This window comes from Seriola aureovittata, chromosome 7 (genome assembly GCF_021018895.1).
Source record: "Seriola aureovittata isolate HTS-2021-v1 ecotype China chromosome 7, ASM2101889v1, whole genome shotgun sequence".
Classification (NCBI taxonomy): domain Eukaryota; kingdom Metazoa; phylum Chordata; class Actinopteri; order Carangiformes; family Carangidae; genus Seriola; species Seriola aureovittata.
The window spans coordinates 2,573,217-2,695,112 of NC_079370.1; the positions used below are offsets into that span (position 1 = coordinate 2,573,217).

At 41.3% G+C, this 121,896-nt stretch overlaps 3 protein-coding genes and 1 long non-coding RNA gene across 5 annotated transcripts in view; 1 reads left to right on the forward strand and 3 right to left on the reverse strand.

Annotated features, from left to right (window-relative positions):
* Positions 1-45,698, reverse strand: part of dgkb (diacylglycerol kinase, beta) — a 75,138-nt gene extending 29,440 nt beyond the window's left edge. The window contains exons 1-20 of one of the 2 annotated variants that reach the window (XM_056381875.1): positions 45,626-45,698; positions 37,636-37,760; positions 35,330-35,468; positions 28,155-28,231; positions 27,263-27,283; positions 26,593-26,740; positions 22,212-22,349; positions 18,502-18,551; positions 16,999-17,073; positions 16,341-16,460; positions 14,699-14,816; positions 14,112-14,200; positions 13,638-13,754; positions 13,255-13,353; positions 12,585-12,686; positions 9,764-9,837; positions 9,040-9,114; positions 5,883-5,968; positions 5,154-5,243; positions 3,996-4,156 (exon numbers count right to left, since the gene is read on the reverse strand). In XM_056381875.1, coding sequence (XP_056237850.1) covers positions 3,996-4,156; positions 5,154-5,243; positions 5,883-5,968; positions 9,040-9,114; positions 9,764-9,837; positions 12,585-12,686; positions 13,255-13,353; positions 13,638-13,754; positions 14,112-14,200; positions 14,699-14,816; positions 16,341-16,460; positions 16,999-17,073; positions 18,502-18,551; positions 22,212-22,349; positions 26,593-26,740; positions 27,263-27,283; positions 28,155-28,231; positions 35,330-35,399 — 1,710 coding nt within the window. In that variant the 5' untranslated portion in view covers positions 35,400-35,468; positions 37,636-37,760; positions 45,626-45,698. Of the gene's footprint in view, positions 1-3,995; positions 4,157-5,153; positions 5,244-5,882; positions 5,969-9,039; positions 9,115-9,763; positions 9,838-12,584; positions 12,687-13,254; positions 13,354-13,637; positions 13,755-14,111; positions 14,201-14,698; positions 14,817-16,340; positions 16,461-16,998; positions 17,074-18,501; positions 18,552-22,211; positions 22,350-26,592; positions 26,741-27,262; positions 27,284-28,154; positions 28,232-35,329; positions 35,469-37,635; positions 38,068-45,625 lie in introns of those variants that run through there. The other variant, XM_056381874.1, reaches the window with a different exon arrangement.
* Positions 45,699-51,938: 6,240 nt separating this feature from the next.
* Positions 51,939-99,368, reverse strand: agmo (alkylglycerol monooxygenase). Its single transcript, XM_056380968.1, has 13 exons — positions 98,894-99,368; positions 93,609-93,739; positions 92,579-92,730; positions 80,567-80,670; positions 79,889-79,984; positions 77,539-77,605; positions 77,157-77,222; positions 75,239-75,318; positions 74,701-74,835; positions 72,926-73,042; positions 70,009-70,091; positions 68,261-68,366; positions 51,939-52,586 (listed from the first exon to the last, which is right to left on the reverse strand). The coding sequence occupies exons 1-13, from the start codon at positions 99,011-99,013 to the stop codon at positions 52,506-52,508; spliced, it is 1,338 nt and encodes a 445-aa protein (XP_056236943.1). The 5' UTR covers positions 99,014-99,368; the 3' UTR covers positions 51,939-52,505.
* LOC130172331 (uncharacterized) lies at positions 81,419-92,187 on the forward strand. The gene is made up of 3 exons (XR_008828256.1): positions 81,419-85,220; positions 88,537-88,824; positions 91,597-92,187. It is a non-coding gene; the product is annotated as an uncharacterized LOC130172331 (long non-coding RNA).
* Positions 99,369-102,042: 2,674 nt separating the features above from the next.
* meox2a (mesenchyme homeobox 2a) lies at positions 102,043-112,033 on the reverse strand. The gene is made up of 3 exons (XM_056381757.1): positions 110,930-112,033; positions 106,273-106,445; positions 102,043-103,032 (listed from the first exon to the last, which is right to left on the reverse strand). The coding sequence occupies exons 1-3, from the start codon at positions 111,480-111,482 to the stop codon at positions 102,814-102,816; spliced, it is 945 nt and encodes a 314-aa protein (XP_056237732.1). The 5' UTR covers positions 111,483-112,033; the 3' UTR covers positions 102,043-102,813.
* Between the last annotated feature and the right edge of the window lie 9,863 nt (positions 112,034-121,896).

The following is a 121,896-nucleotide window of genomic DNA, read 5'->3' on the forward strand; positions in this document are numbered from 1 at the left end:
ATTTTAAAACTTTATTTTCATCTGGAGCCTGATTTTTTATTTAGAAACAATACGATAAAACCTGAATAATACAGGACACGTCAGTGATGTCACCATCAACATGTCGGACAGATCCACATCTTCAAGCCCTGACCCCCTCGCGGCGTCTTCAGCTCACTCACTCTCTCTCTCCCCCTAGCTGCCCTCAAATAATTACCAATGTAAAAATCTGGCACCCAAATTAATACAGGACATGTGTAATGTCCTCTCATAGCTCAAAGTTTAGTCCAATTATGAGTGGGCCCCAGCGGTTTGATGTGCCTTTCACTACGGGGGAGAGTAATGGCTTTGACAGGAGCGCCAGGGTCATTAGGGCGACTGACTTGCATTATGGTAGTGGAGCGTGCTCAGTGATTAGTTCTGTCTCTCACCCCTGGCCCTGATTGAGATCATTACACTTCACGTCACTTCCACATCCTCCCAAAGGGATGGCGCCATTAATTCTCAGTCCAAATGGGCCGTGGCAGATGGTTAGGTTAGAAGAATTTACATTTTTTTGGAAGAATTACCTGGGCTGTGCGATTGAAATTACTTGGAAAATGAAGTTTTTGCGGTAAATGTTTCAGTGTGTCACTTACGGTCGGAGTCTGAGAGATAAATAGAAATTTGAAAAAGACTTGAACTTCTCTTTAAATGACTTCAGATTCAGGCATAATGTGTTGGAGGTGGCGCCCGCCCTCTGTGGCTGCTACTGCTGATCTTTTGATTTCAACAGTGTCATTACAGAAACAATCTACTCTCCATCTGCATAATCTCTGAGGTAATTATTAGCTTGACTTGTCGCATAATCTTTATTGTAATTCTTCTTCTTTTTTCTTTTTTTTAATTCAACGGAAAGCAAAAAAAAAAAATTTGATGCGAACAAAATATTATATCACACTCAAATCCATAGAGAGCTCAAAGTCGTCTTAATCCCCCCCCACAAACAACTTCATTTGTCATCATCACGCCTGCTGCGTACTAATCCCACTAACAGAGCACAAACAACAGGGCTTATAATGACTTTATTTTCTTTTAATGCTCTTATACAAGGTTCAGCATCCAGGAAACAACGCTCCCATTAAAGCACGAAACATCACTGTTACTGTTACTCCTGACTGAAAGCTACACCGAACAAAACTAGAAACGCAGCACTAACGATTTAAGACTTTTTCTAACCTCACAAAAAAATCTTCCTTCTCTTTAAATCTGTGTTAGTGGGCATCACTCCTCCTCCTATCCAAGATCATCCGTCCACCTGACACAGGTGTGGCATATCCAGATGCTGATTACGCAGCATGATTACTGCACAGGTGTGCCTGGGACTTGCCACAATAAAAGGACACGTGAAAAAGACACCTCAAACATGTTCAATGGGTGACACGGCGATGGCGGCAGTTGAACGTAAAGACAGAAGTGTTGCGTTCATATTTTTGTTCAGTATAGTTTTTTCCAAAATGGGCTTTTTTTTGCCCTTTTTCACTGCAACGTGAAAATCCTCCACATCTTCATACCTTCTTTAAGAAGCGTAAACTCTAATGTCAAGGCTTTAGCGTGGTCTGCAGGACGCCACAGGAACGAGCCTGATAACTCACTAACAAAGTCACTATCTCTGTCTGTTTTTAAAAAGAAGCCAAAGCAGCAGTTGTTACTAAAATATGATTAAACTTGTAAACCCTGACAGTCTGGAGTCAGACCTGGTTACTCTCCTGTGTTATTATTTTTATGTACCATTTATTAATGATTCTGTATTTTACCTACTGAATGAATGTCTGGACTGATGGGATCTATGTTTTTAATTATTCTTTTTAGGGTTTTAGGTTTTCATTACTATTATCACGGTTGTGAGCTTTTACTTGTATTTTACTCTGATTTGTGTGAAATGAATGAAATGAAATGTCTAGACTATTATAACTCACTCTGTTATTGCTCCGATCTATGACAACTTGTTGTCTGGTCATTTTTGAGGAGAGACACGTTTTGTTAACCACCTTCTTCACGATCCTCTTGTGTTTTTAAAATAAATAACCTCGACTGTGTCGTACTCTGACCGAAGCCCAGTCACAACAAATTTATTAAATCCACATTAAAATGTTGTTTGAATCAAAAGATGAAGTAACTTTGTGTTTCTTGACATTTCTACTGGGAGATTAAGGATCAATGTTGATAGATTTATTCCACGCTGTAACCACTTCCTCCCGTACACATCGCCATATGTTCAGCACTGCAGACAGATTACAACCATTGTTCTCCTCTATCACAATGTTAACAAGACCTGTCCTCTAATATCCTCTAACATCATCATTAGAGGCCCAGGCTGGAGGTGTTATTCAACTAACATTTGTAAGGCCATGCATCACTTACGTCGCTGCCACAGTCTAGTACGACTCTCACAACACAGAGTGGCTCCCTCCTCTGCCACCTGCAAATGTCAATTACCATATTTCCCCCTGACATTTATCAGTAATGGCTAACATGAGCTACGTAAAATCAGTGTCATTATGGTGGAGATGGACATGGGGGGGTGCTGATGGGTGCGTAACACCACGCAGATACATAACAAGGCTTGTTTATCGATCAGGCGGTCGAGGCTCGAGAGCGTCTACAGCAGCGGCTTCGGTCTTTGTTCTGTTTTAGTTTGTGTTTGTGTTCGGATGTTTACTGACAGCTTATATTCTGCCACTCCGAGGTTTGAAAAGGCGTCACCAGTAGCACACAAGGGTTGTAACCCTGCAGTCACCGTCAAGTATAGTTTTCATCGTGTTGTGTTCATGGTTCAGTGTGGTTACTATGGCACCATCTTTATGTGTCTGATACGAGCCTGTTTTTAAAAGATGTACGAGGTTTAAAAGTAAAAGATATGAGGAAGTGAAATCTGGAAAAACTGTAGCTCCAAATATCTATTAGTAAATTAGCTTCATTGTTTTTGTTCCATAATGGTACAATACAAAAATCATTAATGTTATAAGTAACCTAAAGTCAATAATAACAATCACCTTCTTTGTGCTGTTATGGTCCAATTTTTATTGGCATTTTGCAGGAAAAAGCAGGAAATACAAGTAAAAAAGACAATATAATGCTGTTTTAACAACAGTGTGTCTGGTGGACTGTGTGTTTTCAACACATCACCACAAATGATAAGAAAATGATGACTTTGCATATAGTCCTAACTGTTCTTGTTAATGTGGCTTTTAATTTGGGGAAATTCAACTTATATTATATATATTCAACTATATTTTTATCTTTGGTATTTATATAATTTATTCCTGCTGGTTTTGTTTTTACAGTCTTATCATATTGTGATCAAATGTTTTACCTCTGGTTTATATTTTTGTTTTTAATCTTGTTTAATGAGACACTTTGTGCTGCACAAATAAATGTATAATTTCAGCTGGAGTGGGTGGAGCTCACTGGTTTTTATTCTGAGTTTTTATTTAGTTTGTTTTGATCATAGAAAAAAATGTATAAAACAATGTGAGAAAATACTGTTTAGGTGCAGATACTAAACAATTGTTTTTTCACATTTGACACTTAAAAAGTGAGACTCGCCACAATCCAAATCGCACTGAGGTGTTTTTGTACCAAGAGGTGTTTTGGTTTTGTTAGGAAACATACAACTGGCTGTTAACTGCTGGTGTGGAGGCGCAGTTACACATGAAATCAACTACATCAGGCAACCAACGATTATTTTATTTAAAAAACATATTTACTGTAAAATGCAGTGACTGGTTTCGTCTTGCAGCTGCGCAGAAAACAGCTGCTGATGCTGCTGTTAATATTAAAAACTTTTTATGGTGCTTAGGACTCAGAGAGTTTTTTAAAATGACTTTTTACTTCTTGTCTAAAAAAGAAAGATGCATTTTAGTTTCCTGGGTTTTAAAAAGGTTTGACGTTTCTATTCTTAACCCAAAAACAAAGAACTTGAGACACCAAGAACAGATCTATCTCCCACGAACACTGACTGACGTGCGACTCACCACTCCGATGGAGAAGTAGTTGTTGATAATGCTGTAAGGCACCGGGTCGCCTCGCTCCTCCTTGTCTGTGGGCGTGACATCAATCTTCCAGCGATCCAGCCTCACCTCCGAACTGTTCTCGACGTCCCGCAGGATCTTCAGGAGGCTCTCGCCCTCGTAGCCTGAGGAGGAAGGAACACCGGACGCGTGAGAGGCGTTAAAACGGGTGGAGGACAGATTGTGCCACGCGGCCGATGCCTTTAAGTGACTTAGAATGTGAACGTGAACCACTGAGCTGGTGTATTGATTTATTGGGCCAATATTGGCTGTCAGTTAAATATAGGACACGGTCATGCTGTCTGGTGTGGATATAATGAAGAGAAACTTGTGCAGTCAGAAACATGTCTTTTATATATTGTTGTTTTCTTTTGATTTTATGTCAAATTAAATACGTCCTTATAAACTCTTTTTTTAAACTATTATAAGCTGAAGATTTAGATTTAGTTAGAAAACATGCTAAAAAGAGAGTTTTAGTGTCCAAGATGATCTAATTGCTCCTTTAGAGCCTTTTCTACCCGCATAAGAATAAAAGTTGTAATTTCTGGTGATATTTACAGGTACTGAACACAAATACACATAAATTCTCCTTAATGAACTATGCTGCAGATGTTTTGCAGTTTTGGATTCCCCAACACTAAAACCCCTGATGGTGTAATTTAGTGCAGATTAATCACTCAGTCCATTGGCAGAAAATTAATTAGCAACTATTCTCATAATGGGCAATTTTTTAAGAAAAAGCTTCAACCATTCTCTGGTTGCAGTCTCTCCAAAGTGAAGATTTGCTGCTTTTACATCATTGAAACCTGAGTATATTTGAGTTTTGCTCCTCGGACAAAACAAGGCGCCACCTTTCACTTCAAAACATGAATCAATAGATCTAGAGATCATATCACCAGCTTAAAAAATAACTGTTATTTGCAGCCTTATTTTAGTTACTTCCTGAGCTTTGTGTAAGTTCCTTAAAACAAATATTATCATAAAGGAATTAAAAGATTCCTTTAAGATAATATTATCACTAGTTTATAGTGTAGTATCTGTATATCTATATATAACTCTGAGTGTAATAAGGTAAATTGAGGCCATGTATTTCACTGTTACGGATCTATTTTCTGTCAGTACCTCCTCCCCATCGCAGACATCTTGCCAGATCGTTGCCCGTGCCAAGAGGAAGTATACACACGGGGGGGTTCCTGTCCAGGTTGGCCTTATCTGGAGCAGCGGGACAAATATCACAACACGATGTGAAACACGGCCAAAGCAAGGAAACAAACTCGCTGCAAAGACTTGCAAAGAAAGCATCAAATCCATTTTGCAGCCCCACTTGTAAAACTACAAGTCAATATGAGCGTCCAGTTGTACAGTCTATTTCAAGAGACACATTTTGCCTGACAGTTATTACCTCTCTTTGTTTTGATTGATAAAAAATTGAGGCAATTTTTGACAACCCGAAGAAGTAACACGTCCTCAAGACCAAATAGAGGAGGCCGGGTGATTTTTTTTTTTCCTCAAATGATGACTAATATGTTGTTTTCCAACACATGTAATCATCCCATTTTACCACCCCTGAATACGCAGGCTCGGACGTGATGAAAGTGTTTATACACAAACCATAAAGTACGCTTTACCATTTCAGACTGGACAATAGTGCAGCTGCCTTTGAAAACTAATAAAAACAAACGCAATTTTACCAAAAAAGGAAATGAAGTGTTTAAGTTGTACTGAAGACAGTATGAGTACATATACTGTAGCAGCCCTGGGAGGCTTGGGAGTTTGTAGTTCTTGAAAACAAGACTTGAAAACCGCTCGGAATAAGGCCAAATATCATGAAATGTACGATGTGTTCTGTACCTATGAAGTCCAGGATCCAGCCCACGGTGCCGTCACCGCCGCACGCCAACACTCTGAAGTCAGGGACGTCTCTGAAGAAGTTCAACCTGAAACAGACGCAGTCCTCTCTCTACGTTACTGCCACACAGAGTAAATGCATATCATCTACTTTATTATTTTTGCTCTGATGAACCTTGTCAGATTGTTCCCGCCCTTTACAGCAACAGCTTCGGTTCCTTTGGTAAAAGAGTAAAAAGTAGAAGTTGTTTTAATTTATTATCTACTGACACTGTTTCTGTGTTTATTCACTTATTTTTATCTTTTGGCCTTGGTGTTGTATGTATGTTCCCTGTGGGGACAAATAAAGTTACTGATTGATGGATTGATTGATTGATTGATTGACTGACTATAGCAATGTTAAAATTTATCCCACAGTGTACAGTTTTTTCTTTTTTCTGAGCTACAGTCGACCCTTTCGGTTCTGATTGAGACCCAGAAATGACCATAAAGCGTTTTTATGTCACCAAACAGGGAGATATTTCATATTTTATACGTTATATCAACACATGGTTGTTACTTTTGTTTGCAAGGAAATGGACATACAACCCACAACCCCCCCCCAAAAACCCACACAGAACATGAGAGTCATATCAGCACTAATTCTGTGAAGAAATATGAATTTGTTAATCTTTATTCAGTTAGGATTAGCTTGTAAATCCAGTTATTAAAAGTTGGAGTGTCACTTTATAGAGTAAAGTCACTGTGAAGCACTTCCACTGTTTTCATGCTTGTTTTTCTCTCTTTTTTCATTTGCTCAGGTGAATGATGATAAATTAAAACATCTCTGCTTTTTCTTGACAACAAGAGAAGTGGTGTGAAGTGTTCACAGGCCCAGATAAACAAGCGTATTTTTTGAGCCTGCTGAAACAACACGCTGCTTCACTGCGAACCCGCTCTAATCCCACAAAGTAACACATGTGGCATTGACAATTATTCATTCAGTGAGCTAGTCTGCCTGTTGGAGGGTTAATTGGATCATGACAGGCAATGTTCAGTCCAACTTCTTCCGTTCCTTCACAATAACAAAGCCCTAACTGAATGAGCCAGCCTCCGAGCCTCGTATGGCGGGTAAATGATTCGCTCAATTACTCTCCAACTGGGACCACAAACCATATTAGACGCAAAACAGACAGCCGCAAACATGAAAGGCAACTTTGGGGATATTTAAATACCAAGAAACAAACACTTAATTTGCCGTAATTGCATTAGCGGGGGGAGCTAATTGACAGCAGTGCGTGCGGCTGCCTCGGCCTGCAGTGTCCGACGGTGACCGTTCACCTCGCTAATGTGCGCTGCAGTGTGTACACTTGACAAAATATTAACAAGGTTACGGCGGGGCGAGGTCATCTGGAATGTTCTCAGCTCTGAGGAGAAGCTCTGGGTTCGGCTCCAGACAGGAGGGGGAGGCAGGTGATGCTGCAGGCCACGTGCACGGGGCGGTGGGGGGGGGGGCATCAACAGAGGGGAGGAACAAAACAGTGGACACAAGGTCAGCCTCCAAAAACTTGGAGCTGCGTTGGCACAATCTGTGACATGAAGGCTGCACCGGCTCCTCACGCAGACAGTCCAAACCTCGTGGAGGCTTTTGTGTATCCTGCGTGTGCCGCTGTGTATTTATTTTTTATAAAGGCACAAAGATTCTGTTTTCAGATCTAATCAGAGCCAAACAACGTGGCAGCACGGCGGCGAGGCATTCCTGTGTTTTTAAGCGCCGCTGGACGCAAACAGCAAAGTGAAGGAGCCTGATGCATGTAAATGATCCATTCATTTTCTTAATCACAGATGTGAACCATAGGAAACCCGGCGCTGCCCGCACCTACAGCCCGCGGTGAGCTGCTCGTCTGTATGCGCGATCACATGTGCCGTGGCGAAGAGTCTCACCCCTCTCTGTCCGTCACTCATCCGCGTCGCCGGCTCTCCGTTCACATACAGGCTTATGCATATGGAGCCGCTGTTCATCAGAGGCTACAGCATGAGACCGGCGTCTCCAGGATTCGTTATGTGTGAACTCACCTCATTTGTGCCTGTGCTGTGTGAGGGAACTGAGTGGAGGCTTTAATACCACAGGCCTCTCCTGCATGTGATGCTGGTTATTATATGTGAGCAACATCAGAAAACAGCAGCATGTTTGTAAACACAAGCCAATATGATTTCTTTTTTTTTAAAGAATGAGTTGGGACTTTGTCTTTCTTTGTCTTTCACTCTTTCTTGATGTTGACAACAATTAATCTCATTTAATTATTAAAATGACTAGAATGGATTTTAAATGCAAACAGGAACAAACTCTGCATCAAAATGTTCATCATTTTATGATTCATTTATATTTTTTTTCCCACAAGATTTCTCATCTTGACACCCAGGAAATGTTGAGACTGTAAAAATAAAGTTTTCGAGGTGAATTTCTTCACTGTCTTTGGTATTTTTTAAGTCATAGAAAATGAAATCAGATATATTTTTGCTATTGACATCTGAAGAGAGCTGTGCTGAGAAACCTCATCTATTTATTTCAGTTCTGCTCTCTCCATGTTATTTGTCATTAAGCAGCTTATAATTTGATATATCACATTTGTTATAGTATTTTAAAAAAAACAGAAAACGCACATCAGGACCCACATTTATCAAACTCATAAGAATTACACTTAAAAATGTTCTTAACAGTCACAAGAGACATTTATCAAATAACTCACTCCTACTTAAAGCATCACAGTGATCACATGATTAATCCCATTTATGCTTTGAGTAGTCAATCATACACAGTAATTTACCCTACATCTGCAATTTTGTTTATTCTTTGAAAATAATCCTTACTTTTTACTTTTATATGTTGTTCTGCAAACACATGCTACTCTGATTTTGAAATCCTCGATATCTCAAGCTGCAGTTGAAAAGAAAATTGTCTGAAATAGAAACTAAACTCTGCTGCTGGAAGAAAACTGTCAGATAAATGGAAAAGCGATTAAAACCTACTCTCAAATAACTGTCTCTTTTAAATTTAAGAACAAGTTTAAGTTGCAAGAACTTTGACAAACAGCTGTTAATCTGAGGTTTGGTAACTACGAGCCCAGGTGTGTGACGTTGAGACTGTGAGATACTGGTGTCAGAGAGGTGACGGACATACCCGGGCATGGGTCCATTTTTGGCCAGGTTGTACACTTGTCTCGGGTTCAGAAGATACTGGAACTTTCTGTAAATCCTTCAGGAGTGAAGAGCCAAAGAGATCACATCAGAAAACACAGAGATGACACACAAAAACTCACAATACAAACATATGACTCAGTTGTGACACATTAGGCTCCAGAACGAGGATTCACTGTCGCATTTTGCCCTAAACGCCGACAGGCGTCCAATCAGAGCGTGACAATGCAGTGGACTGGGCAGCGGGGTGGGACATACCCAAAGTCCCCTTGAGGAGAAACCATTAGAAAGACTAATTCATTTTAATTTCAATTTCATTATATCAACTGGCTGAAGTCATATTTTGATCTCATAATTTAAACAAATGAGGGCCGGCGTAATAAGGAGTGAATGAATATGTTTCAGTAATAACCCAATTAGCCCTGGGTTAAAGAAGGGGGACCAGCCAGGCACGTGACAGTGAGGGGGGTGTCTGAGGAGGGGGGGGGGGGGGGGGGGGGGGGGCAGTGGGGGGGGGGGGGTGTATGTGTGTATGAGCTGACGGCGGAGGCGGCCGGCGCGTTAGGTAAATGTTATTGTGTTTTTATTTGACTAAGTAAGCCTAAAGCACTTGGCAGCCAGAGGCCAAGCTGCTGCCTTCCCTCTGTGGCTGAGGAGCAGGGCTTCAGAGGCCTCTCGTAGCATGTTGAGACAGATTGTGTGCTTACCTCTCTCCCTGCTTCCCCCCGCTCTTCGGATTGACAAACACTAGCAGAGGATGAGTGCCCTCTATTGTTGTGATCTGAATGGGAAGATGTCAAAACAAACCGTCGGTGTTGGGAGACTGCAGGATGCTTCACAGGAATTCACTTTCAAGCCATATCCCTCAGACAGTATGTACAGCACCTGCAAGCAGTGCCAGTCATCTGGTGCACTTTACACTGTCGTTACCTGGCCATGCTGAGGTGTGGCTGCTCACTGCTCCTTTAGGTCCCAAATTTAATCTCGTGTTAAATCAAACCTGATTGTAAATGTATTTCTACGTCATCATGTTACTGATTTTTTTTTTTTACAAACTGATACAAAGATAAAGTTTTCATTGAGGTTGTCAACAAATATTCTAAATTCAATTACACAAGTGAATTGGAAAATAAACAAACATCCGATCGTGAAAAATGAATGCTGAATGCACCGCGTGACGGACAGGAGCCACACAACGTCACTTTCACCGACTGAAAATAAAATGTAGGTCCAGCTGACACGTGCAAATAATTCAACAACAAACCGTCATGAGAGGCAGAGAGTTCACAACCCAACTCAAACAGTTTGGAAACACTGGATTTTAGTCAGTAGACGGCAGAATTGTTGAACGTTGAGATATTACAGCCACAGTTTGCTTGGCAGCGCATTCCAGCACTATCTTTAACATACGTACCCAAATGAGCGTCTGTACAACTACGTATGTCTCTAACAGTATTGATTTACCTTATTATGGACACAACGCACAAAAATATATATTCGAATGGTTTGAACCCATGTGAAGGAATAATCAGACGTCACAGAGCTATTTTTCATTACTCAGACCAAAATCAACAATGTACTAATCTCTTGATCCTTTCTGACTTTCCTCTGTTCTCAACCTCAAATCCTATTGATTCCTACAAAAGACAAACCTTTAAAAACACGTAACAAATATATAGTTTCATTTTTTTTTTTTTTTAAAGCTAAGTAATATCTTTAAACAGCTGGGCACTGTAGTTTATAGTAAATGTTACTCAAATAGGAGTAAATAGTGCATTTGTTGGGGACTATTTTCATTTGCAGGTTGACACACAGATAATCCTGTTGTAGGATAAATTTTGTTGGTTAAATTAATTGTTGATTTTGTGGGTTTTGGTTTTATTGACAATAAGAAAGCTATAGGATATCACACTAACTAAATAATAATATCAGTCATTGCACTTTTGCTCCAGTTTTCATCCATAATTTAGTCCATATTAGGTTTTTGTGGAAGATGTGATGGCAAATGAAAGGACGGTATATGCAAACCGTTGGACAGCCATCGACATACAGTACAGTGAACCAACCGATCTATCTCTTAGCCAATCAATACTCTCAACCTGATAACTCATGATTCATAATTTAGCCCTGAACATTATTTGTCTCTTTCCTAATTGGCAGGGCAGTTTGTCTCGTGTGACGTGAGAAAGGATTTTGCAGTTTGTCTGAGCGGCAGTGAAACCGTGGACAGACCGAGTCTGCAGCGCCGGGGGCCGAACTCACAGAGCGCCACATAAACAAGCTCTGATCCAGCGGCCCCCTGTTTGAATTGCCCTTCCTGCAGTTAGTCTGCAACAACTCGCCCCGTGCTCTCCCTGACACAGATGAAGCGCTTAACTCCCCCTGTCTGCTATCCCAGCAGGCCGAGGGTGAATTAATGAGCTCCCTGTCCAGTCCAGAGTGATCCATTACTTCCTGTAATTATAAATAATAATCTTGATTATTACGCTGGTTAGCCAGCAAGAGGCATAGATGGATGTGCCTGGGATATGATTCATCACATTTCTCTCCCAGCCACGCGTAGACGAGCAGTCGCCACAGACGGCGGCAGGTTTCCATCGCCAGCATGCTGGCTGACAGATATTAGAGAGGATCAGGCCGGACTGGGCTCTGCTGTATGATACTGATTACCAGCAGGGCCTGCAGACTCCCATCATGCACCTCAACACCCACTGCAGAGGTTCATTTTCTAAACATGATATTCAGAGAAAAAGGTTTGATGCTTTGGATATTCTGTTCTGGCTGTTCATCTACAACTGGTGCAGACAAATACTAGATTTCACTTTTCCTGGCTGAATCCTACATTTAATCTTTATTCATTTTAGAATTTAATATAAAATTCTGGTTTATTACTTTTAAATCCCAACATGCTCAGACTCTGCCAAACACCCTTTGTCCCGCACCAACACCTCTCAGGTGTGAACTCCACAGTCCAGGTTTGTGATGAAGGGAGATCCTGCTTTTACTCTTCAGTGTCAGATCAGCTGAGTTTTGTTCTTTTTACATGTTGTTTTATTTCTCCATATTCGGACACGACTGTGTTTTGTGAACATCTATGAAGCAGCTTGTAACTGACTTTTGAAAGTTCCACTTTCTTACTTATTTGGCTTCACATTGAAGTTGTGACTCATTTTACAACCTGTGCTTACAAAGTAAATTAACATATTAAGAACAGAGAAGCTGTCTAATGAAAATCTGATGAAATATGTCTATGTTATATATTTATTTTGGAGAAACTACGTTATTATTTTACATCACAATAAGATTGTAATTAAAAAAACATTTTCTCAAATCCACAGTTTTGCTAATTCTGCCATTTTCTTTCTTCCTCATTGTCACTGAGATCATCACCGAGCACAAAAGATGTAGATAAAGTTCAGTTAGATGACACTGGAGCACTGCGGCACAGAAACACAGTTTCTACACTGTAAGAAATGAAGACAGTGATTCTACTTTTTTTTCCCCTGAAGTTGAAAAGACTGATTTTACCTGCAGTCCTTGGCCGTCCACTGTGACTGAGTTGGCTCTCTGCATCTTCCCTCGGCTCGACTGGCTGGACCGGGAGTCTTTCCTCAGTGTCGACTGCCTTTCCTGGGGTCAAAGGTCAAACAGTGATGTTGTTAGAAGATCCATAAATGAAGTTTCATTCCAAAAAGGTGATTTCCAATATTATCATAGCTGTGAGACACATTATGAAATCAAGTCACTGTACTTCTTTATTCTGATTATCATTGTTACTTAATTTACAATATGAATTACCAGTATATTTTTTGTTTTGTATTTATTGTTGTAACCATTCTACTGAATGAATTTAGTATCTCTCCAACAGAATTTTATTCCTGGCAGCATGAGGAAATCTTTGAACCAACACAGACATCATGCTGGAAAATACATTATTTTATGGGACTGTAGTTAATCAACAATTCATCAATCCAGAAAGTTACCTGTTTTAGATGGGATGGACATTTCTTTTGAAGAACTGATCAGTTTGTATAAAACAAATACAACTGCACCTCTATAGCCCAAAAAATAAAAGATAAAAATATTCTCCTTGGTGTCTCAGGGCGATGTTTGGACTTTGATTTATGACCTCAGTATTTCTAAAAATCCTTTTTGTCCATGTCAAACCAACTTTCACCACAGAAGTTTAAAAGATTACCAGAACAATGGGGCAGATTGAGTTGGGGGGCAGGATGTGATCCTTCAGGGGTCCGCAGTCACACTCGGGTTTCACATGGGAGGCACACTTGTTATGGAGCTGGAGGAGGTGGCAGCCGTTATCAACAGCCACAAACTTGCATCAATAACAGTACATGTTTCAGTGTACATTTTCAGGTATATGCTCAGGATTTATTTGCATTACATGTGCCACTGCCTTTGTTTTATTTTCTATTAACTTGCAACCACAAACAAGTGTTTCCTGGGTGTAAATTGGTGGGATGACTTGTGAGGTATCGAAGGTGCAAAAACGAAACCCTAAACAAGAAGAAGCAGTGGGAATATAATGAGGAGGTGGCTGCCTCTCCTCGGGTGGCGGCTTACCGTGATTTGACACCACACACAGTGGAGCCCAGTCAGGCCCTGGTAACACTTAATGGTTTTGTGGCACTTGTCACACTTGGTGGGGCAGTTGCCTTCTACCCAGAAATGATGCATTACCTGCAGAGAGAGGCAGAGACAGCATACGGGGGGGGGGGAGAGAAGTGAGAAAAGAAACACAGTGCAGAAAAACAAGATACATACAAAGGCACAAGTGACACAACAATTAAAGAAGAAAGCAAGAGGGAGAGGAAAAAAAACAAGAAAGAAACACAAAACGAAGAAAAGAAAGAGGCCAAACAAATGACGCTGCTGGTATCTGTGTCTTTAAACCAGGCTTATCCTGGTAATTAGCAATGCTTAGGAGCAGATTGAGTTGTTTTAATTCCATTAGAGGAAGAGAAGCCCTCATCCTAAGCTCCATGGAGCATCGCTGATCCAAGCGTGCCGACTGGTAAACACTTCAATTGGACGCACCTCTGTGTTTTTCTTGGACTTGACATAGGTTTTGATGCAAGACAGCGGAGCGCGAGCCACGCAGCGCTCGTGGACTGTGTACTTGCAGACTGGGAAAGGAAAGAGAGAAAGAGAGGAAAAAATTGCATTTTAAAAGGGAACATGGAGGAACAGTTAGAAGTGACAAACACAAGGGTTTGCGTAATGTGCTTGTGAAAGTTGTACTGAAGGCGTTTGTTGCCAATATTTTTGTGAAAAGCTGCTTGTGTGTGTAAGGTGTAGAGGTGCGTCCTCTATGGGATAAAAGGAAAGTGGTAATTGGGGCTGAAACAAGAGAAGTGTTTATACTTTCAGTATAAAAAAGCAAAACAAATGCTTTCATGCAGAGTCTATTGTGGAGCGGTGATTCCATTCACATCTGGCTAATTACACATTTATTGAGACTCTGCTGTTTTTATATGAATTTGATCACATAGTCACATCCGTCATATCTGCACTGCGACACATGAACAGACAACACTGCCCCAGTATGTCGTACTGTATTATTGTATCTGTCTGCACTAATCAATGTATCTGTCGAACCCTTGATACCGGAGTGAATTACTCACACGAGCAGCAGAGTCCCTGCTTCCCCAGTCCAATTAGCATGTTGAGACACAGGTTACAGTAGGCTGGCTTGTTGAAGTGTTTCAGCCTCCACACATGTTGCCCGTCGTCTTTTACATTCTGCAAAGAGAGAAACACATCAGGTGATTAACTGATTGAATCAATACTTATTAACTGATTGACTGATTACATCTTTTTATATTCTGGTGGGAGAATCATAAGCTAATCATCTGATTGATTTGTCATTTACCTTGTTGGTTGTCTCAAGATTAATTTTTCTTTTTTTAATAAACATTTTTTATTTTTCTTTATATTTTAATTCCAGCCTGTTGGTCCACATGCAGTAAAGACACCGGAGAGGCCTGTCCGTCTTCCCTTTGCAGTAATGTTCATTCATAAAAAATGACATGTGGTAGAGATTTCTGTTGAAGTTGGTCACATGCTTCCATCTAGTGGAAAAATAATGAACTGCAGGCAGAGCTGCAGGGATTCACATGTTCACAGGAGAACCACTGAGGAGTGTGTAAGATCTTGTGAGATCATTTATGAATTGTAAAAGTAATGATGATGTTTGTCAAATAGTGTACATCCACTGCCTGCAGTCTTTTCAAGGTTATCTAGTACAGTAGTGTGGCGTAGAAGGGAAAACAAAATGGCTCTTTTCAAATTTTCATAATTTATCTTATACAATACTTTAGAGTAATGTATGGATTAGGGAATAGAGTGATCAAGGTCATCATCTTGCAGGACGCCAGAGAATATCTACATTTCTTTGGCTGTTGGGACGAAAACCAGAGCAGAACCACTCGTCTAAAAATATCAGTTACAATATCATTTACAAGAAAAATCAAACATATCAGGTTGAGCGAGTGTCCTTGTCATCAACACCACACTGCAGTCTGACACATTCTTACTCGGAAGCTGTTGATTCAATTATGTAGCAGTATTTAGTGAGAATCCATGAAGATACTCGAGACTTTGAAGACTTTATTTTAGCCACGCTTGAAGCTCTAGACGTGACAATGTTGGTCTGTCCACACTGAAATATCTCACAATCTACTGACTGTCAGATACGCATGGTTCCCCTGAGCATCACTAGCATCACCAGGGGTGCACGACTATGTTTTTAAGGGTCTATTAACTGTTAGATTGGATTGCAATAAACTTTGACCCACACGTTCCCTTCAGGATGAACTGTAACGACTGAAATGATCATCTGACTTTTGAGCATCATCATCAGGTTTTTGGTTTATGACCAAATAGTGTTTATTATCAGCAAATGTTAGCATGATAACAAACCTAACTAAGATGGTGAACACGGTAAACATTATAGCTGCTAAACATTAGCATGCTAGCACTGTCACTGTTAGCCTGTTACCTGGCTAATGATAGCATTTTGCTCACATCACAACTAAGCCCCGAGTCCAGCTTCACAGAGCTGCTAGCATGGCTGTGGACTCTCATTCATGTAATGTTAAATGGTTATACTTGACACCTGATGACCATGTGAAGTTGATGTTAACACTAGCTGAGAGTGCACACTGATTTCCTGGTTGATTATATATGTGTTGTATTTATGCCTATGAGTGTTAGCAAGCGAGCAGCGTCTCCAGCAGACTGCCAGTGGTCTCTCTGTGGACTCACCGTCTCCAGGCCCAGCAGCACCAGCAGTGGGATGGTGGTCATGCCGCCCTGGATCCACTCCTCCAGTGACACGGTGCCATCGTGATCGTAGTCGATCTCCTGCATCATTTCCTGGAGGATCTACAAACAAAAACAATGGTCAGAGGAGTGAAGAAGAACAAGAGCAGGAGCAAAACTGTGAGCAATTTCAGCACAAGGCCCATTCAGTATCTGCTCTGGAGCTTTTGATCATATCACATGAGCTTCATCTGCAGATGGAGCAAGTGGAGATTTTCAAGGAATTGTAGATGCTCAAATTTACTTTAAGGAAATTCTGATTGTTTCATTAACTTGAGTGACCAAATATGGCAAAGTAATTAAATAAATGTATAAATAAATGATCAAAAATGAAAAATGAAAAATAGATACAGTTATAAAACAAAATAAAGATACTAATGGGCAATAAATAAATAAACAATATTATATTTCATCTGTATCAATGTGGTAAAAAAAACAAATAGGGAAATAAATGAATACATATGGTGACAAAATAAAGAAAACAAAGATAATTTTAAATTCAAATTAAAAATAAAAATCCTCATTTCATGTTAAAAATTAAGTGTCTGGTTCAGACTCATATTACTGATTTTTGTTAATTCATCAAAAGTCTGGTTCTCACTGGTTTCAGCTCAGTCACGTCCCACTCCAGGTACTCGGCTACATGCATCATCTGGGAGATAATGTGCTCCAGCTCCTGCGGTGAGACCACAGACAGTCATTACACAGGCACAAAAATACTGTGTTTACCTTTCTGTATATTGCAGCCTTACAAGTCGATGTCACTAACTGTCTTTGGCGTGAATAGACGGATTAACAGCGTGTAATAGCAGGTTGGGAAATGTCATTCTTCTGCACAGAAGAGTTGCACGGAGGAAAACAAAAGCAGCGTGGGAAGAGCTCCGAAGCTGATGGTTTAATTACAATGGTTGCTTTTGGGGGGGGGGGGGGGCAGAGAGGGGGGGGGGGGGTGACATTATTATCTAGTGGCAGACTGAATCACTATCATGCGCTTTGGGTTTTATGCTGAGTATCAGTAAGAGCGTATGAGTGTAGATCAAGAGTTCACACTTTGAGAAAATGACTAAATATCTTGTATTTACTCTAAAACCTGGAACAATTTGGGTCACACACATAATCTCTCTCTCTGCTGTTTTGTGAGCTCGCTGCCTCTCGCAGCCAATAGTGGCTGGAAGATGACAAACAATGGGATACATTACAAACCCCCCTCCTCCCACCCCACCCCCGTCCTCTGCCTCCTAACCCTTTCATTCCAACACCCAACTCCCTCCTACGCAATTTCTATACATACACACATAAACACTGGTGCTCTTTCATTCATAAATACACCCATCCCCACCTTCTTCCTCTTCCTGGTTTGCTAACTTTCTTTCTTTCTTTCTTTCTTTCTTTCACCCATTCATATACATGTACCATATGGATTGTATGTTTTGTATTACAGTACAGTGGGTGAGAGAAAGATAGAAAGCGACAGATGGCAAAAAGAGAAAGAGGTGGAGAGTCCTGCATTCAAAATATTCCTTAGTATTAGCAGCAAAATGGACTTAAAAGTATGAAGCTAATTACTGATTCACGTGTATGCAGCACTTTAAAGTTGTCATGGGAGAACCAATTGTATTCTTTTATGTGAATTTAGATTCTTTTTTAAAACATATTTGGGCAGTTTAATCTGTAAAAAAAATAGATTTTATGGATTAATTATGTTTTACCAGAAACTAATAACAATAGCTGTGAAATAAATGTAGTAAATAGTTAATATTTATCTCTGATCTGTGATAAAGTAATCAAACCAGTTTCATATCATCAACATCAAACAACTACAATGTGCTTAACACAAGTGCACAAACACCCAAAGCTGAAATGACTAGTTGATTAGTCAATTCATTGATTGATTCGTTTAATCGTTCTTTTAAACAAAAGCTTTAAAAAGTGCACAAGTAGGCTTCTCGTTGTCTTATAATAAACTTTGGGGGTGTTAGTTCGGCTTTTTGAAAATGTGACAGACATTTTTCTTGACATTTTTTATAATCCAAACAATTCACTGATCAACAGGAAGATGAACTGATAATGAAATAATTGTTAATTGTTGAGGAGAAATATTTACCGAGCTGTCCAAAGACCCGTTTCCATCTGTGTCATAGAGACGAAACATAACTGTGGAGACAAAAACACAGCGTCAGGCTACAACATGAACGCCCTGCACTCTCTCGCCTCGACCTCTGAGCATTTGGACATTTTTCTTTGTGTGTGTGTGTGTGTGTGTGTGTGTGTGTGTGTGTGTGTGTGTGTGTGTGTGTGTATGTCGCCATCTACTTCACTGCATGCAAACACAAAGCAAAACCTGTATCCCAGTAGTTGTGCTCATCTGAATGCTGCAACTTTAAGCGTACTCTAATTAGCACTCAAAAGTGTCACCATGGAAACAGGGAACAGCCAATGGCAGCCGTGTTGTGGGAGCTGTTCCAACGTCACAGCGATGCGTAAAACACCCTCCCCGAGTCTGAACGTAACAGAGTCGTGACAACAGCAGCAACATGACCTGGCTGCAGATCATTTCCATACTGATGGCTATACTTAGCAGTGCTCTAACCCACCAGCGCCCCACCCCCCACCCTCAACCTCCACCCCGGGCCTCCACGAGAGCGTGGTCGAGGTGCAGCCGAGGGTGGCTGCTGACATCATAAGGAGTTGACGTCAGATGGCGGTTCGTCAGGCCACTAACGAGGAGCTAATTGCCAGTTTCCTGAGAGACTGTGACCTTTTTGAGGCGAAGGGAGGGGGAAGGGAAGCTGGCGTCTGGCGTTGGATGGAGGTTGACGGTGTTACAAGAAGGTGATTGCGGTCACCCAAAACAGGCACCAAAGAGGCAATAAAGTGTAAAAGATGATGAGAGCTGTTGTTAACCTCTGTCTGCAGGACAAATGAGTGAACAGCAAAGTCTCTGTGAAACTCTAAAGCTCTTTAAATCTCTGCGTTTGGAACGTAGATACAAGACATACAACTGACCCTGAAGGGACAAATAAGATCAGATGTTTACTGATGAGTTTGTGTTAATCAATTTTAATTGTGGATTTTACTTACTGCAATGAAAGCTCAGAACAAACAGGGTTCACATTTTATTCAGTCAAATGCTCATACACATTATTATTAAGGGAGTGCAGTGTAAAGTATTTATAAAAAATAAATAATTCAATAAATGTATCAACATATTTTTTTACAAAAGTGTGAAGATTTCATCCAGAGATATTAATAGTCTGGTTTTAGACTTTTAGAGTTAAATAAACCTGTAAACAAGCAGCAAAGCAAGTAAAACTTATTGACTGGGTCTCACAATATATATTTGCTTATTCTGTTTTAGCTGTTACCAGCTGTCTTTGTAGATTTTCTTTATATTCTCATCAGTTTCTAAAACTTTTTTCCCCCCAATTTCTTTATACCTATAACTTAATTGCTGACTTTTTTAAGGACTCTGTCTTTTTTGTTCTACCTCAATCTCAAATCCTTTAATTTATAAAAGTATTTCACAAACGTTTGTAAGCCTTTTTCATTATAGTTACACGTATTTCTATAGCTGACAAGCCAGAGTTGCTGAAACATTAATGATGGCTGCTTAACACTGACATATTCCCCAAATGTGCTAAAGCTAATTTTTAATGAGGTTGCTTTTAGTGAAGATGTTATTGGGTTTTTATTGGGCTTGATGCTGCCTTATTGTGTTTTATGGTGTTTTAAGAATCTCGTTCCAAGAAAATACCTGAGTATTTCAGTGTTTCGCCCCATTGTCAGCTGATTTCTCTTTTTAAGATAAAGACCTGTTGTTGGATGAATCTGGAACTACATAACTTGTCGAGACGTGTTTTCTTTTCAGTGCATTCGGCTGTCAGAACTTGCTTGTTTCAAACTCTGACAAACAATTCAAGGAAGCTGCAGTGAAATCTTTTTCAGAACAAACCAGCAGATGGAGCCATCGACTACAGAAACAACATCAGTGTGGACCACAGAGGAGGAGAGAGACAGGGATGCAGGGAGAGAGTGTGTTCAGGAAGACACCATCTATAGTTAAATCCATGGTGTGTTCACACTCTCTCACACACACACACACACACCATCAGCTGAATTATTTAGTCAACTCTGCAGTTAATGAGTGCAACTCTACTCAATAATTCAGCAGCTGGATGAGAATTACATCAACACATAAAAAAAAAAAAAACTCTGATGACCAATTAAGCAGCGTAACCTTGTGAATAAATGATGTGATAAATGCAATTAAGAGATGTGGGAAGATGTGTCAGTAAACTGCAAACACGAGGCATCAAACATCCCATTGCAGAAAATGTATGATACTTGCAAAGATAATTTCCAAAGAAATAGGACGAGGAAGAAACAGAGTAAAAACAGTTAAATAAAGTGAATTTCATTTGTTAGTAAATTAAGAGTATCTGCTCCAGACAGAGAAACACATAAAGGATAATAACTCTGGTTGTAAAGGCTGAAAGAGCTTATTTTAATTATTATTTCCACCAGAGGGAAAGAGCAACACAACAAGAAAGACATTTTGACTGAAAGTGATGGTTAATCACCAAATGCACCAGAGAAAAAACCCCTGACTCACTCCAATAAAGAAAGAAAGAAAAGAGACAGAAAGATTCAGATACCAGGGAAATATTTGGATGGCAAATAAATGTTAACACGACCGTTTAAATCAACACAGAAGACTCCTATGTTCTATAACATCTGGTGCTTGACTTATAATAAACCAAATATGTGTCTGTGTTGGTTCTGTGCTCATTTAAGTTAATGTCATCATGTCATGTTAAGAGGATTTTGTTTCAATAAGCATTTATGAGAAAATGGACACAGAAACAATCTCCCTGGTTGAGTTAAATCTCATAAGCACACAATTCTTCTGAGTGCAATCTCAAATGGAGAACTAAGGTCAACAGAGACAATAAATTAATAAGATTAATTGACTTTTCATGCATTTCTGAGCTTTCATTTCTCTGGAGCCAATGTTGGGCTCCAAACTTTACTTCATGTGACAAAGAGGAAATTTTGACAGGAGCATTTTACAGTGTTGTGAGTCTCGGGGAGATGTAATTCACAGGCGCAGTTTTTTTGGACTCAGCACCTGGAAAAATACTTTGCGCTTTTTTTTCGCACAGGCTGTTTCATTCATTTGTATCCACGGCTAAAGATTCAAAGGCTTTAGCAACAAGTAGGGGAGCTATAAAATTGAATTAGAAGTGTAACATGAGGTGGTCTTAGTGAATATTCAGCAGTCCGATCATATAATGTTCTTTACCGCCACAACATGCATTCACAGCATTAGCAACATACAGTAAGTACCGTACAGTAGATAAAGCTACAACAGATGCTGCACGTTATGGCAGATGAAAATCCTTGTTTCTGATTTGCTATTAAAATTTAAAACAAGGCACAAGCAAAGTTATGATGCTGTTCTACAGTAAGTGATGGTTTCTATTCGCCTGTTTTATGTGCCTTTTTTAAATGTGCTACTTAGTGTGGCTTGATGTTGCATTTTCCCACAATGCAGCAGGGCAAGAAATCATGGTTTTAGCTTTGTCCTCTTCTACCCTTTGTCTTTTTCACTGGGCTTCACTTTGACCTGACCACTTCCACCCACTGAGGTTTGACTTAACCTGTGACATTACTTCAGCTCCTTGTAGCTCAGCAGCTCGTGTTTCTCTCCAGCCACAGAACTTCACTCACTGTCTGCACATTACTGCACCTCTGACGCTTGCTGCATAATATTACAAGAACCAAACAGTTATGTGACACAGGGATGACACTCACACTCGAGCTTGTCCTCAGGACGCCCGCCCTCCAGCAACGACAGGTAACACACGATGTCCTTAAGCTGCACCGAGTCCAGAGGCCTGGGCGGCGTGGGCGTCTTCAGAGGGGTCGAGCTGCCTTTGATCAGCTTCAACCCTGGACAGAGACGAAAGGTCAAAACATCCTCCACAATGCATCTGACGTTAGCCCAATAACCTGCCGGGATAGGATGCCTGACATTAGTCATGCAGTCGAACTGATCAATGCTGTTTGGTGACCAGTTCAACCGACAGATTGTCCAGTTTTAGCCCGATCAAAGGCTTTGCTTTGGCTTGGGGGGAAGGGCTGTACTCTTCAAGTGATGTTAAGTGGATTAAACATCAATACTAGAATGTTTCAACCTTATCTCAGGTTTAATAGTGAAGGGTAAAGAGCAATAGACGATTCATTAACAGTCTCTCTGGTTGGCTGATACAATCAGCCAATACACTGCACATGCCTGTTCATTAGTAGTCAAGTCAAATCAAGTCTATTGCCTACACATAAGCTTTTTCAATGGCAACTGCTGCTTGTAATATTGTGTTTTCAAATTTATAAGACATTTAATATGTTACTTCAGGCGTTAGTGACTAAATTTCAACAAGTTAGTAATTCAAACTCTGCGGTTTGCTGATTCTTCTTCTTCAGTCGCCTTCTTTACTAGCTTGAAAATACGTACTAACTTACTAACTCCCTCCCCTTCTGTTAGGTAGCCAAAGATGGCGACCGTTGAATGAGAGAAGTGTTCTTCGTTATACACTACATTTCTTTTAACCGTTTTAAATGCTCCATCCGGTTTCTTATAGAGCTACACCAACAGACAGAGTAGCTCTTAGTTGCTTAAACGTTAGCCTAGATTGGCGCGATAAAATATTAAATAAAATATACCTAGCAGCTAGCCGGGAAAGTTTATGCTGTTTTAATGTTAATTCATAAGTATCATAACTTCCTGTTTTTTTTCAGACTCGTAAATCACGCTCATGACAACACACGAGCTACTAGGAATCAGACATATCAGTCCTTAAATAAATCAAAAGAAATTCTACAAAAAGAAGAAAAATAATAATAACAAAAAAACAAATACATAAATACATAAATAAATAAAATAGAAAATCTTTGAAAGTTAACAAGCAAAACAACACACGATTAACATGAGGAGAAAAGTATTTTTACTTATTTTGAATGTCAGGATCACTATTTTGCAATATTTATTACCAGGGAAATTTCATACTGAGAAGGCGAAATTTCTTAAGTCAAGTCCCTCATTTAAGTTATTTTCTAATTGATCTTCAATGTTACTTTGATTCTCAAATTTGTAACAAACAGGAAGCGCATGTTATGCTTGTCTGAAAAAGTCTGTCACATAAATTTAACATTGCTTCTATAAAGTCAGGCAAAGATCAAGTTTACTGATGACACGGTGCAGTTATGTGCAGGACTGTCCTGGAGAGGATGGAGCTGAGACTGAAGCCACAACTCTCCATTTATGAGTCAGTCTAGTTTCTTTCACATATGGTCATGAGCTTTAGGTAATGACCAAATGAAATTACAGATACAGGCGGCCAAAATGAATTTCCCTCACAGGGTGGCTGAGACGACCCATGGCGATAGGTTTTAGAGAGTTCAGGCTTCCAGAAGGAGCTCGGAGAACCACTCCTTCGCTTTGATAGAAGCCAGTTGAAGTGGCTCAGGCGTCTGACTCGGATACCTCTTGAAAGTTTCCCTGTGGAGATATACCGAGCATATCCGAGTGGGAGGAGAACCTTGGCAGACCCAGAGCGCTGGAAGGATTATATATATACGCAACCTGGCCAAGACACACCTCGAGATCCCTTAAGAGCTGGAGGACATGGATAGGATGTAATTTAGAGTTGTATAAGCAGTGGAAAGTGCATGGATGGACGGATGGCTGATCTAGATTGGCCTAACATCTATGGTAATGATATGGATTAGAACTATTTCAGAAACAGAGTGGTTAGATTGCACAAGCCAGCACGCTTATGAAAACCCTGCCTTAGACCAGATACTGAAGGCACATTCATGAATCTGCTATTATTCGTCTTCAGTCCTCTCACCAAAGAGCTATTAATTCGTAAAGTCAGTGTATACATCCAGCTGCATGAGCCATAAACTCTACATCAAATAAGTAATTACGCCGTTTGCTTCAAAAAGTACTTGCATGGGAAAACTAACCCTTTAATAATATGAGAATACATGCTCCTGTTTGCAGACGGCAGCAGTTAATGGCGGACGGGACTCGTTAGCTCCCTTATCTGCACTTACATACACCATGAGTGTGGTGAGAGGGCTTATAGTCAACAGCGCTGGATCAATGAGGGCCAATCAACAAACTCACAGACTGTAGGCTGCACATGCTTTACCCTCTGAGGGAAACAAAAACTATGTGCATTAAATATTGAAAGAAGACAAGTGAAACTGCTACCAAAAAGAAAGATCAAGTAAGGTGATGTTTAGCCCGACATGAAATAGTTTAAACTTACACTGAATATACAGAATAACTGGGTCACTTACAGTGGTAGTTTGGGTTATTCGACCTGGGGTTGTGTGAGATACTTATCTATATTTAGATAGGGCTGTTTGACAGCAAGATGAAGCGGTGAAAATATTCAAAATAAAGCGTACACTGACACTGGTTTTAGCTTTTTTTTCTGTGGATATGTTTTTAAGTGGCTAAAAGATGTTTTTTTTTTTTGCTGTCCTCACCCACACTAGTACATCACTCAGCTTCTCTGCCAGTGCTCCCAGCTGCTTCTCTAAACTGGGAGCACTGTGATCTAAATCTACTGCAGGTGGGCTAATAGAACGGCTATGGATACGTACCTGACAACCCCGCCTCAAATAATACAAACTATTACTTTAATCTTCATAATAATATGCAAATTTCTTCCGTTAAACCGTTTTATCACCAAAACAAAATACAAAAAAAGAGAAGATAACAAGCAGGTTTAAGCGTTGAGACAGTCCAGATGTGGAGTTTGCAAAGTTCAGTGTCTTGCATTCTGTACATGCTATTAATGCTAATATTAAAATAATAATCAAACTATATTTAGGATATATTTTTTTTAAGTTTTTAAAGTTTTTATTCTAACAGTAAAATTGACTCAGAGCATGATTAATCAGTTGACTGACTGACTTTGTGATTATTTGTAATCCAGTGCTGCTTTAAGGAAGAGGTGAAGACAAAAGTTTTTCATCTGAAGTCTGAAGTCATGCCTGTGTAGCATTTCCCTGGTGAGTTTACAGACTTACAGTCACGTTCTACTGTAAATCTGCTTTCGTACAGCTCAATCACCAATAGGATTGTTTCCCCCATTTCCAGCCACTGAATGCCACCAACGACCGGGGAACAGTGTTTTATTTTATAATACACTCTTTTGATCCTGCTGTTCAATGACAGAACAACCTCTGCTGCAGTGATGCCGGGTAAACGCAGGCAAAACAAGAATTCAGAGGCTGTTTCATTATTTCAACCACTGCATCAACATCTATTCATAACTACAGCTTGTTTACAGTCGACAGTACATGTTCAGCTGCTGCTCATTAAGTCTGCAGCAGTTAAACTCACCTGGGCTCCTTAGATGATATTACATACAGTACACATGCGCCATTACAATATCTGAGTTGATATTTTCTGTATTTTAGTGTCTTTTTGAAGTTTTTTTCCCTGTAGCTATGGGATATGATAATGTTGTTTTCAGCCCTTGTTTGTGTCCTATTTTTGAAGTCATCAGCAATTCAGTTCAGGACACTTGTGATATGAAGACTGATTGTATGAATTTATATCAGAAACTGACATTGGATTAAAAACTTTAGACTAGAGGTGGGTTAACTATTTTGATTGAGGTGGAAAGAAGCTGAGTTTCAGTGCACGGGAATCCTGATTGAACCAACAATGTCCTGACGTGTTACTAGTGTCATTTCCATATCAGTTAGTCATTACAACATGATAATGAGATATTAGTATAAATCCTGTAAACAAACAAGACTATTGCCAAGACAGTTTGGCAGCTTCTACACTACAATTTACGTTGTGTTCCACTGGGCTGCACTTGGCAGGAAATCCATTAGATTTTTTTTGATGGCGCAAATCAGAGAGATGATGCTGTTTTTACACAGCGATAAAGTGGAGCTCTAAATGCTTCTAGAAACTGCAGATTAAAGTGGCTCATCGACAACAACGCGTCCGTGAAGAAATGCTCTGAGGGCAGAGAAAAAGCGGCAAAGTGGCTGCGCTCCATGGTTTCATACACATGTGCCAGTAAAAAAACAAAACACCAACACAATGCTGTGATTATAAGGTGAGGGTTTGTTGGGGGAAAGATTTCATTTCTACACTTACCAGAGACTTTGGGTTTGTCAGAGCATGAGGGACTGGGTTTGGGCCCCTTGTTGCTAAACGACATGAAGAGGTGTTGGCAGAACTCTTCGGGGAGTTCGCTCTCCAGGAACGTCTGCATGAAGACCGTAAAGCCCTCAAAGTCAATCTCCTAAAAAAATAAAATAAATAAATAAAGACAGCAACACAGGAATAGAAATATGTTGTTGGTCACGGTGAGCTGCAGCGATCGCCTGAAGGGCTTCAAGAAAATACAGATGATTCCAATATGGAGGAGCTTTTTGCGAAACGCAGAGGGCAGATTTCTGCACTCAAAGATTCCTAAACTGTTGTTTGGGCTGTGGGCGGTGAAGATCAATTCCAGAGCAGTTTCAGTGTTTCTGCAGCTCTTTTCTTTGCTATGTAATCTGGTCTTTATTACCATCCTTTTTTTTCCAAACATTCACGCTTAAAGCTTCATCCATCCTTTTGACTGTTTGGTTGAATTGAATAATATCATTACCAGTTCGAGTAAGACACTTCAGGTGAGTAATGTTTCGCTTCAGTTTTTTTTCTAACTAAAAATAAGATTTCATTGCATCCACTGCAGCCTGAGAGTTGAGTTTTTCTACATGAGCACTCAGCAAAACACACCAACAAAAATAAATGAGAGAGAGGAAGAGACAGCAGTTACCTGGGTGAGGATTTCCTGCTTCTATGAGCCGCAGCATTTTAGAGGGAAAGAAATCCAACATGGTCAAAGATGCATCATGCAGTTATTACACTGAAAAGGTGCTAAATGTCCAAAGAGTCACAATAACAGTCTCAGTCATGCAGCAATTACTAATGTGTAGTTACTGGATCAAAAATAGCTTCCTGGAATCTGTATTCACCGAGAGTTCTTGACAAAATCGACTTTTCCCCCCAAAAAAAACAACAAATCAGGAGCCCAGTTTTCAGTTTGTGTGTGTCCTTGAGTTACTGTAGTGAAGACTGTTGTATGTAGTGGAAAAAAGAAAATATTCTCCACACCTCATTAAATTTACCCAGCAACTGTCAGAGTTGAATACAAAATTTCAGCCTTGAAATACTTTTATTTCCGTGACATACCTGGATAAACTTTCCAGCTGCAGGGCTGTAGGTAATCCAATTATTTTTGATGATAAAATGGGAGCTCACAGTTCAGCTGTGTGCCAATATATATATATATATATGATATGATGTATGATATGATATATATATATATATTTTTTTTTTTTTTTTTTTTTTTTTCAAGAAAAAGTGTGAATGAAGCAGAGCGAAAAATCTGTTAAAGAATATGCAGAGGAACTGCTCTGCTAAATATTATTACCTCAAAATCATTTTATGTTTAATTAACTGCAAACTTATTAATGGCAGATTTCTTTTGTTTTGTTTTGTTTTTGCAGAGAAAAGCACAAAAGAAAAGCAAACTAACAAAGACAGCAACCATTCCTCAATTGTTCCATTTTTGTCTATATGCAGATAGGAGTTCAGCATGAGGACTATTAGCACAGCTGGATTCAGCAGACTATAAACTAACTGTTACAGTATAAACTGAAACATACCTCCTCTGGATTGTATTTGGCCAGCACACCATCTCCATGGAACTCCTGCAGCACATCCTTCAGCTTCTTGGTCGAGTCTGAGCAGAAACAGTGAGGACACGTTAGCTACTGTATGTGTGTGTTGTGTTCTACTGTTTACGTTTCAAAGCTTTGGCTTCCTCTTCCAGTGAATATTGATATTAAACAATTATTCACGGTACTATGTGTGGGGATAATGCAGTTTAAACAAAAAATGCATCATGTTACTACAAATGATTTTCTTGCACCACCCCCCATTCATAAGTCAGAGCTGTGAAATAGTTGACACTACCGACTGTCCTCATTAAGATCCACTAGACTGCACATAAACATAATAACTTTGAATGGTTTGAGTCAGCTGTTATTTGTGGCTTTGAAACTAAATTATCTTAGTTTATCTTCAGTAAATGCAGCTACAAACCACACCTGCAGAACAATTAAGCTAACAAGCTAAATTGTTGCAAACATGTGTATAATAAAATAAATTATACACAGATAGGATATATTATTATTTGGGGGAATTTCTTTCCAAGAGTGAGATGAGAAGATCAACATCAATGTCACACAAAATAGGAAACTGAAGCCAGGACGTTGTTTATGGACGTGAAACAGCTAGCCTGGCTCTGTTCAAAGTGGGGGGAAAACTCTAAAGCTCATTAATTAACACGGTGTATTTCACACTTTATTTAACCTGTAAACAAACAAATTACAAAGTACATGTTATGATTTCATGTTGAGATCCCTGCTGGATTGAACTGTGTTGGTGTGTAGGCCTTCATGCTTCCCAGAATCAGGTTTGTGATTATTGTGCCTCTATAGAAACCAAAACCACAGACTGTCTCTGGAAACCTGCACTAAAGCTTTTCACTAAAGAGTTTTATATTTTTTGTTAATGCACAGCTTAAATGAATGATATTTGTTTATATAGTGAGCTTCAGAGTTTGCTGGTCAGCATATTTCTGAACTTTGGACAGAGCGAAGCTGCTCACCCCCCGCTTCCTGTCTTCTTTCAACCTTCGCTGAGCCCTTCCTGATAATGCACAAATATAACTGTGATATCAATTTTCTCCCTCAGAAAAAAACAAAACAAAAGTAATTCTCAAAATGTTGGACTTTAAAAGACATAAAAAATACCAAGGTCATGAACACGGCATTGATGATTCTGGAAGGTCAACAGCTAGCTATGAAACTAGTCTCAGTTTTACCACAGAAAAACCACCTGCAAACACAACACTGATATATTATCACCTTTTTAGTTTATATAGTGAGCTTGTTAGCCAACAGCCTTACACATCCAGCACTAGCATTGGTTTGGAGGCCACCTGACTATATATAAGTCTGTTTTTGCTTTCCTCTTACTCCACATGAGTAGAGACACAATAAAGCTCCAAGCATCTGAGTCAAGTGTTAATCTGTGGGTTCATCACTGTGCGCGATAACTACCATATAAAAACGAATGTTATGGTGCTATAAAACACGTATACATGTGTTTCAAGAAATGATCTAATTAGCGGTATTTCTTTGAATAAGATAAAATAGCAAGACTGCTGTAAAACAAACGTAAACAACATATGAATTTGTGTTAATAACAGGCTGAAATAATGCGCCTGCACTGGTGGATTTTGTTTTTTTTTACTTGTTTCAAACGAAGGGAATGTTTTCGCTCTCAGTCACAGACAGAAATAACTTGAACAGAGTTGCTGTGATAATTACTGCATGCTGCAGAGCGTTTATGAGCCCTACTGCTAAATCAATTTGCTGCGCCACAGATACCAGGTTCTAATGTTACTGAAGTTAATTAGAAGCACCATTTTATCACTGGAGGGCCTGGTTCATCTCTAAGTATAAACCAATCCCTGCTCATCACAAATTACATTAAGATGCTTGTTTAGGTCAGTGCCTCATATTAGCTACCTTGTCTCCTATCTCTTCACGGGTTTAATCAGGCCCGAGAAAAAGAAAGATGGATCTTTCGATAAAATGACGTCAGCTTCTCGAGCAGTTCCGAGAAATGTTTTTGGAATAAAAACTCCCACCTGCCAGTATGGAGCAGCCAGAGACCCTGAGGGGAAGCTGTTGTCCATAAAAACCGCACAGCACGTCGCTGATTGATAATCAGCAGGTGTGTTGGGAGTTCAGCCTCGCAGGTAAGGACTGAAGGTGTTGCTTGATTTTCCCTGTCAAAAACTGTGAAACCTGGTAAAAGTGTATCAGAAATTCTACAGTATTTGCCATATAATCTTAAATGAATTCATTAGCTTTTGTTTTTCATCCGATGTCAAGCCAAATATCCCAAAACATGTCACCTTACACAGACCTACTGGCCTCTAGTCAGCTGCAACATCTACTCTGTGTTTCCATACTGTAGATGCTGCAGGAGAAATGTCACGGAAAATGTAAGTATAAGAAAAAACATTAATGGCTGATATTCTGCATCTATTTAGATGTGCATTTGAGCTCCTTTTAACAGCGCTGTGCTGGTTGTAACGTTTTGTCGCCTCCTGCACTAATGGCTTTGGATCTTTGATTTCGTCAGGATGCATTTGTCTAGAAATAAATGCCTCACACTGGACTGAGTGTGTGTCATCATTATTGACCGTCTTTATTAGCACGCCATCCACACAAAACACAGAGCACAGTGATTATGTATCCACTCATTGCCCGTCACATTCAGCACTGCACTGCTGAATTGCTATTTATTTTTTCAATCAGGCTAATGATTTCACCATTGTGTGGCACACAGCAATCAGAGGGCGAAGTCTCATTTCATGTTTTTAGACTCATAAACACATTGAAGATGTTTTTTACCTTGAAAGGTAAAAGTTCTCCTTCTCTGAGGCAGCTCTCTGCTACTCCTCGCACATCAGCAATTATATCACATAAAGAGAAACTCTAATTGTTGTGAGTCAGATCTTAGGTGCCCGACTTGGCGCACAGCTATTAAAATGTTATGAAAGTGTGTGCAGCTCACTTTAATGAGAAGGAAGGGAGAAATGCTGTGGGGACGGGAGGAGGAGGAGGAGGAGGAGGAGGAGGAGGAGGAGGAGGAATGAAGGGAGGAAGGTGATGCCCATTGTTGCGGCTCGGGGAACGGGATATTTTATAACCTGTAGCTGCACAGCGCACAAAGAGTCGCCCAGAGCTCATTGAAACATGATTATCCAAATCTGTCTGGCACGCACACATGCACAAACGCATGTACACACTAAGACTCCTTAGTTCTCTCTTTGCTTTTTTTCATTCCGCTCCCTTGCTTTTTATTCCCACACAATTTTCATCTCAAGCTCACGTCGCTTGGCCACCCACAAAGCAAATATTTGCAAAACATGGAAAGAAACAAGCAGAACCTGACTGGCTCCCGAGTGCAGCATCAGCCAGGAGAGAGCAGGGGAGTCCCTCAGAGTAAGGAACAATGTTGGCACCAGGCACAGAGCAATTAAAGGGAGAAATGTCATTATCAAGTGAAACAGTGCTACAAGAGATCCTGGGTGAAAAGCATTAATTATTAAGACTCATACTCGGTGCTCTGAATAGCAAATAAAAGAAACAATGGCTGAAATGGCTTGAAGATGTCATGTTTTTTGCACTAAAAATAGCTGGAATATATTCAAGGATGTGTATCTGCTGTCGTACAAGAAGAGCTGACACAAAAAGCACTCAAAAAAAAAAAAAAAAAAATAACAATAAAGTTGGAATACGAATGACTCCATTTCGTGTCCACGGTTAGTTTCATCGTTTGTCTTCCTGCAAACGATTTACAGCGACTGGCGTCCAAAGCCGGTCCAGAACTATGTGTGGGTGGTGCGCAGCATCCTACGGTTAGCCTGCCAGGTATCGTCATATTTTCCGTCCCTGGTACCGTTTCAAATGATGAAATGTGTCAACATGTTGGAGCGTAACATAAACTCGAGGCATCCAGAGCACAGTCTGGTGAGCAGGGGAGCCATTTGTCGAGTTTTTGCGAATGAATCATTCAGAGCTCAAACGGCAGCACACAGATTAAATGCTTGAGCAGCTTGAGCTTCCTGCATCAGCAGGACGAGCGAGCGCGCAGCCGGCGATTACTACGTCAAAATTTTATCATTAGGACGAGGGATGTTTGAGATTAACCACAGTGAATTGAATTGCACTGCAGTTTAAAGTAGACACGGGAACACTCTTGTTATTGTTAACTCGGCGGTTTGATGCTATCAGAGACAATTTGTGTTTGTGTGTCTTGCTGGGACTTGACTGTGAATTGCATATTTGTCTCCATGTGTGAGGAGGATTACTGAAGATATGAAAGCAGAAACATGACTCATACCAACTTTTCCAGCAGTCCGAAGTGATGAAGTGAAAATTCACCTCAAGTTAAAACACTTTTGTGAACTGGGGGGGGACACTGCATAGACAGAAAACAGACACAAGGTAATGGGGAGGGGACATTTAGGGAAAGACTGTACATTGCTTTGCTTTCTTACTGCTTGGATGAGAAGATAATGAAAAGCCTATTAGCTTAGCACAAGCTGCTAACCATCACCAGAAAGAGGAAGAATTCACTCCCAAAACCTCCTCAATTGTCTCATTTCCATGTGGTAGGTCGTTCGCAAACAAGCTAACCACCGACACATCCAAACATTTGAAGCTGGAAACTTCCAGATGACGACAAACCTCTGGTGGAGTCGTGCCGAGCTGTGGCTGATCTGTAATTTAGGCTTTACCTAAATACCAGAAACCACTTGTATGTCCTAAATGTGACCACTTTAGAGCTGCTGAGAGACACCTTTGATGTTGTTATGCTAGCATTTCTCCCCTGCTTCCAGTTTGTGATAAGTTATGCTAAACATGTCATGAACACACAGAGATGAAACTGGTGAGAGTTTTCTTCTCCAAGTAACAGACTAAATAATGGTTCTTCACCAAATTCTATTGTTTTTTTTTAAAGGAATATGAACGACATTGTGCTGTTTATTTGCTCCAGCTGTGATGAAGTTGAGAACAGGAGTTGCTTGCATAATAACAAAACACCTTGAGAAATGCTGCAAGGACAAAAGAACCTCACATACAGAGAATCAAGTAAAAGGAAGCACAGCTACATGTCTGAATCCTGAATCTCTCTTTTATCCAACAAAAATATCTTTGCTGTCAGTCAGTTACAGTCAGTGAAAAATTCCCCTGTGTCACAACTGGAAGGGCATTCAGAGACCGCAGACCTCCGCCAACGCCAATGTCAAACAACATACACCAGACTTCAGAGAAAAAAATTTATTGTAAATGATGCAGATCTGCCACAAAATTCACTGTGTTCTTCCCGACCTCGTGCCCCATCCCTCCACCGAGTTTGGTGCAAACCGGTTCAGTACCTTTTGCATAATCCTGCTGACAAACACACAGACACGGGTGAAAACAACCTCCTCGGCAGACGTAATAAATATCTTCTTTCCTTGACCCACACACAATGATGGCAACCAAAGTTGTAAGCAGCAATGAAAACAGCAGCAAATTCTCTGATGCAAACGTAACTTGATCAATGCTTCCTGTTCGTGAGGAAGTGCACGTTCTTAAGATTTGATCATTAGCACAATCGATTCCCCCAAATTGAGGCTACTCGTTTTGCTCCATTTCACACTGAGTCTAAAGTTCTTCTGTCAGGAACCAAGAACCAAAAACTTTCAACAGTTCCAGTCGTAGAATAACAGATATTACTGTGTCATTCTCAGAGCCATAATGTGACAGAAATAGAGTAAAAAATGTTTACTACAGCAAAGTGTGACAGTCACAGGGAGGGATGAGAGCATATTGTCCAGTGGGCCCACTGTCAAATCTTAATAAAGATAAATAATGGAGGATGTTCACCTGGACAACAACCTGCATAAAGACCCTGAGGCAGAGTGTGAGAATGTGGCTTCAGGGTAATCTTGCTTCTGAATTGTACGAGCTGTCATGCCAGTAACAAGCCAGTGACATATTTAAACTCAAAATTGCTAAATCAGGAGTAATAATGTAATGGGCCTGGACTGACTTGTGATTTTCCTTCATACACAAAAAAAAAAAAAGTAAAATACAAGAAAATTGGTGAATGTGATACGTTCTCTTAAATCAGTCGTATCTACAACTTATAACTGTATCTGTTCATGTAAGAGGCCAATTGAGAGGCTTACACTGGTGTTAAACCTGCAGTAATTGATATTTTGGCTACTTTTGGGGCAGCGCAACAAGTTGTAAACGACAGTGCTGATATCACCTTATAAAACTGCTGTTGCAAATGCGTTAGCAAACAGCTGCCAATTTAGATTAGACTATAACCACCCTTTTTTACAACTCTGTTTGGTTTCCAATGACTCCTTGGGGAAATATCTTTCTTCACTTTCTTCATCAGCTAGTTGCTAACTAGCTGGGCAGCTTGCATCTGCTTAGATATGCAACTGTACAAACGAAAACGGTTAGCTGAAAGATGCTAAATTCGGTAGAGCTGAGGGAAACTGCAGAGGAGGGTAATAATTTTCACTGGGTTCGTCGCTATAAGTGACCACTCTCACATCACACATCATCATTTGATCTATCATTAAAGAATGAGATTTAATTCCATTGGAAAGCAACCATTTTGTTTTGCTTCTATTTCTATCACAGCGTGCTAACCAGCTACCCCCTGCCCGGTTAGCATATCTCTTCACTTTCCGATACCGAGTCACTGTAGCGCCCAGTCTGCCCTGAAGTAATAGCACAGCTCAGGGGACGTATTATAACCTCTTGTATTGTAAACGCAACAATGACTAGAGCTCTCAGCCAGGCAGGTAAGTGAACAGCTGTTAATGCTAACATTGGCTATGTAGCAATTGCAAATAGCGTCTTTAACATAAAAATATTGGCCAGGAAATGCCTATTAGCCAATACAATTTTCACACAAAACCTGTCACATTTTATCAGAGCCAAAATGCTCAGTTCCTAGTTAAAGACATCCCTGAAACTAACCACAGGCTTAAGATTTGAAAATCTGTTTCTGCTGTTAGCACCAACTGCTGACAGGAGAATTAGCACCTGTAATGGCTGCATGTGGGTGTAATAATGTCACTTGGAAAATGAGTGTTCACACAGAGAAGCCTACAAAATAATAAAAAAAAAAAAAAACAGAATCTCCGTAACACCAGACACAAACAGAAAGTACCTCTCGTACTCACACTGGGTGTATTCCTGTAGCAGGGCGAATTCAGCCGGGGTCAGTGTGACCCATTTGTCCTGGCTGCTCATTGTGTTCAGGCCTCGTCTCTTCGTCCGCCGAGCATTCCCTGGGCAGCGGCACACAGCGGGAGCTTCACACTGGAAAACAACAATAGGCATCAGATCACCTGCCCCATTAACAGCCGCAGACATCTCTTTGTGCTTAATGGCAGTGAAAATAACAAAGCGATGTTAAATCCACCAGCCACGAGGCTGAACTGACACAGAGCTGTAGATGCTCGTTGTTCATAATGAGAGCCTGCGACCAAAGCAAACAGTTGTCGGAGCACTGTAAAAGGTCATAAATAGATTAATCAATATATACTGATATAACGAAAAATCATTTTGTCTTACTTACTACAACACCGATATTTTGGACATGTGAGATTTCCCTGTTTTCCTGATTCTCTTTCTGCAGCTGTCATCTCAACACTCGGCAGCGTGACAGCCAAAATATCCCTTTATAGCTCTTTTGTCAAAGTTGGTGCAACGACTTGACATTTCAGACATTTGTCAGCCAGTGTGGGATGGAGAATTAATTGTTCAACACGAGCCAGAGCACAGAATCCATCATAATTAGATGTTGATGGAGACAGAAACATTAACAGAAAAGTTAAACTCACATTTAAGGAAGGATAACGGATGATATCTTTAATGACCTATGTTCACTATCCTGTATTTTTATGTCCAGATTTGTTTCCAGTTCCAAGTTATAGAAATTCTTTATTCATTTCTTTAATAAAAAAGAGTCACAGACTGCTCAGATGACAATTAAACCCACAGCGCTCTATAAAGCTACATAACGTCCCATTAGAAATGTCATTGCAACATCTGGAAATCATCCAGTTTCCTGTTGGTTTTCAACATCTAAAAGTGTTTGCTCTTGTGTTGCACTCTGAACATCAGCTCATCTGTTTGGCTTACAGTGAAGCATCATGAAATGTACACAACAAGTGGAAGAGTCCTGGCAGGCAGGCGGGACACAGAGCATCAATCATATGAATAAAAAAATGAAAAATTTCAAGTCAGGCTTTACGGGTTTGTACTATGAAGCTGGGTGGTGGATGACGTGCCTCGCTGATGTTTGCCATTTCATAAAAGCAAAGTGTCAACCTGATATTTTGTACTGCCAAGCTGATTTACACACATACAGTTTATAATGTATTAAATTATTGAGCCGCTCTGATTAATACAACATCACGCTTCTGCTGTTGAGATTTATATGACCTCGCTTTCCCTCTTGCTTGTGTAGAATGCGTGTGCATGTAATTGCATGTGTGTGTACGTGTCACTCGGGCATCTGCGTGGGTGTGTGTATGTGTACTTGTGTATGTGTGTGTGTGTATCATTGCTCCAATTACTGGCAACTTAAACCCTGGATCAACAAGTGGACATGTTCATTCATGTGGAGGATGTGTGTGTTTGCGTGTGACTAATAAACACTGATGTGCTTTTAGTGAGGCATAAACTGTGTCTCATTTTGTTTTGGACTCATGTGTCGTGTGTGTGTGTGTGTGTGTGTGTGTGTGTGTGTGTGTGTATCCATGTGTGAAATTCATGTGCACAAAATTCCCCTGTGACTCCAAATTTTACCTTGAGGAACGCGTGAAAGAAGAAGAGGTGATTTCGTAAACAAAAGCTCTATAAATTATTAATGGAGCATCATCATTATTATATAGACCACACTTAAAAGGGGAGAGCAACAGTCAACACGATGTGCAGCCACCAGTGTTGCTGTGTTAACACGCTGGGTGCGTGGGAATCAGCTTCCCTCGCATAAACTTTGATCTGCCTCTGGAGATGAAACTAGGAATCGCTCTGCGACGTCTTATTTAATGTTTCACACACACACAGCAACAAAAAAAAAAAAGGAGCTGATGAAGACTCTTCTCATCTATCTTATCAGTCTCCAGCGAGTCAACACAGTGATACCATCATATGTGTGCAGTATATTCCTGCTGTGCACTGCACCGTAATCATCCTCCGTCTCTATCCGGTGTTGCCTAACTGCAGTGCATCCTCACAACACACTCGGCTGGCATCCTGTCAACCATCAAAATCCAGATCAGCTCCACTGTCCTCCAGTGGTGCAGTGGTGAGGAGATTCAAGAGCCAGCGCGGATCCATGTGCAACACCCCGCTGACAGAAGATCTGAGCCGAGAGGCGCCACTGATGCCACGAACACAAGATGCGGTACGTTTAGTGGCCACTGCGACATACTAGAGCACCGCCACGAATGAGATGAGATATCAACATGCCGCTCACCTGCTGCAGCGCTGGAGTTCACCACCAGGAGAGGGTGAAGGGAGGAGACCTCCAGGCAGATGTTTTCAGATGAAGCTCCTCACTCTCATTCCTGCCGTGTCCTCTCCTCCTGGATCTTCTCTCAACTGCAAGGCAAGAGTGGGTGTTTGTAATTAGATGGAGTGTGAGAGTGTGCATGTGTGTGTGAAAGAGAGGAGACGGAGGAGCAGCAGCAGCAGCAGCAGCAGCCCTCTCCGCTGCATGTCAGTGTATGAGTATGTGGATGGGGTAGTGTTTGTTTTTCTCTGGCGGTGTCTGGTCAGAGCAGCATCGCCGGGGATGTGGAGTGGTGAGAGAGAGAGAGAGAGAGAGAGAGAGAGAGAGAGAGCACAATTACCCAACACTGCGCTGCCTGCAATGATCAGTTTCCATACTCCCGCTCGCTCACGTCACATCCCTCCCCTCAATCGCTCTGGTCCTCACCTTCCCCTCCCTTCCCTGAAAACCCCTGAGGTCCTATGCTCTCCTGCTCTTTCTCTGTCTTTATCATCTCTCTTTCTCTTTCTCTCTCTCTCTCTCTCTCTCTCTACTACTCCCCACCTCCCTCCCTCCTTCCTTCAAGACATCTCTACTCCAGTCACTGTGGCACGCATCAGCCGGCCACATTAGCATTCAACACGACAGGCAGTAAGTGCAGTAACCTGTGGGATATCTTCTCCGGGGCTGAGAGAAGGCGGGAAAAAGAGAGTAGGAGGAAAGGGAGGGGAGGGTGGGGGCTGAAGCAAACAGAGGAAACGGAAACATTAGAAATGGGGACAAACGGAGAGAGAGAAAGAAGCAGGATGAAGATGATGCAGGGGAACAGGAGATGGAGCAGGATGGATACTTTTTGTGACCAATGTCTTCACAAAACATGACATAAATAAATAAATACCTACCTACGGTGCATTATTATCAAGAATGAAACAAATGTGTAGATATCTCTGTTCTAGATCTTTACGATACAAAAATTCAAAACTATATTTGAGTGTGAAATATACGTGTTATATATTGTATCAACAAAAAGTTCCTTCTGCCATGAGACACAATCCAATGTCAAACAGGGAAAGGCGTCATATTCTATAGATGGAAAAATAACAGAATGAATGAATGAATTTGTGATGCTTCACAAGTGTCTGAAAACTCAAGTTTATCTCTCAGCGGATTAAACTGTCGAGTGTGAAGAGAATTAGTGGGAATGACAGTTATTTTGGACACAAATAAGAACCCCATTTCAGTGTACACATATATTTTACATCTATAAATCAATTGCTACAAAACGGGATTTTCAAGATGGATAACGGCGCGGGGGGCGAAAAACTTCTCCACCTTTAAAGCTCTGCGGAGAAGGCAACAGAACCACCTGTCCTCTGATTGAACTCTGCTTTGTGATTGGCTTGTCATTGTCAATTCACAACAAATTCCTCGTCTTTTCTTTTCACCTACATAAACAACGTAAATCGTGAGGTGTAGAATAGCCCACAAACACAGACAAAATGCTACGTTGCTAGGTAACACAGTAGTTGTTGATGCACACACCTGAACGTCACTGTGTCCTGTGCACCACCATAATCTGCTCTAAATCCAACATCTATACTCAATGCAAAAGATAACCAGGTACCAGGTGTAGCATTGCTTGATTTGACAATAAGTTCTATGGATAGTGGAGAGAAGGTATAATGAAGCATTTTGTGGATTTTCAAAGGATTTTACTCTTTACACTCTCTATGTTAGAAAAGTGATGATTAATTGTTGAACAAATAAAAACAAACAAAAAAAAAACTGAGGACTATCTTCCCAAATAATCACATCTCAAAGGATAAAATAACCTTTTCTTCAGGTTCATTTTATTTTTAGTTTATAAATGAAGGTTCAGCTGCTTGAGGCACAATGTGTTCATTAATATTCCAAACGGTGCCATTGACATTTTAGACATTTAGCTGACACTCCAATCCAGAGAGACGCATGATGAGTGTGTACGTCAAAATAAACTCGCATTCTTAGGTGGCCTCACTGGAAGCGATCAATAGTAATGAAGCTCAGGGGTTAGAGCCACAGCATTAACACATGAAATACAAGAAATCTTTGCCGTTACCACAGGATGGTTATACGCTCTTAACATAAAACAAGAACATGAAATAGATCAATAAAGCAAAAAACAAATCAATAGAAACAATATCTATAACAGCACAAGCATTTAAAACCAGTGTGTATCTATGAGCTACTATAAACAGACACATGCACATGTGTAAATATATATATATATAAATAAAAACGTTCAGTCAACCTAATAAAAAATAGGCTGTAATTCTAAGAGATCAACCATGTTTCCCAGAAATTCTGTTTATATAGGACTAATCTGCAACAGAAAATGTTTTGTTTTATATTTTTAGAGAAAAAATGTTTTTTAAATGAATGTATTAATGTTTAAGCAAAGTTGCAAAATATTCATACAGAAGAAAACCGCAAAGTGTTTTATTAACAATGGATTTTATATGGCGCAGAGAAAAAAAATGCTTTAAGTTCTGTCCTAACAGGCAGAACAGCTTTCAAATAATAAAGCTGCTTTACACTGAGATCATTTGTGTTAATTCTTGGGATGTATAAATATGTTTCAAGTGCAAATACTGGTCCAACACACAGCACGAGCCATGTACAGTAGGTTAATGATGTACCATACATATGAGGGATTGTTCGGTTTGACTAGTATAAATAATTCAGTGTTATCAGCATATAAATGACTTTAATAAACTTTTTGGCATATATACATTCAGATAAAGTCCCCATGATATAGCATGTAGTGTGCGGAGCCATGAATGTAACAGAGAATTACTTCAAGGAGGTTAAACAAACAAAAGTTGTATTTTTTAAAGGAGGTGGATCATTTTAAAATGACTTTTGGGTTTTAGTTGTTGGAGACAAAACCTACCAATGGTTTCACAAAAAACAGCCTTAAAATGAAATGAATAATATCCTGATTTTCCATATTGTAATGTTAGTGTGCTATTTTGGTCTTGTCTGTGAGGGAGGGGTCACGCCTCGTCATCATCTTCATCATTGCTCTTGCTGATTCCCCTGCTTATTGGTGTTTTGGGGGAGTTTTGTCTCTTGAGGCAAATTCGCGGTTTTGTGCTCCATAAATAAAACTGACTGGACTTGACTAACTCTGCAAATAGCCATTGTCTAGAAGATCATGGGCCAGACATTTAACCTCCAGCTACTCCAGTATAAATGTCCAGCTCTGTGGAGCATAGCGAAACCCTTCTGCAGTAGACATAAAGGTTACTCAATAAACAGTTTCTGCCCTGCTGTTCTGTCTTTCAGACAGGGCTACAAGAAAAAAAAAAGAAAAAGACTTGAGCTATAAGCTTGCAGCTTCCAGGAACAAACCTAATATCTCCAATTCATTTACCAGCTCACCTTTAGATAACCTTTACATCCCCGTCACGGTTTACGTAGCCACCCACCTACAGGACCCACCCGTATAATCTCACCCACCAGCCTCAGCATGGATTGAGTTTCGTGAAAGATCGCTGAACAATGACCCAGATATGTGCAGTGCGTGGGGGGTGGGGGGTGGGGTTGGGAAGAATGGCTGACCAGTGTGCCAATAACATTTGTGTTTTAGTGCTGCCTCCAGGCCGTCTGTGTAGGTCATGTGGGTGTTTACATTTGTGTCAGAGAGGCGGAAGCAGTTGACGTATTGACATGTCCTTCGCATGTGACTGTCGGCGGGTAACCACAGATCATCTGCACCTCAGTGACAAGCAGCCCGCATCTTAGATCATTGCAAGTCTTTCATTATCGAGCTTAACCTTGATTTGGTTTTGCTTTAAAACAGCATTAGGTCAAATTCTTCTACTTCTTAAGGGCAACGCAAAAAGCTGGAAAGTTTTTATGGTTGAATTACTTGTTAGAAAACAGTTGCTTCTTTACACGCCCAGCAGACACACAGCGACATTAGCATTCATCTGGAGTGGTGTTTCTGTCCACCTGATGGATGTAAGTTCAATACTCCCTCCCCTCCCTGCTCAGGTTTGGTGACCAACGACATCTTGTTCTTTAGCTGCTAAATGCTCCACTATGTTCATTAGCTAGTCGCGAACGGTATCAGTGTGCTGTTTGCTACTGAACAGGTTGTGACAGTTTACAGTGTGTTTATCAGAGCTTTTAAAAACAGCTGCCTGCTGCTGCTACAAACAGTGTCGATGGCAGCGGTAAGTTGTGATCACTAAAACCAAATCAATGAGCTTGAAAGACAATAAAGAGCTTGATAGAGCTGAGGAGAGATTCAGAGTGGTAACAATTCTCTGTGGGTTTGTCATGATGAGCGATCCCTTAACAATAAACACACATTTCATCTATTGTTAATATAAAATATTGATTAGTGCAGCTCTAAAAATATATCTATAAATTATTAAACGTTGTTACTATTAAGCATAGAAGCTCAGCCTTGACTTTGAAAACAGCAGGAAATAAATCAAGTCCACAAGTAGTACTTGTAATTTTTTTGTTGTTGTACCATGTTTTGTTCCTGTTTGATCTGGTCTATCTTATTAGAGTGGGTGCAGCTGTATTTCTCTAATATTTTATAAGAAGAAGCCTTCAAATTTGGATTAATTCTCTATCTTAATCCTCATATATATTATTAAACTGCAAACTTGAACATCTAAAATAAACCGACTGAGATTTGTAAGGTCAGTTTCCTAAGCAATAAATGCAGTCTTTATATTTTTTTTTGTTTATTTCTGCATTACAAAAAAATCAGTAATTTATTCTATACCACTGTTGCACACTGATTAACTGACCTTTAAAGTTCTACATTCAGACAATAAGAAATGACTCTTGCACGTGTGTTGATGTTAATATCTTTGATACTGATATCTTACTGTATATGACCTGAATCTGTATTGAAGGTTCTGTGGTAGAGATATTTCTAACTAAACCTCGGTGCTGTAACTAGTTCTTGACGTCCACAGTATATTGTGACTGAGCTCCGTCCCATGGACAACAATAAAAACGACCCTCTCTGATGCTTTATGTTTTTCCTTTGTAAAGGACGTGCAGATGTGTTTAACGTGCCGATGACATACAAAAGATGAACGTCAGATGTGCCCGTCACCGCCGAGTGTGTCGGACCTTCATTAACCAGAGATCTCATGAGGTCATTATGCATGTGGGTCAGACACACTGGAGGCAGAGTTATAGTAGCTCATCATGACAGCTCATTACATCAAACTCTGCATCAATGAAAACTGAAATCTAATCCTTTTTTTCTCCATAAATAGAGAGAAATGTGTAGTCAGCTGTCTGTAAGTCCTGCACTGTTTTCTTTGTTGGGAGTTTTATTCTCTGGTCTGTGGTCACAAATTCTCACTCGGTTAAACAAATTTAGTTATAGATTTGTTTTTCTGGCTCAGCAGCATGAGGCTCAAATTAAAGAGGAAGTAGGGAATGTTATGGAGCCCCATGTTGAGATTGTGAAATGCCAAACACAATTAAATTTATGCTAGCCTAACTAACCTTAAATTCAAGCTGGTCAATCAAGCTGCTTTTACAGTCTACTTTACTTTCTGTCACATACTTATTTATATTCAGTCTTTTTTTCCATCTAAAAACACTTTAGTACGCAGTATTATTTACTGTATACAGCGTCACAGTTTCACTCAACACTATCAATACAACCAGACTGTACTCATATGATGACGTTATTGGTTATACACAGTGTACGGTTAACTCATCACAATGTTTCATAATGTAATATTTTGCACCACATTTCACAGACCTCTGCTGTCAATCAAACCAAGGTCCCACACCGTGAATTTTCTAGTTAATAGCTACTCGTGCTAACTACCCAGGAAAACACAGTAACAAGAACTACAAATAGAAAAAGCTTTAAAAGACTGAGGACAGCCTGAATCCCTCGAAAAACAAAATATTACTTCCAAGAATGACAACTATGTTTTGGACAGTGTTATCCAGTTAATACACACAGCTAATACTGATGCACTAACGACAACAACACTTCCTCTACACCACATATTGCAGCCTGAACCCTCTGCTGCGAGCAGACGGGTTTGTAGAATAAATATATTGCAATACACATCATCGACATTACAACTTGTACGACCCAATCAAATCCCCACGTTACTGAGAAGGGAGCTGGCAACTCTGTCTCCACCATAACCCCCCCCCCCCCACAGCACATATATCAATTCTACCCCACTTCTGGCCCTGTGTGCTATAAATAGCAGCCTGTGAGTGTGGAGTCTAGTGCAGAACACCATGTATCATAATGGGACCATTATGTAAGGCCTGTCCTGCGTATCTACACAGGCTGACCCTGGGTCTTCATTCCCATGGGCCTCTGGCCAGATTGATGCTGGCTAGGTAACAGGCAGCTGGGTCTCCCTCGCTGAGTATACATCCGCAGGCTCAAGTAAAGGAGCATTAAGGGTGAAGAGAGACTGACGTTAATGTACAAACACTTAATAATAGCCTACAGCCATCTGCCATTTTCAGTAAATCTCTCAGTACGTTAGAGGACTGTTCATTAAAAGAGGGTATCATCCACGACCGAAGACGGAAGATGCTCAGATTCCATGAATGACATTCTTACACACAACTACTTTACTTTTGAAAATACCTTTTGGAGGAACCATTACACATCCTGTGTGGCCATGACTAGGCTGATGAACTTATTTGTTTATGTTATGAAGACAAAATGTTGCTTTGCTCGAGTCCACACTGATGGTGACTGAACTGAAAACACAGTCTGAATTCAATTACTTATTCTGAATTAATTCCAGTTCAAACCGGGTGAATTCAGCAACTACGGTTCTGTGTTTTCGTTCTCAACTGTCACGGTGAAGCGTTTTGCTACCGTCTGATTCGCGCCTCTGACTGGCTTCTTCTCCATAGCAACAGTGGTATTGTATAATTTAAACCTGTCTACAATTACAAAATTGCAGACACAACATGATTTTTCAGAGACGGAGCTGAAGTTATTACAACTTGTGGCCATAACATAAAACTCTACAATTATTACGTCAGAGAGTCGCGTGTCTCATTTAACTCAACTGTGTTTAGAATCTGAACATTCTCAGCTTTGGCGCCACCAAGTGGTTGCACATACAGTAGACTTGCTTTAATAATTAAATTAAGTCAATCGTACATGTGCCGCGTCAAAACATTAGTTTGGTCAGAGTCTCATTTTTCAGGCGGCAGATTTATCAGTAAATCCGTGAGTTTGTGTCGCCCTCTGGTTCAGACCGACCCCCCGGGGCGATTCAGTCCGTGAGGTGACACATAGAATAAACACAAGTACTGTATAATGACAGAACATCACACAGACCTCACTCCGCATGTGTCTGTCAGGTGTGTGTTTGTGCAGCCATGCATGTGTATGTGGTGGGACTCCTCTCTGTCCCTGCGTAGAGACAGTTGGTGCAAATCACTGAACTATGTTATCATAGCATGAGTCACTGGAGCTTTCTGTGGCTCTGAGGGAGCAGATCACATTTGTTCGCTCTTCTTCCATCTGCCATGCAATGAGCAAGAAGAAGGAAACCGACGCACAAATAAGATGTTTCAGCTGATGTGTTAAATCTAAATGTTTATAAAAACTCACATTTGTAGACTGAAGAATAAACAGATTTAAAGAATCAAGATGAACGGAAGTTTAACTGATAATCGGCACAGTGTCTTTTTCATTGTTGTTATCTTTGTTGCAGGGTTTTTGCAGTGCTGTCAGTCAAACGGTGTGGGCGGGGCTAATGGGCTTTTCTTCGGGTTTTCTGTTTCAGTCTCAGTCGCTGAAGTTCTTTTCTTTGTCATGTATGTTCTGGAGGCCGTTTGTGCGAAACAAACATTTTGACATTTTACATTTCTCACCAAATTGTTGTGTGTAACGTTTCATTCCACAAACATGTCGGGTGCATTCACCAGCTCACAGAGCCTCAGTTATACTCACTTGTGGACGGGCACATGGAGTCCACTCGTGCATGTGCACAACGAATCAGATCAAAATGGTGACATCCATGTATGAAGAAGAAGAAGAAGAGCCCTATTTTTGTCTGTTGCATGTTGTGCAAAAAACAGGAAAAAAGAAAAGTACAGAGAGCAAGAAATTCAAACTCAGCGTCCATCTTTGTTTTCTCGCTAGTAGTGGTTAGTAGTGGTTGAACGTAAATAACAGATTGGTGGGTTCGCAGATGTACGCACCACAGCCTTGAGAACTGATCTATAACATCACATTCTGCATCACAGTCCTGTGTCCATTTCTATGACTTCAGACATTAAAGTCAATGAGTTAAAAAAAATAAAAAAAATAAAGAATAATGAAAATATAAACTCACCAGATGTCAGGTAATCTTCTACGTGACCTAAAAGGTGGAAAAGAAATTTATGTTAAGCAGGTGCAAAGAAAAAAATACCACTTTTCTTGTAGAGAGGTGAGATAATTGACACCACTCTCATGTCTGTTTGCTAACTATGAAGAAAACCAGCAGAAAAAAGGCTCAGCTTAGAATAAAAGGATTAACCAGATACATTGAGATAAAACATGCGAATGACTTGAGAATTAGAAGTGAAGGTGGGCAGATTGAACCAGGTATGATGCTGGTGTCAATCTTCTTATCTAAATCTCAGGTTTGTGTATTTCCCTAAAAATTGAACTATTCCTTTATGAAGGAATCAATCATAGCTTGATAGAGCATTGTATTCATTAATTAATATCGTAGCCATCATGGAGGACGGCTATGGATTCTTCAAAAGCTAATTTTCACATTATCGTCCTATTCATTTATAGCTTGTCCGTTTAACAAGTTGTAATACATGAAACATGGAGACGGAAACATGCGCTCCACCATCTCATCATGACTGAGTCACATGGACGGCACTGTTCTCATGGAGTCGCTTCAATTCAAGATGTTGTTGCTGCTCTGACACCAGGTGCACTAATGAGGGGCAGTGCAGTCATTACATTTACTCCCGGTTCTGTAGCACATCGGAGGCGGCAGCGCCGGAGTTGTCCGGTGCATTCAGGCGTTCCCGGGTTTTCCTGACCACTGCTGATGCGATCTGTCCTCGACCCAGTGAGCAGGAACACATTCTTACTCTTACACAAGCGCTGCGACGATATGGAACTGGCATGCGATTATTTTTCATTCACGTCTCACGGGGAGCGGCAGAGGAGCTGCGTTCCTTACTGTCTTCCTCTGGTGGCAGTGTGAAAACAGGAAGGAGGTGGTGGTGGGGGGGGTGACCGTGAAAATATGTTTTCATTTCGATTATGTTTTTATATCTTCCCACTGAATCCTGCAGTGTTTTATGGTTTTATATTAGGCAGGTTTTGTGTTTTTGTTCTTTTTCATACGGCTTGTCTGGTGATTTTTCCATTTTTCTCTTACTGTCAACAAACCACATAAAAAAACAAACACAGAATGAATTTCTCCTGTTGCTTGTGAAGCTGTAACATGATGTATGTTGTTCCTCTGTGTGCCATAGAGCTCCACTGTTGTCCAGAAAATATTACAGCACATTAATAAGCCACATTTTTTTACACAGGGTGAAATGTTTCTTCACTGTAGTTTGTTTTGACTCAGTCCTACACACACTGTCCTGTGGATGGATGAGTCCGCAAACCGCAGGACTGTCAAACAGGAGACCGCTGTGTCGTTCCTATCTGAAACCGATAGTCAACATTGTTTGTTTAAACCGAGACGTTCCACGACCGTAACCACGTGTTTATTATTGTAATGACTGCGATGGTCTTGGAACTTTAAGGAAGTAAGTATTTTAACCCAAACTCCTCTTTTCCTAATCATAACCAAGTAGTTTCAGTTCACAACCTTTGCAGCGTTTTATTGCCGTTACCATGACGACAAAGGACTGGTACCGCCTGCCACAGGTACGCTCCTAGTGGTCAAATCTGAGGTCAGGGAAAAATTACCCATATGGTCATTTAGTTTAGAGGACTGACTCACTAGAGCACCAAATGTGTATTAGTTCACAGCTGAAAATAGTCCCTAATAAATGCAGTTTACCCGTTTAAGAAACTTCTGCTAAATACTACAATGTCCAAATTATTTAAACTTTTTTTTAATTAAACTATATTTTAAAGATTTATGTCTTATTTAGGAATGAATGAGCTTGGAGCTGAGAGCTGAGGAAATCAAAAAGTGTTGAGCGACTGAATTGGTTTTTTCATGGGATTTGTCATTAGTAAGAAAAATATTGAATATTGCAGCCTCCTCCTATAACAGCTGTAATTAGAGAAAATAATCTCAGTAATATGACTGACTTGCAGTGGATAAATATGCACTAAATGAATATCTTGTATTCTAACTGAGACAAATTCTAATTAGGTGCAAATATTTTCTGTTTGAACAGCTCCTCAGACATTCATAACTACACTAAAATGAGTTTTAGATGTTTACGGGAATCACTTTCATCAGACTGGGCTATTAATGAAATACTGGTTTTGATGTATCACTCGGATGATTCAGAGGTGGTTAAAAAGCTGCCATTAGACTGCGGAGGATGAAATGAGTGCTGGCTTGTTTTGGCTCCCTCCTACATTAGAGCGAGCCCTGCGAGATCTAATTCTCATTGACGCTCACATTGATCGTCTTTCTCCGGCGACATTTCCTCGTTCCATTAAGCGGGACCCCGGGCAGAATTCCCTCACCACTTATTAGTAGGATTTCATGTAAAGGTGAAGGCCATATCCTTCTACACGGCGATCAATATGTCAGCCTCTCGTCTCGTCTCGTCTCGTCGGTGGATCACTTCAATAACCCAACAGATCATTAAACAGCAGAAAAGTATGAGCACAGCAGCACTTAGTCTTTGCCAAAGACTATTCAGAAACTGTAGCAGGTCACGGTTATAACATTGTCATGTTGTAATAAATTAAGAAAGATTAAGTGTGTCTTAAGGCAAGGAGTTAATAGCATTAGTCAGCTGTTATTTCCTTCTCTCAGTTGGTTTAAACTCGATATGACAAGGACTCAAATCAAATGTTTGCAGCTGAAACACGAAATCTCGACAGGGGCTCATAAAAACAACTCCTCTTCTTCCCCTCTCTGCTTCTCTACTAACAATTTATAGACTGAACGTAAACCTGGAACAGTGTAACTGCCTGATCACTGTGATGTTAATCAGTGAAGACACAACGTGCTTTGCATTGATAAAGTAATAAAGCACAAAATGGCTGGGAAGTTACACCATCAAGTGGTTTCAGGGAGGTGTCGACAACAGCTTTAACGCTCTTTGTTAAAGATTAACTGAACTGCACCGGAGGGACGAGCATGATTGTTCACTCATGGTGTTTTAATGACGCCGTCACATGACCTCGCTCCAAGATCTGCCATAGAGTTCAGCTGGGTTGAGATCAGGTGACTGTGAAGGCAAAATAATTTTCTTATTAATCAAACTATTAATTGAAGTATCAGCCTTTAACCACAACACGGGCCACATTGCAGTAAACCCAGTCCAATTCATTCTTTTTATCATATTAATCCCTGAATTCCAGTTAACTCGTCTTTGTAAAATACAATAGGTTAATAAATAGGTTTTTAAAATATATATATATTTTAGCACCTAGAAGATTATTTTGTTTAAGTTACAAGCAACAATTGTTTTTGTGTTTTTCTAAATGTTGAATCGAGTGAGCTGCAAATAAAGGTTTAATGAATTTCATTCTAAAGATCCGCTCCTGACATGTTTTAAGACATATTAAATACAATCCTTTGATTCATCATTAGTGTCTTTTATCGTTTTCCACAAAAAAGCTCAGTTACCTCCTTGAAAATCTAGAATCAATGATTACGCAAATATTGTCACTTAAAAAGTTTTATCTACCAGACACGAGACGTCTCCTTACGTCACTGAAGAGTGTACAGTATGTGCACAAGAGGTTTTAAGTTTCCATGTCACACTTAATGTAATTTGCGTACTGGACCACAGCTGGTTTAAAAACTAGTGATGTCACAAAATCAGCATGTACGGTCTTAAACTCAGATTTAAAGTGAGCACAGACAAATTCTAGCAGATGAATATGAAAACAGCCAAGTGTCAAACTCTGTTTCCCACGAGTTCATCTGTATATTCCACACAGTGGGAGTCAAACACTCAAGTTTAATAACAAGTAAAACACATTTCTGAGTGGGCGGGGTCTGATGGTAATTTGTATCTCAGTCTGTGCTACATCAGTTAACACCTGATGTACTGTATATAGGTGTGTTTAATAAAACACGGTCTGTATCTGATAAATGTGACTTCTTTCCTCTTTTTGTGACTGTACCTGGTCAGGTAACTTCAGGAGAGACAAATATACAGCATTTATTGCCAAACAGCGCCTCTGCAACCACTCTTTCCCACAGTTCATGCTAACCTTCACTTTCTACCTGTACGTACAGCGTGAATGCAGCAGGCCTTCGCAACAGGGGACCCGGAAGCTGTAGTTGTTTCCTGTTTTTGTAAATTAGTTTACAAAAACTGCAACTAACGTTTATGATCCTAAAACCACGAGGACTACACGAATCACTAACTGTTCTTTTTCAGGTGAAGTTAACGATTTTAGCAACTGCTTTAAAATGCAGGAGACACAGAAAACGCACTCACCTGTCATCTCAGCCATTTCAAACATGGAGGAAAGAAAGTCCGACCTCTGTCGTCATCAGCTTGGACAGAAGCAGCCATGTTGAAACCTCGAGCGTGTTCGATATCTGGCCACACCCCCAATCAGTGACGTTACAGCGGGGGCGTTTGGCTTTAATAGCTGATACAAATCACTATCCGGGTTTCCATGGTAGTTTTGCGCAAAAAATAAAAAGCGATCTTTCATTTGGAAACGAGAACACACAATAGCGTATGGTCTGTGTTTCCGTTGAGTTACATTATGCGAATAAAGGCGGGTTTTCTCCTCTCGCGATATCATTCCAAACAAACGTGATGATGGATTTCCGGAAGACTTCCTCTCGGTTGGAAACAGCCAGCTTTTCATTTCAATTTCGGGAAATATTGCATTAAAAAAAAAAAGCGGGGGGGGGGGGGGGGGGTTTGGCTATAATACTAACTAACTAATACTAACTTTTTCTTTTTTTAATGCTTTATTATTCAAAACATTATCCATTTCATCTAATCAAAGCAGCCAAACATTGAAACCCAAGGAATCAATCATTTACCTCTGAAATAAAATACATAGAAAAATGTAATATACAAAGATAAGATATACAAACAAAAAAAGAAATGCAATAAAAGGAAACAAATGCAACATACAAAGAGGGATAATGAAAGCGCATGAAGCAGGTTAATGGAAACCTACTGACAGTGACTTCGCTGATGAACTGAGAACAGCAGCAGCAGGTTTTAATTGGAGATTTAAAGTGTCACATGACGTGTTTGATGATGTGATGATGAACTTCACACTCCACTTTATATTCACTGTATACATGTATATCCAAATGAGCTTGTTCTGCCAACTGTTCTTCACAGATGTTATCTGCATCTGTAAGATGAATAAATTTGTTAAGATGTCTGGTATTTGACTGAACCCACCGTGAACGATCTGCACATATGCACAAGTGGAGTAATACCATCTGTAGACCTGCTAACATGACTCATCTCGAACATTCACACCTGCTCCTTCATTCTCCAGTGATATTTTCACCATCGATATAACACAGTGTCACACTGATATTAATATTATTACACATGCACACTGCCCTAAAGTGGATGTTATGTAATTGTACATAATTGGCAGTTTGCAGCAAGTAAGAGGTGGAGGCAGAAGACCTTTCGATTGAGTCTTAGGGAGACATGATGCTGTATCAATGGGGATAAATCATGGTCATCATTTTGTTTTATATTAAAATATATATTATTTTTCATTTTATATAACAATTGTTAAATCTCACCCCTTCAGAAGAACCTGAAATTACAATCCATTAATTTTTTGACTTCAAACTGGAAAATGTTAGCTTTTGCTTTACCTCAGTACCTCGGTGGATTCTCTTTACAGTGATGTTCAGGTTTGATGAGCACGGACAGGAGCGGCTTGAAAACAAGAGGCAGATTTAAATGAGAATCATGACGGAGGATAACAGCACCATCTGCTGTGGACTGTTTGTCACTCCCACACACGATCTGGAGGCTGGAGGATCTGCCAGCACAGAGCCGACACGCAGCACAACCTCCAGGCTTTCAATTTGCTTTTACATTATTTCATTCTGTCTGACCTTAATGCATTTTAGGGAAATCAAAAACGGAGACTGGAAAAGCAAAATTACAAATGTTTTATTGCAATGAGATCCCAAAAACAGTATGCTGTACAGTGTTGTGCAATATTACAATATAAGTTGAAAGGGAAATTACCAGGCATCAGTATGCAATTGCTTTATAAGAGGTATATGTTGTATAGTTGGTCATAGTGGCTCAGGTTAAACATGCTGATTGATTAGTGAATTAATTATCACCGCAGCTCTTCTGTTATTAATTTAATTTTAAACAAAAGCACAGCAGAGACATAGAAAAACAAAATTATCGAAAGAAATTAATCATTTGATATGAAACTGTTTTCATGATAAAGCTTTGGTTATAAACAGTCTTTGACCAGATGAACATTAAAAAGTAAAAAAATGAATCAAGCAGAAGCTGAAAGAACCATTTTGTTTCACTTATCCAATAAAAAGAAAAACCCAGCACAAGCTGATGGAGGCCACACACGAATTAGGCTGTACAAAGTGTTTATGGTGATTCAGAATATGTTTCTATGGAATTATATCAGTCATCATGACTTCAAAAGATAAAATTCCCCCGCACATCAGTCAGCGTCGCCTCGTGTTGACTCAGTCGACCTTCCTCTTGATGCTGAGCAGCTGAGTGAAGCTCTGCAGAGCCCAGTACAGCAGAGAGAGGGAGACAAAGGCCTGGACAACAGAGAGAGAGAGGGGGAGAGGGTCAGAGGCTCAATGTGAATGTGTTTGATTCAAAATAATGATCGACACCTTGTAGAGACTTGAAGATATTGGTCTGTGAAAGCTTTAATCAGCTGACTGCCGAGTCTGAGGGTCGACATGTGATAAATGTGTCAATGTGTTGGATTGTCAGTGATTTGGGAAGATATTTTCATTTAATTTCACATATCTGGCTGCAACTGAAGATTGTTTTCATAATCTATTAATCTGCTAATTATTCTTTCAATTTAATTGATTAATTGATTTGTCTATAAAGTGTGAGAAAATGGTTAAAATGCTCAATTCAAAGTTTTAAATTCCACAGAGACATGTTGAAATAGTTTGTTCTGTCAGGTCATCAGCCCAAAGTCAAAGATTTTCAGTTTACTAATCCACAATTTAAATTTAAATTTAGTTTAATTCAATTTTTCTGCTTAAAAAAAAAAAAGATTAATCGATTATCAAAATGATTGCTGAAGGATTTTCTCTAAATTGACTTTTAGCTTTAATTATCTGTTTAAGTGTGACCACCTCAGTCAGAGATCAGCATCTGATCACGCCTTCTGAAACCTGAACCGGAAGCTTTCTGTGCACATTTTACTTATGCATTAAGACATTAATGACATGTATTTATATTTTCATAATTAAATGTCTGATAAAGTTTCTCTTCCAGGTCCCGCACCTCCAAGAGCTGCTGAACGTAGAAGAACTTCCAGGTTTTAATGAATTACCAACACTTGTATTTTATAGCTGTTAAGGATTCTTAAATTAAATGCGTTCTTTGTAAATCTTTCTAAATCGTATAGATTTGAGGTAATTCATGCTTATGTTGCACCTTATGACATGATGAGGTGAATATTTTGGTACATATTTGTTAATATATTTTCTCTCTTTTAATGCTGACAGACTAAATATTGATGCATTCATACCACTGTTTCTCCGACTACCAGCATGAGCTTAATTGTAAAATTTGAAAAAGGATAAAACTGATTCAGACTGAGCAAAAGAAATCTGGGACGTCAGAACATAAAAAACATCGAAAAGAAAAAAAATTTCAAAAAGTAAAAATGCGACAGGTATAATTTACGACGACTGAACACAGAGGAAAACACTGAAAGCGAATCTGTAATTGAAAGAAAACAGTGAGATCCTTCAGATGCAGTCGGTCTCTGGATGATGTAGAAAGTGGACTTGGGGGTTAAGGAGCAGGTCTTCTCCCCAGACGCTCTCACGACGGGGTCAGAGGGGTCACCGCCATGGGGGACCTCGCTATTCGCAGAGAGGAACAGAAACAGCCCTCGCCTCCACCCCCTGCTGCGTTCTGGCCCATAAACTGCATCCTACATCGCAACTCAAGCCAAAACCAGACCGCTGTCCATCACAGGCAAAAAAGCCTGATGGGAAAAAAAGTAATGTTTCCTCCTGGACACAACAGCTGTTTTCCTCTGAGAGCGAGAGAGAGAGAGAGAGACAGAGACAGAGAGAGAGAGAGAGAGAAAGAGAGAGAGAGAGCACAACACACAACTCCTCTCTCTGCTTTTCTACCTGCTCTGAAAGCAGCCTCCCCACTGAGGGAGAATAAAAACTCAACGATGGACGAAACAAAAGGAGAAGAAGGGATTTGTAAAGGGATTCAAGACATGTCCGCCCTCCTTTTTTTAGTGGCCCTGATCCTTTAATTGCCTACTGTAGATTTCCTTTTCATTGTTGGCACAGGCATTACAGAACATCCCAGTGTAATTTATATAGTTTTAAACTCCAAACCAACCAGCGAAGAGATAAATCATATTCAGTCCTGTGTTCACAGCAGTGCTGGGATGTAACTGTACTCAAGTCCAGTTCTGAGTTACTTGTACTTTTACTACTACTTTATTCTGCTTTATACTTGTACTACATTACATTTCTGAGGGAAATAAAAAGTGATGATCTTATAAAATATGATGCATTTTTAAAGATTAAACTACCTAACAGTATATTAAGCAGTTAAATTCAGCTACAACATTGAAAAGCTGCGTACACATTAAAGCATCAGTAATAATAATAATAATAATAATAATGATCGATACACACTTTCCTGATAATATTCAAGTATCTAAATGCTTCATTTTTACATGTAATGGAGGATTTTTACTGTCCGGTGCTGCGACTTTTACTTAAGTAAAGAATCTGTGTACTTCTCCCACCACTGATTCAAACAAAGAAAAGACAGAAAATAAAAATGAAGCTTTGTGTGTATAATACTCCTGATCCCATTCCCATTGCAGAAGCAATCAAATCAGAACCAGCAAGCTAATCTAATTTACCGCCCTCGTGTGGCGGCAGCAGGCCATCGTCTCTGAAAGACACCTTGACTTCCATCAGTTGAGTCTTGAGCAGCAGAGAGGGGGAGCAGCCTTGTGATGGGCGACTTGTTAGCTACAGCTAGCAGCTAGCTAAACTGCCCTTGACTCGGCTTCCACTGTTCTGAGATCAGATATGTTAGATTAAAGTTAACAATGCTACCTCTTAACGTGTGCGTGCCATGTCATACACACGTGCAGACGTGCAAACGTGGAAACTAAACTTGTGCATTAGGAAATTACTTCAATATTAAAAGTAAAATAACTGCTCTATATATAGAGGATACTGTAGATACATATTGTAGATTCTAGGTAAATTTAGTAAAAATGTAAAGAAAGTGTATTTTCTTAAACAAATCTTCACTGTTAAAAAAAAGAAAAGAAAAGGAAGGTAAAACTTTGCAAACTGACGGAATTCGTTTAAATGAACTTTTTGTTATAATAAATAAACCAGCAGTAACGGAGGCTGTGATGTGTTTTTGTTCTAACTTCTCCAACAGGTCGACTTGAGCTTGCGGGTAAGTGATTTACCTCACACAGAAACGAGGAATAAAACCCAAAGTTAAAATTGCATTGACATTTGACTTCCTCTAAAACTTACTTCACAACCTGTTTCTCCTGGTAAGTCCACTTAATACAGTTTAAACAGGATGGCTACAGGTCTGAATTCCCTGAAGGGAAAACAGATGGAAGATTACAAATACATGAAGTTGCGTCGTGTCCATCTCGGAGACGGATTGGGATCGAGAGCGGCCGAGAGAGGCTTGGCAGAACCTCACAAATCACATTTCACTCAAACAGACTGAAACATGACAGAGGTTTCTATCAAAGCCGCATGTCGAGGGCACCTATTTTTCACTGTTTCCATTTCTCCTCATTTGCCCCTCTATACGCTACATTTTAATGGACTCTGTAGGAAATCCATGTGGGACAGATTACACAGTGGAAGGAAGCGGGTTTGATCGTCTACAAATAAGCACTACGGCCAGACAGCAGCGGCTCCCAAAGTGGAGATCTCAGCGAATCAGCTCACACTCACTTGGTTTTTGGGCAGAAGGTACTTTGTTAAGGGGAGTAATACAAAAAGCCACAAAGACTTTTCTCCGCTTCTTCGTTGAGCTTCATGCACTCAGGGAAGACGCAGAGGCTCTTGTTCAGTACCAATCAGAGCTCTCCGCTGAAGCAGCTGAGGTCGACAGGAAGTGCCTTGCTCAAGAGCAGCTCAGTGAGAATTACAGATGCTTTCAGGGCTGTTTCCAAGTGAGGTACATGAGGGACGTAACAAGAGGCGTTTGTATCGTATCAATTCAGAAAGGGAATCCATTTGCCATTTTTTCAAAAGGAACAACACATGTGGTGCGATGAGGAAAGGCAGCGTTGATCCGTCCAACACTTTAGTCCAGAACAGCTCATATGTCTCAGAAAACTATTGGACGGTTTGCCATTAAGTTTGTTCCAGACATTCAAGGTCCTCAGAGGATGAATCGTAAGGAAGTTGGTTATCCTCTCACTTTTCACCCACCAACAAATTTCCACTTCGTCTCATTCGTCCAACTTCGTCAGCTAACTAACTTTAACTAACACGCTAACATGTAAACAAACTATTAACGTGTGAAAGAAGCATCATTAGGATCTAACCCCTGCAGACAATGAAAATATGTTGAGGGGGGCCGAGAGACAAGGAGAACGGGAACGACATGCACCAAGGAGTCCGGCCGGAGGTCGAACCGGCGACCCGCTGCTCAGGGCATCAGCGCTCACCTGGTGCAATTCACTTAAAAGCTTCATTTAAAAACAAATTTTCACCTGCTACATCAACAATAAAAGTTGAGCCAAAAGATATAAATTTTAAACCCAGTTTCTATTTATCATTGAATCAAATCTTTTTACACAGGAAGATGATTTCCTTTAACATTTTCTCCCACAGTAATAATAAAGTGCCACATGATCACAGCTGATTCTGAGTACACACTACGAGACCCTACCTGACACACCTGCCTGTAAAAGTTGCTTTAGATACAAACAGCTGCCACTTAAAGCAGAATAAACAGTGTTTTCATGCTGTTGCAGCCTGACATGAATTTCTCAGAACTTCAAACACGGACAAAAATAAAAACATGAGACATCGGACATCTGCAGCTCAGAGACAAAAATATCTGCATTGACCTTCAGAACAACAACGGTCAAACTCTACATTAACCAGACTCATTTTGGCTGCTGTTGATGGACATGAAGCATCGAGCAGATACGTTAAACACCCCAGGGTGCATTTTGTGCCCCTGGTGACTGTCTCCCAGCCTTCAGCGGGTTAACGTGGCAGAGCCTCGCTGCTCTCCAGCGCAGCTGCACTCGTGATTGAAATGAAAACAAGGCAGAATGGCTGCTGTCAGACGTGTGATATATGACCTGTAATGGGATGTTTCCAGAGCTCCCTCTCCATATGGCTGCCTACAGTCCACCAGACCTGGCCTGAACTGTATCGGAAAATAACTCTGAGCTTTTTGTTTTAACCTGACAGCAGCGAGGAGCGGAGTGGGTGGAGTCTGCTACATCTGGACATTGCTAAATTGGTGAAAAAAAAACTAGAGAAAATATTTGTTGTTTGATCCAGAGCACTACTCCTGCACGGCTCACTTATCTGTGAGTGAGTGATACGCTAAACACTGGAGTACTAAACAGCTCAGCCTGTAGTTTTACTGGATTTTCTTTTAGTCTTTAAAAGAATTCGACTTTCTGTTGCAGAAATATAAGAAGAAACGAAGCTCCTCATCATGTGACAAATCTGTACAGTAAAGGAAACTGAACGTACTGAGCCTGAAGCTGAAGTGTGAAATGGATTTACTCCTTTTAAAACAAATCTCAGTTTTGTTTAAGGTAAATCTGTAAAACATAAATAAATGTGCGCCTTATTTACACTGGCTATAATAATCTTTTAATAAGCACACATTATGTATCACATTAATCTGAAAGCATGAGACAATGTGAAAGGTGTCGCTCGTGACGACAGAGAATTATGAGTCAAAGCTGCAGCTCTGCTCAGGTTTCATCTCATTGTTTAAATGTCTGGACCACGACTTCACTGTTCTGGTTCACTCTCACCGCTCTCATTGTGTCGTTTTCTGCTGCAGCAGCAGAGAAAAGCTCTAAAAACCCACTGTACGTTACCTGATAGCGACTAGCTGGTGAACATAGTGGAGCATGTAGCAGCTAAAGAGCCAGATATTTCGAAAACCCATTAACTGAAAGCAAAGCTACGAGAGAGTGGATATCAGGGCTGCACACTTAATCCAAATATAATTCAAATCCCAATATGGCCAAGTGCAATATCCAAATCGCAAGGTAAAATGTGTCACATTGTTGTGCATTGTTAGCACCATTAGTGTTGAGGTGTTACGGAGACGCCCCGGCCAGTTGGATATTCTACTGTTTGCTAACGACAATAACTTAAAAGGTGATAAGTCAGCGCTGTGCCGCCAAGTGGCCCAAAAAATAAAAAATAAAAATCAGCTATTGAATGTTTAAATAAATAAAAAAAAGACGGGTTAAAGGATGAAAGAACATGACATGCACACACACACACACACACACACACACACACACACTCTCACACACACACACACACACACATGCACAGTGTATACAGCCACAGTTACTACACCCTAAATATACTTTAAGTCTTCTTAGAGATACACATGAAACACATGTACACACACAGTTCTATTAAAGTACACACCGTCACCTGCACGTACACACAGAGACGTGCACCCTCACACATACAAACGTGCAGAGAGGACTTCCTGTCTGTTCATTATGAGCAGATATACAGTCTCTGTGCTGGGGTTGTTTGAGCAGACTCAGGAAGGATACGCTGAGCAGGTTAACGTCCCACAAGAGAGTCAGTTTAGTGCCGGCTCTGTAGCACAGCCATGAGAAATACCGCCGTCACACTCCCACGCACACACACACACACACACACACACACACACACACACACACACACACACACATACATACACACAGCCAGACGAAACACGTGAAACTTCAGTTGGTGAAAGTGTAGCAAAACTCAAAGTGGTCTGATTACATGCCAATTTAGAATGATACAGGTGTTTAGAGGTTTTCCTTTTCACATCTGGTATTTGCACTCATTTACCATGCGTCTGCTCGAGGGTCACATGTAAGGTCCGCAACGACTCATCCAGACCATTACGCCTCATTGAAAACACAAGACAAATCCCTGAGAGTAACCATTTTCATATCTGTTCAATTCACTTCAGACCACAGCAGCTTGGCGCCACTTCAGCCTCAATAAGAGAAGTCTTCACCTCATCATTAACCACATATCCCCGGGTGGCTGCACTGGCGGACCTGTTGCTAAAGAGCGCGCAAGTCGATGGAAATTTGGAAGGCAGGGTGGCGGGCATGAGTCCAACATACAAAGAGGGTGGAGAGGACAGGAAGTTACATTTACTTTTATAAAATCAAGCCCCTGTTTGTGTTTTCATGGAGCAAAGAGAAGACGTTTGGGTCCACGGTGGATTAGTTCAATGGGATTTCTCAGAGAAGCGGCGCAGATGGATGAGTCTCCGAGGGCCTGTAAGAGGTGTATCTTTACCCTGACTCCTCTCATTCAACGGGGATATTTATAAAAAACATTCCTACTGTAGAGTCTGAAGCCAACTGCTCTTGAAGCCATTCTGTGTTCCTGCCACATGTGGCATTCTGGGTAGGAAAGTCTAAAGAGGCACTAATCAGCGATGCCAATTTGGGGTAATGCAACACAAATGGTACAGCTGTAATCAGCTCAACAAAGAGGAAAAATGTCCCATCTCTGCCAACCTGGTCCAAGGTGTTAGCACAACAAACAGACTAAATGAAGATCTACTGCCTAATTTAAGTTTATTTGACTAAAGACGGTGAAATGCTTCAAAGATAATAATTCAATAGAACGGTGCAAGGACAAAAGGACGCTCTCCAAAAAGCATGTGAGCAGCTGAACTCGCTGCTCCAATAAAAGAAAATATCTGTGTCGGGTCAGGACCTCGGTCAGGAGCGGATCAGTCGCCTTAAAGAGCAGCTCAAAAAGAGACTGTGGATGTCTTTGCAAGGGAAGTCTCCTGAGAGAGGGAGAGTGAGGTCTCCAGCAGTCAGGTAGAATATACGGTTCACAGCAAAGTCGAAAGGGCAGTATGACTCTGATAACTCAGGAGCTCATGTTATTGCTCCACAAATGTAATAATTTCTCTGTTCAGGAACAATAAAAAGCTCAAGTCAATGTCAAGAAAAATGTCATGTATAAGAAAGGTTCCTATTACAGTTTTCAGGCATAGTCATCGTCCTAACCTTCTGCAGCTGCCCGCAACGATTATTATCTACACACTCAACCATGCGGGAGCTGCCTTTGCATTTCAATCAACAGCAAACACCTTGGAAGGTTTCTGCTGCGGGAGAAAGCAGGAAAATATGTTGGCTATCTGACTGTCGGCGTGTTTTGGAAGGAGGTGGAAGAAACAGAGCAAACCATCATCAACGAGGAGCCACACAAAGTCAGCGCGACTACAGAGACGGTTCAGATTTTGAGAGGCACGCGGCGGGTCCACATGCCAGCCGAGGTTACGTCATTGTGAGGTTTTACAGATGCACAATGGAGTTTGCGGAGCCTGGCACTAGAAGCAGGCAGTGGGCCTTAAAATGTGGTTTAGGATATGTTTTAAAAGGAGAAGACGACCAAACAAAAGTCTGTGGGAGCTTAACATCAAGCGCCAAAAAAGAAAAAAGCATCGGCATCAGCAAAAATACTGACCCTATTTCAGAGACCAATCCAGTTTAAATGTTTCCTTCTATCCTAATAAAATCATGTTTCTGCTTTTAAAATGTAAATTGAAGTTATTTATATAAGGTAGCACGTTTCAATTTTACCCAGTTACACTGCACTGGCCTAACCACCCGAAGCAACTAGGGTTCAGGGTCTTGCTCAAGGACAACTTGATATCATAGACTATATATAAAGATGGATGTAACCTTCGTGATGTCACTCATAGGTCTCTGAAGAGCAGTTTTGAACCTCAGAGAGAGTTACTCCACCGTTGCCATCTTGGCGGGGGCCTGACTCCGCCCCTAACACCCAGCTAATCCAAAAATGGGCAAAGAGAAGGGGGCGTGTGCGGGGCTGAGACTTCAGTGCTTCGGTGCATGCTGGTTTTACACTCAAAGAGGCCACGCCCTCAATTATACATAACTTTAAGCCTCAATAAAATTTAAACAGGTGAGATATATAAAACTAAAAAAAGGAAATTAGATATAGAGACCAAAACAGTTTTTTGTGCCAGGCTGTAAACATTTTTATTTCTGCTGTAAAGTTGGACATTTTAACATTGAAGTCTATGGGGACTGACTCACTGTTGGAGCCAGACTCTAGTAGTCATTAGAGGAACTGCCTGTTTGTGTTGGCTTCATTTTTCTGCTTGATACGCAGAGAGGAGGTGGATGATCCCAGGCTCGGGGGGCGCAGACCCTGAGTTGACGTATCATATCACGGGCTCCAGAGTTGGACCGGTGCATCCCGATCCTCTCCAAAGGAATAAATGAGCTTCTCGTTGCACCTCGTCAACTGATTCTTTGTCAGTGTAGATAATATTGATGGGCGGAGCTCTAATGCATGTGATACCTTAGTAGTTGGGCAGCAGGGAATAAGATCAGCGTTCAGCCTTTTGTGTGACAGTGGCTCTTCCCACCCACTGTTGCAACATCAGATCTGAAGTCTGTCCAAACTTGTAACCCCCTATGTCTCACAAACCCTGGCAGCGGGAGACATTTTCCAGCTCACTTCTGGCGAGATACTGCAGCTTCAACTGTTTTGATTTTCATTTTACTACAATATCAGACGTGTGATTATTAGCCAGTAAGCCAATGAGCGTGGTGGAGAGAGAGAAATTAATAAACTGAGTGGAGAGTGATGAAAGCTTGCACTGGAATCAAGGTTGCTAAATTAATATGCTAAGCCTTCAGTCAGCACTCCACTGATAGATTTTACAGTAAAAATCTTTGACTTATTTATATTTGAACTTTATGAAAGTCTTTTATCATTCGTAATGTTTTCAATTTGTGAGCAGACGTCTTCTGGAAATTGGCGCTGGAGTTCTGTGAAATCAGCTTTTTAGAAGAATGGAGAAATGATACTGTGAGAAAAAAAAAAAAAAAAGTAAGCAGAAGAATCTTTCGCCAGGTTCAATCAGGTTCACATGTTGGCTCGGAGGCCGTATCATAAACTGGACGACTGTTGTGTTTCACCCATGAATTAAAGCACAAATAGGAAGACAAATTCAAAAGAAAGTCAACGCTGGCCACAGAAACGAACCCTCAGGAAAAGCCAAACTAAATACTGCTAGAAAACCCCCCAAAGGGCCAGTTGCTGTTAGATTTCCATAGCTTTACCTGGCAAGTGGTTTGACAACATAAACCAAGCGGTTACTCTTTGACGGGCACGATCCCCTGCACATTGAGTGATAATATTTCACACTGTGTACGGTCGACCACCCCGCTGTTTACTCCAACGGAACAGTCCTACCCAGCGTTTCTCTTTCAAATCCCTCCACTTTCTCCATGGGAGGAGATTTCCTTTCCTTTCCATTCCTGCGAGCTCTCAGATGATGTCATGCTCACAGAGTTTCCATAGCTCCAAACAGTCCTGTTAACCTCAGCCTCAGCTTCTTGCTACCACACATTCCTGCTTCAAAAAGAAGAAAAAAGGAAAAAAAAAAAAAGAGGCCGCTGACCTCTCACCTGAGATCTGGAGGGTGGAAACGACACTCTCAGATAACGGCGAGCTCTCGCTGTGTGCTGTCTTATCTGCCGCCGTCCGCTCACGGCTGGCGGATGGCGGGAAAGGGAGGGTGGGGTGGTATTTGCGGTTATAACAGAGAAGTCAGGTGATGTGCTGAAGATAAAAACCACTTGGTGCCTTTGTGTTTGACATGAACTTCATAATATTGTTCTGACCTTCTGCATTTGTCTTTCCCCTCACAGTCTGACAGACAGGAGCTCCTGTGAGATTGGAAAACACTATCAGCACAGAGATGAAAAGATGGAAAATCCAATAGGGTTTGAAAACAGTTTAGACGGCTTCTTTTTATATTTCGGATTCAAATGGATTACATAGATTTAGATTTTCTTCTCATATGTCAGACTTGCATGAGCTAATACGCCACTTCTTGACCTCTTTTATTACAAGGAAACATCTCTGTCATATTGTACATGGTGAATGCTAAAAGCTTCTTGGGCTTTTTTATTATTCTGTTTGGGTTATTTTTGATTTATAACTAAAAAAATAAAAAAATAAAAAAATGGAAAACTGACAGAAACTCTTGGAAAAAAAAACAGCAGGATGCCAAACTACATTTTTTTGTCCTGTTGGATTTTAACCCAGGAAGTTAAATCTAAAATGTTTTCCACAACAGGAATCCCTGAGAAGCTCTCGCTCTTTCTCAACCGAAGGCAGGCAGGTGTATTTTTATGAGCTCTCCTCTTAAATTACTGTGACTTCACCAGCGGTTAGAGGCCGATGTTCTTTTTCTTTTTTCTTCTTTTTTTTTTTTTTTTTAGAGAAACGCTGCTTAATTACTCTCGAATACAAAGCGTCTACGTTCATGTTTCCCTGAGCCTTCAGGCAAAACCAGGGGCCCACACACTAACACAACCATGTGTTACATCATCACCCCACCCCACACACACACACACACACACACACACACACACACACACACACAGTAATATGTGGACACACAGACTGAATAACACCAGGCGTCATAATGCAATCAAGTACAACAGCTCTGCAATAAAAACAATCTTTGTGAAGCTAACGAGATAAATCAGCGTCAGAGAGGTGCTGATTTAAGTAACTGCTGTTTCTATGTGAAGTTGACAACTTCACATATATAAAAGGTGAAAATCTAGGTTTGCATTTAGGTGACATAATCTGGTGAAAGGATTGACAGAAAACAATCAACAACTATTGATAATTGATTACTTGTTAGAGTCATTTGTGATGCAGAGAGGCCTCTGCTGCTTTTCTGTTTTATATGATTGTAAACTGAGTGCAATGAGCTTTTTTCTTTGTATTTTGTGATGTTTAATAGATTAAATGATTAATTGAGAAAAGGATTTCCAGAATCAATAGTGAAAATAATGATTAATCATGTCCTCTGAGGCTTAGCGTGGCTAACAGGAGCAATATTAGCACAGTCTGCAGACTGGAAGGCTAAAAAATCTAAGCAAACTAGACTCTGGTTCTGGTTCTAGTTAAATGAGTCGTCTGAAGCTAAAACTGCTTTAAGGCACAAACTGTGACTTGGCAGGAAGCCAACAACACTACAAGCTGCCAAACAGCGTCATATTGATATTATTTATTTACTACTGCGTGTGGTCTCAGTGGACAGAGGCAGCTGGACTTTATGTGAAATCGCCATGAAGATCTGAAAATGATAAAGACGCCAAACAAACACGGATCACTACAGGTAAAGGTAAGGTACTCTAACAAATCACTTCACTGAATGTAAATGTAGTCGTCCTCTAAATACAGCAGAGTAAGACAGTAGGAAAACCTCACCCGGGTTCACTCCAGACTCACGCATACACTCACAACTGATCCGACACCAGCGGGAACTAAAATGACCTTGAGCCAAAGGGTACGGTGGCCCTGAGAGAAAACGCACATACACATGCATGTGAGTATCTGCAGCGCACGTGTTGTGAAACTGATGAAGATGTTTTCTGAATTTGTCTGTTTACATGTTTTTTCTCAAGCTGCGGTCATGAAATAAAAGAGCAACATAAATGTTACACATCTATGAGATTAATACTAGTATTAATTTAAAAAAAACTGTGGTTATAAAATCAGCTGCTATTTGTGATTGAATCTGATGACCTTTAGTATTAACCGCAGTTAAGAATTGCAGTAATCTAGGAAAACTGTCACCATTACACAATTTGCACTTATTTTTCTACTGTAAAATGCTTATGTTGTGCATCTATGTTAAATAATGAGTCTGGCTCATTCATCATTCTCATTTCTTCATTCTGTATCGCAGCGTTGGTTTGGTTGTCTTTGTCCGATCCGAGGTTACGAAGAACACAAACAAATAACTCCTCCTGCACATACAGCTATAACCTCACACAACCCTGCCCCCCCCCCCCACTCATTCACACACACACACACACGGTTACCAGCCCCCGGTCTCGTCTGCTGTGCGGCAGCGAGGCCTTCATGTGAGCTGCACAGACGTGGGTTCGGGTGGGTGAGTGGGCGGCTGGGAGCGAGAGGCAGCCCTGGTTTACAGGTCAAGCCTGCAGCTTTACAAGGGAAATCTCCAGAGCCACTATAAATACCACTGTGAGCTTTAAGGGTGCAGTATATCACACCACTGGGTTTGAAGGACCACAAACCGACCTAGTTTTTGTAGGGTTTTTTTTTGTAGTCCCCCCCCCCCCCCCCCCCCCTGCTTTTCCCAACTGTACAGTCGCATGAGCCTGAATACAATTAAATGTGAATTTCCCCTCCTCCATTTCAAGTGACTGTTAATTGATTGGCCCGACTTCAAAACACGCCCCCCCCCCCCTCCACCCTCTGCAACAAAGACCTGGCCGCTCACCTCACGCGTCAGAGCCATATATCATTAAAGTACCTTAAAGCTTTGGGGTGGTTTCACGTTTTTTTTTCCCCCCTTTGCTGCAGCTCTGAACAAAGAGCGCAAATATGTCAGGAACCATTTCAAGTCAATTGTGAGGATTTTCAATGAGCCCCACCTGCAAGCACGACATTTATGCAGCTCAATCTGATGTAGTGCGACTTGAAATGAGGCCTAATGATTCGCTTAAGGAAACGCCTGCATGAAACTTCCAGCGCTGTCGGAGTGACACAGCCGCGCAGCATGTGCAGCATAAATCAAGACAGCTTTTTTTTTTTCCTTTTTAACTGTGAAGCTGATTGGATATGCACTTCATTTAAGACATGTGCTTTTAAAAAATTATAATTCATTCAGTTTTATTCAATTTTACGGTGAGAAAAAGCCTCGACTTGTCTTTTGAACACCTGAGCACAGCAGATGTGGAGTCACAGGACAATAAAAGCAGCGACTCAGCGCTCACGTGCAAATCTCATCAGCCGGCGCTAGTTAGCGGCAGACGGCACTAATTGGTTCCAGAAGTGCTGCTCTCGTTCACACTGGCTGAAACGGCAAAGCAGTGAGGGCGGGCAGAGAGAAAGGGGTGGAGGAGGAGGTGGGGGGGTGGGGTGGGAGAAAAAAAAAAAAAGAGGTAAGGAACGTAATGAGAGGTCAGCCGCCATCTACAGTTGGGCCGCCAGAGCCAGAAACGCAGGCCAATTTTATGGTCAATTGGGCGACGCATCTGGACTCATAGATCACAGGGCGGCGGGGCTGGACTTAGCACCCAGCTCGCACATATTTCACACACACAAAACAGACCACACAACACACACAATCACAGGCAAAAAAGGTTACACACACACACACACACACACACACACACACACACACACACACACACACACACACACACACACACACAGACTGGGGGAACATGATGCTGTCAAAGAATCAGATGATGAGTCTCGTAAACATGCTTTTAATGTCAGACTTCACATGTTCCCCAGACAAAGATTTCCTAATTTAAAGAGTTCAGTGTGTTATTCTGTCATCACACTCATTTCATTACGACGCGTCACTATTTATATGAAAATGATTCTCTCGTCTTTCCCGCTGTTTCCCAGTGTTTGTTTGATTAACTTTCCACAGTTTCCAAGATGAGGAATTATTTTTTCAATATGTTCCCACAATATAATGTGACAAGACAAAAGGCTCAGGCCTACGTTTAGTAACCTGCCCAACACACACACACACACACACATGCGCTCTACGCTGATTTGGCCGGTTGGATCTTGTTGTGGGTCGACTTTGTGTTTAAACTGTTGTAAAATATAAGTTGAGTTTCAGTGTTGCACAGTAATCTGGACACAAACCGATTCTCTGGTTCACGCTCAACAATATTTTAATGGAGGGTGGCAGGCAGCAGGCCAAACTCTTAGTTAAACCCCAATGAAAGAAAAAAAAAAAAACAATTTCCACAATATGTCATTAAACCACAGTGAAAAAATAAAAATTAAACCGTGTTGGAAACAGTTTTGAAAGGACATTCAAAAGTTTTCATGCTCAGTTCAGATCCACATTTAGAAGCATCACATTAAAATCCTGTTGGACAGCACACGACACACTTTGAGTCTTGAAATGAAGGGAAAAATTAAGCAATCCTAAATGAGGATCATGTGATGTGATCAAAAGCCCCAAGAACAGCTACTAAATGGACCCTGAGGCTGAGACGTTGTTTTGTCAACTGGTGTTTCCAAGGTCGAGAGTGAACTCTGAATCTCAACTGTTCCACCAAAAGGGACGAAACGTGCTCAGAAAATGTGCTGATGAAGATCATGTGTTGTGATCAAAAGCCCTAAAACAGCCACTAAATGGAACTTGACGTTAAGACAAACCCAGTCTGTTATTGGGGCTTTGAAGTTGTAGTTTGAGTCAGACTCACGACCACAGTGTTACGTCCATTTTAATCATCGTGTTGCTGAAGCGCCACCTGTAGGAAAAGCACCACCGCATTCACTAATATATCTGGTCTCTATGACGACATCCGGACCTTTGCTTTTTTTTTAAATTTTTTTTATGTTTTTGCTGGCGACCGTCAGTATCCGCAGCTGAAATAACAACTCCGCTGTCGCTAATTAACTCCATGGGTTGGCCAAACTGCAAAATTCAAACACTGGCCGTTGTCTGGTAAGTGTGGTCTCTGCGGCCCGCTGTCTGTAGTCTTTATAACTCAGGCCAAAGACGGTTTCCTTGAGAAGAGACACCACCGTGCAACATTTTGATGTTGAATAGACCATGATTTTGTGATGACAAGTTGAACTGGCAGATGTTATATTAGTGCATTATATTGTTTCATGCTCATCACCTCTGAAGCAGGACCTCCAGATTAGCTCGTCCTGTTAGTCTGTGACGCTAAAGCTAGCTCAGGCTAAACTCTACAGCTGTCAACACTTACTTAAAGGGGACCTGCATCAATTTTACACATCACAGTCTGTTTATAGGTCTGCTGCATGTGTTGTATACAGCCTTATGTGGTTCCAGAGGGAGCTGCATGAAGACACGTAAATACCTCTGTAACACCGGTTGAGTGCCGCCATTATGAGTCTTCAGATTGCATTGTAACTACACGCGCTGCAGGTTGTCTTACCTCTGTGGGAACAGCCAGCGAAGGCACCAGGGGCTTCATGAAGCCGTACCTCTGCATTGTCACCATGACGACACAGCGTAGCATCTCCAAGACGCCCGCTGTTGGCCTGAACATGACATCAACACATCAATGAATGAACACGACACCGAGGCTCAGCTTGACATCTCTTCATCGTACGCTCACCTCGTGGCCTTCGCCAGACTTTTTGATGTTTCAGGAATAATTGAGTTTTTAATGGGAGACGTTTCCAAGAGCTGATTGAATGATTCAAGCCCCGTTCATGACAGCTGAAGAACTAGAAGAGGTATTTTCTAACTTGGCAGATACCAGCTCATTAACACCAACACTGGGGCTTCAAACGCCTTGACAGCGGACTGGCGTGGATCAGTGGACCGCGACCTTCATGGCTTGTGAGCCTTGAAAGCAACGCGAGGGTGCACATGTCTGACCAAAGACTGAAGCTTCCTGATCAGATCGTTCCATTAAAATCATTTCTAAAGGCCTGAAGAAGTGAAACGATTCAATAAAATAAGATACAGTCTGAAAAAACATATGTGTCTGCACCAGGTAGCATTGCAACTGACATGTTTTGACTGTATATAACATGCAAGAAAATATTTATTTTTGAAAATATTGTCTTTTAAATCATTTAGACTTAAAGGCAACCCATGTAGCCTATCCTGAATATATTGTGGTGACATCAGATTTCGCTCCTCATTCATTTCTATGAGGAACAATAAATTGTGAGGTTCTCCAATCCTACTGTTAGCGTGCTAGCCACCCTAGCTCCAAGCTTATTGTCCTGCATAAAAACATAATAAAACAAACAGTCTGACAGAGGAATTAAAGGGGCTATTTGTAGGTTTTCTCTGCAGTCAAACACGCCCTCTCTCGGACATGGTCGCTTGCCTCTGACAAATGTAGCCTCATTTAGCCATTTGTTCACAACCGGCCTTTTCTTTTTAAGAGATGTAAAAACTTAAAGAAATATTTTATACCATAGAATAAAATGTTTAAAGTGTCTTGAGTTTGTGTTAACCACGCCCTCTGAGCAGCGTTACGTCTTCGGGGCAGATCGGAGGCTACACTGAGTCGCTATCAGAAAGTGACAAGACGGGTCCGGCTAGCTGGTTAGCATGCTAACCTCAGCGGAGGAAAAGACGTGATAGAAACAAGAGTTTATATTGGCGTTGTTTTCCACCTCCGGAGGCTGTTGGTGAGTAAAGGAATGAAGTTTGATGCTGAACCCGAAACGTTTCATTAGACTGGTAAGTAAACGGCTGTTAATGCTAACGTTAGCTATGAAGCAATAGCAAAAATTACAAATAGCTTGTTTGAGGTACGGCCCGTTGCGCTTATACATGTAGAATTTCCAAATCAAATGACAGCCATAACTAAAAGATCTTTTACTTATTAAATTAATTAGACAGCAAATCCTGACATTTATCAATCCATTATCAAAAAGGTCAATTAATTTTCTGTCTACTAATCATTTCAGCACCATTAGCAGAGGTATGTTGTTTTTCTTCTTTCCCATCTTATTAACCATCTTGCGATCCTCAGATTTATGCTGCGGCCCCTCGGAGGGTTTCAAACTCCAGGTCGGGAACCGCTGACATAAATAACCAGAGGCTTTTCTCTCGCTTAACTCTCTTCCCACTTCGACATTTTTCCACTCTTCAATCAAACATGCAAATGCTTCAAACACTCCTATAGAAATGATAACATAAACAAAAGTCAGTACTGACCTCTGGTCGATGATGAAGCCCAGGGAAGTGAGGGTGAGCAGAACGTAGATGGTCATGCCCAGAATGGTTAACTGGGACAGCATCTAGGATTGGAGATACATTTACACGCCATGAGAAATGTGGTTGGGAAAAAATACATTAGAATTTAAACCTTAAATCAATATCATGGCTGGTTAAGTTACGATCACAGGAGACCTTACTGGGAGAGCAGTCGTAAACCGCACGGCTGTTCGACTGTTTACTTCACAATGCCAACCAAAACATGTCTGACCTTCAGAATAAGTGTACTGGCACGTACAGTATCCTGCAGCAAAATGCACACCGCCTCTTACTTTACACTGACATGCCTAGTTTACATAGACGCTCTAATCATCCCAGATGGGTCTTGACGGGGGACTTGACCACAGTGGCAGAGACTGCAGCTTGGATCTCGACAGCCCCAAAAACGGAGCCAAAACAACCAAGATCGGAGCAGAAATCCCAGGCAGATTCTCACTGACCTTTTCTGAGCTACGTGGGGACACACACACACACACACACACACACACACACACAAACAGACTCGCACAAACATACAAAGTACAGAACGTGATGTACGGTTTGATTCGTGTTCTCTAACCTACGGCCTTGGCTGAGGGGGCAGCAGCTGGAAGCCCGGTGTCTCCTGAGGATGCAGCGGGCTGTCAGCTTAGGTTTATATTTCTCCGACACTCAATACAGAACCTAACAGCCAAATCTCCCTGACTGCTCCCATACAATACGGACCCAGAAGGCCATATATAGTAAACATAAAAATCAACCCATCAACAGGATGCAATATAGCAGCATTTCTTTGTGTTTATCCAAGATTTGTAATCCATAAGAACGACAACATCAGAGCCCTCACATGGGAAGACAGAAGGGTGATACAATTAAGTTTCCCGTGAATCAAACGGAGGGGGGGGGGGGTGGGGGGGTGTGGGTGGTGGTTTTGGGCTCGATCCATCTATCAGACTTAAGGAACTAAACTCACTGCAGACTGTCAAAGCTTATTAAAGCAGAGTGATCACTGCGTCAGAGTTCAAAGGCTACAGATACAGTTATTTTTAGTAAGAGGTGTAATCAGTGGAGAATTATTTTGGTATCAAAGGTTATGTGAACTTATCTGTGTTTAATAACCCAAGGGGCTCAGGCAGACCAGACATGATCCGTCACATGATCGCATTTTTTCTTGTTTTGTTTTGTTAGATTATCGATCACCCCGGGGGGAACGAGGCCGAGACGCTACGCTCCAGAGAAAGTCGTCTGCAGATCCCTCAGTGTGGTCAGGTGCCGCCACATTTACAGGACGTTTTAAAGACACAGATGGAGGGAGGAGGGAAATGCTTTGGGCTTTTTTTCTTTTTCTTTTTTTTTTTTCTCCTTCGTGCTAATTTTTAATGTGATCAAGTGTCAAACTGCGGCAACAGCAGCAGAGGACAGAAGTGAAAGTTAACATCTGGTGGCAGCGCTGTGCCGTGAGCGGCGGTCTGATTGTGTTATTCTGCCGTCCCCCGAGACGCAGCAGATTAACTCATTACTCAGGACGTTATTATGACGAAGTTCATGAACGCTCGCTGAGAAAATGCAGAACCTCGGTAAACTACACAGATAAAACACATCCTATTCTTTTGATAATTAATATACAATCTTTACTAAAACTTTTTTTTTTGCTGCTGATGCTAATACCTGAGCTTTTTCTACCAGAGCTGATCCACTTATGAGAAGCTGCTCTGAGATGAAGAAGTCTTTACTTGGTCAATTTCCCACTCTGCCTCTAATAGTAACTGCTTAGGAAACCTATAATAAAACGTACGCGCTGGTCTGCTGATGATGTAATTGAAGAGTAGCTTCACTTGTTTGAAATAACCATGTTTTCATGACTGCGAATTAACGCAAAGCCCATAAATTGTCCGGCAGTGTATCATCAATTGTCAAGCTAAATAAGTGGCTAGCGAACATGTGGGTATAAATATATAACAGTGACATGATTTATTGTTGGGCCGGAGTGCTCACTTTGTTATTTTCCCTCCAAGTCCTGATTGCTGCATCCTGAAGGCTATTTGGGTTGGGAAATGGTTGACTCGACAATTAAGGCGTTTGTGTTCACTTCTGGACCACCAGCTGGTGTTTCATTCGCCGAGAGGGAGGGGAGCCCTCGACCCTTGAGGGGAAGTGTGTGTTTTGTGTGTGTGTGTGTGTGTGTGTGAGAGAGGAGAGGGGAAGTGGGGGGGGGGGGACCACAACTGAAGGAGCACCATGAAGGTAGCGATCACAAAAAAGACAGGCCATTTTATTTGGGAGTTTGAAGGGGCTGGGCGTGACAGCACTTTTTGGCTAACCAAAACTATGCCTAGGGAAAAACGCCTTCCAAAGATAACTGCTGAGGAGACCTGCTTCTTTTTTTTTTTTTTTTTCCTGGAGGAGGAGGAAGGGGGTCCTTTGGCTCGTCGAGTGGAAAATAATAGACAAAGGTTGTTCTAAAGGGGAATGCCGATCAGTCATTCTGTCATGATGTTAGACCGAGCTAGTCTTTTCCTGCTGGCTAAGTAGAGGACTCTGCTCGACCGTGCACCAGCCACAACAAACTGCATAATTGGGTGAAATAATGTTGGCAAACAAACACGCAGCGTTCAGTCTTAAATTAAGAACCCGGGACCACCTTGTCATACTTTACATGAGGGATTACAGTAGCCTAAACATTACGGTAGCCAGCGTGTGACCAGAGCTCAGTCACCAGCTTCAGTCCTACACGCCTGAGAAGTCTAGATAGTAAAAAAAAAAAAAGGAGACTGCAGAGGTCGAGGTGCTTCTAAGTGAAACCTTTAACAAACTAAACGCCTCTGTTCTTTTGCAGATTCTCACGTTTACAGATCTGCTAATGTGAAAGATTACGTACCATCTTGTTTTGAAACAAATCGTTGTAAATCTGCAGCACCAGCAGGAAATGCAGGACCATGTAGACTTGTAAAGGCAGAGACCAGCTGGGATCATGAGGCACTTCCTTTCCAGTAACCTGCACAAGGAAAATAAAACATGTTTAATTCCCCAATCCCTAATTCGTCCAGTAATTTTCTGGACAGATTCTCACACCGGATGAGATTCCTTGTTTAAACAGCAGCAAATGATTCGAGTGTAGCTTCATGTTTATTGTTACGTGTTCAGAGCAGTGAAAAAGCTTGTAATCTGACAAACGTAAATACATATGAACAACAGTGTGTTTTGTGTATTAAAGCAGCATTTAAAAGACAGTTAAAAGCCACAAACAATTATTTTCTACATCTAAGTCCTTTGTCCCTGTGTTAAGAGTTCACTTATCTGTACTGTGTGTCAAGAAAATCTGTCAACGTGTAATAACAGGAGGGAGATACAGGAAATAACAAATATAACAGCAAACAACACAGTGTCAGTCTGAATGTGTGGGACCTTTAAAAGGGGAAAAACTAATAAAAATCATGGAGGAAAATCTTCTCAGCTCGAGATGTTCATGCCAAAACAGGCTCAAATTGACCTTTCTCAATCCTCCAGCAGTTTCTACCTCTAGTGTGTTTATTTCCTTTGTGACCAGAAGGCCTTCTATTACTTCAGTCTCCTACACGCTGCATTTCAAAACTGGTAAAAATTAGCTTGTTGTGCTCCGTCTACAAAGTCGTGCAGGATTTATTGGGTGAAGCGGTTTCCCCCCAAAACACTGAGGAACATATGAGTCCTCCTGTAAGAATGCCCTGAGTCACTTGACCTGCTTTTGTCTCCCGCCTTTGCATCCAAAACGATAAGTGATTAGGCCGCAGGGCTTCATGTTGAAACTGCCGTCCTCTTTTGGGAATGAAAAAACTGGCCAATCATAGATGCCTGTCTCTCCTTCGGGGGGTGGGGGGGGGGGGGGTTTCCCAGGAACCAAACCGCCACATGTGGGTCCCCCCCTCCGCATCCCATCCCCGACCCTGTAGGTATTCCAGCACGCCGCTCTGCTTTGTCTCAAGCAGCCGAGACACGTTCAACCCCTCCGTCCTCCTCCTTCGCTCCCCTCTCTTTCCTTCCTTTCTTTCTTTCCCTCACCAGCAGATATCAATGAGCAGACGTCCACACGAAGCCTTTCAAGATATTTCAGTTCAATTCCAGCTCGGTCCATGTTTAGAATCACCCCGCTGAGTTTAAGGGGCCAATTTAATCGTAAAGGCAAAAGGGGAGTTTTTTTTTTTTTTTTAAAGTGTGAAGCATGAGGGACCTAAATATGTGACACCATCAGCGTTATTTCAAAGCTAACCGCCGGGGCATTCAACTGAAGCCTGTATTTCTTTCTGCGCGCACACACACACACACACACACACACACACACACACACACACACACACACACACACACACACACACACACACACACACACAAACATGCACATTTACACTCAACTGCATGCGGTTTTAATCCCGCAGACTGCATTTAAAGACGGTGAAAATGAACTTATTTTGTTCCCTCTACAAAGACTTTACAGCTTTTTATTTGATGTGGCAGTTCCTTGTAAAACTTGCAGAATATGTGAATCCTACAAATAAGGAATGCTCTGAGTCATTTAGGCCTCTGTGTTGAAATGATGGGTAATGAGGCCTGAGGGCATTATTGTGAAAATATGCCCTTCTCTCAGGAGCGATGGAAACAAAGGATTGGTTCACAAACCTTGGGATTGCCGGCGTGGTTGCCCAGCCGAGATTGACCAGGTTTCCAACTTGGACCTTTGATGAACGTTGACAGTTTGTTGCTGATAGTTTTGTAAGTGTTGGACCTTCTCCACAAATATAAATAGTAGTGTAACTAAAAGAGAAGAAAGAAATGAGCCAAACATCAACGTACAATCAAACGCTACATTTAACTGATCAGTGTTAACTAAGCAATCGTTGCGGCAATTAATCCTGAGTAAAAATGTTTCTGCTTTCATTGGGCAGCACATTGCTCATGCCGCGCTCTGCCAGTTGTGAGGGCAGCGAAAATAATCATAACATCCACCTCCTTGGCATTTCGTTTTATTGGCCTCCTTCACCTCAGCCGGCCAGTTTGTTTAGAGTGGAGTAATAATGTTATGGTTACAAAATGGCCACTCAGCCAAAGAGGGAAACATGAGCTCACGTCTCATCTCCTGGAGGTGTTTACTCTCGGACGGAGAGGTGAGCCGCCCGACCGACGGCCGATCGCTCATGGTAGCCACACCGGGACTAACCTGAATATAGACGATTTCAAATGTCCTGATGGGGCTCACCAGGCCGTACACCACTTTATCTGTCTCCACAGCAAAGGTACCTGAAGAGGAGATGGACAGATTTAGGAAATTTGATTTGCAAAACAAAATAAAAAAAAGAACAAACACCTTCAACTTGAGTCTATTGAACTTTTTAAACACCTGGAGCAGAGTGCAACAGCTGCGCGTAACGTTAACGTCCGACTTAGTTCATCATTTAGACCGAAGCCCTGTGTGTGTTGTGCTTTTACGTCAAGTATGGAGCAGGTGTAAGTTGGAAAGTCAGACTGGTATCCATGGTAATAAAATGGCAGTGCGTCTCGTTTACAGAATAAATATCTGTGATTCAGACAGTGAGCTGATAGAGAGGTTTTCACTTTGCAGGTTTTCCAGCTTCTTTCAGCTTGTTTGAAGGTAAACGTTGGTGTGGGACGTGGCTAAGAACAGTTGCAGTCAGTTTATCGAGCTTCTTTTTGTTGATAACTTCCTGCTGCTGCTGCTGGAAACTAAAACAATGAGCTGAAAGATGCTAAAATGGGGACAAGAGGCTTTTGGAAAAGTATTAAGAACAGCATCTGGGATCAACCTCCTAAAACTTTGCAGCCATGGAGAGAGGGGGGAAAAAAATGGCCCAAGGGATTTCTGGGTAATGTAAACCTCAAAATTTAATCAGTTACCTCTCACTGACGTTTGATGCAAACTTGCTGAGTCCAGTATAAAGGCAACAGGCAAACCTACAGTCACAGTTTCCCCCAATAAATGGTGATACCACAACTTTTGGTTTCCATTCAATAACAACTAATGACAGGGCAGACATCACAGACACCAGTACAGATGATATATGAAAATCCAAAGAGGTAAACTAATAACCTCTTTGAATATTTCAATGGTACACAGGAGATTGTAGTAACTTGGACTGAGACGTGCAACTGTAAATTTGAGGAGCAGTTTTACATCATAGACTGCTAATATTTGTTTATGAGTCATAAACGTTACACACTCAGCACTTTATGTGCAAAATTTTATGTAAAAGTAATTCAACACATCAATAATAATAAAAATAAAAACAAATATAAATTTTACAGTTAAAACTTAAAGTATATAACTGGTACGTCATAAAGTCTGGTTCTGCTTTAACACTTCAAAGTGTTCAGTCCCTCCACTCCTGTCGTCTTCCACAGTTCGTGATTAGCAAAGTAGTAAATGGTCATTTAGCAGTTAAAGGTCCCATATTGTATGAAGGTAGATGTCCATGTGTAGCGTGATTATAGATCAGCTCTAGCTTCTATATTAATACTGTGAAAGTATCAAAGCCTCAGTCCACAGAGAAATGCACACAGCCTGTATTCAGAAACTGAGCCTTAAAACCAGCCGTCAGGACTTCTGTAACTTTGTGATGTCACAACAAAGCAGCCACCACCTGCACCTAAACTTGCAGGATTTGGTTTCTCTGTGAGTGTTTTACCTGAAATCTGCTATATTTTTATTGGATCACAGTCAGCCAATCAGAGGAGAGGCCCGGAGCCTCCTCTCTTCTGATTGGCTCACCGACCTGTTGTTTCTAGAGCTCCAGAGAGAAGCCTGAGAGAGGAGATGTAAAACTACACTGAGATGGTTTTTGGTGCTTAAAACCACAAATATACAGTATCTTCTGATGGATCAACACTTCAAATAAAACACAAGAGAAGAAGAAAATCTGGAGCTTTAAGGAAGGTAAATAAAGAGTCTGTTTGTATTTAGTATTGACTGACTCCTATTGTGTGAGGCAGGTGTCACAGTGTTGATAGAGAACACGGTCACATGTTAACACTCACGCTGATGTTTGAAACACTTATAATTAACTAAATTTAAGCAATAAAAATCAAAAATAGAAGCAAATTACTGATGAACTTTTTCTTACCGAATAATCTGTCCCATATGATCAGAATTCCTCCGTAGTTCTTGTCAATACAATAAAGGTTCCTCCCTGTTGAGATAATTCTTAGTGAGTTTACCACAGAAATCATTTGAAGTCTAAAATAAAACCCACATCCTTGGACCCATTGCCCCCTTTCATTCCTTTATCTCTGTGGCATGTTTTCCCAAGCCTGACTGGTCAACCTGCCAACAAAGAAATTGGACTGGACAAAATTAAACATAACCATGATCAGACGTGGGCAATTATCGACCTCCCAGTCTCCATCAGACGTTTGATGGTGATATAGCAGCTCAGCCGTGGAAAACATCTCAGTAAAACGTTGTAAAATGAGAAGATTAGATTGTTAGATTGTAGTTTATCTCACCGTGATGAACTCTGTGATGTTTTGGGGTGTTAAAGACCCACTCCAAAGGCCCAAGGTCTCGGATCAACTGAAGGAAACAATGTACAGGACATGCACGTTAAATCTATGAGCTACAGCCAAACTTTAAAGGAATAATCTGTCACATAATCTGCTATAAAAACCTTTTACATTTTCTAGTTTTCTTTGAGCATAACCCGATCCCACAGACCCTGTTTCTCCTGACGATGGAGGGCAGCGATCTTCAAAGGGGTTTATCCTCTCGGGAGCACGTTTACGCTCAGCCGGTTTCACAAGAATCTTATGCACAAAACTGACATTTTGACCATTTCAGAGCCATCACAAAATAGAAAAGGTTTTGTCAGTAACATTGTCAGTAAAGGTCATGACAATCCTGACAATGATCAATCATTTGATCTTGATATAATGAAAATTCGGGTCTAATGTTGGTAGTTAGAAATCGATCAGGTGATCACTAAAACTTTAGGTTTAACCTCTGAGGCACATGAATATAATCATGTAAACGTAAAGAATATTAAACCTGAAGATCAACACTGTGGCCGACGGACATCATTCAGACCATCTGCAGGTCCAGAACAAGACGCAATAAACCGAAAGATTGCTGTGAATAACTGCTGGAAGGTGCATTATGGGATACCTGTCTTGTCTGAAGGTTAAAGATAAAGTATATTACTGCAGTGAGCTGTCAATATTCGTGATCTTATTTGCTGATTAACAACCTCACATGAGTTGAAGAGCGATCTCTATTGACTGGTAGCGTAACAGCTACAGTCGTGGGAACGGGGAGAGTAAGAGTAAAGGCGTTAACACTGCTGATAATGGTCGGACCCATTAACACACAGAAAGAAAACATACACATGAATAGTATAAACAACATGCAGCTGAATGCAGCGCGAGTTCATTCTGAGCATGAAACCGACATGAATCATTTTCTTCTTTTAGATATCAAACAGATGCACCAGTGACTCATTAAAGATTACAGAGGTCACACTGAGCATATTTCACACAGTTCAAGTTTCTCTTCTGGTTGAGACTCCAAGATATTTCTGATGTTTCTCATCAATACGACCGACCTCTTAATCTGGAGAAACGTGCACGGCTGGACAGAGTTTCTCAGTGATTCATTATTTCCATGTAATGGCTGCGTCTGGCAGCCGAGCGTGAGAGTTTTATCTTGAATGAAAAAGGGGTCTCCACCACTTCACTACGGCTCTGAGGCTGCAGCGAAATGGTGTGCCAATAAATTACGTGACATCAAAAAAAAAGCCCATAAAGGAGGCATAAATTACATCCCCTCAGAAAATTGTGACTATTATGACTGTTTTCACTAATAGTGCACTAAAAGATGGAAGGCGTTCCAAATCCATTCATTCCCTCTAACGATCGCTGGGATTGTAAAAGTGATACTCCCAGTCACTTTAAAGGCAGACGGAGTGGTCATGCTTCTGTTTGGAATATTTCATAAAATCTCATTATTTTTTATTGAATACAGGTTCCACTGCAACACTGAGTCTACAAAGGCTCGACTCAGCAGACGGATTAGTATTGGCACGGGGAGAAAGATAACTTTACAGACTGTTGTTTTTTTTTCAGTCAGATTAACTCTGCACAGCAACAGTGAATGGAAGAGGACATTCATACAGTGCCAGTGCTTCATGCTGCTGGATTGTATTTGATTATTGTTTTATACAAAAATATTTATATCTAGAAATCAGGTTTTGTGAACACGAAGAAACTAAGAATAATTCATTATTGAGCATGTGATTAAATGTTTAATCATACGCCTGTAAAACAGCAAATTAGGCTTCTTAATTTCTCACACTTTTTTATTTCTAAATTACAAGTGATTATCAAATTGACCATAAAGTCACTGTCCTCTTTTTTGTTCCTTCTCAAATATATATTCTTATTTATTTAAGTTCATGTGTTCTGGTTGGATGTTTTTTAAGAGTATCCTCTTCTTTTATTTTACTCAACAATCCCATAGAAGTTATAAGAATAAGTATCTACAGTAAATCTATCTTTTTATATGCACATTTATAGGATTACGCTGATGCTCCCATCCAGAGATCGCTGGACGATGATCGCTGCTGTTATAGGACACAATGTGTAACTGCATCCCTCCATCTGTTAAATGTTTCAACAGGCACAACATCATCTTTCCTGCACCGTCCAACAGTGTCCTTGTTTTAGTTTACACACCGTGACGCCCACGACACCACGTCTCTCATCGCTGCACAAACCTACTGCATCTGACATTCTGCCAAATTCAGGTAGTCAAAATCATTTCAGACCGATAGACAGAATCTCTAACCTGCGTTTTAAAGCTTACCTCCGTGTGGATCCAGAACTGGTAGAGCAGATTTAACTGTATGTGAACAGCAAAGATGGACGGAGGAACAGCCAGAGCCACGGGCAGGTAGAAAATCTGAAGAGAGGAGGGAAATGAATGAACATGTCCTGTGACGTCTTCATTACAACCTCACACCAAGACTGAACCACTGGCACCTCTGCTTTCTGTTAAAATTCCTCTTTTATTAACATATTGCATAAGCAAGCGATTTTATGTGCAACAGATGGGATGTTTTCCGCCCTAAACATGTTAACTTTGATATGCAAACTTGGTAACATCACGAGCATTTCCTACATCACTGCTGATGTGTGAAGGCTGGGAAGACACACGTTTTTCTATTTTATGAGGCTGTTTTAATACGAAATCTGTCAATCAGTGCAGTTGGACTCACAGTGGTTGCTCTGGACATGCTGTGTGAATTCTAGTATTAAATCACCTGAAAGAAACATCGAAACGCTGCTCTACGACATCAACACTAACCCCAGTGGCTCCTACTGAGGACGTAAATCTTTAAGAACATATATAATGTCCTGAAACAGTCGGGCACTGTAGGTTTCAGCAAACATTTATCAAACAAGAGTAAAAAGTGCATTGGTTGGGACACATCTGGTTGTTTGCAGGATCAATTAATTTGATTGGTTTTCAATAAGACATTACCCATGATGCAAACTGTTGCGTGGCGGATTGTCTCAGGGCGGTGGTGAGGTTGTAGTACTCTGAACTGTGGTGAACCTGGTGAGCAGCCCACAGGAAGGACACCTCTGGAGAGAGACACACACACACACACGCACACACACACACACACACACACACACACACACACACACACACACACACACACACACACACACACACACAGTCCAAGAGTCCAATTCTCATGAGAGGTTATCACTTTATTCACCTTCTTATGACTCTGAGGTAACAGCAGCCATATAACTTTCCACACATGATTCATACGCAGGTCTTGAATGCTTACACACGTCTCCTGAACTTTACACACACACATACACACACACACACACTCAGCTGACTTTACATAACACACACACACACACACACACACACTCAGCTGTCCTTACATCACCAGGACAAGTGATTTATGTCAACAATCAACCCTGCTTCTTCCCCAGATGAGTAACTAGACACTTTCATCCCACAGAAGGAGCCATTTTGGTCCCGCTCCTGGCCAACCATGATGAAAAGTCGAGGCTCGAGCCTGAGCTGTCCACTTGAGTGGGTGTTGGGGGGGGGGGGGGGTTTCCAGGCTATTATGACGGCGGGGGTATTCGGGTGCAGCTGGTAAGCGTCCAGCCTGATGTCCCAGTGCTCCAGTTTACATTCCTCTGCTGTGTTGTGATACTTGCTACATTAATATCTATGTTACACTTCATTTTAACATCCAAAGGGAACATGCTTGTTAAGTTTCACTGGATCTCCGGGCCGTTTCCGGACCACCCCGTCTGGTCTGTGCTTTTTGGCACCTCCGGTCCACTTTGGCTTCTGCAGCCGTACAAGGGAGAACAGTAACCTTCAAATATTGCAGAACCACAAAGCCCCATATAGACTATGTACAGTAATGTATTCATTATAATAAAATCAGCCCGAGTCATTAAATGAGGTTTGAGTTTCATGTACCAGTCTCGATATGTGATGATGGGGATTTGTGATTAAAGGATCAACTATCGAACTATTAAACTTTATTAAAAATGGAAAACAAATTACACAAAACTTCATTTTTAGCTCGATGACGACACATTTTTTTGTTTTATCTAAAGATTTTTAAGGGTTTTGATATCCCTCGTGTCTTTGCTTTAAAGGTGTAGTTCATAAATATAAAGCGACATTAAGCAGCTGGCTAGCTTAGCCTAGCATATAGACTGAAAACAGTGAGAAACAGTGGGAAACAGCTAGCCTAGCTTTGCCTGAGATAAAACATGCTCCAATTCATCTGCTCAATCAGTTCAAGTTCATAAACCAAAGAGTTAAAGCAAAAATTAGCTGTTTTATGAAGGTTGTGTGCTTCATTTACATGTGGATATGTGTTTTTATGAAGGATTATGTGCTCTGCTGGTTCTGGTGGTTTTATTGCTCCCAGCTAAGAAGTAGTCCTCCTGTAAAGTGACGAACCGTCGTCTTTACACTTGAGTTTTTCTATGGATTAAACAAACAAGATGTAACTTGTTCCGTTAGTGAATTTTTAAGGGTGGGGACAGGGTGATCACATTAGCTTTGGCAGATCCAGGCTAGCTGTTTCCATCTGTTTCTAGTCTTTGTGCTAAGCTAAGCTAGCCAGAAAGCAAATACAAGTTTTCCTCAAAATGTAAAACTATTGCTTTAACCTATCAATGACTAGGAAACACACACTTATAAAGACACACACACACACACACACACACACACACACAAACACACACACACACACACACACACGATAACAGCTCTTTGCCCAGTGTGGGATTTCTCCCTTCTATTTTGAGAAATCATTCAAAAGCCACATCTCCAACTCCTCCTCTTCTCTCTGTTTAATAAAGTTGCATCGAGGTTGGCGGGCGTAAAACCCAATGGGTCGAGGGTCCGCCGCACCTGAACAAACACTCTGCTGAGGAGTGAAGGTGAGTGTTGTGTGAGCAGAGCAGAGGAGCGCGGCGATCTGCACCGAAGACGTTTCCAATCAGTTAAACCGAGGTGGAATTCCTCAACTGTTTGGGGGAAACCCCGAAGAGCTCCGAGTGAAAACTACCACTTCCGAGCAATACTCCACACCTCGCTTATTTAACGGGGTTATTGCTGGATTTCAGCAGGTGTGAGAGAATAAATGTCACAGGGAATGTTTTTGGAAGTGTCACATTCAGTGTTAAATGGTGTATTTTGGATGGAGTCGAAATGGAAGCAACAGGGTTGGGTTTTATTTCAAACTTTATTTGCCCTCTCAACGCAGCCGACAGACGGTCAAGAGAGGAGAGGAAGCGAGGAGAGGAAACAAGGAGAGGGGAGAAGACTTGACTGCAGCAGTCAAGAACAAAAATTATGACGTTTCTTCCGCCCTGAACCACGGGGGAGTCAGAGATGAACTGTCTCGCAAAGAGACATATTCTGAGGATAATCCAGCCTTTGTTTGATTCCAACAGCCTGAGTCTTTGACTTTTTTTCGTCTCACTGGAGTCGTGCTTGGCAGGGTCCAGGACTAAGGGCGGTTAAGATTGATGCTTGTTGTCATTGATAGGAAGTAGGAACCGCTAGGCTTCACTGCAAGCCCATGTCCTCATCTCTGGACTCGGCGGGACACTGCATAGTTTGGCAGGGCCTATTCAGGAGGGAAGCCCCGTTAATGGTGAGAACCAATGCCACAGAGTCTGCGTTCCCAGCAAGAGCAGAGAAACGCTGAGGACGGCACTTCCATCTGGCCTCCAGCGAGCCGCAACTCATGATTTCTCAGGAATAACAAGGAGGTGATGGACAGTTAAGGCGCTTAATACAAGACTGATCCATCCCAGTGAAAAGCGTAGCATTAGTCTTTTATTCAAATCCTCAAAATAAGCTGTGTTTATGTTTACCTGACGAGGATCTCTAGTGGCTGTGTGAGAGCTTTGACTGTTGTCTGTCAGGAACTAAGGTTGAAATAATGGGGGCAGACGGATGGGTCAACAAAGCAACTTTGACACAAGAGCTTGTTGTTTCATATCCAGTTTCATACCAAAAGTCAAGATTGGTTTGTTTTTACAATCGTCACAATCTTTCCTTTATACCAAGTGTTTGTGCCTAAAGAAAAACAGTCATGTGGACATTTTGTGAAGGCACTGACAGACTATTTTGGATACCAAACGACCCGTTTTATGATTCATTCATTCAGAGGGACGACTTGTTGCTTTTACCAAAGATAAAGAAAATACTACCACAAACTTAATTCACCCAAATCTGTGTTCAAGGAAAGTCTAACTGCAGGGATTCAGAGCATCTGTTAGCTACAGTTGCTTCTAGCTAACAGTTAAGCTAACTAACAGTTAAACTATACCTCTAGTGGTATTATTAACCACGCAGATAGTTTTTTTTTTGTTAGCTGCATTCATCTCATCAACCCTATCGCTCAGTACTTTGTATGTGGCTAGGTAGCTAGCCGCATGTAGCTAGGCGTACGAAACTCTTGATTAGTCAGTTAATTGAGATGTGAGCGGTGATTCAGCGTTGGTCACAACATTGAAAGATTCAACAGTATAATTTATGTTGCAGTTAAATCTTTTAGTAATTTCTTTACAGCAATGATCCCTAGTGTATTTATCTCTATAGTTTTTGGGGTGGTGGCAGAAATATCTGCATGGACAGACACAGCTTGGAGTTAATTTATTTATTATTTTTGTGGTATTTTGGTTGAACTGACTCTTTAAAAGACTGTTTTTCCAATGGTAAGTGGCCATGTTACAATCATGATAATACATTTCGAAGTGTTGTGATATAACCGATTGTTTACACTATTATCACTTAGATGTCTCCTGCAAAACCAAACCCTATACAACGATAAATATACCTTACTATCCCGCTGCTGTGTGAATAAGAACAGGGAGCGACTGGCAGCAGGGTGACGTAATATTCTACGTTTTTAAATTGAGTTGTTGAATCATAGCATGACACATAATCAAGGCCTATAAGTCATAATCAGTCATGTTAACATGACTGAGTTAGACTTTAACAGAGTCTGTTTATGTCCACCTCAGCCCTGTCAGGAGCCATGCTTACATAACCAGAGACATATAAAGGCAAGAACCAAAGTCCTACTGAGCCCCATAAATCCAGCTCCAGTAGGGGCCTGAAGTAAGTGCCAATAATTATCAAACTGTACCTTGAATAATGCTGCTATTAAAAGAAAGTATGACCAGACAAAAGAAAAATAATCAGCATAGAAGGCGATCCAAATCAACTATTTCTAGCCACTCAAAGCTTATGAAATGCTTTTACAGGCACATCAATCAGCTGCCTAAATCATCACCCTCAGCGACAAACTCCTGGCACTAACCAGCGACGTCCTTCATGAGCAGCCCTCCGAGTGGTGGGCTGCCCTGTCAGTCACGGAGGTAATGGGCTGTGAACGGCCCTCCAGTGTTTGGATTGGAGGGCTCTTGGATGGGGTGCCAACCCAAACAAGGAGTGCTGGACTCGGTGGGACGGTCAGCCAACTCCCCTCCGTTGCTGCCATACTTCATGCTGTCCACACAGCTCAGTCACACGCACTAAACTAAACACACTAACCCAGGTCAGGGCCACTTACAGCTCTCACAAAGAGGGTGTAAAAACTACGTGCAGAAAAGTGACGGGTGAGGTAAAATTTCTCTTATATTTTATTATATGTAAAATCTATTTCAATTGATTAAATTATAAATTAAACTGCTTTTATTGCTCCGCTGCAGACTGATGACACACAATGGTGATTCAAACTGTCACCACTTTAAGAAAGATTTTACCGAGCACTTTATTAGGAACGCCTGCTTATAAATGCAAGTATCCGATCAGCCAATCACGTGGCAGCAGAAATCCAGCAGATACAGGCCAGAAGTTTCAGTGAAGGTCTGGTGTGATCTCAGTGACTTTAATGCCTTGTTGATGACAGAGGTCGGGCTGATTGGAGCTGACAGAAAGGCTACCAACCAATCACGACTGATCGCTGCGGACGCCCAGGCTGTGAAAAAAAACTTCACTCTGAAACATCTAACCATCCACATGTGAGGCGTTACCGCTCGTCTCCATCCTTCATATTCACACTTCTCGCCTCTCATCGGCGGAGGTTCGTCCTCAGCAGTGTCAGCAGGAAATCTCGTCCGTCAACGGTGTTGACAGAGGGAAGTCTGTCCGTACGGCGAGCGGAGCACACGAGGGCAGCAGACGGCCGGACTGTGGCCTCTGCTGAGCTCAGCGATCATAACACACTCTTCTTTTCTGCGCTTTCTACGCAGGCCCTGCGGTCATTATCTTTGTGATGACTACGTTCAATCAGACCAGTCTATCTCTCTCTCTCTCTCCCTGTAGACATCCTCTCTCTCTCTCTCTTTCATCACGCACACAGCAGACAGAGAGTGAGAGCACACTGACCTATAGATCACTGTTGATGTTATCCCTGCCTCCCATGAGGCCTTTCACTTGCTCTCTTCTGCTGCCGTGAGCGAGACCCCCACATCCTGACCAAACCGCACCGACTGAACCAGCAAACCAAGCGGGGGCCCGGATTCTTTTGTCAGTCCTGCAACCTGCAACCGCGCCAGGAACTCGCCGTCAGAGTGAAGATTTATGGAGCCCGAGGCTCCCGGGGGCAGGCTAACCCCCCCACCCCACCCCACGGCCTCCACCCTGCCACACAGCCAGGAGAAGCTCCTCTTTAAACAATAACATCCACATCGGCTGCGTCTCCTTGGGGGTGGAGGACAGCGGAGGAGAGCAGAGGAGTGCTGAGCACATCTGTTTGTCTTAACAGCTGCAGCTGTCTGCAGAGCTCGGGGGGGGGGGGCATGGAGGCCAGGTAACGGCTACAGAGGATGTAGGATTGTGGCAGAGCAACTTCTGGGCAGGAAAGGTGTGACGAGAATCAGCGAGACAAACGACAGAAACTAATGCACAACTTTTTACATATTTTAACAAGAAATATGCAGAAGATTCTGTCGAAGCTTAAAATGTCTTTCTCTCTCGTGACTGTAAATATACAGAGTCACCAGCTACCAAACGTCCGGGGCTGGTTCTTTGTTCACATGTCGCTCAGAATCTCAGCATGGACGGAGAAACATAAAGATTCAAAGGGGAGTCATGCAGGAAAAACTGATTTCATGGAGGCTTGTGGATTTTCTTCCACAGTTGAAATATATTGAAGGTGATTTGCAGGAGAATTAAAACTTTTTCAGATCATAATTTTTATTCATGGCCAGAAGAAACAATAATGATATTATCTCAATATCTATAGAGATATTGAAAAATATAATAAAATCAAATAATAATAATAATTTTGCTTTTAGTCAGATTAATCTTTAACTCACTGAACTGGTGGGTGGAGCTATAAAAACAAATCAGCCATTGTGAACAAATCGTCGATAACTTACAGCCGACGAGTTTACACTTCGAATCCTGCCTCAACAGGAAACGCATCACATTAAAGGAGCAGTGACGGCGTCTCATGAGACCTTGGAGCGCTCCTCTGATGTTGCTGAGCTATAAGTGTAACACAGCAGCAGCACTTGGTGTGGTGAGACGACTGCAGCGCAACTCCATTACCTCACATATAATCAGAGTATGGACAGCTGACTTGCTGATTAATGGCTTCAGCCTGGCTGGCATGCCTGGATATAGATGCTGCCCGAGAGTAGAGCTGCTATTAGTGGTGCTTGCCATATGAGGTTAGAATAAACAGAATCAACAGGCCTGTCAACAACATGGCCGCATCTGAACCGAGTCGGCCTCCTGCTCACCCAAAACCCATCTGGTTCCAGGCTGGTTCAGAATAGAAGAGTTCTGAATATATATAATCCGTCTGATGGTGGAAGAGGACCTGAGGGGAAAACAGCAGGAACAAATGTGGGGCAAACTGGAATTTGGATTTCTATTTTTGTCACCAGGTTTTTGAACTAACGTGTTTGTGAAAGACGGCTTTGATGGCTGTTAAACATAAACCACTGGTTAAATATTTAGTCAGGGCCGTATTATTTCAGAGGTTACAGGAGATATACTTTCTAGAAATGTGTCAACAACTGAACATTTACATCTTTGCAAAATATGAACGTGACAAATGCAATCGGGATACAAAAGTAGAACTTTGGGAAGGCACCGATTTCAAGAGCTCAAGCAAATACTGATATCAAGAGTAAAGATAAAGGAGCACTTCATATGAGTCAATGTATGCACTAAGGTCATTCAAATGTTTGCAATTCCACATTTGCCTCAACTCTAACCGCGGCTGGTGTTTGTCTACGCAGATTCAGACCGAATGCCAAGCAAAGGCCACAAACACGGTCTAGCTGCATGGATTTTGCTAATATTTCTGTCAATGGAGAATCCTGAACTTCATCCAGGCCTAAACGTCTGCAGACTGGCGTGGAGCTCAGTTTCCTTTCAATCTGGTGCTATCTCCAAGATCACAGCGTCTGGCGAGAGCAGAGCCAAAGCAGTAATGTCTCCTCGGTAAAGAAGGCATCAGCACAGACGACTGACCGCCTTTCAAAGTACTTTCCACTTAATTATCTTCGAGCTGTCCTTTCATGTGGAAGTCAAGAGAGGGGAAACTAGGGAAAAAAAGGGCCATAAAACTGGTCAAGCTGAAATTGATATTTTACACTGAGGCTAATAAGGGCTCGTATTTCCCAGCAGAGGATGTCACTTTTGCCTCTTTTTGCAGTTTTCTATTGTGATTTTTCCTTATTATGTAATATTGAGATTAATAGCTCCCATGTCTTGACACAGTGGGATTATAGATGCAGAGTTCCTGCTGTTTCCATGCACAAAAAAAAAAAAACGGTCAGATTGTAAAACCGTTCCAAGATATGAGAGCAATAAAACAAGACAGGCCCTCCTAAAGCATTGTTACATGACAATTTGACACTCATTAAACTGCTCTCTAGCCGCATCCTACATATGTCTGATTCTTCAGTGCTTCATTACAGGCAGCATCCATCCCACACACTGGAATATTTTGGTTGAACCTTGCTTTGGAAAGAGCCGGAGGTCAAATTCTGGTTGACCGAGATGACCTCGGCTGACCAGAGTGAGGAGTGAGGACCGTGCCGGCTCTGTCCTGCGGTCGGAGCGCGCCGCGTCCCTTTGGTAACGAGGGAAAAAGCTTATACATCCTGAGCGAGAGCGCTGCGGCCACACAGCACCAGACAATTATCTGCGACCCCACAATGTTCCATAATAACAACCCCAACGGGCTGGAAGAAGAGGAAATGAAAGTAAGTGGAAACTTTTCTTTTTTTTTTTTTCATAAAAAATGATTCTGCAGTTCAAAAATAAAAGAATTCCAACCAAATAAACCGAGCAGATATTTGATACTGTGAGCGTCACTGCTCTGCATCGTCAGACAATGAGGGCAACTCCGGGAACACACACATCATTAAATCCCCCTTTCAGGTCTCACTGAATATTACTCAGCAGACAAGTCACCATGGCGATGCTAAAAATAAGTCGCACATATGGAAACATCAGCATGTAGTGCTGCTTACTCCGGTTTCCTGGATTTACAAAATACAAACCTGGAGCTTTATTGACAAAATTCTCTGTGAGCGTTGACGAGGACACAGATCCCAGTTCGCTGCCAGGGACACGTTCCCACTAAGGTACTGGTTTGCTTTGCTTTGACTGTGTGATAAAGAAGCCTGCTGTCCACACAACCCACTCTGCCACATGTTCACCAACAAAACAAACAAACAAACAAACAAAACAAACAAAACACACAGATTCAATCTAATATAAAACAAGAACATGCAGAGACACAAAACCAACAAAATAAACCATAAAATAGATATAAAACCAAGTGTAACAGACTAAACTGGCTGTTGGATGCAAAGAAAATGAAGATAATAAAAACAACAACGATAAAAATAAATATATTATAACATTCAGCAACAACTTAAAGATCAATAAAAGGAAGAATGAGAATTTTCTGCTTTTCTTTTCAAATGTATTGTTTAAAAATAGTCAGTTTTCTACATTACTCTAGCTTTAAAGGACAACAGTGTTTATTCATTTGTTTCTATTTATTCTTCATCTGATAAATTATTAGTCAATCAAAAGAAAAATGCAACTTCTTTGATAATCAATTAATTGTTTCCAGGCAAAAATGCCAAAACCCATCTTGTTTCCGCTCCTCTGCTGTGAGGGTTTTAGACCGTCACTCAGAGGAACCAAGACATCTGAAGGAGTCATGTTGGGTATTGACGAGCATTTTATAGAACCGGTAATTAGCATATTAGCATATTGATCGACAATGAAAATAAGAGAACACTGACTATCTCCAAACGATATCAACAACAAAGAAAAAACAGGTTGACGAGAAATTTATCAGCGTGGATTTAAATTTGGAATAATTAAAGATTTAATTCATAATCTGACATTAAGAGTTTTGGATCTGGTGGATCTAATGAGGGGATCAGAGGGGAATATGGTGTCAGAACCTGATCTTTAACGCAACGTGTAAATGCATTTATCACACAGTGTGATCCGTCCACATCTGGAAGTCAGGTCTGAATAGCCGCACTCAAAGGCAGGTCGTCATAGAAACGGGGGAGACGTGATATTACTCAAATATGGAGATAACTAAGCGCTTTTTCAGACCGTCTCTCCTGGAGGAAATCACTCTGTTGTTCACATGAAAAAAAGTGCCAGAAATGGTTGTGCAACAAATGAAAAAACAGAGCGAGAGAAAGAAGTTAAACCCCGGTTTACTCAGTCGGGTCTCAAGGGGTCGAGCGAGGCCCGGCAGGTGTTATTAGAGAGACTAGAGTCGAACTTAGTTAGGGCCACAGGAAATATTAAAAAAACACCGGCAACACAGGAATCAACAGGTGATGAGTGTTAAAGAGTGCAACGAGTGTTCAGGAGAGGAAAAGTCAGGAAATGATCGACAACGCAGAACTCACAGGAGTTCAACACAACTGAGTCACAGAATCCAGGACAGAGGATGGAAGAGGATCTGGAGGCAGAGTGCGGATGTTAGGGAGCATCCGAGAAACCTCGTGACGCCCCGAACCCGTCAGAATATGTTTTTTCTCAGTTTGTAAATAAAGTGCAGCGGAGCGGTTTTCCTCGTAGACTCATAACACACACAAACGCAGACGAGCAGCATTATTCATGATATTATTCAACTCGTTCGGACGTTTCTGTCAAATAAACTCTCTCACTGGAAAAACTGGACGACGCTGATGAACATTTTTCATCATTTTCAGACGTTTTATAGACGAAACAGCAGCAAATTAATTAATAATGAAAGAAAAATCATTAGTTTCAGCCCTAAAATTACACCTCTGGCTGTTATGATACTTTCCCTGCAAATCAATTTGGAATAATTTAGTTTCTGTGACATTAATTGCCCAGATTTTAATGTAAACAACCCTGTTTACATTAAAAAACGGGTAATACATCTGGTATATATATCGCTAAACGCTCCCAGATCCAGTGAGATCACCGTCTCTGCAGGAGAACCTGTGCAGTTATTGTGCACAATGACAACAATAACGCCTCTCATGTCCTCTGCCAAGGTGGTGGGAGCTAAAAATACCTCTGGTGCACATACAGTGGTAGAGTCAGAGCGTCCTGAGGTGACGGTGAGGTTCTTGGTCACCTCAAAATCATGTAGGACACTTGCTGGCGAGCTGCGGCGGACGCTTTGAAAAAGAAAAACCCCAACACGGCTTCTGTTGAGCCAGATTCTAACGTCAACGCAGCGGCAGTGGACTTTCATCCAAAACTATGCGGACTAGACGTCGGGCAGGCTCGATGTGCCACTGACACAAATAAACATGAGCGCAGGCCACAAATAAATACCTCTTTTCCGGTGTGCTGTGTGGCGAGCAGCTGGGCATCTGGCACGCGCATCAGCCAACACACATGGAAGGACGTCGTTTTTTTTTTTTTTTTTTTTTTTTTTAAAAGATGTCGAGCCAAAACTGTCGGAAAACTGTATCCGGTAAATATTTTTCATTTCTGTTTTCTTTTTTTTCTTGCAGTGCAGTGATGCTGCAGGATGTTAGCGGCTTCAGAGACATGACTATATACAGCCTGTTGCTGTGACAGCGGCGGGTTAAGACCACAGTCCTCTGGAGACCACGGCCTCTCACATCTGCACAGCTCTAAAGCAGCTGGATGTAACTCAAAAATAATTGCTTCCTCTGCAACGTCCAGGAAAGCATGATGTGTGTGCTATCTTCACGAATCCTTCCTGCAGGGATGGCAACTAAATCAACATTTTTACAACCATTTATCATCAACTGGCTTTGTAGTTTTTGTTGGTTTTATCTGAGAGACACATGAAAGAGGAGGATAGTTAGTTTGGTGCTGGCGGGCGGCGGAGTTCCACTGGCAAAGTAATCTTACTTTTACTTACTTTAGAGCGAGAACACAAACACAACACTTGCTGCTCCACCTTCATTGTTAACGTTTGAATGTGTAAAAGCTTCAGGAGTGCATCTTTGAATGCATGAATGAGAGCGAAGCAGCTTAAATATAACTGCTTGAAACACACCGAGCGTGTGTCTGGTCAGCGGAGAGGAGGATTATCCTGTAGGAATGGTTTGGAAACTTTCTACTGACATTTTGATTCTTTTTCCACCAGGAAAAGTGGTCACTATTCAAATCCATAGTAACCACCGTGAATCTCGGCTGACCACAGCCGCCATGCTCCATGAAGGAGCAAACTTCAAAGCTGTCACATCCACCTTTTAAGCCTGCAGAGAGGTGAGCGTTCCTCCACAAACACACTTCTGGGATTTCTCTTTTGAAAACCTTGTGTCTGCTTTTATGTCGAAAAACACTCAGGATGTGCGTATTGTTTTTTTTTTATTGAATACGCAGAAACCACACAGCAAAGACGGCTTAGCCACGACGCTACTGCCAAAACAAGAGAGAGTGATATGAAAAAAGTTTCAGCAAACTAAACTCCACTCCCTATCGTTTTCTGTGTACATCAGTGCGAGCGTCTGGTGTCGGTACCGTGAGCGAGGCGGTGCAACCAGTAATAGCAGAAGTCCACCCCCAGGAAGGTGAACCACCAGGTCCAGGCAGAGTCCCAGGGCAGCTCCACCAGGCGGTACCGGTCCCACACATACATGTAAGCCGTCAGCTCACAGCTTCTCATCAGCAACCTGAGGGAGGGGAGAGTCAGAGCATCACCTCTTTAACCTTCGGCTCATGTATCGTCTGAGCTCTTCAGTGTGTGATGATCGTGCTGCATCATAAACCTCCTACTTTATAATCAGCATCTTCTGTACGATCAAACATCAAAATTCAACTCTCCGTCCAACCGAATCTCAAAAATAGTAATGAGACCACGCTGGCGAGATGCCTTGTCTGTCTTTTTCAGCTCTGTAGCTGTTTTCCATTTAGAGGGCTACAGAAGTCTGTGGAAGTCACATTTCAGGACAGAATACATAATAATGTGGGAACACGCAGCAGATATTTTACCTTCTTTTAAACAGTTTTCAGGACAAACTGTTTTTTTGTGGGTTTCACAATCCCACAAAAACAACTACATGCAATTTTAAGGTGCATATGATGCAACAGTCTAGTGTATTATTTGTGAATAAATAAATATATATACATTTAAATCAGTCTAGCAAATTACAAATTATGCTGAAAATGGTTTTATGCACTTTCCATAATAATGGTACCAAATCAAAAATAGTGTAGAAATGTTGTGTAATCAAGAGCGTCGTGCTTAACCGTCTTATCTTTGACTGATTTATAAAAGAGGTTATAACACGTCCTCTTAGCTGCACTACTTCAGGAGCTACAGTGACTCGGTATCGGAAAGTGAAGAGACAGTCCAATCGGACCGGGGCTAGCTAGTTAGCATGCTAACTTCAGGATAAGAAAAGGAGCAAAACAAACAGCTATGGTAATGATACAAATGTCTGATAATAAGAGATAAAAGTCAAACCGTGTAGCACATTAGTTGTTCTGGTACTACACGCAGTACTGTGATCTTTGTGCATCGTTCAGTGCGACCTGCCCAAACACTCACAATGGGAGTCTGGAGATCATTCCAGAAGAGATGGAGGTGAGTCCATCACTGATGGTGACCGCCGGGGCTCCTGTCTTCAGCAAGCTCACCACCAGCTCCAGAACGATCAGCCCTACAAAGACAGGAGTGGCCTGCACGCACGCACGCACACACACACACACACACACACACACACACACACACACACACACAGGGAATCATGACTCAGCACTGTTACATACTGTGAAAACAAGACAGTTTCAAGTCCAATGTTGCTTTTACCAGTTGTGTCGAGCTCGACTATTTGTTTTGGCTGATGAGCTAAACGCTTGCGGGACTTTCATGTCTGCTGATCCATGATGTTTGTTTCACTGTGCGAGGCCGGAGCAGCGGGTCTAAAGCCACAATGTATTGGCAGATCGGAGATCACAAACATTTGTCTGAGCGGAGCTGCACTGGAGGCAGAAATGATCTCACTGGTTCAGTTAAACATCAGGGATAACAAAACACGTTTTCATTTTATAGCGATGTCCGGTGGACGCCAAGCGAAACAAAACAAGGAGCGAGAGATGGTGAAACTAATAAACTGACAAAATACAAAGGGGCATCTAGGTAACATCAAGCTCGTTAGCCGTTAGCCGTTAGCTACCCATATAGCAAGGCTTAAGTCTGGCAGATTCCAGCTGTTATCCTCCAGTATTATTCACCAGAATTGGTCCAGATGTGAAAGTGGCATCTGACAATCGTCACATATATATATATATATATATATATATATATATGGGCCAGATTCGGGCCGTGGAACCGGCCAGAAGAAAAGTAGCATGTGGGCTGGATTTATTTTGCTATCTGGGTAAGTAACCGCCAGAAAATCCATAATGACGTGCAGCTAGCAGGAACAGGAAGCATGCTAGCAGGCCTTTCATGACTAGTTAAGTCTAAGAATACAATATTTAAGTCATTGTTAATTATATTCTTCATTTACATTTTACCCAGAGATCCTTTTCTGCTGCACAAGTAAGTTACCAAACCTTCGCTCCAGACGGGTGAAGCCCTTTGGCTCCAAAGATTTCGTCCCCATTGTGAATCCCTACTTCGAAACAAATGAATAGAAAATGAGACCTTAACATAAACTATAATTTCAATCAGTGCTGAGCCACATTCAGAACATTTCGTCATTGAATTTAGGAACAAAACGCTGCGCCACGTTGAATTCATTGAGCCTGTTGCTGCTGATAGCGTGGACACAACAGAGTGATTCTTACTGAAATGTACCTTGGGAGTCGTAGCTAACTTCTCTATATACATTTTTATGTGCGCAGACTTTTACCTTTGACTTTATATGAAAGCACAAGACATTTTCTAGTTGCTCATATTTTGTACTGAGAGTTTCAGGAGGGTTTTCATGTCCATCCAAGCCTTGGAAAGCTTGAAGTAAAAGAAGACTTTTACTTCTGGGACCCTGCTCCCCTCCCAACATAAATCAGCCCATTTCATCCAACTCCATGTGAAAATGTGAAGATTAAAGGTGCAAATCTACAGTTTTTTAAAGTGGGTACAACAATAAAGAAGAAATGAAAACTTCACTTGCTTCAATTTGTTTTTCACACAATAATACGTCAAGTTAAATGAATCAGTCTTTATAAAAAATAACTTGCTGCAGATTGTTCTGCATTACAAACTATAAACACATGCTGCAGCAATATGGCTGAAAAATGTGTGATCCACAAAGACAATTCATTTTAATTAGTAACAAACAAACCAAAAATGAAAATATGTTTTGTTTTTTTTAATGGACGACGTTCAGTAACTAGTTGTGACAAAACAAATGGTGAACGCAAACCGAACAGTCAGTGACAGGCCTCTATTTCTAACTGAGCTGGAAACATGTAATAACCTCTTAATGGGTTTGTCAAACATGGAACAAATTAGTGAGGGACGGGGTTAGCAAACAGGTCACGACTGCGACTTCAGCGGCGTGTCAGCCCACGCTGGTTAGCTTTAGCTCGAAGGCGCTCATTGACCAAGTCGCTGCAAGTAACTGGGACACATGGCCGCCGCCAGGAGCGAGGGCGTGACGACACTGCAGAGGAGCACATCTGCAGGTGGGGAGGGAGGAAGTGTGTGTGTGTGTGTGTGTGTGTGTGTATTCATGTGTGGATGGAAATGAGAGTGACTGTGCATGCACACGTGTGCATATCCACATGTGAATGCTTCCACTTTAACATGCAGGTGTGTGATGTGAGTGTGTGTGTGTGTGTGTGTGTGTGTGTGTGTGTGTGTGATGTGAGTGTGTGTGTGTGTGTGTGCAGGCAGAGGCGAGAGCACCAACAGGGACATGCGATCACACGCAACGCTCCAACATCTGGCAGCCGACTGCGGAGCTGCAGCTAACAAATGGGCTCGCAGCGCAGGCAGACCTCCTCCAAACCCGCTGAGAGACAGATTATCTTCCTGGACGCCGGCCTAAGACCTCCCCTCCTTTTTTTCCCTCTCCTGTCCAGCAGATAGTTTTACCTCCGCAGCTTCTTGACAGCTCGGGACAAAATTATACAGCAGTGGAAGCTCACGCTCATGTTGTAGATGATGAGGGGGAAAAGCTTGTGTTTGTTTTTGTTTTTTTTTCTTCTTTGTGACATGTGTCTGTGACCTTTTCCATCACTGTTTCCATTTTTCCGTTCTTTAAATGTTGTTTTCTCTGTCTCCCTTTTTGATCTTGCATGCAATGAAATGTCTTTCCCTGCGTTTTATTCTTTGAACAAATAAACTAAAAATCACACTAGTGGAAGCCTATTTTATACTGCAGCATACTTGAGCTTGTGTGGACTGTTTGTTGTGGCCTCTAATAATTTTATTTTATTTTCTTCTGAATTCAACCTTACATGCAGCATGACATTTGTGGACCAGATGTCTGTATTTCCCCCAAACAGCCTCTTTTCTCTTTTGTTGTTTATAAGGTTGCGGATGACTGATGTTGGCCAAAAACATGTAGACTGACAATACACTTTTATCACAGCTGTCTGAGTAATATTGTGTTTGCATTCAATTCACCGAAAAAGCTGAGAGACCTGGAAACAACCCGCAAAGTCATAACTCCAAACAACTCCAAAATTAGAAGATTGTGTTTTGTTTTTTTACTAATTAATTTGGCCTGTTGGGATCAGAGAACAACGGTTGTGCAGAATAATTAATGACGCAAACTGTAAACAGTGCTGAGTCACAAACTCCTCTCTCACTCACACACACACACACACACACACACCCATGCTAACTTTTATCACCACCAAGCCCTGCAGCAATAACAAATTTGTTTAATCATGTTTGGTAGTGGATTATAAGGACTCCTGCTGTGGGGGTAATTGTTCTCCTCCCCTGATGTGCCCCATAAAACCTCATAACAAACATGTGCTGTTAAAACCTGCACCAGACATTCGCCATAATAAAAGACAAACGAGACACCGTAAACTGACAGTGAGAAGCAGGAGAAACCCCCGACTTCTTTAACTTAAGTGATTATGTAGATTTACTTAAGTTCTGCACTTAAATACAGTTTTGAGGCCGAGGCCTTCTTTTCCTCACTGCATGTACTTCATGACTTTAGTTCCAGTATAAGATACAAGCACCAGTGTAACTGTGTTGTCATTGAGAAGTGAGACTGAGGGTTGAACATTAATCTGCTTGTTATTTTCTCTATTAATCGATCGGTGTTAAAACTGCCTGTGCAGCCGTAGGAGATGAGATTTAAATGTCTTGATATTCAGTTTTATATAATGTGCAGTATGACAAACAAAAGCATCATATCCACACATTTCACAGCTGGAGCCTGCAAATATTTGACATCTTTACTTAAAGAAATGACCAGAAGTTTAAACAAGACTTCATCAAAACCCTCATCAGGAATATGCTGACAAAAAATGACTAAAACAACTGATCACTTATCAAAAAAATTGCTTATAAATTTGATGTAGATGATTATTCTACTGCCTGTTACAGCTCTGGTCAAACTGGTAAGTGTTGGGACTGTGTAAACCCTTTACCTCAGGCTAAGTTATTGCACCGGTGCTTGTGTTTGGACGTCATTTTACATCTGCACGTTATTTACTCAGACAAGAAAGTGTGTTGAAATTCCTGATTACGGTATCAAAGTGTCCTTTCATATCTGAAACTTGTAGAGAAAGATAAATGAGCTGAATAGCAGCCACATTTATACAGCCTTACTATCTCAGCTGGTGACATAATTACCAGCTTTACTTTAATTACAATATAATAAATCACCAAACAGGTCCACTCAAAAACTTCCTTGTCTCTTCCCTGAAAAACTGGTCTCAGTTTGTTCCTGTATTCACTTACTACTAGTATGAACTGAAGTTAGTGACTCACATTCCTCTGGAAGTTTTAGATTCTTTAAACTCGCTTCGTGTTTGTTTTGTGTCTGTGTGTGAGAAGACTGTTTCATGTGACTGATTTGTCTTTGGCATACAGTTTGTAACCTGCTCTCTCGGGTCTCATTTGCACAACGATTATCTTTATCTCAGCAAGACTGAACAAATAAATCTTAACCTAACTAACTTAGCAGGTTAACATAATATAAGATTATAAAATATGGCTGCTCCTGGAAAAAAAAAAAGAAGCCTGTTTTTGGCTTTAGAGAAAGTTTGGGGAAGGGAAAAAGTTTGGATAAGTTTCTTCAGTCCAGCAGAGAAGTGTGTAAACCTACAACTGATTTTAAAATAAGCCTTTAGTCATATGGGTTAGTCTACTGCCATGTAATTAATACATATTCAAACTGCTTGCCAAAAAATCTGCACGTGAGGAGCTTGATCTATATTAGAAAAAAACACAATTGCATTTTTGTGTTTTATGCAGATGTATTGAATTATGTAACAGAGCTGACGTGTTGTCTTTGTCCCTTTAACCCTGAGTAAAGACAGAAAAAGAAAGGGGCTGGGGTGAGGGGCGTTTGTGGGTTTGAGTCTATGACTTTTAAACAGAAATCAATTCTCTTCAAAACCAAACATGAACTTGTTAAGAGAGGCTTTATCTTTCACAAAAACACAACTGGTGAGGGAATATTTGTTGTGGTAACTTGGGATATTTGCCAAAAATATATGGCCCACTTTTGCTGAATCCATTCCAATAAAAAGATAAAAAAATAAAAGCAAAAGAAAAGGAAAACGCTTTGATTTCTTCTACTACAGTAAATCACAGTAAAGGTCGCCTGAGGGAAGAGGGGGAGGACTCGTTTGACATTTGCACAACAAATCATCACATTTATTAGAAGTGAGTGAGAGCGATGTGATACCCACCTGCTGCACATACTGAGGAACATCCTCCACTTTCTCAAAGGACGACTCATTCGGTGTGAGCATCAAAAACATGGCCCGGACCCCCGTGGACACCGAACCGGGCACCGCCGCTTCAGCCATAGCCAGTCCCCGGCTGTGCTCCAGGGTGAGCTTCTGTTACCTGTGCAGGTGTTTCACACTGAAGGCTCAGCTCCTGCACGAACCGGTCTCCTCTTTCCACCGTTTCACAGCCGTGTTTTTGTCTGTCTCGAGTTTTAAGTAGGTCAGTTTGTGAAACGGAGAGCGTGTCAGCTCAGGAGCGAACTTCTCACACACAGGAAACCGAGTCCGTGTCGCTTTAAAGCGGCTGCAGGATTCAGTTACTGCGACCATTTACCTTCTAATCCCGCTTCTTTTATAGGCGGCGAATTTACCTTTGGTCAGCACCGGCCAGGGCACTTCCAGGTGTCGCGTTCCCGAGTGGCTTTATCTCGCGAGAGTTCGTGGTTATGTAATAGAGTTTTCTATCTGGTCATGCATGATCAGTCTTTGTTTGACTGGTGTTATTTCTTTTTTTTTTTTTTTTTAAAAGGATTTGGATGTAAAAGGTGCTTGAAGCATTGATACTCAACAGGGCCGGAAGTAAAAACAAAAAGTTCCCCGCCCCCTTTCCCTCCTCAAGTTTTTTTTTTTCCTAATTTTAACCAAAAATAAAGTTCAAATGTCTTTGTATATTTTTGTTTCCAACAATATTATAATATGAACCTTCATTCCTCAATATATAGCTGGCACTTGAAAAGTTTAACAGTTGAGCACTTCTAGCTAAAGTTTTGCTATCGCTACATAGCTAACGTTAGCTTTAGCGGCCGCTTACTTACCAGTCTAGAAGAAATGTTACGAACAAACTTCACTCGTTTACTCAACGACAGCTTCCTCCAGTGGATAAAAGCAAACCTCTTGTTTTGCTTATATTTCTAACCCTTTTTTTCTTCTAATAAAGTTAGCATGCTAACAAGCTAGCCCCGGCCCGGTCGGCCAAATCTCGTCACTTCCCCAAATCTCGTCACTTCCCCAAATCTCGTCACTGTAGCCTCCAGGCGGCTCAGAGAACGCAGTATAACCTCTTGTATTATAAGCACAACAATGACAGAAGCCCTTGGCAAGACTGGTAAGTAAACAGCTGTTGATGCTAACGTTAGCTATGTAGCAAGAGCAAAACTTACAAATAGCTCCTTTAAACCTGCGGTAAACTAAGATATCTTCCCGTTTGTCTATATATTTATTTCATTTATGCAGGAGCTGGAGCGGTCAGTGTTATTAAATGGAGGTGCTTAATTGTTTGCAAATTATTGTTCTGCTTTTGTGCAGGTGGATTTTGTAACAGAGCCGACTGTTACCAATGTTTCCAGTCTATGTGCTAAGCTAAGCTAATCGACCGCTGCCTGCTGCCTTATATTTAAGAGACCTATATGAAAGTTTTATCAGTCTTCTTATCTACTCACCGCCAGAAAGCGAATTAGAGTATTTTCCAAAATGTAAAACTGTTACTTTCATATTAGTCTTAAAAAAGAGATTAGCTTCTAAAATATCCACCATGTGGAAGTTTTTAGTTGTAGTGGGTAAACTCCCCTCAGATTGATAAAATTCCCAGAAAATATACAGAGGACATTAACTGTGTGTCCTCAATGAAAGCCACAGACCTGGTACTCACAGCAAAGAAGAGTTTAGAGAAACCCATAATCAGATCAGGTTTGTCAGACCAGATGGAAAAGTAACTGAGGGGAGAAGGAAAGACGAATAACAATAAAGGGAAAAAGTTTTGTACAGGCTGAGGACACTTTTTTTTAACTCTTTATACACAGGAATGACTAAAGGTCGTGTTATTAAGCAGCAACAAGGATATTTTTCAAAGTTATTGATAAAAACATTTTGGAGATAACACATTTTCTCAGCTTAAATATCACAAATCTACCCATCAGACAAGTTTACTTCAGTTATACCCTTAAAGACTGTAGATTAATTCATAATAAACATTATCAGGCTAGTATCTACCCTGTCCATTGTTGATAAGGGTTCTTTGATGAATGGCAAGGAGAGGCCAGTAGCCAAAGAGCGTTGAGGTGATAGTTGGATGGTAAAACTGCTTGTGAGTGTGGCTGTCAGGTAAAAACACTTTACATTTCCTACGTGGTCAGCACATTATATAAGCCACTTCTTGTCCAGTGTAAACCAGCCCTTAGCTTGCAGAGGGTTCATCCTTTGACACACTTAGATATAAGGCCTGGTTACACAGCTGAGTATCTGCTCTTCACCTGGGTGCAGGTGGGATTCAAGGACAGGTTAGACGATAGTGTCACCTGTTACAGGGCCCAGTAGATTGATGAATGCAGAGCCTGATAACTCCCTAATGATCAAATGGTCAAAACATCATTTAACATTGCGGTGCTTCCATAGACTGTCACTTACTATCAGGAGAAGATACAAAAATTAGTGGATTCCCCTAATTGTGCTTGCTCGTCTTATGATCACGGAGCTCATGTTAAAACAGGACTCTAGTCACACTGTAATTTAAATGCACATATTGACGGTTTTAAGCCAAACGTTCTTAATTTGTTTTGTTTTTTTCAGCTGGCCGCTGCAGGTGAAGATTGTGTGTTTTGACTTATACTTTTAAGTTTATACTGTGTTTAAGTTAGTGTATTGAGGCCCAGTGGAAAAAGAAGAGGTGAATGTCCTCAATAGTTTTCACTGAACTGCAGTTGCAGTGTTTAAAATATGGATCCCATTCATCATGGATCATGGATTGCTTCGGGGGAAAGAAGAAAAAAAAAACAGACAAACCTCACATGCCGTGTGAGGTGCCTCCTCAAACAAATTAGAATGCACAATCATAATGTGGTGAAAGACGAGATCAAGTCATGAAATTATTTTCAACTGGATTTTGTAACAGAATACGATCCTTTGCGGGTTCTCTCTCTCTGAGTCTTGGCAGGAATCCTGACCTTACCCCGAGGCAAAGGTGAATTTAGCATGCGCCCCCATCACCAGCTTTCTACACTCTGTGCAATGTTTAATTCATCTCAGCCTCACTTCATGAAACACAAATACAGCAGCCTGGATTCATCTGGATGAATGGATGCACAGATGGAAAGACATGAAATCATAAGAAATTCCATTTACCACTGGTTAAATTTTATTCAATTTGCAACTGTCCCTGAAAAAAGATTTAATAAAATGCTTCTTTCAGGTTTCAGATTTGTTTACAAAATGTCATCACCAGGCAGAAAACTAAAGAACTGTCAGTGTTTATTACTGCATGAGCTGAATAGTGTGGGTATAAAATTATTGTTAAGGTAAGACAATACTGAGGAATATTTACAGATCATTTATATTAGCTAGGCAAATTTGACCTCCTGGCACTTGATTTGATCAATATCTCAATTACATTGTAATTTACATTTTATACAGTAGAAACTGATTGAGGCGCAGACTGTATGTTCAACAGTGCAAATCAAAGCCGCAGCCTGCTTCTCTCAAGGCACACAACATGGAATGTTTACAACAGTTTGACTAAATATGATTTCCAAAATGTAAATTTCTGTAGCCAAAACGTCACATTTCAATATTTATAATATTCTTTTTTTTGACACTTATAAAGGAAATTTTTAACCAATGGCATTTTGAAATATTTCACCATCTTGCTTTATGTGCTCAGTTCTTGAAATATACATTTTGCCTGCATGATGACTGTATTCTCTAACACACATCATTCCACTGTACATTTGTACACTTATTTAGCATCGTTGTATGACGATGGCGAATCAGCAAACAGCAGTCCTTCTAAGGACAGTCCTGAGGCAGAGGCAGGGCCTGTACTCGGAGGGGGAGGGGCAGGGGGGGCGGTGGGTGGGTGGGTGGGGGGTGGCGGGTGTGTGTATGCATCATAAGTGAGCGTGCTCGGAGCTCTGGTCGCTGTCGTGACTGTCCTCGTTGGCTAAGGAGTCCGTCGAGTGGTGGAGCGCTGCGATGCCAGAGAACTCTGACGGCAGCAAAGTCCCCTTTTTCACGTTCACCAGTTCTTTCTCCCGAGCTGCTGCCCCCTGCTGGCCGCCCTTCACCCTTTTCCACTTCATCCTCCGGTTCTGGAACCACACCTTCACCTACGTGGTGAAGTAGACAGAAAGTGTCAAAAGCATTGCTCTTAAGCAGAGAGCAAACTGTCACAAAAAAATAATCAAGAAGCAATTAGGAAGCTTTACAGCTTGACAGCAACTTTCTCCAAAAGTTTGGCAGCTATTTCTACTGCAGCAATTATGTGTGCATGTACTGTTCCATCTGCCACTTGGCGTCTACCTGTTTTTCCCTGACTCAACAGCCTCAACCGTATTTACGTCTCTCAGATTGATGATTAAGCTGTTGCTTAAAAAGGTTTGCACGTCAAGTAGCAGCAGAGGCTCCCTGAGTGTCGACACATGCGCCTGAGTGGAGGGGGAGGAGGAGGAGGGATGGGGTGGGGGGTGGGGGGTGGCGCACAGGGTGGGGGTGGGTTTATTTTTGGGGAGTGTCATTCCGAGGGGACCGAGTGGTCACATGGTGAGGAAGTTAGTTGACAGCACAAACGTTTGTCTTACACGTCAGGGGCGTACGCCGTGCTGAGTATCGCTTCGGATTCTTTACAAGCCTCTGGGCCTTTTCTGAGAGCAGGAGGGGGGACGGGGGGACGGGGGGGGGTGGGGGGGGGGACGGGGTGGTGGGGGGTGAGAGAGGACTCCAGCAAGGGATCGCTTATTTATGCCAGGCTCTAATGTCAAACCAAACATGTGATCCTCAAGGCTTCCGTGCACACACACGCTCTTGCACACTCACAACACATCACACCATAGTCCTGACCTCTACGTCCATTTTAACCCTCGATAGTTCGTTTAAGCATCCATTAGCATTAACAGGCCGCTCAACGTCTTCACTTTTACACCATGAAACAGGCCAAAAAACACAATACTGATAATGAAATACATGATTAAAACACAGCAAGCACTGGACTGCTGTGATTTGGTTTGCAACCTTTAATCACAGCTAGACAGCTAGCTTAAAACTGAGCTAAATTTAGCTGAAAGATGACATCTAGGTTAGTCACAGCAGTTGTTTTATCAGCATTTCAGTGACTACACTTCAGCGTGTAATTACTACCCACTTCACTCTGAGATTTAGTCCTTTAAATGCTGTTAAAACAATAGTTATATGTAACTTACAGGTCTAAAACAACATTCACTTTACAACTAAATTTTATGGTTTTGATTTAGTTATTTACAAAAATAAAAATGTTTGTGCACTGGTAATATTTCAATCCAAAACTTACATCTTGAAGTCTTTACTTTTTCTTTCCTATTCTGGTTTAAACTCTCAACCTACAGCAACCTAGGCCCCTGTAGCTCCACCTCTGCCATCTTTGAAAATACTCCAGTTTTCACGGCATAGAACATCCATCAAACTTCTCCAAACAGCTCATGCAGCATAAATCAAACGCCGTGGCCAACTGATTGTAATGCCAATATTTACCTCACTATCTCCTGCTGTATAATTTCCCCCCGACAAAGCTGAGGTCACACACAACTTGTGCTGCATGAGCTGCAGAAATTTCATGCACATTTAATGCTGCTTCGAGCCACAAAAAGATTAATTGCAACGGTCTGGGAGAAAGCTGAAGTGGAATTATGGTGGCTCTCTGTGCTCGGTGGCCCTGTGGAGTTAAATGGAGCTTTGCCTGACGTGCTGGTATTAAGATGTATTCCTTCAAAGTTTTTTTTTTTTTTAAGTTTTGTAATATTAAGCAAAAGCAGATGATCACTTACACAGTCTGATATCACTTTTCATGTCACAGTTTCCAGTTGCTTTTCGGATTGATGAGTCAGATCTTAAATGTGACTGAGCAGGTTTACAACTCACTTTACTTGGAGAGGCCATTAAAACACACCTGCAGACAATTTCATTCACTGGGAGATTCCTTTTTGTGACGTTTTTATCCGACACCCCTCACACAGAACCACGAGTGTTTTCTGTGTATTTTTAGAGCGGGGAACTAAACCCCAAACCCTGACAGCACCACTGATGTTTTCAGCTCACTGGGCCGCAGCAAAACGGATCGATAGTCTACTGGGACTATGTGCTGAATGCATTAACTAAAGGAAAGCAGTGATGGTTATAAAGACATTTAAAGTCTGTAAACTTCAGGTTTGTGCCAACTCTCGGTTCATTTAAATCAACAGTTTTGATTTTTCTTTTGATAACTGCCTTTATTAAATTAAAGTTGGGACTATTTATTCATATCTTGTGCTTTTTATGCTACTCTTTTAATTCCTATGATGTCTGTTTCTTTTGTCTCGTGTTTCTTGTATATCTCATCTTGTTTTGAATTATATAAAGCACTTTAAATTGCCTTGTTGTCGACTGTACAAATAAACCTGCCTTGCCTATAGACCAGCTTTCTCACAGGCTGACATTTTATTAAGGAAAAGCATGTGTAACCAATAACATCAATAATGGCTCCGTTCCATTTAGGTGTCCCAGTAATCTGTGCCATTGAAGCAGCATGCACAATAAAAACAGCAGGGTCTAGATGCTAAATGGAATGCAGCCATTGCTGTTGTTGTTAGTTATACGAATTAAAATGTTGACATGGAGAAAGGTCTACTACAGTAGAGGACTTATGTCAGTTCATCAGCAAGTTTTGTAGTTTTTTTTTTAACTTGGTTAATGCAATTATTAATAATTATTAACATAGCGTGACATAAGATAAATAAATCTTTACAAACACTTGATCTATGAGGCTCACACATTGTATATCCTTGGGATCTTAAGTTGTGCGGTATCACCTGAAACGCCCCAGTCTGTCCTTCACATTCAGTTCATCACGCTGTAAAATATCACTGGCAAGGTGTCAACTAAGTGTGACTTACAGCTTCCAAACGGGTGTCAGAGAACAACAGGCTGAACGCCGTTTCCTTCCCCCAACCATTTGTCTCCTGTTATTTATTTCATGTGCCTGCATTTTTACAGCAACGCGGCCCACGCTCTGAGACCAATCTGGGTTTGCAGGGGCAGTGGGAAAGAGGAAGTGGCTTGCTAGACAGCACTTCCTTCAGCCCGTCTCCCCGTCTTTACTGTGGCCCGCCTGAAAGAATAGACAGGAACATCTGGAATATGATAGTCCCGTCACACAACCACATCTGGAGCACAATAGCCCCTCGCACCAAAGTTACAAAAACACAGTAGCGAGCTGAAAAGCCTCGTCGCTGTCCCGGGGCCACCTCTGTTTTCACAACATGGCATTAATGTGCTAATGTGGGGGGGTTCAATAATATCTGAACCTAAGGGGAAACCAGCAGCTGTGGGTAGGCACATACTTGTCTTTCAGTGAGGTCGAGATTGACGGCGATCTCATAGCGCCTTAGTCTGGTTAGGTAGTTGTGGTGGGCGAACTCGGCCTCCAGTTCTCGGATCTGCTCCTTGGTGAACGCCGTCCTCTCCTTCCTGGGCTTGCTGCTCACGTCTGACTTGTAATTCCCGTCCTGGGACTCTGAAACCAAACACCACACAGGTTTCTGTTCCACTCAGGGCAGATTTATATGCAACAAAAATAAAAATAAAGCCAATCTTATGTGGCAGGTGCGAGTCAGCAGGGGGAAGAAAAGAGGCAAGGTAAGGGAAACAATGGGAGCTGTCAATCACACTTTATTGTTCAGTCATTGTTTATGAACACTTTAAGTGGCTGGAAAGACTCACGGGCGGCTACACATGTGTGCCTGACTGTGGCAGCTGTGCTGTTACAATAAGCTGGCTTTTACACTGCCGACATGGATTTAATTTGTCTTTGTCTTAAAGGAATCTGCTTCTACAGCCATGTTTTTTAAATATGAAACAAAGCAGCTCTGCAGGATACATATTTCTTTCTTATTTAAAAACTCCTCCTTTGGTGGTAAAACCTGCCGAAGTACCACTACAACTATTTTTTTCTTTTCTTTTTCAGCAAAACAATAATTCCTGTGGTCATAAGATGAACATTTCTTAAAAAAAAAAAAAAAGAAAAAAGACAAAAAAAAAATAGCATAGCAAAACATTATGCATGTGTAACATAAAACGTTAATTGAAAGCATGCTGTGGAAATGTAATAGTGTATTTCCCTCTAATGAAAATAAGAAAATATAAAAGAATACATGTGTGAGCAACAAATACAAATTTAATGCGTTTCCTAAAGAAAAATGTGGGAGATATAAATATAAATATAAAAATATATATATATATAAATAAAAATCCCCAGAATGTGTCATCTCCACTTCAGCTCATCAACCCGGAAAATACTTTTTGTTTTGGCTTTTCCGAAGAAAACTTTCCGTAGAAAACACGCATGGTTAATTTACCCTCCAAAACTTTCCTATTGTGAGCAGCCCTTCGTGGTTTCGCTGTTGGGCACGCTTCAGTTGCACATTGCACTCGGAGGCAGCAGCGATTGCATGCAAATTCATCTGCGGTCCTGTTCTGTAGAGTGTGTTAATGCTGCAGGCCTGTGTCAAGCCAAACTGTAAATAGTCCTGCAGTGCGAAGTTTCTGCAGCCACGTCAGAGGAGGAGAAACTATCTCTTCACCTAAGCTGTCTCTCCGGAGGGACCCCTGTTGGTCCTGTTTTTCTGCCAGAAAGAGGATCTTCCTTCTAATTAAGTGTGTGTGTTTTTTTTCAGACCAAATAACTCCCTTGAGAGGCTGAGGAGAAGATGAGGGAAAACTGAAACTGCTCTACAAAAGTTATATTTGTATGGCACTTGCACAGTTTTAGAGCCAAGGACAAACAAAACAGATATATAAACTGCAAGAATTCCCACACGAATTTTATGAAATGAAACAGATCATTGCTTGACCCGCAGCCTGTGTCCGGCTCCCCCCTTGACCTTGCCTCTCTCTCCCTGTAATTTCAAACCGAGCGATTCCAAACAGTGTGTGGCTGATTGAAGCGGCCCTCGGACGTATTTACCCGCTCTCTCTCTGGTAAACACAGACACTGTGTAAAGAGAAATAAAAGAATAACACAGCCAGCTGCTTTCAGACCAGCAGCCCTGGAGTTAAAACGAGCGGCAGGCTTTTATGATACAGCCACTACACCACAGCAATTAGGTCCCCGCTGTAACTTTCATCTCTCCACAAAAAAGGAGGAATAATATGAGAAAAATACATGCACCCAGACGGGGCACGTCGTTTAGGGTTCCCAAATGAACTGGGCTCGGTGCAGGAGGGACCCTCTCCACAGCAAGAACGGACAGTCAAATCTCTGCGGATTTTCTGGTGAAGAATGAAATTAAATGCATCAGCACATCCCCAATGTTTTTTTCTAAAACTTGCCGCCAGCAAGAAGCTTTCAGCACCTCACGCTTCCTTTTTACAACACTGCCTCAACAAAATAAGACTTCAGGCACCTTTTATTGTTCCACACAGAAAATCTAGTAACTTTTTAAAGGACGACCACTCCCTTGACAGCGCTGGTCTATGCAAATATAACCCAGGAGCTCAGCGGACAGACACTCTGCAGGGCTTAAAAACACTTGCCCACAAGAAAATGAACAGGTTCCCCCAGAAACCAGACACCTGAAAATACCAAGGAGGTGGCTCATCTCATTAGCCCACCTTGTGGCCTTCCTTGAGGAAACAATCACAACTGAGCATTAGACACAGAAAGTTGAGATGCTTCATATTTGAGCAAAAAAAAAAAGAAAAAAAAAAAGAAAAGGGGGTGGGGGGGTAAAACTAAGAATGGAAATGAGCTCTCGGGTTTTGTTATTGTTTCTGTATCTAAATTCAGGTTTTGCTTAAGTTTCTGGTCCAGATGGTGAAACCCAATCAGGGCTCTATCTCATGCAACTGGCAGCAGTGTGATATTTAGACAGCTGATTGAGTCAGCAACCTAGCTAGCCCCCCTAATAATCAGCATGATTGGTGTTAGCGTGGAGAGAATGTACAGCACATGTAATGAGTATGCAGTAACTATTGTTACAGGGGACGAGGGATTTGGAGGCTGAGGCCGAGGTTTTCCAAATAATTTGACAAAGGAGGAAAGGAAATAGGAGTTGGTGTGTTGAATTTGTGAATTAGATATACTATTGCAGCATTTTGCATGTGGATAACGGGACATTTAGCACAAACAGAACTGTATGATTGAAGATTAAGCCTTCGAGCCTCTTGAAAAACTCTGATAGTGTTGGCATATTTCATATTGCATGATTCCTTTCTGATTTTTCAGCACATAACATCTGGAGTTCCTGTTAAATCAGTGAGTAATGAGGAGCTCTCTCTAGCATTTGGTATTATTACAAATACAAGTTTCCAGTGCAGTTATATTCCCTATCCATTACAGTCAGTTAAGAATTAGCCCTCTTATTATTTTTGCACATTTGAGTTGTGCAAACTGCAGCAGGGGAGGGAACACACACTACCCGAGATGATCAGCAGCATCCTGAGCGAAGAACTATTCACACGCAGTTATATCAGTCAGTGGTTAAAATGCAAGTGATTCGCTGTGCATACAAAGAGGCCTTTAAAAGGCTGCAAGATCAGCGCTGAGGGCCCGGCAATCCTCAAATGGATAGAGAGAGAACACCGAGCACACTTTCCCTGGAAAACTAAGAACTCTCACTAATATCACGTTCCCTGCGAGAACTCCCGCGACCCGGCCCCGGCAGTTTGTCATGCCGTGATTGATTATTGTGGTGACTGCAGGTTGGAAATGTTCTGCAGGTCATCAGGGAGGTGTTACCTATTTGACTACAGTCCTAGAGGAGGGATTTTTTTGTTTTTGAACCTCTTTGTGTTTTATATATTATCATTAATAGACAGCTTATATAATTCTGTGTCTGCCCCTCTTTAAGGAGAATATAAAATCTTAAAAACAGCTGCTTTATTTATGGTTAGAAACTGGCCAGGGATTATAAAGATTAAGGTCAGGACACCTGCAGCTGCCTGAAGGTGCCAAGTCACAATTTTTTACAAAATCACAGATTCCTTAACAACAAAAAGAGTGACCTTGAAGTTCATAGTGCAGGTGCACGTCACTGTAGAGAACATACACTCTGTCTGTTGAATATATGAAAGTAAACCTGTGTAATAAATCTCTCTGACTCTCTTTTAAGCTCTTTTCAGAGGAATGTGCTGGAATATTTTACTTAGGATAGTGAAATAATTTATAACCCATGAAAAAAAAGAACCAGAAAATATCTGATTTATTAATTGTTCTTTCATGTTGAATTAAATAAGATAAATTCATGTAGCACTCTATCAAGATACATACACTTGAAAATGACCTATGCAATCAGTGCCTTTGAACTTAGCAGTGATTTAGTCAAATGTGACACACTTTCATTTACTTCAGTAAACCTGAGTGATTTATTTTAACCACAAGATTTAGACGAGCAGAAAGCCTGAAAGCCTTCGGTCTGTCGGGTGTTTAGTGCGGCGCGAGGCGCCGGTGTAGTCTTTTACAATCCATGACATTAATTCTTTACTGTGTGCCTCATTTTCTGCCCTCTGAAGAGTATCGCAACAAACCAGATGTGATTTTTAAACAAAACATGGCAGCAGTCAGATGTGCCCACACAGTTATGATGTGGCCTTTGCTCCACGCTTCAGTCTGCCTGCTGCAACACCCTCGCTGCGTGTCAGCCAACACCTACAAACTGCTTTTCAGACAGTTTTTTGTTTTTCTATCAGAGCAGCAGAATCTCTGCAGTTATGTGCTGTTGAAAGATTTAGAATGACAAGTACAGATGTTTGTGTTATTCTTCAGCTCTGCTTGGAATTTCTTATAACACTGATATTTATGTGATGATGTTTATCTAACAAAAAGACTGAACAAAGACGTGCTGGGAACGCCTCAGAAGAATTTTACATTAAGGCTTTGGTTTTGATTTCTGTCCAAAGCAGCTTATTTATGAATCAGATTTGCAAAGGAATAAAATCTCTGCCATTAGGATTGTTCCAGTTTTTCACTCTCGGCTTAAACCTTGAAGTTTAAGTTCTTACCTGAACTGTCGCTTTTCCTCTTGCTGTTCCTCTTCTCAGCCTCAGCAGGTGACAGAGTCTGTCTGCCAAAGTCTGCAGGCACACAGGAGGCCCCTGTAGGGGTACTGCCACTGCCCAGACTGGGGGTGCTGGCACACATACTGGGCCCACCAGGATGACCCAGGTCTGGGGGTGTGGGCCCACTGTCGTGGGATGAGTGGGAGTGCGGGTGGCAAAGGTTGTGGCGTGCGGCACCACCAGGCGAAGGCATCTGTGGGATATGCCAAGATGTGTGGTGCTGAGGTGGGTGATGATGCTGCTGGGAGGGCAGGTGGCCGCGGTGGGGGTGGTGGTGGTGCTGCCCGGGAAACAGGCCGTCATCGGCCGGGTAGCTGGAGATGATACAGGGTGCTGGTGAGGAGGTGGAGGAAGAGGAGGATGAGGAGGCCAGGTCGGGGTAGGAGACGTGGTCCGAGCGTCCGTGCAGAGTCAGGGGAGACTGGGTGAAGGCGGGATGCAGGGCCTGCGCCGGGGCGTGGGGGCTCCGCAGACAGCCGAACAGTGTGTGATCCATCGCATGCAAACACACACGGCCCTCCAGGAAAGGTGAGAAGGGCAAGTGAAAAAGGGTAACGTTACTAAATCAACCAAAAACAAAAGATCACAAGCACATATCCAAGATGCTTCTCTTTTCCCCTTGACAAACCCAAAAACTTTTTCCTTCAATTCAAATAGTCACAGCAGAAAGCAAAGTGTGTTTTGAAATGGGTGTCCTGTGGTAATCCGGAGCGTGCGGCCAGTTGCCAGGCTGTACAGGATAAACAGTTAGCCCAGGATAAGCTTCAGCAGAGCCTCTCAGATGTCAGGAGGAACTGGGACTGGAGCTCGAGTCTGGGAGCAGAAGGAGGTTCCTAGGAACTGCAGAACGAGGGGAGCCGGCAGAGGGGATGTTATAAATAGGGTGTAATGTGAGAGGGAGGCTGGGTCACAGACTGCATACGCGCTACTGACCACATACATATGATCACCCTCCAAAAAGCACAGCACAATAAATCTGTACTATTAAAATGGCTGAGCCTCAGGAAAGAAGGCAATTTATTTTGGACTTGGATCTGACCTCCGGTGGCCATCTTTTTTCCCTGCAAGAAAACAGCCTTAATGGTTCATGGGTGTGGCTGGGGGAGGGGGGAGAGAGGGAGGGGAGGCGAGGGAGTGTGGAGAGATGGGGGGGCGGGGGGCGAGGTGTCAGGGGTTAACTCAGCATGTCACCCTGTCTTTGTCAGTTTTGACCCCTTTAAACACAGTTAGTCTTGTGCCAGTCGGCGAGGAAACTTGTTGCTTCAAAGTTTCCTTTGCACATGGTGTCGTCTGCTTGTGTCTCGTACTCCTGTGATGTAAAGAGCTCCAGATAATCTCTGTACTTCTATCTGCTACTTTAAAAGGAATATGAGAAGTTTTACTCAGAAATAATAATTAGAGAATAAAAAATATCATTTGCAGCGCAACAAGATCTAGTCTAAAATAAGTGTTAACATTTCGTCATCCAAGGAAGTATAATCTTTAAAATCAACCACAGTCCATTTTAATTCAGTACAACCAATCACTGTGTATCTTATTTTGAAATGAAGCGTCATCAAACCAATGAACACATCAATATAGGTACTAATTTTACCTTTGATACAAGATCGCAAAGGTCAGCAGCTTTAATTTAAAAAACATTGCATCAAATAAAAAGTTTCGGGCCACTTTAAAATTACTAATAATTACTGTAACAATAGTACACATTGAAAAGAACTATTTTAGATTTCAACTCAATCCTTTATCACTGTTTTAAATGAGTACGTGCAGACAGAAAATAATCTGTAGCTTGCGGAATTGAGAGTGACCAGAGGAAAAATCCCCAGTTTTATATAGTTTTATATAAAACTAAATATTTCAACCACCTACAACCTGAAAATACATGAAATAATCATGTCTCATATTGTCGGTCCTCACATCAGTGTCTCACTAAATCAGTTTGGTGATAAAAGTGTTAATTTCCAGTAGTGAAGTAGCCAGTAAACAGCTGGGAGTCTTTTATTCCTCTCTTATTATAATTATAATAATTATCATTATCATTATCACTATTATTTTTATTGTATGGATCTTTACCAAGACTCAAATAGAAATAAATATATTTGCGATCAAACTCATTTATATAACTTCTGATGCGAAAACAAACAATATATAAAACAAAATTATAAAATCGGGTTTTAGTCTACACAATTAAACAGTTGTATAATTGATATAGATAATAAAATTCAGATATAGTAAATAAATATTTCATACATCTTATTAGAAAATAAGGAAGAATAATCACCTGACGCACATATGCCCTTCCTCTCTAAATCCCTGAAACTCAAAACAATAAGACTGTCTATAACACTGTATACTGACAATAGTATAAATGCAGTGCAGATTAAAATCAAATAATATACAAAACAAAATGAAACTGTATGACTGTTTCAGAGTTTCCGTGGCTCAGACAGGTTTCACAGATGGACACTCACAATAAATCCACACTCTGGGGATCCGGGTGGACGACACAGGCTGTGCCACAGGCGCTGTGGGCCGCCTGAGAAAGGAAATTAATTCCTCTTTGAGAGAAAATTACTTTAACAGATAGCATGGCGGAGGCAGGCTGTAACTTTTGCCGCTGTGTCCCCCCTCCTTCCCCCCCACACACCACCAGTCCCTGCAAAGCCTCCAAAGGAAGGCAGCAGCAGCAGAGGCAGAGCAGCTGAGGAAAAGCACCTTAGGTGAGTGAGTGTCAAACTCTTCTACTGTTTACCTTACAAATTAAGGCTATTAGCAGGTTAGCCGAGGCGATATATTTGCTCAGGGCCTTGAGCAGGTATTAATACGCACGTGTTTCCAATCCTGGTCGCTGGTTTCGCAGCAGTGATGGCCTGTGGCGTGGGTGTTTTCAGTCAGTGCAAGCCTTCTCCCCTTGTGTGCAATATGAGGCAAAATCTCGCATTGTGTGAACAAGTGTGAGTGTGTTTGAGTGTGAAATAGGATTACATTGGTATATTGGGCCCATGCTGGACTTTTATTGTGAAAATATAAGGTGTCATGCAGTCATGTTGTCCACTTCTCAGATTATACACAATTATTGAATTTTATTTTCTTTAAATATTTATTCTTCCAATTTTAAAATGATCATTTTTTTCATGTATGCTTTTCTTCCCTAACATTCAACACATGTGGCACTTTAAGAGCTACTCACCCTCAAATAAATGCCATTAGTTTGAACTCAGTGAAGAATTTTTGTGTCCCATGATGGTGTAAATGTTGTTTCAGATGCTTTTCCAGTCTGAATTGAACTAAATCCAACTGGAAACTTTTTATTCGGACTTGGAAATACCCACATTTGAAGATATGTGAATATTGGCCTAAACCATCAGTGTCATAAATCTAAAACTACCTGTGTTGGCCTCCAAAAGCGCATATTTGTTGAACCCTATTATGTGATGACATGTGAAATGAAAAGGAGAATAAAAAAAGGTGAAGAGGTTATAAAGGTGAGTAGGTGTAACTCATATAAAGGGAATCAGTGGGAAAGCAGGCCCGCCGCCACCGCCGTCGATGTTGGTGTGCTTTGTGATGATCGTGCGAGGCCGGTGCAGTGGACAGAAACTGAAGGTAGACCAGCTGCTCCAACCTGTGGCTGTCAGTCACACAGGCAGGAAGGATTACAGCAAACACAGCTCAGTGCCACCGTCACCAAAAACAAACACGCAACTGCCACTTTAGTCTTTTTCTTACGAATTTCAAAGTTAACGTGGTCATTTACTGCGTGTTCTGGGTTTGGCCTTCACTGGAAAATAAGCAACCAAGCTCCTGGATAACAGGAGTGATCTCATCTGGCTTTTGCAGAGGTCAATCAAAAGATAACACAGTAGACAAGTAGTGTGGCCTCTGCATTAATTTGTATGTAAAAGCTCCAAAAACATAAAAAAACAAAGTATTACTTTACTTTAAGTCTTCTCTATTTATGACTTATGAGCATTAACATTAAATAAATGCTTTATAACACACTATACTGTGGCTGTAAGCAGATATAAGTGTTTATTTATGTATTTGTCAACAACTATAACTCCTCCTGTGTGCACCCATAAGTGGAGGCTGCTGTATAAGATAAAATACATTTTCACAGGAGACATTACAATTGACTAAATACTGTACATTCATAAAAAATTTAAATGTCCTTACAGCTGCTTTACAACGTCATCACTGTGTTGTTGTAAACCACTTATTACATGTTTGTATAATGCTTTATAAATAAAGTAAATGAAAGAATTAATGATAATGGTAAAAAATAAAGCGCACCAGCATAATAGTATCATATTTTCAGTCAGGGATTGACTGCATGAAACAATATGATAAAGTTTTATCCCTTTAGCTGTTTTAGTTGCCACTCGCTGCACACACTCTCCAAACTTTAACAGCCCCGGATGTGTAATATGCTTTACTGCAGACAGCTTTGATGTCGCTCTCGGCTTCAGTAGTATAATACGAGCATTTAAGAAGACCCAGTGTGTGTGTAATCATTATTAGACGTTTTCCTTTTTCTTTTTTTTTAATTCTCCAGCTAATATGGAAACATTTCAGAGCGTATAACACCCACTGAGCCCCTCTCTTGATATATAGCAGCATGCAGCCAAGTGCAGTAAGATTAGAATTGACGTGTTCTGTTGCAGCCGTAAACCTAATATATCCAAAGTAAGACGGTTGGCACAATAACAAATGTCATCCTTGTAAATAAACGGAAACCCGCAGGAGTTTGGCCTCCACCAGGAGCTTAAAGAGCAGAGATTTCTGTTGACATGTTTGAATTTAAAGGAAGAGTTTTACTCTCTACTGATGAGAGAGGTGAGATTTTCACCTTTTGGGAAACCTGATGTCTGCTCCTATTAAACAAAACGAAAGTTAGATTTAATTTGCACATTTCAGATAATTGCCTATAAGAAGGTTGTGTGTTTGAGGCCAAAGAATTCTAAAATATACGTCATTTTGGATAAAATATTCAGATGTTCACAAGCAAATTTAAAATATAAAAAATGAAATTTTTGCCATTATGTTTCATTTATTAATTAAAATAACCTCATCATGTGACAGTAGTGGAATATCTATCTAATGTTGCTCATCAGCCTCAGAGATTTCCTCCTCGGTTTGATCCTGCGACTAATAACAGAGCAGGGACAGTGACAGTGCTGCAGCGTTGAGACGAACATCTGCGGGCGGTGTGGAAACTGTCGTCGCCGCTCGCTTCCTTTTCAAAACTTCAGCCGCAGATTTACAGCCGTTGTCAGGAATATTGTCCATGTGGACGATAGCAGGATGTCAGTGATATATCACAAAGCGAGACAGTAAATGTTGTCTCCGTTTACAGCTCGATTACATGAGGAGAACAGCAGCCCTCTCGGGGAGTGACAGCTCGAATGCATAAAGGGGGAAAATGTTGACAGCTCTGAATGCATTTGTTATTTTGAATCTCATTTCCTCCGGCTTGAAATAGACAAAACCATCTGTGTGTTTACTGTGCAGCAGTTTGCATGAGACTTAATTATTCGGTATTTGCATGAGAGTGAAAAACAAATTAAAATTATGAGTTTTGTCTTTGGTATTTTTAATTTGTGTTTCTTCTGTATTATTATTATTTTTATTATTATTATTATTATTCTATCATGGTTTTACCAACTTTTTTGTATCATAAAATGTTTATTAAATATTTCTTAAAATTGATAAGTGGAGTTTTTCTTTTTTTTTAATCACTATTTGCTTTGGTAAGTTGTTTAAGAGCTGCATGAAATTTTTATTCATATTGGGATATTACTGCTGTCATGGGGAACCTTGCCGTACAATTTCTTTGTAATTTTTCAGCTAAATTAAACGATTATCTTGCAGCTGTGGGTGGGGAAAATAAATGACACTATAAGCTTATGAAATCATGAAAGTTGCAAACTAACATGGACACCAATCCAGAAACAGGCTGATTTTCTTTCTAAAAATCTGACATTTCAGAGATGTAACAGCTCTAATCTGATATCTCTATGAAAACTTGTCTTCTGAGTCTGTTTTTCTGCCCTAATGGAGTCATTTAACACACTTGCTGCTCTTAGGTGGCCATTTTCTGTGTCTGTAATGGCCGCGGACAGCCGGGGGTGAGATCATCATCTATAATGGGGGGCGGTTGGAGCCGCCTGGTGTGATGGTTCCCCTCCGCCTCCGGCTTGAAGGCACTGGAGCCTGAGTAGACGTGTGTGATGCTGTGCAGGGCCTCGCACCGAGTCAGACCACACCTCAAACAGCCCGGGGTCGCCACACTAAAACCTCCATTTAGATCTGGACCTGGTACAACCGCCAAAACCAAAAGCGGCACCAGCTCCAGCCAGCCACAGTGCTAGGCCCGTTCGTTTCCTCCAAGACTAAATTTGTAAAACGCCCTCCTTTCATTTCGCCCCCTTCACACTCCTCGCCGTCTTCAAGCGAGGCGGAATAAGTGCCAGGCAGGGAACAACTCCAGACTTCTCGATTTGTGAACGGGGCCATTAGTGACTTTTATATGTTCGATTGAATCGCCTGCCCGCCCACCTACCACTCAACCAAACCCACCCGGCGCGCTAAACTTCCTGCTCCACAACACTTGGGCACATGCAGAACACAGGTTTGGTCCAATGGCTGTGGAGGAGCTCTGGCCATATTGCATCACTCCGGCGTCCCTCTGATGGTCCAGCTTCGACATGCTGTTCCAATAAGGCAAATCATTCAGAAGAGTGAAGTCAACCTTTTATGATTTAACGGCTTCCTTCTCTCTTTAGGTTCCAGGGGGTTTCTGGATGATTCCCAGAGAATTTGTTCTGTTAAGTTACTGTATGGGGGACCGACCCATTTTCTGACTAATGTTAAGTCAATGTGTTAGGGCTGGTGAATCTCAATAACATTTAATTCAGACTCAGCGCCATCAGTTTCATACACGCTATAGGCATCGTCATGCAGACGGGTTAGTGATGGTGTTTGATTTGCAGCGCTGTCTCCAAGAAATTATACTTATACACTTACACGGATTTGCAACAGCAAATATGTTTTGAAGGAGACGTAACGATTCAGTTTTCTGTTAACATTATGAGGAAATGTTATTTATTAACGTATATGGCAAGCAGAAAAAATGATGAAAATGAACGCATGGTTCAATGTTCAGACAATGTATTTCATTGATTTTCTGCCAAAATATCAGATCAAAGCAGCTACAGCGTTATTAAACTTTAGGGCAGGATTGTCTTGGTTTAATACAGAAAATGTCTCCAGTCATTTGAGACACTATGTGTTTATTAACATTTAACTGAAACCAGGATCCTTCCATAACCTTCACCCACCACAGTGCTTTTGTTGCCTAACTGCACATGGGTCAGTCAGGATGGTGTAACCCTAACGCCGAGCGTAGCGCTTCATTCACTCACTCATATCCCAGACACAATGTTAAAAACAATCCAAACATAATGTCTAGGTGATGGGTTGTGATTTGTCACGTCTGAACTTTGGTTCAAGCTTCATCCAAGCAGATCTGAATTACGAATCAGATGATAATTCACAGAAAGTGCAGCTGGAAGAGTTGTCCACTAGTAGCCAGTCAGACTGTTGGTGAACTTTTGTTCTTTACACCTCAGAAACGTTCAGTGCGTTCAGCTGTAATGTTTGTTTATAGGAGCAAAGTTTGGTGCGGGTGCAGGTGTTTTGAAGAACTGTGGGTGTGTCTGTGCTTGATTGACACCTCACTCACTTTGTTGCACCTGTGTGGGCGGGACCACTTACACCCACTATCATTCTTATCAGTTCAGTCCACTGGCCTAGCAACACTTCAGTTCTCCAGTTTCAGCCGGACCAGATGTCTGATACGACAGAATGACTGAAAACATTTAATTTATTTTAGTAAATGTCAGCTCGTCACCGTCACTTATTTCTGATTTGGTGGCTGTCGTCTACTCTCTCTCTGCCTCTACTATCACTTGTATTAGCAGGGCTTTAAAACTCATTATATTTATTAATAGTTGCTGTTTCTCTACTCAGATTGCTTTGGTGCTCTTCTGGGGGAACACAGTTATAGGCCCACCTGGATTTCTGTCGTCTGCTGTTTAGTTTTTTAAAGTACTAAAAGTAATACGACTACTCTTATTACTACCGCCACTACTACCTCTATTAACAATAATATTAAAAATAAACTTTGCAAATGGACCAATTTTGGAAACAAAGCAAAAGAACATCAGTTGGCAACAATACAAACAAAAAGCAAAGTAGATACAGACCTGAATGTAAAGTGAAACTTTTAATGTTCAAAGCAGAAGTCACTCAGGTTTACTGAGTTGATGCTGCAGCTGAAAAAAAAAAACTTTTGACATTTTTCATAATTTTTAGGACAAGCATTTATTAGAGCTGCAGGTTGGAAGTATTACTGCCACTGAATCTGTGTTTGGGACATTTTCTGTCTTGTTCTTTGTTTTTTTTCTTTATGTTTTATTTTGTTGTATCATGTAAAGCTTATTTTTACGGTGGGTGGTTAGTCAGATGTCGATAAACTTGATCTTTGAGGTACATTGTGATGAATGGCTGTGGCAGTGATGTGATCTCACCCTGCTGATGCAGCTGTAGACTCTAATGATGGTCTTCATGCTATTTGAGTGGTTTTTTCCACCATGACAAGCACAAACCCAATGGGCTGACCTTTTTTGGACTGAAAGTTTAACAACAACATGGGGATTGGCACAATTCATGAATAATTTTGGTCTAAAAATGTTGACACAAGTTGACTAAGATGATGAGAGAAAAATCTCATGCTCAGGCTGCACAGTCACTGATCCATCCTTGTTAGTGTTGAAGCTCATGTGACCTGAGGACCTGAAGGTGCTGCAGTCTGCCCTGTCTGAGGTCACAGGAGGTGCAGTGTGCAGCAGGAGAACAGCGACCTCTACTGGCAGGTGATGAGAGAGGTGTGTGCGTGTGAGTGAATTACTTAATTACTACTACTGGTGATGCTTACCAAAGCAGCTATGACTAATGTCTGACCTGTGATGTGCTGCAGGATCTAAATTATAACATAACTCATTTATCACAATTCTGTACATATTTCTGAGGTTGAAAAACAAAATGATTTATATGTCAACTTTTTCTGAAGCTACAAAATCAGCATTTTCTTTAGTTGACTGACAGTTCATTTGTGGTATGATCCTAAGGCTTTGGAGACAATTTTGTGACCTCAAGGGGCTGAGAAATGGTCTCATGCCATGAAAAATGCAACAGAGGAAGGATCACCAGGGAAATGGGCAGAACCCTGCAGGCCTGTTTTCCTAAAAAGCCCCAGAAATACTGCATGCCCACTGGTCATAAATTATTTAATTGCACCACTTCCAATAAGTATAAAATACAAATAAGCCTCCAAGTAAGTGTCTACTATAGAGTATATTTCAACCCTCAGGAATAGTAGTTGTTGCCACAGTAACAAGTAATATAAACTAATATGAGTCTTTTGCACACTAGAGGAGTCCTGTGACTTTTTTTTTATTTATTTTTTTTAATTTTTTGTTTATCCTGTGTTTACTTGGAGAGGGTTTCTAACAAAGGCAACTGTCTAAAACTAACTGACACACAGTAAACAGTGTCATGAGGTGATTTCTGGGTAAATAATGAAACGGCCATGTACGCAGGTGGTGCTGTTTGTGGTGTGTTTGCCCCTGAACAGTGGTGGAACATCATTAACAATACCATACAATAAAAACTCTCCATTAAAAGTACAAAAGTATTCATTACAGTAGGCAGAATGGTCCCTATAATGGATCATTATCATTGATATATTATTGTGTAAGCTGCTGTAGTTGATTTGTTGTGTAGTTGATACTTTATATGCAATAAACTGCATCATATTTCATAAACTCAATATTCTTTATATATCAAATATTCATGTGCAAAGTAACTTTTAACTATAGCAGAAAAGTGCAATATTTCCCTCTGACATGTGGAGTACAATTATAAAGTAGCATAAAATGTCTATGTCAAAACTGTACTTGTGAGGAGCTACAACATGTTCCTCCACAACTGGAACTCGACTTCTTTTTTTTGTTTGTTTTTACATGTTTTATTTCTTTTCTCTGCTCTGACTGAGCTGAAAATTCCTCACTCCCTCAGTTTACATCGTGGATTGTTTTCTACTGAAGGCATGTTTGAAATTCAGCACTGTTTGCTTGACATTTATCTGCCTGCAAATAAATAGCGTGTCTCCCCTAGCAGCTCTGGAGTCAAGGGTTATTGCTGCTTGGTGTCAGTCAGATTTAGCTCTTGCCCAATAGAAACCCGGCGACCTCTGCATATTTTGCACTCAGCGGGGTCATCGGCTTCGCCTCCGGGGAGCCGTTCTGCTCTCCCGTCTCCTCTCACGCTGGGAAGTGAAGTTCCCAAGCATTTCCCCTGACTGTGATCCAGAACAATCCCATGTTGTCGCCCAATCAGGAGACTGGAGCGACTGGCTTCAGCCGTGTGGACATGACGCATGGCCAGGACAATAGGAGGATACAGAGGCATGCTGTATGGATGAAATACCGTCCTTTGTCATGACGACAGGGCGAGATAGGTTGTTATACAGTGTAGTGTTGATTTCCTGAATTTTATATTCTGACACCTTGAGCCAGCTGGGGTCCTCTATATGTTTTGCCTTGTTAAAAATGATGAACCACGCTGCATAAAAGAAACCCAAATATGGAGCCCTAAGCCTGATAATACATAAAATGTGTTGCCTGTGGATCAGCTCCACACAGAGTCATGCTATAAACTGACCAGAGCCAGCCGTTTTGTGCTGCTTGTGTGTCGCGACATCTGTTGAAATCATAGCCCCATTTTCAGCAGGACCCTGTCCCGTCCTGTTTGCAGTTGCCTTGGCAACGGTGCAGTGTGCAGGAGGC

Bases quoted from the DNA above. Each gene is read 5' to 3' on its own strand.
- agmo (XM_056380968.1), bottom strand. From the start codon at position 99,013: ATGGCTGAAGCGGCGGTGCCCGGTTCGGTGTCCACGGGGGTCCGGGCC. The intron at 75,319-77,156 runs GTAAGAAAAAGT...TCTCCTCTTCAG, and splicing joins CATATGGGACAGATTATTCG to GTACCTTTGCTGTGGAGACA. The intron at 73,043-74,700 runs GTTTGTGAACCA...TTCCTTGTGCAG, and splicing joins ACCACGCCGGCAATCCCAAG to GTTACTGGAAAGGAAGTGCC.
- meox2a (XM_056381757.1), bottom strand. From the start codon at position 111,482: ATGGATCACACACTGTTCGGCTGTCTGCGGAGCCCCCACGCCCCGGCG. The intron at 106,446-110,929 runs GTAAGAACTTAA...GTTTGGTTTCAG, and splicing joins GAGGAAAAGCGACAGTTCAG to AGTCCCAGGACGGGAATTAC. The intron at 103,033-106,272 runs GTATGTGCCTAC...TTCACCACGTAG, and splicing joins TCGACCTCACTGAAAGACAA to GTGAAGGTGTGGTTCCAGAA.